This window comes from Hemiscyllium ocellatum, chromosome 10, assembly GCF_020745735.1.
Source record: "Hemiscyllium ocellatum isolate sHemOce1 chromosome 10, sHemOce1.pat.X.cur, whole genome shotgun sequence".
In the NCBI taxonomy this organism is placed as follows: Eukaryota; Metazoa; Chordata; class Chondrichthyes; order Orectolobiformes; family Hemiscylliidae; genus Hemiscyllium; species Hemiscyllium ocellatum.
In genome coordinates this window covers 28656826-28786879 of record NC_083410.1, presented here as the reverse complement: position 1 = coordinate 28786879, position 130054 = coordinate 28656826, and the positions used below count along the sequence as shown (strand labels likewise).

The 130054-nt window shown below is 40.5% G+C and overlaps 1 protein-coding gene across 1 annotated transcript; it reads right to left on the bottom strand.

The window, feature by feature from the left end:
* Positions 1-18695: 18695 nt before the first annotated feature.
* Positions 18696-62251, bottom strand: LOC132819388 (lutropin-choriogonadotropic hormone receptor-like). Its single transcript, XM_060830872.1, has 7 exons — positions 62116-62251; positions 56479-56578; positions 53058-53135; positions 35502-35570; positions 28549-28623; positions 24317-24505; positions 18696-19917 (listed from the first exon to the last, which is right to left on the bottom strand). Exons 1-7 carry the CDS (start codon positions 62249-62251, stop codon positions 18696-18698), a joined length of 1869 nt encoding a protein of 622 aa, XP_060686855.1.
* Positions 62252-130054: the final 67803 nt, after the last annotated feature.

Sequence of the window (130054 nt, the reverse complement as noted above, 5' to 3'; positions counted from 1 at the left end):
CTTCCCCCACCTCACCCTAGTTCCAAACTTCCAGCTCAGCACTGTCCCCATGACTTGTCCCACCTGCCTATCTTCTTTTCTACCTATCCACTCCACCCTCCTCCCTGACCTTCATCCCCTCCCCCACTCACCTATTGTACTCCATGCTACTTTCTCCCCACCCCCACCCTCCTCTAGTTTATCTCTCCACGCTTCAGGCTTTCTGCCTTTATTCCTGATGAAGGGCTTTTGCCCGAAACGTCGATTTTGCTGCTCCTCGGTTGCTGCCTGAACTGCTGTGCTCTTCCAGCATCACTAATCCAAAAACTTTATTTCATCAGTTGATGGACGTGGCCCCTCAGATGAATTTGATTGACTTTGCAGGATGTGTGAGACAGACTAGGCGTTGAGGTCTCCTCAGAGACATGCAAAGATATTTTGAAAAATTCAAGAAATATATAAATTTGCAATAGGACCCATGCTTTACAGTTGTTGCTTCTCCACAGGGTCCACTTGGCTTGTTTGTCAAAATTTAAATGAGCTGTATATTCAACATGTCCCAAGTATAAAGTTGGTACGGGCATTCCTACCCATTGTCTCTGGTCCTGTGGTAGGCTTGAAACATACTGGAGTGCTGTGGTGGGTGCAATGGAGGGGATTTTGGGGGAAGGGTGGAGAAGGAACCAATCTCTCCTCTTGTTGGCCTGCACATAAGAAAAAACTTTTCAACATCCTCATTTTCTATGCAAGAAAATATCTTGTTAGGTTGGGTATCTGAAAATCCCCTGGGCCTGTCGGGTTGGCATAAGATTGTTATGGAGCATAACCCCTTGGATTTTCTTACAAGTATGGTACACCACAAAACTGAGAATGTCTATAAGACATGACAGCCCTTTTGGACACAAATACACAGATATGTGTGCCATACTAATAAGGGTTTTTATATAGCTGTAACGATTGTGCTTTACGAGTCCAATATCTAGAGAGGGGGAACTGTGAACATATGAGTGTTTTGTTTGGCTGAGCTGAGTTATTATTTATTAGTTTGTTGTTAGTTATTATTTATTTCGTTAAGTAGTTAATTGAGTTTTTAAAATATATTTTTATATTTATTTATACATTTTACATGAGGGCAGTTGGGTTTTTAACATTTGTTTTGGTGTTCTTTCGTTGTATTGTTTTGAATTGTATTGTTTTGTATTTGTTGTAATATTCAAAAATCTTTTTTTCTGTAAAAATATTTTTTCAATAACATAAAATATTGCAGCTTACGTATTAGAGTTCTTTTATACCTACTGAAATTCTCATTGTGTTTGCTTGTTGCTTTCTCCGATGTTGGCTCAGTTCTAAGGTATTAAATTCTGAACAGTTACTCAGTAGAATCGTGTGGCATTTTCCTGTTTTTGGTTATGTATTGTAGAGAGAAACCCATGGCATACCATGGTCAGAAATCCTGCTGACTGGTTGCAGGTGGTCTTTGTGCCAAGAATCACCAACCTGAAGCAGAAAGATCCACCCAACTAGTGCTGCCACCTAATGAAAGGCCATCACCTTCATCACTTGGTAGTGCCACAGTGTATCTGGGAGCTGATCCCCTGGACCCCAAGATGGGGGATCAGCAGCAGGAATGATGGGTGTTTTTCTGGGAGTTGGTGCAGATCTTTCCGTGTTGAAGGTTGGCAGAGGGAGCAGCAGGTGCCTGATGGAGGCCAACCCCTGCCCTAGGTCCAGACCCTCAGATTTTCACAAATTAAATCAGATTGAGGGACAAGGGACCCTCCAAACCAAACTGATAGTGTTTTTGCACTTAAGGGCCTTAATGAGTATGGGCCTTCTTGCCCAGAACTTAATTTCTGTGAAATCTCGCCAATTCCAATCCATCTAATTGTCTGCCCTTCCTACCACCATCTCTCAGGAGGGGAAAATTCCACCCAATATTTTCTTAGGCTGCATTCTGTCCCTACATACTGGGTAATGGTGACAAGCTGTTTTCCAAAGCAAAATATGTGTCTGTCCTCTCAGTGAAGGTCATTTATTCAACCCAGATTTCTTTGTGCGACTTCTTTTTTAACTCTGCTCAGTGGATCAGTGGTAGCACCATCCTTGAGCCCATCCAAAAAAAAACATGTTAGCATGGTCTACCCAATGAGCAGATGCACATCAAAATCGCCCCATTTCAGAATGACTCATAAGTTGTTTTGCTTAAATGACACATAGTTGGATATCATGCGATTTAATTTCCACACCAGACTCTATAAATATGTCCAACCAGCTTTATTAGTCCTGAGTTACACAGTGATGGTAATCCAACAGAGTCAGGTCATCATGGTGATGGACAACACAACTGCAAGAATGTGGCAAGTCAAATTCATACTGCTCACACCATTCAAAAGAGTGCTATAGGTCACGCAGGTTTGGGAATGCACAATGCAATGTGTTCCATATGGGTAACTTTAAACTTACATCCTGAACTTGTAGTTTAAACTAAAATACACTAAGTTATAAATAAAGCTACAGTAATTTAGCAGTGGGGGCAAAGAGATTGGTGGGCAAAGCCGTGTGTATTGTTGTAGATGAGAATGCAATTGAGGAGTTGCTGCATTAAAAAACAGTAAAATTCAGATATGATGGTACTGATCTGAACTGGAACTTCCTATTAAAGTGTACAAGATGTTTGGGCAGTACTTATGAATCTTGCTGCTATAATTTTAAAATGCTAAAGACTGAAAGTGTATATACAAAGAAATAGCAATAGAAATGCTAAAATCTGAGGCAAAAACAGAAATTGCTGGAAAAGGTCAGAAGATTTGGCAGCATCTGTGGAGAGAAACTCATTAAGATGTTGACCAAAGGGGAATATGTCCAGTGTTTTGAGGAACTGAATGAAATTGATTAGTGTTAGATGATTGCTTCCTCAAACAATTTCTAAGGACTTTTGACCAGAAATCCGAAAATTTAACTCCGGTAACTGAGAAGCCATGATGCCTCTGGTTCAGGGCTTTAGTGACTTAGATAAGGAGTTTAGCCAGATCTATGAGATTGAAATGATATAGTCCCAACAGATTTGAGGGAAGTGAGCGATTACCAAGAAATAAAGATTTTAAGCACCAACTTAATGAATGATACATAAATTGCATGGATGTTATGTGTGGAGATCTAAGGTACAATCAGTGTGGTCACAGGATTGCATTAAATTATTTTAATATATTGCCTCAAGACATAGAGACAATGGTGGGACCTTTCCCCTCCCTAGAAGTATCAAAAAAGGATGACGAGAAGGGTAAGTAATTGGGTGGATTGGGACCAGGGAGATACCTGCTCCTGACCCACCAGCACAGAAAATGCCTTCTGGACAGGAAGCCCAGGTTAAACCTTCCCTACATCACTAAACATGTTGGCCCACTGTCGACCTGATTAGCTTTGTTCCTTAGAGATAAAAAAAGGGCAACCACTCTGCTGTAACAAGTTGACCTGTCTCCTAGGTTGAGGGGAGGGGCTGCAATTTCCCCATCTGGAATTGATCTAGGTCGGGATTCGTGATAGAAGGGCCACTGAAAGCCATCTCCTTGCCCTTGCCTACATTGACCTGATCACCCCCCAATCAATATCATCCCTATGGCCCCCTGCAATTCTCCCCCTTAAACAGACACATTCTGACTGTTCAAGTTTATCAATGCCACTGTTCAGTCTGTTGTTCTATGTGGCATTCATCGCCAGTAAGTATTGAAAGGGAGTACAACTCTCTTAAAGACACCAGCCCTACACTTTGAAGACAAAAAGGGGAAATTTGAGCCAATTATGTTTTCCATAGAATCAATTCTGAAAGTTCAGTGTAGTTTAGGAAATATCAGTATAGCCACTTGTCTTACTGTACCAAATAGTAACAGTACTGTCTTCTTCCCAAAGGCATGGGAAAGGGTAGGCACATTACTAACTGAGGGGAAATTTCCTGCATCAGCTAGTTGCTCCCACTGATATACAGTGGGAGATTATCTCTTTTGTAAAGGCACTCTAGGTATAGTTAATTTGGGAGTATTGACATACATAAATCCGATAGAGGCTTGAAGAACAGATTTCTCTTTAGAGATGAGAGTGTGGTGCTGGAAAGGCATAGCAGGTCAGGCAGCATCCGAGGAGCAGGAGAATCAGATTTCTCTTTAGAGGTGACATGCAATTGAGCTGTAAAAACAAAAGTGATGGTGAGTCATATTCCAAACCTGTAGAGTTGCTTTTAAGGACATGCAGTTATACAGAAAACTGCACAAAATAAATTATTTGACCAAGTGTTCACTCTTTTTATTCCCACATAACATATTGGAGTAATCACCCCATAACAGATGTTACATTAATAGGCTGATAATTTCCGAGTTTATCTCTCCTACCCTCCTTAAATAATGAAGTGCATTGGCACTTTTCCAATTCGATGGGACAATTCCAGGATCAAGAGTTTTGGCGGAACACGAGCCTCCTACATAGAGGAAGAAAATTGATCCAAGCATCTCTGGGAACAGTGAGTTCCTTCTTGAATTATATTCAATGTTTTATTTGACAAGTTACAAGGAGTATTTTCAGTACACTAAAATAGGTCACTGTATACATCCTGTTTTAGGTAAGTTACTGTGGATTTGGATGTTCCTGATCCACCAGGACCTGTTCAACTTGATTATTGGGAATGTGCTGAGTTGGGTAAACAATGGTGACTGTTAATAACTGGGCTGCAATCTTTGGTTGGGTGGCCGGCAATCTGAGCAGTTGTGGAGGAATATTTTAGTGTACTGTGAGAACTAAAGAAGTTCATATTACAATAAACTCACCTGAAAATGTTAACACATGACAAATATGTATGTATTCCACAATATATTGGCACAGAATTTCCAACAGCAGGGCATCTCACAAGTGCTCCATTGCTTGGCTTTCTTTCCTCATCTTTCAAATCAAAGATTTCCTGTTCTGTACGTTGTTGGAAGGATGGGCTGGTATTGAGGGAAACGGGCTCCAGATCAACATTGCGTCAGATTTAAGAATTGAGAAAAAAATTAAAGGAACAATCTAGAGGGAAATACAATATGTATTATTGGACTTTTGAATGATGTTGAGTCCAGTGATTCCTGATGAAGGGCTTTTGCCCGAAACGTCGAATTTCCTGCTCCTTGGATGCTGCCTGACCTGCTGCGCTTTAACCAGCAACACATTTTCAGCTCTGATCTCCAGCATCTGCAGACCTCACTTTTTACTCCAGTGATATAGCAAGCCATGTAACTAGAAGTAGAGACAACTTTAAACTAAATAATACTGATAAATTTAACAATATTGTGCTCAGGACTATTATTTAGGTGAGTTTTCTTGGGCCTTATTTCAATCTCCTGCCAACTGAAATACATTGAAAACCTCTGTCTGTCTGTAAATGTGGTTTCCATAGATGTTACATTACTGGATTAGTGGGAGATTCACATTACACCTTTTGCAGCTTGACTTCATATACATTTGAAATTTCCAAAGATGCAGCTAGATAAAACAAGACCAGATACAAATGTTTAACCACATTTATTTTATAGACATCAAGTGAATGTACAGAGCAAGAGTCGTAATCAAATCTCTTTTTGGTTCAATGAACCACAGAACTCCCCTTGAGGACAAGTAAAATAATGCAGTATATACATCACTAATGTTTCCTGCCCAGCCACCAAATTCTGAATGATAACGAGCCTGATATAAACAACTTTCTCTTCACAAAACTTGCCCTTCTGCTCAGATTTAGCTGGTTGACTGTTGCTTCTTTCACTGTCTGTATTCCTAGCCAATGGCAAGGTGATTCACTGACTTCTTCCCCATTCAGTGATTCACTGACTTGTCTGCCAATAAAATTTGTTACCATTCTGCCCTCTTAGATTTCACTTTTAAATTTACTGCCAGCCAATTACATTTGTAAATTATGGAGGGAGTGGGAAGGGTAGTGAAGCAAAAAAAAAGGAAAATAAATTTAGTGCTGATTTTCAACTTAGAGGCTGTTTATTCTGATTTTCATGTGTTGGTCATGGCTAATGATTTATCCAATCCACGGGGAATCTGGTTAGTAGATGCAAAAAAGTGGTATTTAATGATGAAGTGGTGAGGCAAGAGCCAAGGCACTATTTTTCGGAAATGACTTCCTAAGTCTCATTTACTATGGTTGGTAAAGGTTGGGAGGCTGACAATAAAGTTCAAAGGCCTCTTCAGCTCCCAACTGGAAATGCCAGCATTCTTGCTTCACCTTCAAATGCTGTGTATTTGGAGACTTGAAAAAAAATATGGTTTTGTTTGACATAACTTTGTTTCCTTGCTGTATTGCTTCTAAAATTTGCCTGCTTCTGCACTGATTCACTTTGTACATTAGCACATTCCAATTCAAAGTGCTGTTGGTAAGATCAGAATGTTGCTTAGCTGTATCTTATCCTCCCAAAAGATATCAGGCTGTCTATAAGCACAATGATCTGTTACAGCCAGGCTTCGATTCAATTTAAATCAGGGCTAATCGCTGAAATCAATTTGTCCTGCTGCGCCATGTCACCTCCCCTTCCTTTGCCATTTTCCACATATAAAGTAACCTCAAACCCAACATTTGTTACTCAGAGTAATTGGGATCATCCTGAATTAACCACCCTGTAATGAGACCTGATGTTCAGTTTGAAATAATCTGTGAGCCACAACTTTCCACAAGTTGGCTCTTTGACTTCAATGCAGAGAACTTCAGTAGTTGCCTGATTTAAAATAAACCATTCCCTTTAAATGCTTAAATCTAATTTTAAACCACTGCAAAATTGCTTTGAATTAAACACAACATTTAAAAGTAAAGCATTCCCAAAATGTGAACACTGATAATAATCACAAATTCCAAAACATGAATACCCATAATACGAACTTCCTGAAAAGCAGGTACATTTTTGTTTTCATTCTTACATGCTCATTGTAGTCAACAGTAACAACAAAAACATACAAATTTCATAACAGAAGTGCAGCAAATATTTGAATGAGTACCAATAATAACATTTACATTATTTTTGAAATATTGTTCTAGAAATGTCATTTCCTGCATAATCTATTATAGATTCTGCACTTTGACGGATCACTTTGAATCTATTTGCTCCCAAGGCAATTGCATTTATAGCAATTGTAACTTCAATCAATATGACCAGCTGAAAATATTTCATTAATCTGATATTAATACATTTTTCCAGTGTTTTAATTTTCTTTTTCCCTTTTTGCAGATATGTAATTTTCATGCTGTTAAATTCATTTTCTATTATCATAGTGAATGAAGGACTCGAGACTTATAAGATGTCACTCAGCAATGTTTTCTGAATTTCTCCCTTTTCAAATTCACCTATCTTAAACATTTGAATATGTAGAATTACCACATAACATGGAATGAAATTGTAATGCTACAGAATTATTTCTGAGAGAAATTTCATAATTTTACAGTTTTGACACTCTTAAAGTACACTCTTAATGTGTGTTGTGTCTAGAACTCTACACTTAGCAAACCACTAAAATAAAAGAGTTACATTTACACCCATTGTAGAAGTCAGATCTTCTTTGGTGAAAAGAAGGCTTAGAGGTTTCTCTAATAGAGAAATCCAAAGTCATGAGGGGACAGAGTAAATATCATGAAACTATTTCCACTTGTGAAAAGATTGAGAACAAGACAGCAGAAATTTAATTGAGTTAATTAAATGGAGTTAATTGAGGAATTGATAATGACCAGTGTCCTGGGAGTTACTCCCTGCATTTCTTTGAAATAGTGTCATCAGATTTTTTTTATTCATTTGAGAGGGCAGATCTGAAAATTGGCACCTCTTATAGTGCAACACTCCCTCTGTATTCCTCTGAATTGTCACTTTGATTTTTGTGCTGTCATTTCTTATTGCTGTCAAAAGTCATACATTGGAACCTTGAACAAAAGGCTGGCCAGGAAGGCATCTCTAGTCATTGTCACTCACTGACTCGTCATTGTCTTACCAATTGAAATCCAGGTGGTCAAAGAGTAACTGCCTGTCTAAGATCAAGACACAGTAGCAGTTTCTAGGTTGTTGTTTAGTGTTCCTCATAGGCCTCATACAGCTGTAGAGACACCTGTTACAGTTAAGCAAGTCACCCAGAAAACTTGAATTTTACTTGGTCTTCTCATCTACTGGAGATCATGGAATAGTGATAGTAATTAGAGTAATCCAGAGTTCCAGTTTAATGCTGTGATGGAGATGAATTCAAATGAATTCCATTAATTAAATCTGAATTGAAAACTCAGTAATGGTGAGAAACTATTATGAAACTTTCATTGATTATCATAAAATCCCATCTAGTTTAGTAATACTGTTTAGGGAAGAAAATCTAAACCAAACCGACAGCACTGAGATTGACTCTTAACTATAAGACCAAAAGACGTAGGAACAAAAATATGGCATTTAGCCCATCAAGTCCACTCTGCTTTACAATTAGATCATGGCAGATCTGATAATCCTTAACTAACGCTCACCTGCTCTATCCCTGTAACCCTTGATTCCCTTACTGATTAAAAATTTGTCCATCTCAGTCTTGAAATACTTAATAACCCAGCCTCCACAGCCCTCTGCGATAAAGAAATGAAATAGCAAGTCATTCAGTACAAGAGTAACTACGGATAGGCAAATGTCGGTTTTGCCAGTGCATACCATGATACCACTCCATGATATTCTTGGCCTTGACACCAGGGAGACAATACACCATTATAGAATCACATACCACAAAAATGCCTGACAATGAAATCCCCTATCACTATTGCTCTTCTAATCTTTCTTCTTCCCCTTCTGTACATCTATTCACCTATGATGCCACATAGCAGCTTCTGGCTGCATTCAGCTTCTGAACTATCTTCACCAAAATCCAAAATGAAAAAAAAACACAATTAGTCAGCAAGATGGGCCTAGGGGCTTCCACACTGCCTGCCTGGATTACCAGATAGTCAACTATTCCCCCTCTGTCTGTCCACCCTGTGCCAGTGTGTGGCCACAACCTTAAAAATGCCATCCATGTAGTTCTCTGCCTCGTGGATGCAGAATACTGACTCTAACTGCTGCTCAAATTCTGAAACCTGGAGCACCAACTTGCGCAGCCAGTTCCATTTCCTGCTGATGTGTTCTTATAGAACTCATGGTGCATTCATGACTTCCCTCATTCTGCAGGATACACATTCCAGTTGACCAAGCTGTCCTTTTAAAATCCAGAGATGGAAACTTTGTAGCCCTGGAGAATTGTCATTCTTTAGTGACACTGTTTGCTTCAATACTGCTAATTGCCCACATTAATTTTAACGTGCTCCTCTCTGAATTAATAATATGTTTTGAGGAATGCTGGTGTACTGTACTCTTCTTCTACCATAAACCTTAATATGAATTTTTAACAAACCTACCATTTTCTTATTCTCAACATGGCCAGTTTTTAAGGGGCCCACATTGCTCTTAAACACCCTTTTAAACATGATGGTAGAAGTATTTTGTGTTGACTCTAATCCTTTGCAAATTGTTATCACTCTCTTTTTTTGGTCTTTTCCTTTGTCATTCTATTGTTCTTTGTATCTCTCTAATTCACAAGGATATGTGCTAATTTTTGCCTTCTTGCATTATTTAGTGGTGTCTCTGACCTCTTTAATTGTCAGCAGCTTTTTCTTTGGCAAGTAGGCTTTTAGAATCATAGAATCCCTGGAGTGTGGAAAGAGCCCATTCAGCCCATTGAATCTGCACCAACCCTCCGAAAAATATCCAACCTAGATCCAGTCCCCTACTCGCCTCCCTTAACTCTGCATTTCCTTTGGGTAATCCATCTAACCTACACATTCCCAGATACTATGGACAATTTAACAATCCACCTAACCTGCACTCTTCAGACTCTTGCCTCTTAGGAATATAAGTTGATGTTGTATTACATTAACTTATTTTTTTGAACATTGCCCACTGATCTTCTGTAATTGTACCCATTAACAAATTTTCCTAGTTGACTGTGAACAGTTTCTGTCACATCCTGTTGAAATCAGCCATACCTCATCTAGAACCTTAGTAAGGGGTTCAATTTCTTTCCTTTTCAAGCACAACAATGAACTCAATCATATTAAAATTGCTATTCAATAAAAGTTCACATATCATTCGGCTGTTAACTAAATCTGGCTCATTGCTCATTAAATTGATTACGGTCTGCCCATTGTTGGTTTAGGACATGTTGCTGCTGTATAATAATGGATTAATATAAAAGAGTTACTTAACATCCCTGAATCAGGCACGATGGCTGCAGAAAGAACTGCACAAACTTTTGAAACAAGGATTCGGGAACAGAAATCAATGTGAATAGTCACTACTGTATCCTAAACAAGTGGGAAAAAATCTCAACTGTTTAGACTGCAAAGTCAAATTTGTATTTTAATGTTATTGCATTCAAGAATTCGTCAGCTGTATTTGCATCCTAAGGCTCAACACTGAAGAGAGATCTAACTTTAAATGATCTCTACTCGTGATAATTGTAATAAATTACAGGGCATTGTTATTGCAGTCTAAACAGTATGAGACCGCTGTCCAAATGTTTGCTGTTTATTGAGGAGTTTTCTGCATCATTCTAAAGGACCACCACTTTTCATTTGTCATTCTAATACTGAAAGTTTGTGTAGCAGAACATGACCACAAAATATTTGGATTATATAGTTGTAAATCCAGATTTTGAAACTTTAATTTAAAATGGACCAGCATTCAAACACTAACACTGCACTATCAGCAATTTAAATAAATACAACAGATGATGGAACTGATCTGTCAGACTGAGACCACGAGAAATCTGAATACAATAATTTAGCACATTAATTGCTTCCAGGCTTTGAGAACCCAATCTCAGGACTAAATGGGGATCGCAAGCCTGCTCTTCCCAGGAGCCAGACATGGAAAGGTACTTACCTGGAGGTCACTTTAAAGTTGATTATCTGAATTTTCTGCTGATTAATTCTGAGGTCCCATCAGAGGGTGGGAAGGTCTGGAGCCTCAGTAGCCCCACTGATAGAGATGGGTGTGCTGAGGCAGGCACAAGACCATTTAGGAAGGGGCTGTTGTTATGTGAACTTAGTTGGAGGAGAAACATCTTTGGAGGACGAGAACTTTTGGTTCTCATGTCCCCCTTGACTGCCACAAGGAGGCTGCCTGCACCAGCATGAAGCAAGGCCACTGGCAAAATGGCAGTGTCCTCTGCATTGCCCTTAATTAACGTTTTAACATGGTTCCTGCCTTAGTTCAATAAGCAGCTGGTCTAGGTCCCTATCTTGCTCCTGCAAAAGCAGCAGGAATGTATCACGGAACTGTCCTTACAAGATTCCCACTGTTTCCATTGCCCACTTAATTTTGCCACACTCTGGACAAGAAAATTTAGCTTATTAGAATTGGAAGAATGATGATGAGGACTATCATAATGTGCTAAGTTAACTCTTGAATGCTGAAAAATTAATTCTCTATCCCAACAGAATTAGGCATTACAGTAAATTTTGAAAAAAAAACTGCCTAATACACGCTTAATTCAAAAAGCTTGAAGACTGTTTGCAAAGAGAAATATACATTTCAAGCAGCCTATTTACCTGAAAGTATCTTCTAACTTTGTTGGGCAAGAGTTCCAACTTTTGTAATGCATCATGGGAAGTGGGTATCATTGATTGGGCCAGCATTTATTGTCCACGTTTAATTGCCTTGGAAAGAAGACGGTGAACTGCTTTCTTGGACTGCTGCAGTTGTTGGGGTGTAGGGACACCCACTGTCATTGACAATGCACTGTGTTTGCACTGGAGGTATGCAAAAGAGATTCCCCAATGCGTTGTCTGGATTGGAGCATTTTAACTATGAACAGATGTTTTCTTTAGAGAAAGTTGAGAGGGGGGTACCTGAATGAGGTGCACATAAAAGACATCGAGAGGATGGATAGGAAGCAGCTGTTTCCCTTAGTTGAAGAACCAATAATGAGAGGGTATAATTTTAAGGTGAAGGGCATGAGGTTGAGAGAGGATTTGAGGAAACATTCTTTCACCCAGTGGCTGCTGGGAATCTGAAGTACACTTCCAGGAGGGTAATAGAGGCAAGAAAACACATAACCTTTAAAAGGTATGTAGATGGTCATTTGAAATATCATGAAGATCAAGACTCTGAACCAAATTCTGGAAAGTGGGACCAGTGTAGGTCTGTTGGTGCAGACTTGATGGGCTAAAGGGCCTCTTCTGTGCAGACTCTGTGATTCTATGAGAGAGCCAATAGGAAGGGAGTTCCAGGGTTTTGACTTAGTGACAGTAAAGGAATGGCAAAGTGGTTCCAAGTCAGATTTGTTATGTGGCTTGAAGGAGAATTTACAGGTGGTGATGTTTTTACACATCTGCTGCCTTTGTTGTTCTTGATGGGAGAGGTTTGCAGATTTAGAAGGTGATGTTGAACCACCAGTGTTTTATTGGTGAAGGGAATCAGTATTGAAAGTGGTGGATGGTGTGCTAATCAAGCAGTTGTTTTGTCCTGGATAGTGTCATGTCTCTTCAACATTATTGGAATTGATCAGTGAATTTAATTATTTGCGACACATTTCATAACACAGGTGATAATATTTTCTCCTTATTGCTTTGCCATATTTAACTCATTTCAGTTGGAAGTCCCCCAGCGCATGAATCAATAGGCCTAGTATTTGAGGATAAAATCTATAGAAACACTCTACTGTAAAGAAAGTTACATTGCCAATGATACAATTCTCAGATAAAAGATGTTAAACTAAAACCTCATTTGGCTGATTCACTTAGATGATAAGAATTCATGGCAATATTTGACAAGGTAGATCTGGAAAGAATTTTCTTTTTGTGGGTGAGTTCAGAACTAGATGTTAATTGTTAATTCAGTGTACTTAAAAATTACTTTAATTTACTTATTCATAGTTTCTCCTCATTTTCTTTTCCTCATTTTCATGGAGACATAGGTTACATAGAATATGGTTGCATAGAAGCTAGTTTCCCTCTGGTATCTGATCGAAATGGACACATTCCATGTATGAACTAGACTGTGAATGTCGACTGATTATCCAAGCCCAACCCTGACCTCCGTAGGAAGGTGCATGGATCAAAAAGGCAAATTGTAGCGTCTGGATTGCCCTGTCTACTGAAACTAGCTAACTCAGCATTGCTCAAGAATCAGATGTGGAACCTATCACCAAACCTTGTGAAATGCCTTTATGAATTTTACCACTGAAGAAGAGTCATGAAACCATAGCATTGGATGTCCCTGAGAGTTGTCATGACGTGAGACTTGTCAGTCACTCTTGCCACCGCAGACAAAGGAAAACTATGCAAGCACTGTTTGTAGTCTCCCTCATTAGACAGAAGCAAAGGTCACAATGGAGCAAGCATGCAATGATTTCTGAAGTAGCTACAACATCAATGTGAATACAGAAAGATTTTGATTGAAAAATATTGAAGTGGTGCAGAATTATTTTGCAATAGAATCAATACATGAAAACCTTAGTATTTCCCATTCCCTGCCCATTAATTTGCTTGGCAAAGTCAGCACAAGTATCTTGCAAATATGCCGTGTCTTTTATTTTGTAAAGAATCCCAAGGCACATTATAGATTCATGAAGAAAAAGCTCAGACATTGAGCCACATGAAGAGGTATTGGGACAGATGCATGAAGCTTTTTCAAAAGAGGCTGCATTTAAGAACTGACCTAAAGGAGAGGTAAAAAATGAGAGATTTAGCAAGATAATTGCAGAATTTATTCATAAAGCTTCAGTAAGTGGGGCACAAACAATAATAAAAAGGTGAGCATTATGCAACAGCCAAAATTGGACAAACTTTGAGTTAATAGGGCATTATAGGGCCAGTGGAGGTTATGGAGATGGGGAGGGTCAAGACCAGAGAAATATGAAAACAAAGATTATTATTTTAAAATTGAAATTTTTACCTGAATGGGAGCCAGTGCAGACAGTGAACATGGATTTAGTGGACAAATGGGATTTTGTGTTTCTTAGAATACAACAGTGTTTTCCACAAACTCAAGTTTAAGGATGGAAAGAGGGAGGTTGGTCTGAACAGCATTCAAATAGACATATCTTAAGATAATAGAGACATGAATAATGATGAATGAAAAATCACCAACAGATGAGCTCAGGTAGAGATGGGTACAGGCAATGATGCCTCAGTTAATTGCTTGAGAAAGGGATGGAGTTCATGACATATGAATGGAAGTCTTTACAGGGAGAGACAATCTTTCTTAAGGAGTTGAGAAGGTTGAGTTTTAACCTTTGTAATTTGGCAGAGCCACTTACTTTAAACAGGCTCCTGCTCATTAAATTTTAGTTTTGAGGAGGCGGTGGCAGGTTGGAAACCAAACTTGTCACCTCCACATGTCTGAGGTAACTATCAAACAGGGGAGGTGGTGAGGCTGACAGGCTAGAACACATGCCTCCTTTTACTGGGACAATAATCCAATTGCAATGACCAATATCAGCCCTTCAAACCCTGACTATCTCCCAACCTATGTCCTTTTCATTCCCTCTAAACCATCTCTCCACAGTCACAAGGAAATCAAAATGGTTAAAAAGGCAAAATAGACAGCACCTTACTTGAATGTGCACATTATTCAGAATAAGATAAATGAATTAACAATACAAATAAATGTTCATGGGCATCATCTGAAAACTATTACGGAGACAACAAGTTAAAGCTGGGAACTAAATATTCACAAACATATGACTTTTCGAAAGGATGGGAAGGAAGGAAAGGGTAGTGGGGTAAAATTGTTAGTTTAAGTTGGTTTAATTATGATAGCCAGAAATGATCTCAGATCAGGAGATGTAAAATCCATATCGGTGGAGATAAGAAATTTTTTAAAAAGTAGACACTGGTAGGAGGAGTCTATAACCCCCTAACAGTAGTGATACAGTAGAACAGAAAATAAATCAGAAAATACTGTTAAAAAAGCAGTATATTAATCATGGAAGATGTTAATTTTCATAAAGATTGGGATGTAATAAAGTTGCAAGTAGTATCAAGACAGACAATAAGGGTTCTTTAAATATCTAAAAGGAAGAGAGAGGTCAGAGTTGACATTGGCCCATTACAAAATGAGGTAAGCTAAATAATAATGGGGAGCCAGAAAATGACAGAGGAGTTGAATATATACTTTGCATCAGTCTTCACAAAATTACTAAGTAATCAAGGGGCAAAAGGAGGAGAGGAAGTACATACAATAATTATCAAAATGTGAGGTTATGCACTTTGGCAGGACTAGAGGAGCTGAATATTTTTTAAATGGAGAAAGGATGCACAAAGCTATAGAACAGAGGGATTGGGAGTCCTCATTCATGAATCACAAAAAGCTAACATTCAAGTTCAGTAGGTCATAGCGAAGGCAAATGGAATGTCAAAGGGAATGGGGTATAAAGGCAGGGAGATCTTGCTAAAACTATACATAGCACTATCAGCTGCAATGCTGTGAACAGGTTTGGACACTCAGTTACAGAAAAGTATAATGGCATTGGAGGCAGTCCAGAGAAGGTTCACATGACTGATACCAGATTTGGACGGGCTGTCTTATCATGCGAGGTTGTGTAGATTGAACATGTATACATACTACATGCTACCTTACTGGAACACACAAGGTTTTTAGGAGACTTGACAAGCTCCAGTAGGCTGAAAGGCCTGCTTCTGCTCCTACGTCCTATGGTCTCTTGGTCTGTAGATCTCACACTTACTTATAGTTCCCATGTCCTCTCCAGGAGCTGCATATATCACCTGGTATCCACTATGGCACACACCAGAAGCCACATTAAAAAACTGGAAAGGCTTTGAAATAAACACGATAAATTAAACATCTAACAATTCAATAGAGCTGTCACCGAAAGAAAACTCTAGGTCCAATGAAACAATTAAATACCATCCAGTGATTATTCAGTTGTAAAAGAAAGCAAATATCTACTCAGTAACCACATCAAAGATATATAAGACTTTATTAAGCTGTCACACAACCCCATGCTGAGATAGTTTTTGAAATTTAATAAAAACATTCCTAATGCGTTCAATTATCAAAATAAACTTTCTGCTCCAAGCAATGAATCTTGACAGGATAAAAGGAGAAGATTTTCCTCGTATGGGACATTATAGAACTAGAGACAACTGCGTTAAAAATTAGGAGTTGCCCATTTAAAACAAAGTTTAGGGAAATTGTTTCTTCAGAGGGCAATGAAAAGGATATTAGAAGCAGGATCTTTGAATATTTTTAAGGCAGTGGTAGATATATTCTTATTAAACAAGGGGCTGTAAAGATATCGGGGAGGTGATTATGCAGATTTGAAATTATAATCAGATCTTAGTGAATGCCGGATCAGGTTTGTGATATAAACGTTTAAACATATTTAAATATAAATATGTTTTATATTTATATTTAACTCAATGTAGACATTCAGATTGCTGCAAATCATGACACTGGAGTTCCAAGCACAGTTTTGAATGAAAATACATTGTTTTCCTACCTAATGCACCTTAACACCTGCAAAATATGAATCAATGGTCAATTTAATTTTGTAAGACAGAGCCCTACGGATAATCACTGCAGTAAGAACGCATCTAACTTATAACTGAGTATCTAACTAATGAAACTCGAAATATAGTTTTTTTTGTGCACTTCAATGCCAATGCCCTGTCAGTCAAAGAATTCCTGGAAGAGGCAGCCATTTGTTTCTGGTTCTCCACAATGGACTTAGATTCCTCTATGGCTCAACACTCCTTTGATGTGGCATGATGCAATACTTTTCATAGGGACCCCACTCCATAAAAATTGCATTGGGGTTTGAGTTGCCCAGCCTCAGATTGGAGCTGGCAAGGGTGTGAGTGCTGTATGTGGGCTGGCAGCCTACACCTTTATCCTGTTTCCGGGAAAAGTGCCACAAATTCACCAAAGGTCCTCAGATAGCACCTTCCAAAGTCACAACCACTTCCATCTAGAAGGACAAGGGCAGCAGGTATATGGAACACCACCACTTCCAGGTTCCCCTCCAAGCCACTCACCATGCTGACTTGGAAATATAATACTGTTCCTTCACTGTTGCTGGGTTAAAATCCTGGAATCCCCTCCCTAATGGCATTGTGGGTCAACCCTTAGCGGTTCATGGAGGCTGCTCACCACCACCTTCTCAAGGGCAACTCGGGACAGGCCTCAAATGCTGACCAGCCAGCGACACCCACATCCCACAAAAATGAATTTTTAAAAAGTGGGAATGAGGTGAGAACCCGGGAATCAGGTCCTGCTCACCATTTTCAGAGCACTCTCAAGTCAGCCTGACTTAGGGATATCCTGGGCCACTGCCTCCAGTAATCTAAGTATATAGCTGGAGAAAATTTCTATTCTTCCAGTATCGATTGTTGGACAGTTTGACAGTTTAAAGGCACCATCAGGTGCTCTGGTTTCCTCCCGCAGTCCAAAGATGTGCAGGTTAGGTGATTTGGCTATGCTAAATTGCCGATAGTGTTCAGGATGTGTAGGTTAGGTGCATTAGTCAGGGGAAATGTAAAATAATAGGGTTGGGGAATGAGTCTGGGGGGTCATTGTGGACTTGTTGGGCCAAATGGCCTGTTTCCACATTGTAGGGAATTTATAAATTCTATGAAGAGTTAAATATTGTCACTGTCCATATGGAAACTATCATTTTATGAGAGACAGATTGTAGATGAGAAACAAGAGGGGGACCAAGAATAGATCAGTTACAGTATGGGAGCAAGTAGAGAAAATATTGCAGAGGATTCTTTTACTGTGGCTAGTCAGAAGAAAAGTTGTGAACAACTCAAGGGTAATGGAGAGGAATTCTGTGGTCACAGAGAGGACAAGAAGACAAGGAGGAGGGTTGGTTTAGCTTTGTCACAGTTACGCAGGATATCATTTGGGATGCTTCTCCTTACAGAGTTACTCACATCACCAAAACTCCCTCATTCTCAAAACTTCCCTCACACCCTAAACTCTTCACTAATCTACTTTGGGCACTGTAGATGGATTCTAAGCTGGAAGGCAACTAGGGATGCTGGCCAGCCAGCCAAACCCACATCCGCCAGCAAATAAAAAAAATGATAATGAGGCCCAAATGTTGAAATGGCCCAAACCTTGTGTTGGCTCTCCTGGAAGGGCTGGTTATTTGCTAGGTTGTTTTCCTACTCTGGGGTCAAAATTCTAACTCAGAATATGAATGCACTGTTACAGAAAGAATGAAAAATATTTCCTAGGTTTTCTTCTTTGTTTTCAATAAGATTGTGCATACATTTTCATCAAGTAAAAATGTTGTATGTAGTTGCCTGCAATGGTCAATTTGTTAACGGTGCTTCTTCATGAGGTAGAGAAGCCAATGAGACTGGAATGTGTTCCAGATTTGATTGCTGATATTAACTGATCTCAATCTGAGCAGCAATTGGCTACTACATAGAGCCTCAGCATTCCTGGGTAAGAAAAGGGATAATCAACCAGAGTTCTTGCCTTAGGTTGTATATGCAGCGTTTGCACTCAATCAGGTTCAGTTCTGGTGCCCTTATAAAGAGCCTGTTACTGAGGCTCATACTTGAGAAAGGGGCACGTGGGCAAGGTACTGGATAACTGCTATTACCTGTGAATCCAGCCCCACATGAGCCAAGACCTTCAGTAGAGAAGGGGAAAAAATGTACAGCATGGATGTTGTCAGCATTCATTACAACAAAATTCAGCACTTTCATTGACTGGTAAATCATGCGTACTGAATGTTGTTAGCTTAACAGCTGCACCTGAATTTTCCTTGGTGGCGCTCTTGGAGCTTGAGTGGTCAGTTTTATAGATTTGCGCCTGCATTTCACAGTAACCAAACCTGCTCAACAGGATGAAGAAATCCCTTCTGAATGCTTTTGTGAAGATTGCATAGAGAAATGGATTTGCACAAGAGTTGAGTGGATAAAACAATACCAGCAAAATTTTAGCATTAGTCACTGTAATGAAGGGTGACTTAAAAGCTGCTGAAATCGCAAAAAATGATATTGGAGCCATACACATGAAGTCTGTAAAGATTAGTATCGCCATCCGTTTAGCAATCTTTGTATCACTATTTTTAGAAACAAAGTCAGGGTTTTTCACAGCTAAATATATTTTGATATAGCAGATGCAAATTATAACAAAGGCAATAACATTCAGTACCAATAGGAATACAACATAAGCCTGGGAAGCAGGAGTTTCTATATCCATGGGCAAACAGATGCTAACTTTCATGTAATTGCTGATTCCTACAAGTGGTAGTGTCGCCACACTAAGAGAGAATAACCAGCCTCCGAACATAATCACAACAGCGTGCCTTAAACGGAGCTTCCTGTCCATTTGCATGGCATGTGTAATTGTGTGCCATCTTTCGAAGGTGATTACCATCAGTGTATACACAGAGAGCTCACTTGCAAAAACAGTAAAGAAGCCGGCACTGGCACACCCAGCTCCAGTCTGCCAGTCTATAGCGTAGTTGTAATATTGACTTCTGGTGCTCAAATCAACAGATGCAATAAGTAGCAAATAAAGACCCATACAGAGATCAGCAAAAGCAAGATTGCACATGAGGAAACGTGGGACTGTAAGCTTATTCTGACTAATCACCAAAACGATAAAAACAATAACGTTACCCAGAATAGCAAGGATGTTAATAAACCATATAAGAACTCTGAGAATGTTGTATCCCATTATATCTTCACATGGATTGAAGGCATCTGGTTCTGGAGTACAGGTGAGGTCTACCTTTGCATGGCAAAAGCCATAGTCAAAAGATACTGCATTTTCATATATTTCTTCTAAGTCTTCATATTCATCATCAGGGTTATTTTCTGGAAAGTGTGAATAATTCTGTGAGGATGGATATTTCTTCATTTCTGCAGAAATATTCTGTAAACTCCTCTGTCCAGTTTGTGATGGTGGTAGACTAAGATGAGAATAGTCATTCCTGAAACTATAAGCAGATAAAGAGATGACTGTTTTTCAGTACATTGGTACAAAAGGTAAATCCACAGTCTAACAGGTTTTGTAGTCTCATATAGTCATGTTATTGTAGCATTTCAAAACACCAATTGATTTCAGTTTCCTTTATCTACCACATTGTAAAGACAAGGTCATATTATTTGTTAAAAGTTAACCTAAGGGATTGATAAATGATAATGCTATAGAGTCAAATGATATTTACCAAAGGTGAAAATGACCACAAAACCTGGACACTACATTCAGCATCTGACATGTCTTTCAGCTGTTGTGCCCATCATTTCCATTTAAAATGTTTGTATTAAAGATTGGCCACAACTAACAGCCACTACTGTGGAAGGGGATTTCCCTTAATGGTCAGTCTGCAGATGAAGTGGTAACCAAGTATCCTCTGTAAATGGCCCCAAAGTCATAACACACCAGGAAAGCACTAATTTCCTGGACACTTCAGCATTCAAACTGACACAAGACAACAGGCATAAGTTAGCTATTAATGCATTAAAAAAACAACTGACACACACTTCTATATACAAAAAGCCATCATGCTAAGCACAAGTTCCAATGCACTGATAATGTCATAGCTAAATGGTTCAATATTTGTCAGCTGCACAGTCTCTGCACCTCAAGTAATCTGAGATGCTTTGAGGTGTAATAATACAAAAATGCAATCCTTAATGAAATAAAACTGTTTAGTATTATAATACCCAATTGACACAGTGCCGACTGCATCAGCAACTACTATATTTTCTCTGTATACTAACTTCTGAATTTCTGCAGTCTCAAAAGTTTTTTTCATTTACAAGGAATTAATTATCTCTCTTTTCCTGGTTCCCAGTTCATGGAATATTCTGTTATTGAGGGATTTAAAACGACTCCCTTCTGCAGCCCCTCACTCCACTTTGCAGTCCCTCTCCTCCTTTTTACAGTTCCTCATTCCATTTTGCATACTTCTCACATCACTTTGCAGCTCCCCCTTTCACTTTATACCCCTCTTCCTTTCTTTGCAGTCCCTCCCTGGGCCCCCTTCACAGTCCTTCTCTCACTTTTTCAAACAATATGCATTAGCCACAGAAAAGCATTCTCTATTCACCCAACATGACACTGCCTTTTTCTTAAAAATTACACTTTTAAATCTCTTCTGAGCATTTAGAACTAATGCTGAACTACTGTGTACTCAAGTAAAACTCAACTGTCTATTCAAATTAATTTTATTTTAGAGGATCACATAGTATTAAGTGATTAGGAAGGTCAAATGGCCCATTATAATTCATGCCATCCCAGAAAATTTCTACACTCACCAATTCTTCTAAATATTGGGAAGACAGAAACTTTTCTGATCCCAAATGAGCTTTCAGCAACATAGCCATGTTATCAAGACTACCTATTCCTAGCTCAGTAACATTATTCTATTCCACCCCACCTCAACTCACCTATCACGGGAACCCTTAACCATGCCTTTCTTACCTACATTCTTTAACATTCCAATACTCTTCTGCTAGGCCTCCCAAACTCCATGTTCCATAAACTTGAACTGATTCTGAACTCCACTGCCTGTATGCTATCTTGTACTAAAGCTGTTCATCCATTAACTATGTTCTCACTGACCCGCATTGGCTCCCAGTCCAGCACTGTCTCAGTTTTAAAAGCCTCAAGTTTGTTTTCAACACTTCCTTGTCATTGCCTCTATTTCACTCACTTCATTTTGTTTTTCTATTTCAAAAATATATTTTATTCAAAAAAGTCTGTGTATATATACATTGTCACAAAAGCAGTTTGGTTCTGTCAGTTGCATATCAAGTAAATAAACAAAACATTGGACTTTGACTCTATCCAAAAAACTAAAGACCTCTCTTCCACATACAATACTAATATTTACATATATTTGAGTCACTAGGAGGGTCCAATAACTGAACAGACTCCCATTTTTCTTCAGCATGAAGACCTCACACAGTGGTCTTTCCCCACAGTGCCTTGGCAGCGGCTGCCCCAAGTTTTAGTGCATCCATCAGTAGGTAATCCTGGACTTTGGAATGTGTCAGTCAGGGTCAACTCTTTGCTCTGGAAGGCCAGCAAGTTTTGGGCAGACCAATGAGCCCATTCACACCTATAGTGCACTGAGAAGACCATATCTTCTACGTCTAGCCTCCTGTATATCTTTGTTTTAAGCATTTACAATTGGGTTGCGTGGAATACCTTATTTAGGTCTATTCTCCAGCAGAGTTTGTTTTGTTGTTAGTAGTAGCCTATACAATTTGCATACTTGATCAGTAGTGGGTCACTTGATTTTCTAGAAGTATTCTTGGTATTATTATCTGTGGTATTTTGGCTATAGCCTAATGGATGCTTATAAAGCATAGAGGTGAAGGGAAGACCTAACTAAATATTCAACTAAATAAAAATTGCATATTTTGCAGCTGCCATATTTTTGAAATACTGTACACTGCAACACTAAGCTGATCCCAGATCTTACTGGTAGAATGGGAAGCATGTGTGATGAAGTTGACAGAGGTTGAAATGCGTTTTAAGATGTTTCGGATCCTACAAAGAAAAATGTTTGGACAGCAAAAGTCGTTCAATTAGTTATTTTATGTTTTGATGTTTAGAACCATACTTACTATATCTTATTCTGTTCATGGCTGGTGATAAAATCCTGATCTGCAGCTACATTTTCTGTTGCAAGTTCACATGACTTCGAAAAGTTGTATAAAAATATGGGCATGGAATTCTGTCTGAAGGGAAAGGAACAATCAACTGTATCCAAAACTGTTTTCTTTCCTCCCTGCCCTCTGCCTCACTGGAAGGCATCAAGTCTTTGGCAAAGGCCACATACCCTCATCCATCCTACATACACATATACCAATCTTTAACATATTTTGCAAGAAACCAGCAAATAACTTATCCTATACTTGACCAAAATTCACTCATGGCTCATTTCCTTGATCCTGTTTTGGGCAGTGAATTTTAGTGTTCTACTGTTTCTCTGACTGAGATCAGGGCACAGACAATAAAGGTGAATCTTGGTAAAATCTTGGTGTCAGTTATTTATCACTTAAAATCACAAGTGCTCTGTGAGCTGGTTAAGTGCTATTTGTTTGACTTTAGTTTAAGAAGGATGAAATTTATTATGTTGCAGATTAAAACTGCAGAACTGGAAAATGCTTATTGTCTACTGAATGATTTAACACTCTCAATGTTCTAAAGGAGGGAGCCAACAGATAAAATTTGTTAAAAACGTTTTGAAATTCATCTCTCCTTGGTGATCAAGGAATGCTAATTGAACTGTAAGCCACATTCACAGCAGGACATCTTGATTATCTTTCACTTTACTGTCTTGAAGGTTTTAAATAGCATTTAATTGCTTCCTTGAGCGCTGTACAACAACTTCTACTGTAAGTTGGTAATTATAGTTAGTCATTTGCACAAGGAAAAATTTGTGTTTTAACTAAATTTAAAAGTTTTGGATATTTAAATAAAGATAAAAAGTTGGAAGCAGCTAACACAGAAGTCAAAAAGTAAACTGATGAAACTGATAAGTGTTCTTTGAGGAGTTGACTGATATAGTGAATGAAGGAAACACACTTTATTTAGTGTATATGAACTTCCTGAAAGCCAATGACAATTTAAAACATGGTAAGTTATTGGAGAACATTAAGGTGATAATTTTAACCTAACATGTCTGTCAGACACCCATTATAAAGGTGATGTTTTTTAGGGTATGTGATAGCTGGCTGACAGGATCACTTTATTTCCCAACAGCTTGGCTAGGTTAATAGTATCCCTAACACAGATATCTCTGTTGTGAATAGCATTTCACCATGGGGGTCAGTTAGTGCAGTTGGCTGGATAGTTGTTTGTGATGCAGAGAGAAACCAACAGTGCAGATTCAATTCATGTACTAGCTGAGCTCACCATGAAGGTCCCATTTTCTTCAGCTCATCCCTCGGCTGAAGTATGGTAATCCTCAAGTTAAACACTACTAGTTGTTTCTCTCTAATATGGGAATGGGACTTTGGCAACTTTACCTTGCATTATGGGCCACTTCCTTTACTAAAAGAAATATTTGAAGGGCAGGAGAAAAGACTATAATACAGCAATGTTTGTCTCTTGACAAATGAATATTTTTATACCAATATGGCATGGATTTAAAATTGGATTACTGATTTCATTATTGTCCACTGTTGATTTGACAGTTTGCATTTCTCTGCATCTGCTTTACTCTGTACTCTGAAGAACAGCTCATTTCTAATAATCATAACAGCTTTTGTAATTCACTAATATGGAGCATAGGTTAGGAAAGAGACAGCATCACAAGAACTTACCCATTTGATTTTTTCCAATTTTTGAATGCACAGCAGTGACTGGGATATGTCAAATTTGCTTTCATCAAATTAGCAAACTTTTCCAGTGATGGGAACCTTTTCAATGAGTATGTGAAACGTGCAGTAAGCTTATGAATAAATTCCAATCCATAAGATGGAAAGCGCTCAAGTGCTGTTGAGGAAACATCTCTGTAATAGAACAAAGTTTTGGACATTTTCTCTTTATTGATCAAATCCTAAAAAATCTATGTCAGATCTGCACAGGGGAAAAAAAAAACATGTTGCCCCAGTCTCAAGCTCTCTATGCAAACTCCCTTTCCTTTACCTATGTTATTAATTATTGTTATTGCTGTGAATTTACCACATCTCTCCTGGTTTGAAATACACACTTCTTCCCTATACCTACAGTATGTTGAAATCAATACGTAATGAACTTTAAACTTTAAATGCACTTTAAACTGTTCTTTCCCCAAGTGCTCAAGATTCCTAAGGTCCTCCTAATGCCTCCTGTCTTTCTTTATCCTATAACCCAGAAGTGTTAAATACTGTAGCTTAGTTTGACTGAAACAGCAGATTTTTCATCATTCTTATTTTTCTCAACATTGTTGGTGACTTGCATTCTTGATTATGGCTACAGGCCAAGTGCTGGAAAATAGGGTTAGAATAGATGCATGTTTGGTGACAGGCTTTGAGTCGATTGGTCAAAAAGCCCTTTTCTGAATCTATGATCATAGTTATTTATCCAGGTTTCCCAATAAAAAGAGAAATTCAATTGATATGTTACAATTGATAGACAGGTATTAGCAGTTAAGTCAATGAATGTAACATATAGCAACAGTGTCAATCAGCCTTAAGTACTCAAAGACACTGAAATACCTTTATTGCCTCAAAAAGTCAAAATTGAGAGCAATTAACTTTTATCTGACATCATATCAGTCCAATGATCAAATAAATAAGTGATAATCAAAAGCAATCTTGCACTTCAATCACATAAATAGCCATCTGATCTCCTTTCCCACATTTGCTGAAGAGAGAAAATGGACTATTCTTTTGGTTCTTATAAATGGTGTGATGCTATTCATGGATAAATTCAGAATACCTGAAAAAGGTTGATTTCCAATCTACTAACTCACTGAGTCAGAAACTCTGCTTGGTTGACTGTATATTGTTGATACATATTTACTGCCGGAACATAACCACTGACAGTAAATATAAGAATAGTAGCTCAGTCAACAGCCTGTTTCACATTCCAATAGATCATGGTGAATCTGCAATTCAACTCTATTTACTCTGCAGATGCACCACGACCCTTGATACAAACCTACCAAAATTCTATCAACCTCATACCCAACCAGATGGCTATTTATGTCATTGAAGTGCAAGATTGCTTTTGATTATCACTTATTTATTTGATCATTGGACTGATATGATGTCAGATAAAAGTTAATTACTCTCAATTCTGACTTTTTGAGGCAATAAAGATATTTCAGTGTCTTTGAGTACTTAAAGCTGATTGACACTGTTGCTATATGTTACATTCATTGACTTAACTGCTAATACCTGACTCTCACAATCACCACCTTCAGTCCTGGGAGTGTAGGTACACCCATAATGCTGTTAGGAAGGGGGTACCATAATTTTTATTCAATAAAATGGAATGACGATACAGTTCTGAATCAAGAGCTTTGGAGGAGAACTTGCAGGTGGTGTTCACTTGTATCTACTGCCCTCGTCCTTCTAGATTGTAGTAGTTATGGGGTTGGATGTGCTGACAGAGAAGGCTTGGTGAGTTGCTGAATTTCTGGATTTATGTTCTGGATTTTCTCTCTCCTTGCATAATCATCAATCCACACTATCTTAACCATGTAATGATTGTACTTGTTTAATGGGATGTTGCCTAATGACACTGTATATCACAGAAATAATTCATATGAATTGGCAGAAAACAGCACTGTTCATTTAGAAATTCACCAGAGCAATGTCTGGGCAAGATATCTCATAGAAATAAAGATTTACATCACAGAAGGAGGTTGATTAGCCCCTCTCATCTGCTGTGTGAAAAATAGCTATCCAGCTCAATTGTTGGCCAAAAGAACACTATCTGATATCAATGATTTTATTTATTCACAATGTCAAAGAGCAAACTAACTCTGTAGGTCAGTGATGTTTTATTCACAGCTCTGTTGTCAAGAGTAGGTTACAATGGCAGAGCTTTGGAACCAATTTAGTAACTTAAATCCAATAACTAACATTTCATTAAGTTAGGAAGCATATTTCTCACTTCCCACATGGTATATACACAATGATTTTCTTTTTCTATTATTTATAAGTATATGCACAAGTATAGAATCTCATTATACTTGACGTGTTGCATTGGCTGCATATATGCAATTTTAAAAACTGTACTGTTGGTTACATTATGTCATTTACCTATTATAAAGAGGTAATAGCAAAACCATTAGAGCTTAAATGTAACATCATCCTTTACCACAATTCATTGGAATTTACTTCTAGTTTTCAGCCACAGAGAGCGATAGGCGCCTATTTACATTCCTGGGTCTAGAGCGAACAGTCAAAAGAAATACTTGCCCCATTAATCTGACCTTTCAAAATGGCTGCCTGCACTGAGAAATTTTGAGCAGAAGAGGTGCTAGCTTTGTACTAAGGCTGGACAACTCCCATCCCCCATCCCCAAAGCATGCCAGACAGAAAACATGCTTCGGGGATCTGGCCCTTTGTTCAACATTTAAAAATATTGATACAAAAATCTGTCTCTCTTGCTCTCACCTCGTCACTCTCTAGGATGTCCTTCAGCACTGTGGTAGGTCCAGCTGGGAATCCAGTGGGGTTGCGGGGGGGGGGAGGGTGGTGGGGAAGGGGGTTTGGGTCCTTGAGCCAATGGACTTAATGGACTTTGTCTTAAATTTGCTTCTTTTTTAAAATATCATTTTTTAAATTATATTATGGAAGGACTGTTATTCTGAACTTTTATTTCCTTATGTTTCTAATTTATTATTACGACTTTGTATTTTTGAAGGTCTGCAACGCTGGACATTTTATTTATTTATTTTTCTGTTTTTTTTTCTCTAAGAATTTGTGCACAAGAATCTGTACCTAAGTACCTTTGTACCTAAGATGGTGCCATACGTGGCGACTTGTAAACTTTTTACGGTATTCAAATGAATATATGTGACAATAAAGCTAATTCAATTCTCCTGTACATACTCTCCATGGCTCTTGTGTCCACTAGACCAATTTAGTGCCCCTGTACTCAAGTCCCATGATCCCTCATAACCCACATGCCACCCTATGTCCATATATTCATTCGTTATGGCCACTCACTCCCCCATGTCAATCTAACCAGTCTCTCAGGGCACCTCCTACTTCATAAGCTTTCAATATGTCCCATGGCCCTTTATAGTTCCTAAGTAAACTCAGTTCCAACTCAAATCCTCTATCAAGTATCCTTTGTCTTACCCTTTCTCTTTCTATGCCAACACACCTACTATCCAACATGGATATTAATCAGGTACTATCGATACAGAAAATAAAGTCACCAGTCTATTGATGATAGTGAAAAAAAACACTCTCAATAAAACAAATATTCATTCAATTATTTTACTTAGTTTTCAAAGACTCATAAAAATGAACATTTCATTTATGTTGACAAGTATTTGCTCCATTTGCAATGTAGCAATTAGAGCTGCCTATCAACATTGTGAAAATAGTAGTTTGGGAAATCAGCGATGCATCACGAATCCTGTGATGGTTTAATATGGACCTGGTCTCTGAAGTAGCTAACACTGTTTTTCTTTTACTCTACACATTTGTTTGGAAAATTTGGTATCCCAATGCTTAAACACATTTTATGCACAAGCAAGCCTTTTCATAATCTTGAAATGTGCCTTATTCTCCAAATCAAATCCTTTACCTCCAGCAAAGGTGATCTAGGACCTTATCCAAAAGGTTATCTTACCGTTCCAAAAAGATTAGTTATAAAAAAGTGTTCCTGTAGCTCACTTCCTCTCATACCCATGCACTCCCCATACCCCAGTTATGACAACCCCTGCAACCTAATGCCTCCACCCATCCTCTATGGCTCCTCATACCATAATGTGTCTACTGCTTTCCCCCTTCACATACCATGTCAATTTATTGAGTATCTATAAATCCCCAAGCACATCAGAGAAAAAACATAGTTCTATTATTGAAAACAAGTTGCTGTTACTCACAATACACCTGGTCCAATAGCTCCTCTAAAAGCATCATTGTGTATTGACCTTAAATTTTTATTATCATTAAGTTCCCTGCAATAAAAAACATTAAGTTTTGTTAAATGTTGAAAGAAATAAAGAATAAACTTCACAGAATCATGGAATTGTTACCACAGAAGGAGGCTATTTGGCACATGAAGGTGCACCAATTCCTGCCTTTTCTTCATATCCCTTCACACCATTTCTATCCAAAGAATCAACCAATGCTCTCATGAATGCCACAATTGAACCTGCCAACAGATGTCCAGGTTGTGCACTCCATACCCTATCTTTTAGATGTTTGAAACTGTTTTTTTTTAGCATCACCCTTGCTTCATTTGCATATTATTTTAAATCTATGCTCTCTTGTTCTTTTTTCTTTTACAAGCAGGAACAGTGTGGCCCTATCTACTGTATCCAGCCCACTCAATATTTGAAAACCTCTATCAACTTCTGTCTCAGCCTTCTGTGCACAGAGAACAGTCTCAGCTTCTTCAATCTGTCCTCATATTTCTCATTCCTGGAGCCATCCTTGTAAATTACTGAGAGTCATAGAGGTTTACAGCATGGAAACAGGCCTTTCGCCCAATTTTTCCTTGCCACCCAGTTTTCACAAACGAGTCCCATTTGCCTGTGTTTGGTCCATATCCTTCCACACCTATGTACCTGTCTAAATGTTTCTTCAATGATAACATTGCGTTCGCCTGCACCACTACCTCTGGCAGCCCATTCCAGACACTCACCAACCTCTATGTGAGAAATTACCCTTCTGGACTCTTCTGTATCTCTCCCCTCTCACCTTATATTACTGGCCTCTAGTTTTAGACTCCTCTACCATGGGGAAAAGCTGTTGGCTATCTACCTTCTCTATGCCTCGCATGGTTTTATAAGACCTCTGTAAGGTCACCCCACAGTCTCCTGTGCTCCAGGGAAAAAAAGTCCTAGCCTATCCAACTTCTCCTTATAACTCAAATCTTCCAGTCCAGGTAGTATTCTAGTAAACATTTTCTGCACTCTTTATGCAATCTCTCCAATGCATTCATATCTTTTCTACAATATAACATCAATAATTGTACACAAAGAATATAAATTAATATATCATTTAAAGCATTGAGTGCTGCAGCAAAGAAATTCCATAAATCACTCGGCATGTGTAATCCTCAAGACTTAACACATTCATACATCATATACTTCATGCAGTACATCAATTTTAAATTTAACTTGCCAAATGCAGTTTTTTTTTGTGCTCAAGCAAGTGAGAAACTTTAACACAAAAGGTTGGGGAGTGCTGGGAGGCTGCAAGAGGTGTGGGAGTTATGAGAACCATAAGGGGTGGGGGTTTAGTGATTGCTGCAGTGAAGGTGGAAAGATGGGAAGGCCACAAGGGCTTGGATAAGAGTGGAGAGTTGCAATAGGATTTGGGAGAGACAGGGAGGCTACAAAAATGGAAAGAGAGAGTATGGGCTGCAAAGAACAAAGAATGGTTTCAAACTTGATTATTATTGAAATGTTGATGAATTATTCTAATTCTGCTTCTGCGAGAGTCCAAATGCTCCATACATCAACATAAATGCAAAAAATATTGTTACATAACTCTTATCACCTTATAAAGGAATTAGTGAGAGTGAAAAAAAATCTCTGAAAACCAAAATGTTGCTCCTGAAAATCAAAACAGGAGCCCTTGAAAAACACGTTCTACCTTGAATGGAAGTGGGATGGATATCCGAATATTCTGGTTGTATATTACATTGCCAGACTCTATGAAATCCTGCAGGAAGCTGGACAATGGAGTCTGGTGATCTGACTAGCTGTGGTAGGTACCCAATTAAGCCACATGAGGGTGTCATGATGATTCACATTTAATAACATTTGTGGACTTGAGTTAGAATGAGATACCTGAATTTGCTTCTTTTCAAACTTAATGAAAAGACAGAAAGGAACGTTTTTTTTTAAAGAAAGGGAATGTGTTGGAAACCATATGGTTCTACATAATTGCTGGTCTTGGTTGCCTGAACTCACTTCAGGCAAAAGGCCTGTTTAAATGACTGGATTTCATATTTGTTGGTTTGAAAAGTGTTTTGCAATACTGGAAATAATTTTGGATATTTAGTTGAAAAATCCTTGTTGTGAATCTAGTTGTGAAACCTGATTGTACTCTCAAAGTGTGTTAAAAGAATCCTGTGTTTCCTGAATAAGCTACATTTGCAAAGATCCTAGGAACAAAGATCCCTGTGTTGGTGGAAATAGTCTGCACATGTCAAGTCAACATTCATCATTGAATAGCTCATACCTTATCTTCATTTTTCCTTCAAGAACGAAGAATTATTGGCCAAAAACATTTATGTCTCAAAGAGAATCTCTGCAGGAATCTTGTATTTCCTCTTTTCCTGGTGTGAATGGGTATGGGGTTATGTGTTTGTGCTTGGGGTTATGTTCAAATTACCTGTATTAAACTACTCTGCATCTTCATGGTATAAATATTGTTTTATAATAATCAATAATTTTGTGTTTATTAAAGATATGGATGTTAAAGTAATGAATCTTTGTATTCCAAGGCTACTATAGAGAAAGCTAAAGATTAGCCATATCAGGAACTGAGTAATACAATTAAATATATATCATGACTTGTGGAGTACTTCACAATACTATTCAGCAGTTTCTCTCTCTTTATTTAACAAATATTCTGCTTTACTATCCTTCCCACCAACATGGCCATCCTTTACATTTACCACAGTATCATTCATTTGCCCCCTTCCATTTCCATAACTGTTCTGTAATTCCTTTGTAGATTTTTTTCAATTCTCCTCCCAATTTGCTTTCCTACCCATTTTTGTACTATCAGCAAATTTGGCTACAACATACTATGTGTCTTTCCCAATAAGACTCCAGGATTGATCCCTGCAGCTCTCCTTTCAACCTGATTTCTTGGTAGTTAGCCATTAAGAAAAATCTATAGGTTTGTGAGAGTCCAACCAGAAGGTACAGCTTCAAAAGAAGAAAGAACTTTCGAAGAGAATTACAGTATAGTTCAGAATCCTGAGCTGGGGGAGAGAGGGTCATTTAGGAATTGGGAAAATTGGTTTATGATTCCAAATGACTACGCAAAGCTAAAAACCTCATGACAGTCACTGAGGCAGCAGAATAGTCGAAAGGAACAAATTTTAACATGAAAGAAAGCATTTTGTTGCCTGAAATCAAATTATTTCCTTAATTCCAGTCTTAATAATAACTTGGTAGTTTGAATTTGCCCTTGTGATTGTTTTGTTATAACATCTGTTTTAAAATGGGTCATAACCCCTTGAGTTGCTTATCAGAAAATAACAAGAATAAGAACTACTTATTATGTACATGTGGAGTACATACTTTAAATATATTGACAGCAAGGGCATTATCTTTTCACAGCATAATCTTTGGAGAAGAGGCAAAATAATTCTGAAATTATAATTTCTTGAAAATACAAGCGCGAAGGCATTAGTTATCTTGAGTGTGTGATTATTGTTTCCAGATGTGAGGCTGAAATAATAAATCAAGAAAGAATTTAGCTAAAAGACCCACTGTAGCTTGGCTAAAGTTTCAGAATGACCTGACTGGATTAATTATATGCAGAAGAAGTTTTGAAACCTTTTCTTTAGGAAAACTGACCACTGCCTTTCTCTTTCAACTCCACAAAAAGTTGATTATTTTCATAATTTACTGGAAAAAGTCACTGAGATTTCAAGGGATGATTTATTTCAATATTGTGCTGTTGAGCCAGGAGTTGCGCTTGCCGATCCAGTCTCATACTGGCCCCCCCTGTGCTGGGGTGATGGAGTTTGAAGTTTAAAGTACATGTACAGTCCGAATATCTGAAAATTTTGGCTCCAGCTGAGGAAGTATTTGAAGTTTCCTGATGCCTTCAACAGACAAAGGTAGACAGGCAGGAAGCTGGAAGAACAAAGCAAGCCAGGCAGCATCAGGAGGTTGAGAAGTCAACGTTTTGGGTATAACTCTTCTTCAGGACTGGGGGCGGGTTTAGTGGAATCTGCAGATAAAGAGGGTGGGGGGCAGGGCAGTGAGGTGGGGGTAGATAAACACAGGTAGAGGGTACAATCTGGTTGGTTGATGGGAAGAATGAATCTGATTCCCTTATACTTTACACGCACCCCCACTCCTGAAGAAGGCTTATATCCGAAACATTGACTTCGCTACCTCTTGATGCTGCCTGGCTTGCTGTGTTCTTCCAGGCTCCTGCTTGTCTTGCCTTGGAATCCAGCATCTGCAGGTTTTTTTGTCTTCAACAGACAAAAGCAGCCATTAGACTAAGCTTCTTCTAAGCAGCTGACAGAAGGCTAGTACAATAGCGACAGCTCAAACTGAATTGACCTTCCATCCTCCATATAATCAGCTCAACCAAAACTCTGAGCCTGTATCCTAACTCACTGCAAGTGCCATTCACCCATAATCTGACTTAATTTTAAGTTTCTCATCCTTGCTTTAAAATCTTTCTATAACCCTACCTTTCCCCAGCACTGTAACATATTCCAACCTACAACACTTGTGCTCCTCTAATCCTGGCATCCTACACAATGCCCATAGTTTTGAATTTCCGGATATGCTCTTAGCTGCTGAGGCCATATATTTGGAAATCCTGTCCTAAATATCTCCAATTCTCTACCTCCCTTCTCTTTAAGATGCTCACTTAAACCTACTTTGCCTAATACATTGTACTGTGCCTCAGAGTAAATCGTATTTTATTAATATTTCTGTTTGTGTCTTGGGGAATTTCAACATGTTAATGGGAAGTCCTGAATCAAGGCTCACAGATGAGGACAATTCTTTTCACCCAGAGAGTGTTGAGCCTGTGGAATTCTTGCCAGAGAAAGCAGTTGAGGCCAAACAATGAATGTTTTCAAGAAGGAGTTAGATATAGTTGTTAGGGCTAAAGGAAACAAATAATATGAGGAGGAAGCAGGACCAGGATACTGAGTTACATGATCATATTGAAAGGCTGAGCAGATTGGAATGGACACTTACTTCTATTTTCTGTATTTCTCTATTTCTCTGAATTAATAATTAATGCAAATTTTTGTTAGATTCTGATTTCTCAGATGCAAGCATCTCTGTGTTGGAGGTGTAGCAAAATTAGAAATGTGTTTCACCGCGGTTCCACATGGAGAAAATGCAGAAGCATGGGATTGAGGGTGATTCAGCAGTTTGGATTAGAAACTGGCTTTCTGAAAAAAGGCAGCGAGTGGTGGAAAATATTCAGCCTGGAGACCGGTTACTAGTGGTGTGCCACAAGGACAAAAGGATGTTTGTCATTTTTATAAATGACTTAGACGCAGGCATAGATGGATGGATTAGTAAATTTGCAGATGACATTAAAGTCGGTGGAGTAGTGGACAGTTTGGAAAAATGTTACAGGTTGCAGGGGGACTTGGATAAACTGCAGAACTGGGCTGAAAGGTGGCAAATGGAGTTCAATGCAGCTGTGAGATGATGCACTTTGGGAAGAATAACAGGAAGGCAGAGTACTGGGTCAATTGAAAGATTTTTGGCAGTGTGGGTGTGCAGAGGGATCTTGGAGTCCATGTGCATAGATCCCTGAAAGTTGCCACCCAGGTGAATAGTGCTGTTAAGGCTGCAGGTATGTTAGGTTTCATTGGTAGAGGGATTGAGTTCCGGAGCCGCAATATCATGCTGCAACTATACAAAACGCTAGTACGGCCACACTTGGAATATTGTGTACAGTTCTGGTCGCCATATTTCGGGAAGGATGTGGAAGTATTGGAAAAGGTGCAGAGGAGATTTATGAGGATGTTGCCTGGTCTGGAGGGAAGGTCTTATGAGAAAAGGCTGAGAGATTGGGTCTGTTCTCATTGGAAAGAAGAAGCTAAGGGGGAATTTGATAGAGACATACAAGATGATCAGAGGATTAGATAGTGTAGATAGCAAAAGTCTTTTTCCTAGGATGATGACGTCAGCTTGTATGAGGGGGCATAACTACAAATTGAGGGGTGATAGATTTAAGACAGATGTCAGAGGCAGGTTCTTTACTCAGAGAGTGGTAAGGGCGTGGAATGTCCTACCTGCCAATGTAGTTAACTCAGCCACATTAGGGAGATTTAAACAATCCTTAGATAAGCAGACGGATGATGATGGGATAGTGTAGGGGGATGAGCTGAGAATAGTTCACAGGTTGGCGCAACATCGAGGGCCAAAGGGCCTGTTCTGCGCTGTATTGTTCTATGTTCTATGTCCTATGTTCTAAAGAATGTTGATTTTTTAAAATGAAATTATAGATGCATCTATAAATAGGATCTCCATAATTTTATAGCTCATTGCACAAAATGAATCTTCACCCCTCCTTGCCCCATGGTTTATAATTTTGCAGCATTTTATGAACAGAGAATTATATGGGCTGGGTTATTTCTAATTTGAAAAGTTCTCAAAGTTTCAATGCACTTTCCTCACAAGCTAATAACATGAAACAACCATCTCCAAGCATGTATTTGAATAGGTCATTGGATATGTTTATCTGCACTGTTTCAACTGATAAAGCTGTAAAAATATATTTCCTCATGTCATCAATAAATTCCTTAAACTCACAATTTTGATTCTTTGACTTAAAATGTGATGCTTTCATCGTAAAATGCATTCACAAAATGTGTAACCCGAGTTCCAAACTTTGAGAGATATTGTATTGCACTTGTATTTGCATTTTTGTTATCTGTGATTGAAAACCTTGGACTTATCTTCTGGCTTGCAAACTACCTGCTTAGCATTCTGTTTTTCTGTACTGTCCTTCAAAGACGCCAAAGTGGAATTCTGAACGTGCAAAACAAATTATAACTATAGCAGTTTCTGGTTTAAATTGTTTTTAAAGGGCACTGACTATGAGAAAACTATCCATGTTCAATATTGAATAGAGTCAAGCAGTAATCATGACGTACAGTTTATCCAGCTTTGTTGCGTTGAATGCATGGCTTTGCACATTTTCAAATCCATTTTTGTATAGTTTCCTGAAACGACAAGGTTTAAGAATGCATTATTTCATGAATTATACGTTAAGTGAAATGAAAGGCTTTAAAGGTCTGATACTCTTGCTTGTTTTACTGAAGAAGATATGGACAGTTGCAATCAATACATGATAATTATCTTATTAATAACTTCATAGTAAATTGAAACATGTAAAATGAAATGCTATGATAATTATTGTATGACAGCTATTTCATCTCAGATTATTTTCTAAAAAGGGATTTCCTGATAAAGATGAGATGCATAATCATTTTGATAAATGGAATAGGAACCCAGACCAATTTCAAGAATGTCAAAAGTATGTCACTGAAATAATATCAATCCATTTAACATTATTGACCTGCAGAACAGCACCATAATTTTCATGGGTTTGAGAGTTCTGGATACAAATCTAGCCAGTGCCTTTGAACAAATCCACAAGGTACACAGATATCCAAATTTATAGAAAATCCTGAAATAACACTTGTTTGTTGTCTGTTTGTTCAAATTCCTAAGCTCTTCTTGAAGGTGCAAGGTTGTTTTCCTGTCAAAAAAAAAATCCTTTATCTATACTTGGAATATCACAGAAAAATTCACAGAACAGGAAGGATGCAAGATAAGCATCATGGCAATGTTCAACAAAAAATACTTAAGGATGCTTAAAATCTTTTCTTTTTAATAGCTGATTTTAAAAATATTTTACAGGTTCTACTTTTAGAATCAAAAACAAAGAAAATGCGCTTCAGAAACATAGTAAAAAATTTTATTTAATTTATTATTATTGTCACCTGTACCGAGATATAGTGAAAAGTGTTGTCTTACATACTTTCCACACAGATCATACTATACAAGTGCATCATGGTAAAACCTGTTTTATTTTGAACAAGGAAAACACAAAAACAAAACACACGTAATCTAACTGCTTGGCAATGTTTTACATAGTTTGGAGAATTCAGCTGTAGAAGAAGAAGGCCATTCAGCCTATTGTGCTATTGCCTGCTCTTTGAAAGAGTTACCTCCTCCATTCATTCCTGATATCCCTGTAAATATCTGACCTTGAGATATAATCCAGTTCCTCTTTACCACCTTTATTGTTGGATCTGCTTTCACCAACCTTCCTTTTTAAACAGCCCACATCATTAACACTAGTTGCATGAAATGTTTTTCCTTATGTCAGCTCTGGTTCTTTCGCTAACTCCCTTACAAAGGGTCAGTCCTCTGGTTACTGTCTCTTTTGCCACTGGAAACAATTTCTCTTTATTTACTTTTTCAAACCCATTCATGATTTTGACTTCCTGTATCAAACTTTCCCTCACCTTTCACTATTTCTCCAGTCTTTTCAAGTAACTGAAACCTTTTATCCTTAGTATAAAGCCAGTTAATTTCTATTGCACACTCGCAATATTTCCTGAAGTGTGGTGACCAAGTGTGGTATTTTTCAGCTGGGCCTAACCAAAATATTATAAATGTTTAGCATAATTACCATGTCTTCAAATGCCATTAATTATATAGGAGCCTGTCTGCCTTCTCAATTTGTCCTGTCACCTGCAGTTACCTGTGTACATACACCTGCAGGTCTTTCCGTTCCTGCATCTTATTTAAAATTGTATCAGTTTGTTAATATTTCCTTTCCTCAATCTTCCCAATAAAATGCATTACTTCACACTTCTCTCGATTAAGTTTCATCTGTCATGTGCCTGTCTATCTCACCACTCTTCTACACCCTCCTTTGACTACCCTTCTCATTGTTTAATACTAATATAGATAGGCTAAACTGTCAAAACACAGCAAAGAATATCAACCCAAATTTTCTGATCCAGGACAAATTCCCTATTTCCAACTCATATCAGACAGAAGGTTATGTGCTTACCTTGCTACAAATTTTTTTGGGTTTGACTTTCAAGATGGGCTTTCTCATAGATGCAGTGCTGCAAATCATGCAGGTAGCTTCAGAGTGAGGTCTTCACAGAAGCCTTGGTCCATCTTAACATCATCAGATGTCATATCACGGTAAGTAATCACCATTTAAAGCCTGCTTTAAAAGCTATGGAGAGGAGGTAAGTGTGTAAAGTAAATAGATGGTAGCATAGTGTCTAGGCTGTTAGGTAAGTGAGAGTTAAGAATGGCAGATGGGTGAGGGGTAGTGTGACAGGTAATTAGCTGAAATGGATAAAGGGGGGTGGCAGCTAAGTGGGTGGGAAGATAGGGTGGGTCAGAATATCAGTGAGTTGGATGTCGGGTTGTGGGGAATATAGATTAGGTCGTGATGGGGGTGGGGGTTGGATGTCTGGGAGGTGTTCAGATATTCAGAGTTGTTGTGGGGGCAAATGTTGGAAGGAGTAATTGATACTGCATGGGGCGTACATCAGTGTAAGTGATTGGGCTTTTAGGAGTACAGTTTCTCAGGAGATTGAACAGATCTTGATCCTTTAGTATTCCTTGGGTAATTATTCAGATACATTTTCTTCTCATGTTTGAGCATGGGATATAGGCACTTCTCTATCATTTAGTCCCTATTCCTAATTGCCCTGAGGGCTGTTAAGGATCAACTACATTGCTGTGGATCTGGAATGACATATAGGTCAGACTGGATAAGAATGGCAGACACAGATTTCCTTCCCGAAAGAACATTATTGAATAAGATAGGGTTTTATTGCAATCAACATTGGTCATATGATTTATCTATTAACATTCTTTTTCTCTGTTGCATTATGACATCATTTCTTATTTAATCCCCCCAGCCTCCACTCCATCACAAATCTTCCCTTTCGTTGTTCCTACCACTACCACCTTCCCCCCCCGCATCATGGTCGCACCTCAGGCTCCATCACCAAATATCATTATAATGCTACAACATGAATCAGGTAGGTTCCCACACATGATGTATGTCCTCAAGGACATATACCAGCTTATAGACAGGGCCAGGCTGCATCTAAAGAAATAGAATCATAGAATCATACAATACAGAAGAGGCCCTTTGAACCATTGAATCTGTACTGTGAAAATCTAGCACAAGGCCATTAATCTTGGACGTAATGTCATTTCAAGTGCTCATCCACATAGTTTTTATCCATATTAATTCTGGCTCTTTGCTCACTGTTATCGTGCTTATATATTTTAAACCGAGCTGGATGCTCACAGCAACCCTGCTTTGTATTGTCTCAACTTGTCTTTTGCACTTTTCCCTCAGTCGGAGATACCAGGTTGTGCCTTGCCTTGTCACTGAACAGACACAAAGTTAGGAAGCTTGACACAGTTGTCAGCAGACCTTCACTCAGGGGTTCTTAGAACAGTAAGTCAAGGACAGCCTCGCTATCACTCCAGGCCCTGCTTGGGGTGGTCAGAGTCATGATCTTCTCCTCATAAGTAATGAGGAGCCAAATGACAGGTAGCACACCGCTCACCTTGAGACTCTTCTCACCTCTTATGAGCTGATTTCCTCAAAGAAGGGAGTTGGTTGGCTGGACAGCAGGTTTGTGATGCTGAGTGACATCAACATGTGAGTTCAACTCCTGCACTGGCTCTGGTTACCATGAAGGACTCTTCTTCTCAACCTTCCCCTCAGTTGAGGCACAGTGAGCCTCAGGTTAAGCCACCACACTTCATATCTCTCTCCCTTGCTCTCTCTATTTCTCTCTCTCTCTCTCTCTCACAAATGGGAGAGTAACTCTATTGTCTAGTAAAGACAATGGTGACTTTACTTTACCTTTCTTCACAGAGTGAAAGATAGGCAGACAGTACAAATGAAAAAATTGAGGGTTGTGAGTGAGTGAGTAGATGGTGCAGAAAGCATGCAGGGTTAGTGGTTTCCAGGGTTGGAGTGAGTCACAGTGAGTGAGGGAACATGATGCAGGCAATAGTGAAATTCTTTTCTGTCTGAAATTCTTTGCACAACTTCGTATTGCTGCTAGAACAATGTCTATTAGTTATCATTCTTTTATTACACTTAATTTGTGTGTTTTACACTTCTTATGCACTTTATGTCATATACATGGACTTTAGTAAGGCGTTTGATAAGGTTCCCCATAGTAGACTAATGGAGAAAGTGAAGTCACATGGTGTGCAGGGTGTTCTAGCTAGGTGGATAAAGAACTGGTTGAGCAACAGGAGACAGAGAGTAGTAGTTGAAGGGAGTTTCTCAAAATGGAGAAAGGTGACCAGTGGTGTTCCACAGGGGTCAATGTTGGGGCCACTGTTGTTTGTAATATACCTAAATGATCTGGAAGAGGGCACTGTTGGTATGATCAGCAAGTTTGAAGATGACACGAAGATTGATGGAGTAGCAGAAAGCATAAGGGACTGTCAGAAAATACAGGAGGATATAGATAGACTGGAGAGCTGGACGGAAAAGTGGCAGATGGTTTTCATAGAGTCATAGAGATGTACAGCATGGAAACAGACCCTTCGGTCCAACCCATCCATGCCAACCAGATATCCCAACCCAATCTAGTCCCACCTGCCAGCACCTGGCCCATTTCCCTCTAAACCCTTCCTATTCATATAACCATCCAAATGCCTCGCAAATGTTGCAATTGTACCAGCCTTCACCACTTCCTCTGGCAGCTCATTCCATACACGTACCACCCTCTGCGTGAAAAGGTTGCCCCTTAGGTCTCTTTTATATCTTTCTCCTCTCACCCTAAACTTACGCCCTCTGGTTCTGGACTCCCCGACCCCAAGGAAAAGACTTTGCTAATTTACCCCATCCAAGCCCCTCATAATTTTGTAAACCTCTATAAGGTCACACCTCAGTCTCTGATGCTTCAGGGAAAACAGCTCCAGCCTGTTCAGCCTCTCCCTATGGCTCAAATCCTCCAACCTTGGCAACATCTTTGTAAATCTTTTCTGAAGTCTTTCAAGTTTCACAACATCTTTCCGATAGGAAGTAGACCAGAATTGCACGCAATATTCCAACAGTGGCCTAACCAATGTGCTGTACAGCTACAACATGACCTCCCAACTCCTGTATTCAATACTCTGACCAATAAAAGAAAGCACACCAAACGGCTTCTTCACTATCCTATCTACCTGCGACTCCACTTTCAAGGAGCTATGAACCTGCACTCCAAGGTCTCTTTGTTCAGCAACAGTCCCAAGGACCTTACCATTAAGTGTATAAGGCCTGCTAAGATTTGCTTTCCCAAAATGCAGCACCTCACATTTATCAATCCAGACAAATGTGAGGTGATGCATTTAGGCAAGACTAATTCTAGAGTGAATTATACAATGAATGGAAGAGCCTTGGGAAAAGTTGATGGGCAGAGAGATCTGGGAGTGCAGGTCCATTGTACCCTGAAGATTGCTGCACAGGTGGATAGATTGGTCAAGAAGGCATATAGTATGCTTGCCTTCATTGGACGGGGTATTGAGTATAATAGGTGGCAAGTCATGTTAAAATTGTACAAGACATTGGTTTGGCCGCATTTAGAATACTGTGTACAGTTCTGGTCACCACATTACCAAAAGGATGTGGACACTTTGGGGAGGGTGCCGAGAAGGTTTACGAGGATATTGCCTGGTATGGAAGGTGCTAGCAATGAAGAGAGGTTGAGTGGGTTAGGTTTATTTTCATTAGAAAAAAGGAGATTGAGGGGGGACCTGATTGAGGTTTACAAAATCATGAAGGATATAGACAGGGTGGATAGAGACATGCTTTTTCCCAGGGTGAAGAATTCAAATGAGCGATCACCCTTTCAAGGTGAGTGGTGGAAAGTTTAAGGGGGATACACGCGGCAAGTACTTCACACAGAGGGTGGTGGATGTTTGGAACACGTTGCCAACAGAGGTGGTAGAGGCAGGCACAGTAAATTCATTTAAGATGCGTCTAGATAGATGCATGAGTAGGTGGGGAGCAGAGGAATACAGATGCTTCGGAATTGACCGACAGGTTTAGACAGTACATTTTGATTGGCTAAGGCTTGGAGGGCCAAAGGGCCTGTTCTTGGGCTGTAAATTTTCTTTGTTCTTCTCTTTGTTTATGCCGCCCTTTGTATGATTGTGTAGTTTGTGCTGTCCATGTAGCACCTTGGGTCCTGGAGGAAATCTGTCTTGTTTTTTACTATATCAGTTGTATAGTTTTCAATCCTTTATCCGAAACGCTCGGGACCAGCTGGTTCTCGAAATTCAGAATTTTTCGAATTTCAGAATAAGTGGGAGTTTGATGGTGAAATTTTAAAAAATCTTTCCTCAGAACAGAGTTACTGTGAGTAAAACGGGTGCTGAAACAAAATTGAGACCTGCCAGTGCTGGGCCATGCCCCCACATGTCACATCTGAGTGACACGTATTGAATGGGTGTAGACTTGGGTCAACTGTTCGCACCCAAATAACCTTGTTAATGAGAAAAAAACTTCACAAAAAAACCTTTGGACTTTGGAGCTTTTCGGATTTCAGGATTTCGGATAAAGGATTGCCTACCTGCATATGGTACAAATGACAAACAAAAGCTACTCGACTTTGATACAGCAAGGGCCTCAGTGGGAGCTGGGTGCATTAGCAGGGATATACTTGTGTGGGGTATCGGAGAGAAGGTGGTGGAACGTACTCTGGTGGATGGACCTTCTTCTGACATTGAGTATTCCTCCAGCCACCTGAGAGCGCTTTAACCTGGGTGGTCACCTCAGACCAGAGTGACAGTCTGGTATTATGTCCTCCCGCTGGCTCTTTGGGAGGACAACGTCCTATGCTGGCATCACCTCAAGGGCCTCCACGAAGCCAAATTTCCCTGTGTCAAGGGCTGTGCAGAGCTGCTCTGAATTGGCAGTGGTCCAGGTGCGCAACAGGCTTTTAAAAATGGCTCGGCACAAGGGATATCAGTGAATTGTGACATACCCAGTGAGTGGCAAATTGTTCTGGGCGTGAAGCATGTAAGATGGGGTGAAACTAGATGTTGAGTTGGGCGGGGTAGAAAATTAATGAGCTGAAGATGGTGTGAGAAAACATTCTCGGCCACACAGCAAGAAATGCTGCCAAGACCTGGCATAGCCATTGCTTAGTCAAAAAAGGGTCAAATTTAGACCATTAAGTTTTTTTTCTCTCCACACATGCTGCTTGACTGGCTGAGTTTCTCAAGCTTTTGTTTTCTTCTTCCAGATTTCCAGTATTTGCAATATTTTGCTTTTAACTGAGTTTCAGCCAGTCTTTAATTGGTCACTGTCCACCCCTAGGACTTGACAGGCTTTGGACTTAGCAGGGGTCCTGTCCTGGGATTATGTCCAATATACAATATGGCACTTTGATGTTCAAATTATTTGCATGCCTCCGCTGCAATGGTAGCCACTGCCTCTGATGAGCCACCACCAGCAAGCCTACTCAGAGGTGGGAATGTGTCATATCAAAGTTTCAACCTGGTCATGCCTCCAGTCAACAACTGTGGCACCAGGAAGACCCTACTCCCCGGCAGCATGTACATTTTATCTCTGTACCAACAGCAACATCACACTGAACTTTCATGACTTGTAATCTATATGATTTATAATACTGATAGCTAAGTCTTTTCCTCTGCAACTCCATACATTTCTAGGTTTAAGATTTGGCAGTGAACAAGTCAATTTGTATCTGATTTTTTAAAATTCATAAATCATCAACAAACAGCATTAGAGGCAGGATGGGATTATTTTCTCCCTTTCCCTTACCTATGATCATGTAACTTATTTCTGTTTCCAATTATTATCTTTGACCAAGTTCGAAGCAAATATAGATTTTGCATCAAGACACTTTCAAGTACTGTATAATGGAAATTCTAGGCACAAGTTGGACTTTTCTGTTTGTCTCTTTCAGTAACTCTATAAAATCTTTATGTGCAGACATACTTCCTGTCTATCATATATGAGGCATCCCATTTCTATGTCCAGTCTCAGCTATCAAATTGCAAAATGCAATGTCTAGATGCAACTGACTGATCACAATTTAGTAGATATGTATTAATTCATTCAAACATGGAAATTGGGTGTCTTACTTTTGATAATACAAAACAAATATGAAGATAACCAATCCTGAATGATTTATCAGGAGACTAACAATAAGCAAAACCAAAATGAACCATCAAGTCACTCAAAATATAGTCTTTAAATGTGTTCAAAAATCTAATGAGAAGAGAAGTGGAGTTATGGTTCATGACATGGTAAGAACAAAAGGTGAAAATGTGTGGCTGGAAAAGTGCAGCAGGTCAGGCAGCATCCAAGGAGCAGGAGAATCGACGTTTCAGGCATAAGTCCTTCTTCCTGAAGAAGGGCTTATGCCCGAAACGTCGAATCTCCTGTTCCTTGGATGCTGCCTGACCTGCTGCGCTTTTCCAGCAACACATTTTCAGCTCTGATCTCCAGCATCTGCAGACCTCACTTTCTCCTCTAAGAACAAAAGGTAACAAGATAAATAAAGGCACCATTAAAATTAAAATATCCAATACCATTCAGGATCTTATAAGCTTCAGTCAATCACTCCACCCTATTCTGAACTCCAGTGGAAGCATACCCAACCTATCCGATCATTCTCATTGGAATTACTGTGTACAGCATTCAAGGTCTGGTCTTTCCAAGACCCTGCAGCAAATTACTATGTATCTGCACCCCGTCTTCAGCTTACTTCCAGCAGCTGGGAGTGGTCTACCTTGTCACAAGACCTCTTCTCCTTGCTCCTTTAGACCAAGGGGGACTCCTGGAATGTCTCTTGACCAACCTCCTTACTTCTATGTTCAATTTCTCTTATAATAAAGCATAGCATTCATTGGACCTCTTAATGACCTACATGCCAACATTTTGTGACAAATGTATTCAAATACCTGGATCCCTCTCCATCTCAGAAGTTTGCAATTGCTCTAGAAGCAATATTCTGTTTTTTTTATTCTTCCTGCTAAAATGAACAACTTTGCATTTTTTCACATTATACGCCACAAGCCAGATTTTTGCCCTACACACTCAACCTTATTCATAGCCTGCATATCATATTGATAATTTATTTTCTACCTATTTTTGTGTTAACTTCAAATTTAGTATCTTCAATCCCTCAATCATAAATTGTAAAAAATTGACCACCTGGTACAGACTCCTGTGGGAACACCTTTGCCATATTTTTCCAATCTGAATAAAACCAACTTATGGCGGCTCTCTCTTTCTTCTAGCCAGCCAAACCTCTATCCACACTAATGTGGTAGCCCACACCCATGAGCTGCTATTTAACACAATAGGCACCTTGTCAAATGCCTTTTGGAAATGCATGTCCAGCAAATCAAAGGCTTCCTTTTATCAACAGTGTCTGCTGCTCAGAGTGACATGGTGGCTCTGTGGTTAGACCTGCTGCCTCACAGTGCTAGGGGACCTGAGTTCAAATTCCAGCCTTGGGTGCCTGTCAATGTGGAGTTTTCATCATCTCTGTGTGGGTTTCCTTCCACAGTCCAGGTAGATTAGCCATGCTAAATGTAGGATTATGGGAATAGGGTCGGGGAGCTGCTCTTTGGAGGGATGGTGTAAACTTGATGGGCTGAATGGCCTCTTTTCACACTGTAGTGATTCTTTACTCCTTCAAAGAATTCAAAATAAATTGATAAAAATGATTTCCCTTTCACGAAACTATGTTGACTCTTCCTGATGGCTTTGAGTTTTCCCAAATAACCACTCATAAACCCCTTAATGATCATTTCTAACATCATCTGCAAGCTAACTTGCCTTACTTTCCCATTTTCTGCCTTCCCTCCTTGAATAGAAGAGTTTTGTTTGCTGATTTCCAGTTTGATGGATCCTTTCCAGACTTTATTGAACTTCAGAGAATTAACAACAACTACATAATTTTCCAACTGCTTTAAGACCCTTGAATTCTCAACCCACAGCTCCATTTGTTTTGTTTAGCCCGGTTTCCTAGTGATTGTAACTCCAAATTTTTCTCTTCTTTCAAATTTCTGATTTATAGTGACCTTTTTACATTGCTTTGCATTCCTCTAGATGGCTGAGACAGCACTGACCTTGGACAAACTGGCAGAGTTAGGTGTCATGGCCTCCTTTGCTGGTACCGGGGCAAAAGGATCTTCCTCCTCTGCACCACCCTGTCTGGCAGGTATCTGAGTTCCTGCCTGCAAAACAAGGTGCCAATCTTTCCTTCTCTGCTATGCCTGGAGCAAATATCAAGAACCACGCATGGTAGTTCTTGTCCAGACTCTCAGTGCTTGTCCAAGTGTACAATGGTCTTTAAAAGATGACAGCAGGGCAAGGGCTGCTGGTCACTTTCATGATATTCCAGCAGTGGTGAGTTGTACCAGGAATGGCATGTGTTAAGATGTGAATAGAATCAGGCCAGTGAGTTGCCATTGGGTGGGTTGGTTATTTAGTTAATGCGGCATGTTCGATAAGATACTGCAAGAGATCAAAATCCTTTTGTCGCGGTATCAGCGAAGGACGCCATGACACCTGAGCCTGCCAGTCTGGTCTGAGGTTGCCACCCCAGTCAGTGCTGTCACAGCCATCTAGAGGAACACAGAGCAATGTAAGAAAATCACTATAAACCAGAAATGTGCCAATCAATCAGCTAGAAACTATCCAAGATATTTGATGAAACTGATACTTTACTAAAAATGTAAGAATCAGCTGATAATTTTTAATAAATACCAGTTCCTAATTTAACTTTTTCTGCTGCATACTGAAAAATGAATAGAAGAGAAAAGCAGTTCCTCTCTTCCCTTTACCAAATCCCCCACTTAGCACACTTTGTTTCTTGCAGGAAACCTTACTTAAAGAACTTCTCACACACTATGTACTGATTTCATACTTTAAACCAAATTCCAAATCTATTCAAATGGGATCTGCCTTACTCTGGCCTCACCCTCAAACTTATATAATTAGCCTTGGTTTCTTAGTCATTACATATTTATTGGAATTAGTACTTTTCAAATTATGTTTTTAACAGAGCAAGGCAAGTGTGTGCCATCAACTTAAAACCCTGTAGTTCTCCCCGTCGACTTCCAAGTATTCCTCCTCTTCGTCCATCTTGAAACAAAACTACTGGTCTCTTAAGATTGCCAGGTTTTGGAATACGCAGCAAATTACCATGTATCTGCACCCCGTCTTCAGCTTACTTCCAGCAGCTGGGAGTGGTCTACCTTGTCACAAGATCTCTTCTCCTTGCTCCTTTAGACTAAGGGGGACTCCTGGAATGTCTCTTGACCATCCTCTCCCTATTTTGTATTAACTTAGATCTCCAAGAAAGAATTGTTACACAGCATTAATTTTCTCAGAGAATTTCCAAATTAAATGTTACAATTTTGATGTGTACCAGAAAGTCTCTTGATATGTACTTCGTCATCCTCAATCAGCAAGCAAGGATTGAAAGTTGGGTATGGCTGTAAGTAATGTTAGCAAGCCTCGGTACTGACTTCTTTACCTGTTCAATTGTTTGCTGTTAGAAGAGGTGATAAACTCCTGAGCTACCCAGTAAAATGGAATGTTGCCTAATTAATAGGCGCAAGGACACAATTTAATTAGTCATCAGAGATTTAAGCAAGTTTGGGGCAATCATTCCTAAAGCATCCTGAAAATATTTTCCCAACATGACTTCTTGACCTCAAGACCAGCTAATCAAATGTTGCATCTCAAGACTGCATCTTGGCCACCTTGCAGATTCTTTAAACCATGAGGCTATAAGCTAGAGAAGCAGAAAAAGGCTATTTGGCCCATTGGGTCTGCTCTGCCATTCAATGAGATCATGGCTGACCTGATAATCCTCAATTGCACTTTCTTGACTTATTCCCATAACCCCCGATTCCCTACTGATTAAAAATCTTTCTATTTCAGACTTGAATACAGTCAACAACCCAGACATGTCAACCCTATGCAGTAAAGAGTTCCATATATTAGCTACTCTCTGATTGAAGAAATTCCTTATAATCTCTGATGCCCCAAACAAGGGAAACAATCTCTCTGTGTCTACCTTGTTAAGCCACCTAAGAATGTTTCTCATATGTTTCAATAAGATCCTTTTTTTTTTGAAAGTCAAATGAGTACAGGCCCAAACGACTCAACCTTTCCAGATGAGAAAATCATTCCATACTCAGGATCAATTGAGTGAACCCTTTCTGACTACTTCCTTAGATAAAGGAAGTAAAATAGTTCACAGTATTCTAGATATAGTCATAGAGTCATAGAGATGTACAGCATGGAAACAGACCCTTTCGTCCAATCCGTCCATGCTGACCAGATATCCCAACCCAATCTGCATAAACAAATTGCCCCTTAGGTCTCTTTTATATCTTTTCCCTCTCACCCTAAACCTATGCCCTCTAGTTTTGGACTCCCCGACCCCAGAGAAAAGACTTTGTCTATTTATCCTATCCAAGCCCCTCATAATTTTGTAAACCTCTATAAGGTCACCCCTCAGCCTCCGACGCACCAGGGAAAATAGCCCCAGTCTGTTCAGCCTCTCCCTGTAGCTCAAATCCTCCAACCCTGGCAACATCCTTGTAAACTTTTCTGAACCTTTTCAAGTTTCACAACGTCTTTCCAATAGGAAGGAGACCAGAATTGCACACAATATTGCAACAGTGGCCTAACCAATGTCCTGTACAGCCGCAACATGACCTCCCAACTCCTGTACTCAATACTCTGACTAATAAAGGAAAGCATACCAAACGCCTTCTTCACTATCCTATCTACCTGTGACTCCACTTTCAAGGAGCTGTCAACCTGCACTCCAAGGTCTCTTTGTTCAGCAACAGTCCCAAGGACCTTATCATTAAGTGTATAAGGCCTGCTAAGATTTGCTTTCCCAAAATGCAGCACCTTGCATTTATCTGAATTAAATTCCGTTTGCCACTTCTCAGCCCATTGGCCCATCTGGTCAAGATCCTGTTCTAATCTGAGGTAACCGTCTTCGCTGTCCACTACACCTCCAATTTTGGTGTCATCTGCAAACTTACTAACTGTACCTCTTATGCTCGCATCCAAATCATTTATGTAAATGACAAAAAGTAGAGGACCCAGCACCGATCCTTGTGGCACTCCACTGGCCACAGGCCTCCAGTCTGAAAAACAACCCTCCACCACCACCCTCTGTCTTCTACCTTTGAGCCAGTTCTATATCCAAATGGCTAGTTGTCCCTGTATTCTGTGAGATCTAACCTTGCTAATCAGTCTCCCATGGGGAACCTTGTCGAGCGCCTTACTGAAGTCCATATAGATCACATCTACTGCCCTGCCCTCATAAATCCTCTTTGTTACTTCTTCAAAAAACTCAATCAAATTTGTGAGACATGATTTCCCACGCACAAAGCCATGTTGACTATCTGAATCAGTCCTTGCCTTTCCAAATACATGTACATCCTATCCCACAGGAAACCCTCCAACAACTTGCCCGCCACTGAGGTCAGGCTCACCGGTCTATAGTTCCCTGGCTTGTCTTTACCGCCCATCTTAAACAGTGGCACTACGTTTGCCAACCGCCAGTCTTCCGGCACCTCACCTGTGACTATCGATGATACAAATATCTCAGCAAGAGGCCCAGCAATCACTTCTCTATCTCCCCACTGAGTTCTCAGGTACACCTGATCAGGTCCTGGGGATTTATCCACCTTTAACCGTTTCAAGACATCCAGCACTTCCTCCTCTGTAATCTGGACATTTTGCAAGATGTCACCATCTATATCTTCCATGTCCTTTTCCACAATAAATACTGATGCAAAATACTCATTTAGTATCTCCCCCATTTTCTGTGGCGCCACACAAAGGCCGCCTTGCTGATCTTTGAGGGGCCCTATTCTCTCCCTAGTTACCCTTTTCTCCTTAATATATTTGTAAAAACCCTTTGGATTCTCCTTAATTCTATTTGCCAAAGCTATCTCATGTCCCCTTTTTGCCCTCCTGATTTCCCTCTTAAGTATACTCCTACTTCCTTTCTACTCTTCTAAGGTTTCACTCGATCTATCCTGTCTATACCTGACATATACTTTCTTCTTTTTCTTAAACAAACTCTCAAATTCTTTAGTCATCCAGCATTCCCTGTACCTACCATCCTTCCCTTTCACCCTGACAGGAATATAGTTTCTCTGGATTCTTGTTATCTCATTTCTGAAGGCTTCCCATTTTCCAGCCATCCCTTTACCTGCGAACATCTTCCTCCAATCAGCTTTCGAAAGTTCTTGCCTAATACTGTCAAAATTGGCCTTTCTTCAACTTAGAACTTCAACTTTTAGATCTGGTCTATCCTTTTCCATCACTATTTTAAAACGAACAGAATTATGGTCGCTGGCCTCAAAGTGTACCCCACTGACACCTCAGTTACCTGCCCTGCCTTATTTCCCAAGAGTAGGTCAAGTAGGTACATCCACAGATTGAATCAGAAAATTGTCTTGTACGCACTTAAGAAATTCGTCTCCATCTAAACCCTTAACACTATGGCAGTCCCAGTCGATGTTTGGAAAGTTAAAATGCCCAACCATAACTACCCTATTATTCTTACAGATAACTGATCTTCTTACAAGTTTGTATCTCAATTTCCCTCTCAGGAATGTCCTCCCTCAGCAAAGCTGTAATGCGATCCCTTATCAAAAATGCCATTCCCCCTCCTCTCTTGCTTCCCTTTCTATCCTTCCTGTAGCATTTGTATCCTGGAACATTAAGCTGCCAGTCTTGCCCATACCTGAGCTATGTTTCTGTGATTGTTATATATCCTGGTCCAATGTTCCTAACCATGCCCTGAGTGTAGATTTCTTACAGTGTGGAAACAAGTCCTTCGGCCCAACAAGTCTACACCGACCCCCCACCCAGACCCAATCCTCCACATTTACCCCTTCACCTAACACTACAGGCAATTTAGCATGACCAATTCACCTAACCTGCACATCTTTGGACTGTGGGAGGAAACCGGAGCACCCGGAGGAAACCCACGCAGACATTGGGAGAATGTGCAAACTCCACACAGACAGTTGCCTGAGGCGGGAATTGAACCCGGGTCTCTGGCGCTGTGAGGCAGCAGTGCTAACCACTGTGCCACCATGCCGCCTGTTGCCACCATGCCTTCCCTGTTAGGCCCCTTGCATTGAAATAAATGCAGTTTAATTTATGAGTCCTACCTTGTCCCTGCGTGCCCTGACTGTTTGACTCACTTCTGTTCTCAACTGTCCCAGTCTCAGATTGATCTCTCTCCTCACTATCACACTGCGTTCCCCCCCCCCCCCACCTTACTAGTTTAAATCCTCCCAAGCAATTCTAGCAAGTTTCCCTGCCAGTATATTAGTCCCCTTCCAATTTAGGTACAATCCTTCTTGTACAGGTCACTTCTGCCCAAAAGAGATTCCAATGATCCAAAAATGTGAATCCTTCTCCCATACACCAGCTCCTCAGCCATGCATTCCTCTGCTCTATCCTGCTATTCCTGCCCTCACTAGCTTGTAGCACTGGGAGTAATCCAGATATTACTACCCTTGAGGACCTCCTTTTTAAATTTCTGCCTAACTCTCTGTAATCTCCCTTCAGAATCTCAACCTTTTCCTTCCTATTTTGTTGGTTCCAATGTGGACAATGACCTCTTGCTGGCCCCTCTCCCCCCGGAGAACATTCTACACCCTCTCTGAGACATCCTTGATCCTGGCACCAGGGAAAAAAAGACCATTCTGCTTTTTCTCTGCTGGCCACAGAAACATCTGTCTGTGCCTCCGACTACAGAATCCCCTAACACAATTGATCTCTTGGAAGCCGATGTACCCCTCGTTGCATTAGAGCCAGTCTCAAAACCAGAAACTTGGCTGTTTGTGCTATGTTCCCCTGAGAATCCATCACCCTCTACATTTTCTAAAACAGCATACCTGTTTGAAATGGGTATATCCACAGAAGACTCCTGCCCTAGGTGCCTACCTCTCTTACCCTTCTTGGAGTGAACCCATCTATGTGACTGTATCTGAGACTTCCCCCCTTCCTATAATTGCCGTCACATTTGCTGTTTCAAATTCCTCATCGCTTCTATCTGTCTCTCCAACCGATCCACTCGATCTGAAAAGATTCGCATCCAACAGTAACCCTTAAACTCTCTTTAAACTCCCACATCTGACAAGAAGTACATATCACTGCAAAGGCCATTTTTGCTCCTTCACAATCTACAGACCCAGAAAATAACACCATCTTATTCCTTTACAAACACTGAACCAGGTTAACTTAATAGCTATGGCTTATATTGTAGGTTTAATCAAGAGACTTATCTCCAAAAACATATAATCAAGAAAGAACCCACTGTACTCACTAATACAGCCTTTCTCTTGGACAGACTTAAAACAACAATTAACTTGTCTGATTCTGTGTTGTGAACTTCGCCCAAACCGGTTCCTCCAAGATTAGTTGTGAATTTCACTGTTTGTTATTTTTCCCAGATGCACTCCGATATCCAGCGACAGATGAATTCAAAAACAGCAAAGGTAGTAGCTGTGCATGTTCTGTCTCTTTTTCTCTCTCTCCTGCACTGTTCTCATCATGTGCTTCCTTTGTCTGTTCTCCCTTTTAAAACAGCTGTTGTTTTGACTTTTTTTCCCAAAGTTCCAAAACAATGCAACAGCATATAAACCAGTAATTGCTGCTCCTGGAATTCGAGGAAATCACCTCCAACACCTAAAATACCTCAAACAAAGGAGCAGCTCTTATAGCCAGAAATTTTTCTCATTCTCCATTTTCTGTGTAGTGCCTTGTATAGTTTTAGCAAGACTTCCCTATTTTTATATTCCATTCCCATTGAAATAAAAGCCAACATTCTCTGTATCTTCCCTTATTATCTACTAAATTGGATGCTAGCTTTTTGTGCATTTACCACCTACAGTACCAAGGAAGAAAGAATCAACTGACCTCTAGCTATGTCTAGTTCAATAAAAGCAGATCATACTCTAGTATCTTGCCTAAGTGACCATTGCTCATGTATTTAAAAAGAAGTTCTGTGATTTACATATGAATGAACTGAAACCTACATGCCCTTTCTAAAAGATGAAAGACTTAACAAACAATCCAGGTCTTTTTCAATATATAATTTCAGTTACATCACACTGTAAAATTTTGCTAAACATTCTGTGTCTTACAATGTTATACTCCACAACCACCTGATGAAGGAGCAGTGCTCCGAAAGCTAGTGTTTTCAAATAAACCTGTTGGATTATAACTTGGTGTTGTGTGATTTGTAACTCTACTCATACACAACACAAAGCTGCATGTAATATTGTTTAATTGAGAGAGGCATAATGACTCAAGTGCCTACGTGGCTCTTAATCTGGCTGACCTTCCCTACAAAAGGTAACGTGGGGCCAGATCAGTGGAAAATCAAAGGGTCTCCAAGCTCAAATTCCTAATTTATACTCCAGTGAGTGATGCTTTACACCAGGAATGCAACTTTGGAAAACTTGCTGCATTATATATGATCTAAATCTCAAATATGATTGCTCAAGCACTCATTTGATGTTGGACATAGCTGCTATTAATTTGGAGAAAGTACAGTGATTTGTCTAAGAGCTGTAAGTTATAGTTAGTTATAAGTTATACTTACAGTGTTAGAGATTCATTGTTCATTCCTTGAAATGCATTTTCAGGTATGGTTTGAAGATGCAAATTGTCACATATTTCTCTGAAAATAAACATGCAAATTTTATCAAAAAGAATATTAAAGCACTCTAATTAATAATATTATGTCAGTCTATGGTTGTGAACAATAACTTTTACTGCTGGATGGAATGATGATTCACATCAATTAGAAATCGATATACATAAATCATCACTTAAAAAAAAGACACAATCTCTGTAAAGCACCCTGGCATAGGTTTTAAGTTTCTTACTCCATCTTTTCCCTTCCTTTTAGGAATGTAATTAAGTTTTTTTTTGTTTATCTACTTCTGGGATGTGAGCATCACTGGCTGGCTGGCCAGCTTTGTCGGTCCTAGTTGTCCTTGTGAAGGTGGTGATGAGCTGCCTTTTTGAACTGCTGCATTTCCTGCACTGTACATAGATAGATCCACATTGCCCTTAGGGAGGGACTTCCAGGACTTTGACCCAATGCCACCAAAGGAGGGTGATATATTTCCAAGTCAGGATGGTGAAAGGCTTGCAAGGGAGCTTGTGGGTGGTGGTGTTCTCATGTATCTATTGCCCTTATCCTTCTAGGTGGAAGTAGTCATAAGTTTGGAAGGTGCTGCCAAAGGATTTTTGTTTTTGTAATTTCTGTAAAGCATCTTGTACATAATGCACATTGCTGCTACTGACTGTCAGTGGTGGAGTGAATGGATGTTTGTAGATGTGGTGCCAATCAAGCAAGCTGCTTTGTCCTGGGTGTCTCTGTCTTCATGAGTGTTGTTGGAGCTGCATTCATCCAGGCAAGTGGAGAGAATTCCATCACATTCCTGACTTGCACATTTTAGCTGGTGGACAGAACTTCAAGAGTTGAGGTGAGGTACTCACTGCAGTGTTCTTACCCTGCTCTTGTAGCCACTGTATTTATATAATGAGTCCAGGCGAATTTGTAGTCAATGGTAACCCTGGGATGTTGATAATGGGGGATTCAGTGATGGTAACAATGATGGTGATAAGATTGTCTTTATTGTCATTTATGTGGCATGAATGCTACTTGCCACTGTTCAATCCAAACTGGATATTGTTCAGATCTCTTTGCATTTGAACACAGACTGCTTCAGTCTTCTGAGAAGTACGAATGGTGCTGAACATTGTGCTATCGTCAGCAAACACCCTCACTTCTGACATTATGAGGAAGGGAAGGTCATTGATGAAGCAGCTGAAGACAGATGAGCTGAGGACATTACCCTGAGTAAATCCCATAGGGATGTCCTGGAGCTGAGATGACTGACCTCCAACAACCACAAAAATCTTCCTACGTGCCAAGTAAGGCTCCAACCAGTGGAGAATTTTCTGTCTAATTCCCATTGCTTCCAGTTTTGCTGGAGTGCTTCTTGATGCTACATTTAGTCAAATGGTAGCACTGTTGATGAGACCTTCCATCACTTTACTGACGATCGAGAGTAGGCTCTACTCAATAAAGAATGAAGAAACAGAAGTCGTGGCAAAATCAACATAGGAAAAAGCTTTGAGTCGCATGAACAGGAACCTTCATATAAAGGCAAATTCAGGTGCTTAACTGAATGTATTCTGAATACCCAGTTCCCTGGAAGTCACTTTGCAGTTTTTTTTTATCATTTTGAAACAAGAATGTCATAAATAATTCTCTTAGAATCAAAGCAAATTGACAACTGCCTGAAATAGAGAGAATGGCCAATAAGATTTGGTGTTGAATATCAATGACCAGATGTTCATTAATGGAGTGCAACCACTTTGATTCTTGTAGGTCCTGGGAGGTGAATTATGGCCATCACCACGACCAGCAGCAGCAATTCCCCCCACCACCTCCACCCCAATACAGACACACGCTGCTCACACCATGTACAGCACAGAAACTTGTGAATCCAACAACTTGATGAAATTAGTCAGGCCCTTGCTTTATTAGTTATTGAGAGGTGGCTATTGCTGATAATTCCAGCATTTATTGCTCATCTCTCGTTTCTGCGAATGAGGCGTTGGTTATTTTTCTTGACATGTTTCAGTCTGATTTAACTGAATGGCTTAATTAGCCATGTCAGCTGCAGGTTTATGTGGGCCTGGCTAACAGCATTGGGTTTCCTTCATGTAAGCCAAAAATGTGTTGCTAGAAAAGCACAGCAGGTCAGGCAGGAATTCCTGAAGAAGGGCTCATGCCCGAAACGTCGACTCTCCTGCTCCTTGGATGCTGCCTGACCTGCAGCGCTTTTCCAGCAACAGATTTTCAGCTCTCATCTCCAGCATCTGCAGTCCTCACTTTTTTCTTCATGTAAGGATGTTTTTTTAATCTTGTTTAATTTTATGGCAATCTTATAGGATCACAGTCACTTTTACTGATACCAGTTTTTATTTCCAGATTTTCAAGAATTTAATGCACAATCTCAAACTACAGTGTTGGGATTTGATCTCTTTTTTTTATAGTAACTGCGTCTCTGTGTTAAGCATCATTTAAAATCCAGTAATCTGCAACATATTACGCCCTTGCAATGGTCCCAATTCATATTAAGTTGGAATAGTAATAAATGAATTGTCCTGGATGTCCTGAGAGTGACAGCATCATGCAGCTGGGTCCTCAGTATGCATCATCTCCCTGTTCCAGTATCCTCTGATCTTACAGAGGAGTTATAGGAAGAATGTGAAAACTCAGAATACATGTACATCACCCTGTTTTAGAATAAGAAAGAGAAAAGAGTGGAAGATTGCAGCTTCACAGGGTTTCCAGGGTGACAAGAAGTGCTTGCTAAGTTAATTAGCTGGTACCACAGATCTTTCAACTTCACTCAACAAGATCTGTGGACACTGTCCCAATAAGCTAATTAGCTCTTTTCTCAAAGATGGAGATACTGATGATTTGAAAAAGGCCCCTCTGGCTGGCTCTCCTGCAGTGAATGTTATAGCACAACTTGTTCTTATAAATGAGAATTCAGAGTAAAGCGATAACAGCAACATCCACGGATTTATACATCTGTCTTTAATTCCCAACAGAAGGATTTACAGATTCTGAATCACTGAATTTGTGAATGCACGATTTGGTGCTCTGCCTTTCTGCTCTGTTGGCACAGACAGTACTTGCTATTTGTAATTCTGTCCAAGTACATAAGCAAATTGCAAAACCATACAAAAATCCGATAAGCATGGTAAGTGAAGCAGCCAAGCACTCTTCATCTTTTACCTGCATGTTCACCAGACTGTTGCTGAATAGCATAATGGCAACTGCAATTTTTTTAAAAATTGCATAGAAGTTTCCTGGTAGTTCATCTGCTCACTGTGGTTCTGGATTAGTCATGCTGGAAGAGCACAGCAGTTCAGGCAGCATCCGAGGAGCAGCAAAATCGACGTTTTGGGCAAAAGCCTTTCAATAGGCTCACTGTGGTGCCAGCACTATTGAGTATGCAAACATTGAAACTGGTGGTGAAAAGTATCCATTTTCCTGTGATTGCCGTAAGTTCATGTGAGCAGTGTAAATCACTGAGAAAATATAATCAAAAAATTGACTTTTAGCATCTAACAGCAGTTGTCTATGGCTCAAAGAGGCATTAGGTTGATAAAGCAGATTTTCCTTGAGCAGCTTGTATAGGTTTAATGCCCGAGTCTCTTTGTGATGTCTCCAATAAGCTCCAGAATTCTCACTGACCGCTTTAGGAAATTGGCAAAATCTGTTGAGTCAGTGAAGAAGGTGAAGGGCAGGCAGGGGATTGCAAGAAAGGGTATGATCTTGGAGAATGCTTTTGAATAGGCCAACAGCATGTTGGAGGGTATTTTTTGGGAACACAAAGGTCAATGCCAATTCCTCCGGGGCATATGAAAAGAAATCAAAAGCCTCCCTTGCAGCTTCCAGCAGTCTTTCAAAGGACCATTTTTTATACTGTCGGTTTGGTGCCTGGTACGAGTTGGCAGAATGTATTTAGCCTATGCCCCAGCTGTTTGCATTTGGAGATCTGTAGGGAGCCATACCACAATGACCCAGTTTTGCATGTTCAAATACCATGTCGCCTGTCTCAGGCAGGTGGGCTGCTTGCAGATTACAAGATTGCCCAAAAATTGCATTGAACAACTCTTGGGTTGTGATGTAGGGCGAAGTGCTTCCTTGCTCTCAACCACTGCATTTTCAACTACTGTTTGTCTATTTGTCTGATAAGATGCAAGCAGCTAGTAGTTGAAAATTATATGCACACTAGTTTCAATGTGTATGCTGGATGCACAGTTAATATATAGCAGGGAACTTGACTAATGAGGCTTTCTGGTGCATATTTCAACACTTAACAACATAGTTACATTTAACAAGATCATTATTGTCTAATTTATGATGCCTGCTTCACTATTTCACTCTTTTATTATAGTAGTTCATTCCCTGGATATAGTTCGCACGAACACATAATGTCTATTCCTATTATCTGAGAGGTTGATGTGAACAGTGATCTTGAACCGAATCATTGCACTGATGGTGCTCTCCTAATGATGCTAAGTAGGAAATTCAGGAAATCGAGCAACAATATCCACAAAACAACATCTGCATATTTATGGAACTGTGCTATTAAGCTCTGAATGTGCTTTTTGCATCTTGTGCTGCTTGTGAATATGTGTCAGAACAACAGAACAAAGAAAATTACAGCACAGGAACAGACCCTTCAGCCCTCTAAGCCTGCAACAATCCAGATCCTCAATCTAAACTAGTTGCCTATTTTCTAAGGATCTGCATCTCTCTGCTCCCTGCCCAGTCATGTATCCGTCTTGATACTTCTTAAATTATGCTACCGTGACCGCCTCTATCATTTCCGCTGGCAACGCGTTCCAGGCACACACACCACCCTCTGTGGAAAGAACCTTCTACACATATCTCCCTTAAACCTTTCCCATCACACCTTGAACTCATGACCCGTAGTAATCGAGTCCCCACTCTGGGAAAAAGCTTCTTGCTATCCACCCTATCTATACCTCTTATGATTCTGTACACCTCCATCTTTCTAATTAAAATAATCCTAATCAACTCAACCTATCTTCATAGATAGCCCATCCATATCAGGCAACATCCTGGTGAACCCCCTCTGCACTCTCTCCAAAATATCCACATCCTTTCGGTAATGTGGCGACCAGAATTGTACACAGTGTTCCAAATGTGGCCAAACCAAAGTCCTATACAACTGTAACATAACCTACCAACTCTTTTACACAATACCCTGTCCAATGAATGCCTTATGCCTTCTTGACCTCTCTACCAACCGGCATTGCCACCTCAGGGTACAATGGACCTGAACACCCAGATCTCTCTGTACATCAATTTTCCTCAGGGCTTTTCCAGTTGCCATATAGTTCGCTCTTGAATTGGATATTCCAAAATGCATCACATCATATTTGCCCAGATTGAACTCCATCTGCCATTTCTCTGCCCAACTGTCCAATCTATCTATATTCTGCTGCATTCACTGACAATGCTCTTCACTATCTGCTACTCCACCAATCTTAGTGTCATCTGCAAACTTGCTAATAAGACCACTTATACCTTCCTCTAGATCATTTATGTATATCACAAACAACAGGAGTCCCAACACGGATGCCTATGGGACGCCACTGATCATAGTTCTCCATTTTGAGAAACTCCCTTCCACACCTAATCTCTGTCTCCTGCTGCCCAGCCAGTTCTCTAACCATCTAGCTAGTACATCCTGGACCCCATGCGACTTCACTTTCTCCATCAGCCTACCATGAGGAACCTTATCAAATGCCTTACTGAAGACCATGTATATGATATCTACAGCCCTTCCCTTATCAATCACCTTTGCCACTTCCTCAAAGAATTCTATTAAGTTGGTAATACATGACCTTCCCTGCACAAAACCATATTGCCTATCACTGATAAGCCCATTTTCTTCTAAATGTAAATAGATCCTAAACCTCAGTGTCTTCTCCAGCAGCTTCCCTACCACTGACGTCAGGCTCACCGGTCTATAATTACTGGATTACTAAGTTGCCATCAGGACTATAGGGGCCAGGGATAAGTACAGGGCTGTAAGTGGCATGGGGGGTGTGGGGGGCAGTGAGGGTCAGGTACAGGCCACTAGTTGGTATCATTTGGCAAAGGATGGAGTATACAGTGAGAGGGAAGAGGCTGGGCTATGTGTTAATTCTTATTCTTGAACTTTGAACTTAGGCAGGTTTTTCACCCATCTTGCCTATGCACTGGGCATCCTCTTCCAGTTTTCCAGATCAGCTGCCCTTTCTTAATATCCAGCCTGCACTTGCCATTCACAGAAAATGGAAAGTTCAGACAGCCATTGTTAAATATCTGAATGATAGAGCCAGGACTTTTTCTCCTTCTGTGGTAAAATCTAGGAACAAAAATTAGGATCTTTCTTCATCATTGGGATTATGTTTTGAATCTTGCCTTGGATCCCGCCCAGGTTCATGAAATTGTACTTTTTCTAAAGTAAATGAAATTAAATTGTTTTGTTTCTGTTGAAATCGATCTTCGGCACAAAACTGGCCATATTTTGGCTTTAAATTGGCAAAATAAATCTGCCGTTGTGGTTATGTTATTGACCTACTCGGCTAGAGTCTCTCAGACTGATGATTCCTGAGGGACAATTTCAAATCCCACACTGCACCTAAAATTAATTAAAATCAATTTAGAATGAAAAAGCTAGTATCAGTAATAGTGACCATGGGCAGAATCCTACAGGGGTCTGAATGACCTGAGCTATTGAGAAAAATGTGGCAGAATAATTTGAGAAAGCGGACAAGTTCCACCTTAACATTGGATCCATCTCACATCATTTTTTATGCTTCCACCAAACACTGAGTGGGGGTTCTCAATAGACAGCAGCGAATTGCTAATTAAGGAGGATGAAAGCCCCTAAGGCTAATATTCATATTCCTGTTTTATCAAATGCACCAAACAAAGTAGATGTTAAGTTTCTCGACATCGATGTCAGAGCACGTATATGATGACGTCAGCTCACTGCTGGCTGCAAGGAATCTCCATATTAGTCAGCACTAAACGTCTCAGGAACAATATAGCCACACATACCCCTTGTTCACAGACATTGACAACTGACATTTGCCACGATCCTCAAGAATCCTTTCTGATTCCCTTGTGGATGCTCAAGAAGTAGACACACCAGCATCATTTAACATTGAAAGGTTAAGGCAAGGATAGGCATCAAGTTTGGACAAGCCATAACTCGAGACTATTGCTTGCTCTCTTCACGCTCTCTCACTTAGCATCCACCTGCACTCTCTCAGCATCCATGTTTTGTCTTGCCATGCTGTGCCAATTAGTGCAGTCACATGACCAAACAACTTGCCTTTCAAGGCAAAAGTCTTTAGACAAGAGTGTATGGAGTGTATGGATATCTCACTGCATTGCAGTATGGCACATCAATTTCACCCCTGCACCATGTGCCGGCAGATTATGTAGCAATGACACTGCATGTACAACAAGCAAGTAGCCATGTATCAATGTCTTAGGGGAGTGGTCCTCATCAAAGACCACTGATGCAATTATCAGTCAAGGTTCTGGCTGATGTAAGCCAAGGGCAGCCTCTGATACTGTGCAGGGTAATGAGTAGGATAGTGTGCATAAGAATGAGGTAATGTGGTAGGAGGAAGTCAGGAGTACCCTGGCTTTAAGAGAGGTCATTGTAGAACCACAACTGGCAATGGTCACCTCATGTGCCAGGGGCTGGGATAGAGGCAAGGCAGTGGAAAAGGTGGGTAGCCAGAGGCTCATGTCGACACTTGGGTTTTTTTCTATTGTTTTGTGGGACATGGGAGTCGCTAGCTGCCTAACATTTACTCCGCATCCCTAGTTGCCCTTGAGAAGGTGGTGGCAAGCTGCCTTCTCAAACCACTGCAGTCCATGTCATTAGGAAGGGAATTCCAGGATTTTGACTCAGCGACAGTGAAGGTGGGGACCCCAGAGAGAGCGAAGCCAATGAGATTTATGGGAAGAGCTTTCAGGAAGGGGATCCAGATATTCAATACCTCACCAACACAGTGGTGAAGGCTTAAAGCCACTGGCCAAAAAGGAATCACTGTCACCTTCCATCATGCTGGATATCGAAAGTATATATCAGGGAAGAAAATGGTTGCAACCACACCCAGAGTGGGCAGGGTAAGTGTCTTGACCTCTGGGAGAGGGGTCTACCAGACCCAATAATGTAAGGGACCTTCAGAGGAAACACTGCACATAAACCCGTGCATTAGACAAGGCATAGACAGCTGAAACTCAGCCACCTTGGTGCATTGTCTCTTGGTGTACTCAAAACTTCCCTGCCCCAGACATTGCTGACCACTTCATTTACACCAATACATTTGGTCGTAGAGACCAAGGAACTAATAGAATGTATTTACATGAAGGGCAATAATGTCAGTAGAACACATTGCCCTAAATACAGCCTATTCATATTGTTTCCACATGCTGCAGTAGGATTCCAACATGGGCATAATGCCATGGTATAGCCTGTCTGGACATGAAGTTGGGTATCATGCTAACACAGCATTTGCATTTACACAGGGAATCAAACAAACAAATGTACTGCAAAATGAAGCATATTTATACAAATGTGATACTTTATATAGAGTGTAATGTCACCATGTGGCACCAAAGTGCACTCAAAAGGTTTTTATCTTTCGTTCCCTCCCAGATAATCTTGGTTTTGTCCAGGTTCCAAAGTTGGAGTGGAGTGAGTCTGCGTGGCATCGTAGTCCATTGGCCCTGGAGGTTTGTTTGGGCATCCCGTGCCATTTGTGTCTAGATAGTTATGGTATGCTGGAGGGTCTTCCTGCCAGTTGAGGGAGCAGGAAGAGGCATGGTGAAGGCGCAGCTCTCTCTGGAGTTTCTTGTGTGGAGGCCTGTGTGTGGTTCCTCCTGGGGCCAGCTGCCCCCAGACATTGCCTTATCTCTTTGCAAGGAAGGACCACCATGGAATGCTCACCATTTTCCCTGTCCCTATGCCTTCAATCCTGAGGGGCAATGGAGTACAAGTGGGTGTGCCTGTCCAGCTGACCTTGAGGGTGCTGGACTTTGCTCTCCATGGCAATCAGCAACCCATCCATGGAGGCAACCAGATGACCCCTTGCTTGAAGCACCTGGGTCCCCATAGCATAGCTGCACTCCTGCAACCTCTGGGCTATGAGGACCATTATGTCTTACATACCATTCTGACCCTCCTGCCTCCCCCTGTGCATTTGAATGAAGTCCTTGGTTGTCAACACCTATGTAGGGCTGAGCAGATCTCCTGCAGTCCTCTACATGCTAGCAAGCCAAGGGTGTTTTTTCCTTGACCAGCGAAAGGACTGTTGCATGTTGGGTGTTCACTAGATTGTGGTCTCTCACATTTTAAGCTTCTCACCAAAGTGTCTGCACAGGTCAGTGGTGCAGAAGGTTGAGGAGAGGTTTCTAGTAAAACAGGACATTTCTCCACCAAGGTATGGACATCCCACTGATAACTGCAAGAAACAAGAGAAAGAAGGTGGCATGACCAATGGTTAGAAGTGGTGCGCAGTGACTGTCACTGACAGTGGGGCTAATGTGATAGTTGCAGTGGAATGCAACATGCACTTACTTGGATGTCTTTGCAAGCCCGCAGGAGTGGTCTTAGTCTTTTCCTGAGAGGGCCAGGGCTTTCTCAGATGGAGTGAGGACTCTGATGTCTAGAATCCATTCACCCATCTGGGTCTTTCTGCCCTATTGAGTGCTGTCTTCTCCTCTAATGACAGAAAGAAAGGGTTTGAATGAGATAAATGTAGATAGCATATCTGTTGTTGCTTGTGCAAGTCATCATTAGGTGACGAGGTGCCCTGATCAAGCGAGTGGGTGTGCGGAGACCAAATGATAAATGGTCTGGAATACTGGAGTGTGCTGAGAACAAATGAGGGAGAATGTTGCAGATAATAGTGAGAGATGCAGAGTATGAGCTGTGGCAGAACGTGGGTGCTGTGGCAGAAGTAGGGTGTGAGAAAACAAAGGGTAGTGTCTGACACATAGCTGGCAGAGCAGAGTAGGTCATCGACCTTCCGTGGGCACTGTTGGCTGTTCCTCTGCATCTTGGGATCTTCACGGACCTGAGAGGCCACCTTGAAGTAAGCTCACCTAGTTTAGTGTTGTGGACTCCTCTGCTGATCTTCCTCAGTACCACCCCCTCCACCAGGTCCTCCAGTTATGATAATGCCATCTTCCACTTCTCCAACATCTTCAGAAAGACTGTCTGCTGCCAAGTAGGGCAGACTAAGAATGCCAATGCTTGTTCTGGGGACTTGGTGTGACTTCAGACACATATGAATGTGGTTGATTCTGAAAACACCCATTAAACCATTTGAAATAACTCCACAGTGGCTGATATCCTGTCACTGTTGTCACCCTTTATTTACACGTGGAGAGTTTTTGACACTGATCTAGCTCTGCCAGAACAAGCTCTCAGAGTGAACAGAACCTCTGACCTTCCTGTTTATATCTGTCAGTCAGGGCTCCTAGATTGTACAAGATTAACAGCCCCAATCAGGGTACTCATATTCTATGAGGTCCACCTAGCTGACCTTGTTACATCACTACATTTCTTCCTCTCTCAGTCTGCAGACATAGGTTGGTTCTTTTTCTTATAGTTTCTCCAAATCTGCCTTGGGTACAGGTGGCATGAAATGCACCATAGCTCACTTCTCGCTATCTTGGAAGATATTCATTCTCTTCTTGAGGCAGAAAAGGTGTTGAGGCTGCAACACTCACTGTGACCATCTCAGATTCTAAGGTATCTTTAATGTTTGACAGAGAAGGAGAACCCATGGGTTATGGAACAGTCAGAAAAAGCTGTCAAGGAGCTGGGCAAATTTTGCTCCGCACCATTTGCGAGATATCAGCCTTCATATGGTCCACGTTTATGTTCAGGAACGTCACCTACCTGATCTTTATGTGTCACCAATCTGACCTTGCATTGACCATGCCTCTTACCAATTCAGGGACACTCTCTGGTTCCTACACCAAACTTCATCCCCGTAAACAAACTGTTTCTTTTGCTTAGTGGAATCGTGTGTTCGGCACTGGCGTTCTTGATACTGTTTCAGGCGATGTTATGTCTGAACTTTCTGTAATAATTCACCAGCTCCTTTACAGGGTACCAGGGCACCTTTGATCATCCTTACTTCATTTTCCACTGGGTGTAACCTAGTCTTGTCAACTCTGCAGCCCAAGTAGGTTACTTGGGGTGCCTGGAACACACATTTTTCACTTCTAAGGCATGTGCCTGTCTGATAGAAATGTCTAAGTTCTCTAAGTACTCCTTATTAGTTTCCTTGTTATTAGCACATAACTTAGATAAATGGCGACCTGGGGTAGACCTTGTCAAATGTTCTCCATTATTTGCTGAAAATTTGCACAGGCTGATGATACCCCAAATGGCAGTCTTACATATTGGTAGAAACCCTAATGGGGATTAATTGTCGCATACCCATCTAACTGCAATTGCAGGTATGCATGACTCATGTCCAGTTTCATGAAGGACAACATCCCCCGCCCCCCACCAGTTTTGCGTATAAATCCTCTATGTGAAGGATTGAGTATTTATCCAGCTGTAAGAAGCAGTTTACTGTTTACTTAAAATCCCCACAATGGCGAACTGACCCATTGGGCTTCACAATCAGTATAACTGGCCCTGCTCAATCTGCAAACTTGACTGGTTTGATTATTCCTTCGCTTTCCAGCCTTCTGATTTCTGCCTTTACTTTTGTCTGTAAAGCAAATGGCACTGGGCAGGCCTTGCAGAATCGTGAATTGCTTCTTGGTCAACATGCAAGGTGGTCTTTCCTGCTTTGATGGTCCCTTGACCTTACCAAAAAGATTCTGAGCATTTAGTTAGAAAATGGCTACCTGAGTGAAGTCCTAATGGAAAAATGTTAAGGGCAGCACTACAGCCTCACAGTGCCAGGGACCCAGGTTCAATTCTAACCTCAGGTGACTGTCTGTGTGGAGTTTGCACTTCCTCCCCATGTTTTCTCCCACAATCCAAAGATGTGCAGGTCAGGTGGGTTAGATGTGCTAAATTGTCCATAGAGCTAGATGCATTAGTCAGGGTAAATATAGGGTAGGGGAATGAGTCTGGGTGGATTACTCTTCAGAGGCTCAGTGTGGACTTGTTGGGCCAAATGGCTTGTTTCCACACTGTAGGTAATCTAATCAATCTAGGTGAATGTTTCTCCAACAATGTCACCCCATCAAGCAAGGCCCAAGCCTTTTATTACATTCAGTGGTAACTGGTCCGCCGGCTTCTCATAAGAGACCGGAAATGAAGTTGTATCCTAAATCTGTAAAGGTTCCCCGATATAGGTTCTTAGCCTAGCCGAGGTCTTGAGCAAACCTGAAGGTTGGAGTCCCGTGCACGTTTTGCTAAAGACTGGTTCTGCAATCACTGAAATGACAGTGCTGCTATCAACCTCCATTAGAACCGGGTGACCATTTAACCAGACATTTAGTTTGATTAGTTCTGATTGGATGTTGCTAAGCAATTTAACTGTTCCACACCAGATGGCGGTGGGCTTTCCAGGGTGTGCACTCTCCTAGATACCGGCCTATGCATTCTCTTATTCAGTTTAATTGTAGTCGGACTCTTCTGCTGTCTCAAGTCCACATACCGGCAGCAACAACAATGGCTTTGCTGGCCACTTTGCTGGCTTTACTGAAGAAAATTTTCACGTTTGTCTGAGGCTTGGCTTTGTTTTCAGGCTTTGCTGTGGGCTGACCTAAAGTTCCTCTGATCAGGATATGTCTTGGGTGAGGCTATGCAATTGCCTTCACCCAAATGGTGTTCCCCAAGCTCAGTCAGACTGGTGAAGATATCCACTTCCATTGGAAAACCCTGCAATTCATATGCTCCACTTGTCGCATTCCCAATGATAAATCCAGTTGTAGCGCCTGTTTGAAGCCCAGTTGAGTTTCAGCTATTTTGCTCTTTTGCATGGTTAAACCATTAATCCCATCCTTGTCGCCACTGAAATAACTCCACAGAGACAGATATCCTGTCACCAAGTTACCTTTTTTTTCACATGGAAAGTGCTTAATTATGATCCAACTCCCTCAGAGCCAACTTTCAAGTGAATAGGATGTCTGACACTCCTAGGAGAAACTGAGGACTGCAGATGCTGGAGATCAGAGTCAAAAGGTGTTTTTCCAGCACCACCCCAGTGACCAGTGTAAGAATTGGAAGGTTACATAGTGCTCTTTCTCTAGTGAATCTTCTCAATTTGAGGTGGTTAAGCACATCAAAGGGAACTTGATGCTGTCAGATTCTTCCAGTATTTGGTTGGAGGCTACTTAATGCTGAAAAGAAGAGTTCAAATGTATAATTGCCAATGCTAAATTCTTTAACTTTACAAGGGGAAATCTCACCTTTCCCTCCCGGCAGATTCATTTAAATCACGGTCGGGTTCTGATATAACACGATAGCTCAGTTCTTGTGTGATCTTGTGTTATAAGAAAATCGCGCAATAGCCATGCCATTTAAACTAATGGGGCTAAAATTGTGCTATAGCCAATAAGGAAAGTTCGCATTCTGCAAATAATGGTCAAAATTCTTCAATCACGTTAAAGCCGATTAGCGCTGAAGAAACACGTGCTATAGCAAACTGACTGCATATTGGTAACTTTGTAAGGATACTTACAGAATAAAATTGAATGCAATGGAGTGGATGTGTGTCAGATCAGGAAAAAATCCTATTCCAGTATTACAAATGCTCCTGGTTTAAGAAAATAATTATGAATTGATATTCATGTCATTACTTGCAGGAATTTAAAAGAAAAACACACATGACCACACAAAGTACAATAAAATGGTTTAATTTTAACTTCTAGGTGGCCTTTAAATATTACAAAAATACAAATCTACAAAAATATAAGAAGATACATGCTATGGGAAATACCTTTAATGAAATTCCTAAATTAAGGTAACAGCAAGAATTGTTTAAAATTCACCCATCTTTAAGAAGGTTTTCTCATGTTTAGAAAAAGCATTATAGTGCAGATGTTGGAAATTTGAAATAGAAACAGGAAATGCTTTAAAAACTCAGTGGATATGGCAGCCTCTGTGGAGAGAGAAACAAGAGTTAATGTTTTGAGTTTGTGGGTGGCAATGGTGACTCAGAGCACCGGGGACCCAGGTTCAATTCCAACCTCAAGTAACTGTCTGTGTGGAGTTTTCACATTCTCCCCTGTAGCTGCGTGGGTTTCCCCCAGGTGCTTCGGTTTCCTCCCATAGTCCAAAATGCGTAGGTGAGGTGGATTAGCCATGGAATATGCAGGGTAACAGGGATAGGGTGGGTCTAGGTGGGATGCACTTTGGAGGATTGGTATGGGCTGAATGGCTTGCTTTCACATCGTAGGGATTGTATGAAGTCTGATTATGACTTTTTGAAGAGTCATACTGAACTTTCTCTCGCCACAGGAGGCTGCCAGGCCTGCTGAGTTGCTCCAGCTTTCTCAGTTTTTATATCTCATGTTTAGTGTTATTTTCCCTCTCTCTAATGACTTAGCTATTTATCATTGAAGGAATTAATATTGTTCAGCTGATATCATGTCCAGAAGTAATTAAAAAGAAAATTTAACAAAGCAAAACACTTCTTCTCTTAGAACAACATGTTTTTGCAACAGCATTATAGCTTTATTAGCCATGGATCCTAATTTTCTTTGAAACTGCTTGCTGACCTCATGAAAAGTATTAGGGAACACGGCAGTATAGCTAAGTTCCTTCAGCATCTCTTATCTCAGATCTTTGTAAGTTCTTACAATTATTCCCTATGTTATTTCACACCCTCTAATATCAGAAGCCTTTGGTCACAGTGCTCAATTTTCTTTACTGCATGTCATGCTGCATCATAATATGGGACAAATCTAATACTCACTCAGAAAGGAATGTGTTGATTAGGACACCAGTATGAATTGGTAAAAGGTAAATCATGACTGACTAACTTTATGTAGTTTGTTTGAAGAATATAAATGATTAATAGCAATAGATCTCAATAACATGAATTCATACGGTACCTTATAAAATAAAAATTTTTATAAGGTACCATATGATAAACTTAAGGTACCTGCAATTAAACCAAATATATCATGGCATGGATAAGGAGATGTTATGACAGAAAACAAGTGTGATATTTAAACAAAAGCAAATTATATTTACATATCACCTTTAAAGTAATAAAATGTTTCAAGGTTTTTCACAAGACCATTAGAAAACAAAACTTGTAACCAGCCATGCGAGCAAATATAGAGCAAATAACCAAAGCTTACTCAAACAGACAGGCTTTGACAAACATTTCTTGAAGGAGGAATTAAGACCAGGATCAGGTGAACATAAGTATCTTGAAGGGGTGTGGCGCTACATGAAATAACAGAGGTAGGAAGGGGCACGATCATAGAAAGCATTGAAAACAATGTGCATTTCTTAAGAAGCTACCATATGCCAGTGAACACAGGGATGAAGGGTGAACAAGACTTGGGGCTACTTAGGGCAGGTGCAGCAAAATCTCAATACCTCAATTTTATAGGGGTAAAATATTAGAGGCTGACCAAGTGTGTGTTGGTATAGTTTTATTTCCAGGCAACAGTGTTAAAGAAATGGAAACAGATGGTCTTTGTGATGGGACCAATGTGTGTTTAGATCTTGAGGATCAGAGATAACACAAGTTTGTGAATAATCTGATTCAGCCTCAGCTGTTTGCCAAAGGTAGGGAAATAGTAGGTGGCTATGGAATGGAATTTGTGGCAAGGACTGAAGAAAACTAATTCACTCTCTCCAATGCTTAGATGATGGAAATTTCTGTCATTCAGTGTTAGATGTTGATAACCAGTCTATCTATTTAGAGACAGTGGAAAGGTTGAGAAAAGTGCTGAAGATATGCAGCTGGGTGTTGTCATCATACTGATGTGTTTCAGATAATGCATAAATTATCTGGGGCGGCACAGTAGCTCAGTGGTTAGCACTGCTGACTCCCAGTGCTTGGGACCTGCATTCAATTCCAGCCTCGGGCACCTGTCGGTATGAAGCTTCTCCCCATGTCTGTGTCGGTTTTCTCTGGGTGCTCTGGTATCCTCCCACAGGCCAAAGATGTGCAGGAAAGGTGAATTGGCGATGCTAAATTGCCCATAGTGTTCAGTGATGTGTAGGTTAGGTGCATTAGTCAGGGGGAAATGTAGAGTAATAGGGAAATGCGTCTGGCTGTGTTACTCTTTGGAGAGTCGGTATGGATTTACTGGGCCAAAGGGCCTGTTTCCACACTGTAGGAATTCGAAAATTAAGTTGTATCACCATAAGACTGAAGGAGAATTTGTTTACTTTATCAGAGATCGTGGAAAAGGTCATGAGAAATAAAGGTGCAAAATGAATACACAACATGAGAGGATAACTATTAAAAATGAAGAAATTCTATGTTTGGTGAAAAGCACTAAATGATTAAATTAGAGATAGCACAGATGCAACTTGCTGAATGGTGACATTCACTGCCATAGAATTATATTGTTATGTTAGGGTGGACGCTAAGAAATTGTTTCCGTTAGGCAAGGAGACTGGGACCCGTGGCCACAGCCTTAGAATTAGGGGGGGTAAATTCAGAACAGAAATGCGGAGACATTTCTTCAGCCAGAGAGTGGTGGGCCTGTGGAATTCATTGCTGCGGAGTGCAGTGGAGACCGGGATGCTAAATGTCTTCAAGGCCGAGGTCGACAAATTCTTGATGTCGTAAGGAATTAAGGGCTACGGGGAGAATGTTGGTAAGTGGAGTTGAAATGCCCCATCAGCCATGATTAAAGGGCGGAGTGGACCCGATGGGCCGAATGGCCTTACTTCCACTCCTATGTCTTATGGTCTCATGTTGTACATTTTATCTCAAAAGTCAAGAAAAGGGTGCTAATCTGTAAATGGCTAGAGGATAAATTAGGTCATTTTGGCTATCAATATATTTTGTTCACAAGAAACCAAGGTGAAGGTCCAAGCATGGGAACACCACCAAGGTTGAAATGGATTGAAGGGTAGGCATGATAAGTTGAGACTTAGGTGATGACAAGGGTTTTAAATGCCCAAGATTGTACGAGCAACAAACGTTCTTCCAGTATTTTGTGGTTTTGAGAAAATTTTGCTGGACAATGTTTGAAAAAACACTTTATTTTCTAAGATAAGGTTATCTTTCCCTCGAAGGGGAACCATTATTAATGCCTTAATGGACTTTTGTTTTACACAGAATATTTTTTTCTTTCAACCTAAAGCACCCAGAGACTTGTTTCTATTCTAAAACTATTAAACAAATGCAAGCAATTTCCAAATTTTCCTGTGCTAATTCAATCCTTAATGTAAAATGTAACAACATTGAAGAGCTAGTAACCTAATTCTTTTATCTTCACAGTATCTTGGAAATAAAAATGCTAAAGTGAGCAATACAAGAGCCTACAAGTAGAATAGGTACTGTAAATATTGCCACTTTTAATTGAATTCTAAACTATAGAACAAAAGGCTACTGGTATGAATGATAAGAACTTTGGATGTCAACGTTAGGAATCCATTCTTTGTGCAAAAGAGTGACTTGTGGATCGGAAATTTTTAAAATAATTCATGACACACAAACTTTGTGATGGGCTGACGAAAATGACTGGAGGACCATAAGATACCAGAGCTGAATTAAGCCATTCAACCCAATGAGTTTGCTCCACCATTTGATCATCATTATATGTTTCTCAACCCCATTCTCCTGCCTTCTCCCCATAAACCTTGATTCTCTTACTAATTATGAATCTATATATTTCTGTCTTAAACACACTAAATGACTTGGACTCCTCAGCCTTCTGCAACAACGAGTGCCACAGATCCACCATTCTCTGGCTTAACAAATTCCTCCTCATCTCATTTCTAAATGGTTATCCCTTCACCCTAAGACTGTGCCCTCGGGTCCTAGTCTCTCTGACTAGTGGGAAGACCTTCTCCACATCCAGTCTATCCAGGCCTCTCATTATTCCATAAGTTTCAATGAGATTTCCCCTCAACCTTCTAAACTCCATCGAGTACAGACCCATAGTCCTCAACCACTCCTCATATGATAAGCTCCTCATTCCAGGATCATTCTTGTAAACCTCCTTTGGCCTCACTTCATCAGGATCTGATGAATCTTCCCAATTTTCTTAAGTTATAGTGGGAGATTGGCCAAATTCCCAGGCAAATGATGTTAGGGACTATTCTTAGCAGTTACACTGCTTCCCCGGAGAGTCAGCTGAAGTTGTGCCTATTACAGAAGGACAGAGACCTAAAGAACAATTTTAGGCTCTCTGCTTCCTGTAGATGAAAATATGGAGAAGCCGCATAAGCCACATAACGTCCCTTGTCTGCATGTATGTTTTTCTGTCTTTGTGAACCAGGACATAAACAAAAATGAAGATTAAATTACAGTTAGTATCACATGAACCACAGTTGGTACACCAAATATAAACAGCAATGAATGAAACATGCTTCTCAGAATTAAATGCAAATTAGATTCTCTCACAAGTATCGTAGTCGTGGTAGATTTCTGAAAGCTCCTTGATCAATTTTCACCAGATGCTTTGTATTTTGAATTGTGCTAGATAGAAGCAAGTGAAACATATTAGAATTGATGGACCAGTCAAAGTTACATGGAGAGTGATGTGAATGTAAGATTAATTAATGGCTTAATTATGCAAAAATAACCTTTTGTTTGAAAGTGTAGTTAATATGGCAAAATAAGAATTTCAAAACCTGATTATTTTTCCTCTATTAATTTTATATCATCGTCCCAACTCTGCTGAACGCATTGGCTTTTTGTTTGGACCATTATTTCATGAACTACCATCAGAGACTGATAAATAGCAATCAAATGAAGAAATCTTGAACAATGTTATCTCCCCTTAACATGGATAACTTGGGCCAATTATATATTCCATAGCATTGCTCCACTAACTCAACAGGAATTGAAAATTGAAACTGGAGCCACATGGAAAAGCTACTCAAAGTTTTAAAAACTGAAACATCAACAGAGTTGCACCCCTGTAATTTTGGTGGACATTGCAGTAATAAGGTTCTTACAACAGCAAATACGTGCCACACATCATATTTTTATCACTCCAGATTCAAAAGCTTTCAAACTATCCATACAAGTTAGAAGTAATCCTGACCTTCACCGACTCAGTGTATGTCAGAAATCTTCGATCTGAATCTATTAAATGCTGCAAAGCTTCAAGCAAGATTATTCCAATCTATGCAAATATTCTAGGCATCAAAATCCCTGGGGGTTTGCTTATTTTCAACCAATATTCCAGTGGAAATGATGGAGATTCAATTTTGTCAGATCTCTACCATTTCTTTGAGTTTGCCTGTTGTAAAAGATGGAGATATCAACTTGCATTTATACAAACATATTACAACAGGAAATAAAGCCAGGGAATGGTAATATATCCCAAGAGCTTCCAACCATTGGCTAAGTCAATGCCTCTTAATATTATCCCAGCTGATCTCTTCTCCCACTTCACAAATTTGTGTAAAAGCTTTTGTTGTTGAAATAGATGTTCAAAAGGGAAAAAAGGTGCTTGAATGATAGTTGAAAGTTTTATTTATTTGATCATCTTTATTGCTAGCTCAATATTACCTACATAAAATAAAGGGTACTTATAAGTGTTGTTATTGATGCTTTAAATAAATGATTGGTTGGAAGTTTTATAGGGTTGTAATAACAACAATGCTTTTCAAGAAAGTTATGAATGGCTGTTTTTAAGCTTTTAACCACACATGTCATGACTACTATCAGGTGAGGCGGCATGGTGGCTCAATGATTAGCATTGTTGCCTTACAATGCCAGGGACCCAGGTTCAATTCCCATCTCGGGTGACTATCTGTGTGGAGTTTGCACATCCTCCTGTGTCTATGTGGTTTCCTCTGGATGGTCCAGTATCCTCCCACAATCCAAAGATGTGCAGGTTAGGTGAATTGGCCATGTTAAATTTGCCCATAGTGTTCAGGGGTGCGAAGGTTAGATGTATTAGTCTGGGGTAAATGTAGAGCAGTAGGGGAATAGGTCTGGGTGAGTTACTCTTTGGAGGGGTCGTTGTGGACATCTTGGGCCAAAGGGCCTGTTTCCACACTGTAGGGATTCTTCTATAGCAGTTTTACAGACTGCATTCTTGGAAATGATAAGTTTGCAAAATGAGGTTGAGGCAGGTTGGGGAATGGGTTAACACAGAAGGTACAAAGGGATATTGGGTGTGGATGGGGAAACATGGATAAGATCTTTTGAAATAGGTCTTATCGAGACTAAGAATTATGAGTCCTGGTGAAGCTGATCTCACTTCACAAGAATTGCAGGGAAATAGGAGCTGCCTATCTGCACAGTGGAGTTGTCTGGGTCAAGAATGCAGGCTGTGGGCTACTTCTCCTGACAAAATTGGAACAATAAGAAATAGAAATCCCAGGATCAACTCCCGCACACCATTTGGAAAGGTGAGCAGAGTCTCCAAGACTCCACAAAAATCCGGCCTTGTATGTTCATCATTCACCATTGGGTCAAATCCCTTGAAATCCTTGACCAACAGTTATAGGAATAATATCACAAGAACTGAAGCACTACAAGGAAACATTCAAAAACAACCTTCTTAGAATAACTAGGCTGTCCAATAAATGCACGTTCATTAGCATCATCTACATTCAGAAAATCAAATCTCTGCCTAAAATACTTTTTCTGAGAGTAATAAGCACATGCTCTGCACCACATCTTGCTTTCCTGAATCTTCCTTATAAATGGATTCTAACAGATTAAAACATATCTTAGTCTACTACAACAGCTGAATTATTCTTTAGTTAGGTCAGACATCTGCTAAATATTTTCAACAGCAGATACAAACACATTAGACAAAAATCCTTGACGAGACAGCACATGATTTAACTTGTATTCTAAAAATACCACTCATGATATTATTGAGAGTAGACAACAATAACAACTTCAACAATGCTCAAGTGGGCGGCACGGTGGCACAGTGGTTAGCACTGCTGCCCTCACAGTACCAGAGACCTGGGTTCAATTCCTGTCTCAGGCGACTGACTGTGTGGGGTTTGCACATTCTCCCCGTGTCTGTGTGGGTTTCCTCCAGGTGCTCCGGTTTCCTCCCACAGTCCAAAGATGTGTGGGTCAGGTGAATTGGCCATGCTAAATTGCCCGTAGTGTTAGGTGAAGGGGTAAGTGTAGGGGTATGGGTGGGTTGCGCTTAGGCGGGTCGGTGTGGACTTATTGGGCCGAAGGGCCTGTTTCCACACTGTAGGTAATCTAATCTAAACTTGTCTTTAACCTATTAGCAGATCTCTCTTGGCAGTAATCGAATGATCATTGAGGTGGTTGGGGTTGATGGGGGAGCTGTATTTAATTTTGCAGGGACCTTACTGCGGACGTCTCCTTCCCACTTTAATACCAACTGAGTCCTTTAAGTAGGCAGATGGGGTAATCACCATGCAGAGTCTGAAAACTGCAGCTCATATTTAGGGTTACATAGAATCCCTACAATGTGGAAGCAGGCTATTTGGCCTACTGAGCCCACACTGATCCTCTGAAGAGCATCCCATTTATAGCCCCATGAATAATGTAGGATAGAGTTGAATATCCTTTATTGTCACATGCACTCAAGTACAGAAGTACACTTATAAGTTTTACAACGTTGCCTCTCATGGCACCATCTTAGGAACAAAGGAACTAGGTACAAATCTTAGATATACAAAGAGGAATAAAAAAGAAAAGTAGTTGCATTACTTTACAGCGATTCATAGTATAAGTTAGCAAATAAGACAAAGTTAAAAGGTTAGACATTTCAGTCAGATAAACACATTACAAATAAACATTACATTGCAATGGATCAGCGCAGGGACTTCTACACATGATCTGACCGCCCATGCCAGACGACACTCCCCGTTCTGTTCCAAGCCTCCAGCCTGCTCCGCACCAGCTACCAGCTGCTCCAAGGTAAGTTGTCTCCAGGACTCATTTCCACGCACCAGTCTGGGACTGCTTCACCGCACTGATCTCCTGAATTGATTTCCTGAACAAACCTGCTCCAAGACTGCTTCCCTATGCCAGCCTCTACTTGGGATTCACCTATGGAGCTCGCCAGCTCCTCCATTCCCTCTGGGCATGTCCAAGTCATACACAGACAGGAGGAAATAAAGGCAGAAAACAGGAAAAAAGAACTGGTGGAGCAGAGGAGCTCTGGCTGCTGTGTCTTACTCTGCCTCCATCTTGCTAAGATCCCCGTAACCATTCCCTATTCCTTATCCAACTAACCTAAATATCCCTGGACACGACGGCAATTTAGCATGGCCGACCCACCGAACCTACATTCTTTGGACTGAGGGAGGAAACCGAAGCATCCAGAGGAAGCCCACACAGGCACATGGGGAATGTGCAAACTCCAAATAGACAGTCACCCAAGGGTGGAATAAAACTTGGGTCCCTGAGCTAACCATTGAGCCATTGTGCCACTCCATTAATATTATATTTTTTTTGCTATTTTGAATCTTATTTGCTGAATTCGAAAATGCTCCCAATCTTCAAACTTACTGCATAGAATCAGTGGATTTATTCGGGTGAGGTTTATAGTGGTTATTTAGGGGAGGGTGTCTTTTTGTCACGTACTCAGTGCCTGATCAAGGGATCTGGCATAAAGAACAGGTGATTTCTCTGAGACCCATGCCTTACTCCTACTTCTAACCCCCGCCACCCCCTTTCCAGTGGCACCCCCCTTGCAATCTTGATCCGGCCTTCACAAATCTGAGCATGGGTCCTTTGCTTACCTTGAGTCTCTGATGGACAGCTACCACTAGCCTTCTGGTGACACAGGTAGCAGTGATCACTGCTGGCTTCTGATTGGCAGGTAGCTCTTGGGGGCTAAATTTCCATCCTCCAGAGTCCTTGGTCACAGGGAAGGCCTGACTGTCACTTAATAGGGCAGGCCTTCCCCAAAGAAGGTGAGGAAGACCCCTTGCTGATTCCTTAGCCAACGGACAAGATCTTCAGTCTCTTGTATGAAATTCTAGTCCACTGAGTGGAGAAGATTGTGTTTAATAACTGGAGGACTGTTTAGGAAGAGGGCAAATCACGGCTAGTGATTTATACAGAATTAATAATTAAAATTCCACAATGCTGAACAATGTTACGATTCCAGGATTGGCAGACGGGAAACAAACATGAATTATGTGCAAAACTGAGATTTACTTGCGGCATTGGACCAAGAAAGAGATCTTGGGATTTTAGCAGTACAGTATTCTCAGACTATCAAAGAAGCACACAGAATTCTGGGATGTATAATAAAGATGTACCAAGGAATGCCATACTTGGCTATGGAATGATGAAATCTGGAGCAATGCTTGCAGCTTTGATTTTCTTATTTCAAAAAGAATATTCAGTTTCTGGAAATGCAATGGAGAGAGTTATATGATGAAACCCAGAACTTAAGGACAAGGAGATTGACTACCATGTATTTTTTCTCTTTTGTAGCTCCATGTTCCAATACTTGGTACAATGTTCTGAATCTTCAATGTACTATACTGCAACATCCTGCCTATTTATTATTCCTTCTTAAATTCAGCCAGATGTTCAGTAATGGCATTTTTGAGAACTGTGAAAACACTCAAAATACAACAATTTATTACTTAATATTGTAAATTCCTCAATTTCTGCTTTAAAGTGTAAGTCATACTATTCTAGACATAACATCTCCAAAAGGAATAATGCTATGTAAACACAAAGGCACTCAGTGTTTGTGGCTTCATATTAAGTTTAATATAAAATCTTGGAAAAAATAGCTTTTATATGCCTCATAAAGTGAGATCAAAGCTGGACAGTATAATTTGAACACAGAAATTCAATTACAACTTAATTTTCCATTAATATTTGTCATTTTACAAAATAATAGGTCAAGACTTTTGCATGGGTCTTCCTGATCTCCTGCCATTATATCAAGAGAACGTCTGGAAATGTTGCATAAAGTTATTTGCATGAAATTAAGATGCTAGATTGGAAGAACAACACAGAATTTCTACCCCACCATCTCCATATTATTTCCTTCCAGAGCAGCATAGTATTTTTTCCAGAGCCTCACAGTGCCAGGGACCCGTGTTCAATTCCACCCTTAAGTGACCATCTGTGTGGAGCTTTAACATTCTCCTTGTGTCTGCATGGGTTTCTTCCCACATTCGAAAGGTTAGGCAGGTTAGGTAGGTTAGCCATGAGAAATACAACATTAGATTAGATTACTTACAGTGTGGAAACAGGCCCTTCGGCCCAACCAGTCCACACCGACCTGCCGAAGCGCAACCCACCCATTCCCCTACATTTACCCCTTATCTAACACTACGGGCAATTTAGCATGGCCAATTCACCTGACCTGCACATCTTTGGACTGTGGGAGGAAACCGGAGTACCCGGAGGAAACCCACGCAGACACGGGGAGAATGTGCAAACTCCACACAGTCAGTCACCTGTCGGGAATTGAACCCGGGTCTCTGGTGCTGTGAGGCAGCAGTGCTAACCACTGTGCCACTGTGCTGCCCAATTACATGATTTGGATGGGATGCCATTCAGAGGGTTAGCATGTACTTGATGGTCTGAATGGCCTGCGTCCACTGTGGGAATTCTATAGTGTTTAATAGTGTTATAATAATGCCAGTTGCTTTTAAAAACACTAGAAGTAGATTTTCCATCAAATATCAAAATGGGGCTTCAGATTTGCCTTCTTCTGTGCAGTGAGTTTATTATATCAAAAATTGAATTCAAATTTTAAAATTACCCTTGTGGAATTTGAATTTAAATTCTTTAGATTATCATTTGATGCTTTTTTCCCCTCTGGCACCAAAGTTTTTACTCAATATCATTTTCTTCTTCCTCTAATTAATCCAAGTATGAAAAGAATGGGAATGGTATTCTGCTGCCGAGGATAATGAGTCAATATAGTGAAATTCCATAAGATTTAATCTCTTTACCAAATTCTTAACACACAATGTACACTTATATAACATAAGATGTCACACACATTCTGCAATAAAGTAACCTAAGATCAAAACAACTAGGCTCTAATTGGCAGACTTTATGGATACATTAACATAACAGTCAAAACACCACTTTTGGCAGATAATAAGTTACTCATTTCCACTGGCCCACTAACAATGAAAATACGTGTTTGTCATTCTGTAACCTAGTATTCAGTGATTTAACTTATTTTTGAAATTGACTGGTTCAGAACAAAAGTTGTCAGTCAAGGTTTTAGCTAGTTGGGACGTCAAGTAAATTAAATTAGTCCCAGTTCTCATAGGCTGGAAGAATAGGAAAACTGCCAAATGTTAATATTTTAAACAAAAACAGGTAGAAGAAATTAAGGTATTGTTAAAATAGATGCAATAGCAGATGAAAATTAATGCAGAAAAGCATGAAGTGATTCCGCTTGATATGAAGAACAATGAAAGAGAATTTAAACCAAAGGTACCATTCTAAAGGGAGGAGTGCAAGAGCTGATGCAGGTGAAACTATATGTGCACAAATCATTGAAGATGGAAGGATGGGTTAAGAAAGTGGTAACAAACCATATCGGGACCCTGGGTTTTATAAATAGGGGCATAGAGTATCAAAGCAAGGAGTTTATGGTGAACCTGTATAAACCCTCCTTTCAGGCATTCGAGTACTATGTCCAATTCTGAATACCACTTTAGGAAGGTTGCAAAAACATTAGAGAAGATTTAGAAAAGGTAGATGAGAATTGTTCTAGGAATGAGGGACATCAGCAACTTGGATAGTTTGGAGAAATTGAAAATATTCTCCTTGAAGATGAAGAAGAGACTTGATAAGGTATAGCGTTGTTGGCAGAGTATTTGGAGAGAAACCACTCCTGCTGGAGGAAAGATCAAGAACCAGAAGACATTGATTTAAAGTGAGCAGGAAAACATGTCTTTTCAAGATGAGGAAAATCTCTTTTACACAGTATGTCTAGGGTCTGCAGTTTGCCGAGCATCTCAGCTGGATCTGCAGGAGCTGACCAGACCTCCCAGTCACCACCCATTGTAATTCCCCTTTCCACGCCCTTTCTGACATGACCATCCTTGACTTCATCCATTGCCACAACAAACCAAGCCATAAATTGGAGTGACAACACTTCATCTTCTGCCTGGGCAGCCTACAGCCCAGATGACGCAACACTGATTTCTCCAATTTCAAATAACCTCCCTTCCCAGCCACCAATTCCTTTCCCAACCCCTTCCCCTCCCTTCCACCACTCCTAGGTACCAGCCGGATCCATTCCTCCCATTAACAAACCAGGTCGTACCGTCTACCTATCTTCACCTATCCCCACTTCACCACCCTTCCCCCCACCCTCATCAGCAGCTCCCCCTACACCCACCCCAGTCCTGAAGAAAGGTTACGCCCGAAACGACGACTTCTCCACCTCCTGATGCTGCCTGGCTTGCTGTGTTTTTCCAGTCTCCTGCTTGTCTCCTTTGGATTCCAGCATCTGCAGTTTTTTTTTGTCTCTAACCAAGAGTATGATGGAGGCAGAATCAATTGGAGCCTTCAAAAGACAATTATGGATCACAGCATTGTTACAAATACTTAACATTCCATATCTTCTCCACCATCTCTAGGGGAGGACAAAAGGGGCAATCATCTGGAGACTTGCACTTGTTGGGGGAAGGGGAAGTGGTGGATGATTTGGGGTGATGGGTGAGTTGGTGGTGGGATTCCCCTGATCTACTCCTGCTCCTATTAGGTTTGGATGTGACCAGCCCAGGAAGCTGCTTCTGCTCTATAAGGGAAACCATATTTTTTCCTCAGAGAAAGCACGTTGGTGACCTATCATTTACATTTTCTTATTTAACCTATTTTTCTAATTAACCTGTTCAGAGTTGCTATCACACACCTCTGAGGCAGGTGGAACTTCAACCTGAGCGTCCTAGTCCAGGGGTAGGGACACTACCATATTTATACACACAGCGATAATAGGTTACAGCTGAAAATGTTTTGTAATTTACATAATAACCTCATCTAAAAATTTGATATGCTCGTTCAGTCTTTCCTTTCCAAAAATTGACCTTTAAAATAGAGATTTTTGTCATGGAAATGGTTGATGCAAAGCTGTTAGAGGCTTAGCTGGCAATTGCAACCAACAATTGAAATGATGACTCAGGTTGAGAAAATAAGGTGTCATTTTAAAGGTAGCTGCAATTTAATGTTCACATCAGTATGACATTTCATTGGAAAAATTGTACGAAGTTCTACGTTGCTTAATTTGTTAAATAGTTTGCATGCGTCATTATATAGGCAGATAGTGTGGAATATTATGGCCCGTAAAAGTAAGGTGGCAAGGTGGCTAGATAGTGACCCTGCACTTTTTGACAAAGCATTAATTGTTATATTCTCCTCACTATATTTTGCATCCATCATCAAATCAACAAAGATGTGCGTACTCTTCAGGTTGAAGGCCCAATCAGAGAGCATTAAGCCTTAAAAGGACAACATCTCACTGGTGAAATGTGGAGGCTGCTGCTGTAGGAGAGGGAAGGCAAAGGTGGCTTTACCTTGAGGCACCATTTGAAGGGGTTTTACTTTCTTAAAATGTGGTCAACACTGCCATGGCCTATGGCTGAAGCTGTGATTCGCTGATCCTTGCACCTCCAGTGCAGGGGATGGGGAAACTTAGAGAATGTAGGGTTTCTGGTTTGCAATCAATAATTTGTTCATTTTCTAGATGGGTTGAATCACCCTCAAATCCCTGGTTCTGACACTGGACTTATTTAATGAGTGTGAAATGAAGAAGACAGTAGACAGGTGTGACAGGGCAAAAGAATCTCCATGTTTTTTTAACTACCAAAAGAGGACTCGATAGTTAGGGGAATTGACAGGAGATTTTATCATCAGGATCGGGATTCCCGGAAGGTATGTTGCCTCCCCATCTCTGATCGGGTGTATAAGGTTCTAAAAGGGGAGGGCGAACAGCCAGAAATCATGTTATATATTGGCACTAATGATATAGCCAGAAAAAGGATTGAGGATATAAAAAGTGATTTCAGGGAGTTAGGATGGAAGCTGCAAAGCAGGACGAACAGAGTAGTGTTCTCTAGTTTACTACCAGTGCCACGAGATAGTGAGGCGAGGAACAGGGAGCGGGCACAGCTTAACATGTGGCTACGCAGCTGGTGTAGGAGGGAGGGCTTCAGATATGTAGATAATTGGGATGCCTTCTGGGGAAGGTGGGACCTGTACTAGGAGGACGGGTTGCATCTGAACTGGAAGGGGACCAATGTCCTGGGTGGAAGGTTTGCTCAAGTATTTCGAGAGGGTTTAAATTAGGGGGGGTGGAATCTGAGCTGTATACCAGAGGTGAGAGTTGATGCAGATGAGGCAGTAGCAAGAGGTAGACCAGCTAGTGGGAAGGATTTTCCTGGGAAGGAACCAAGGGATCAGTTAAAGTGTGTTTGTTTTAACGCAAGGAGTATCAGGAATAAAAGTGATGAACTTAGAGCATGGATCAGTACCTGGTGCTACAATGTTGTGGCCATAACAGAGACATGAGTTTCTCAGGGGCAGGAATGGTTGCTGGATGTTCCAGGGTTTAGAGCATTTAAAAATAATAGAGAGGGGGGAAAAAGAGGAAGGGGTGTAGCACTACTAATCAGAGAGGATATCCCAGCTACAGAAGCTTCCATTGTCGAGAAAGATCTGCCTACCGAGTCAGTATGGGTGGAAATTAGGAACAGCAAGGGAGCAGTCACCTCTCTCGGGGTTTACTACAGGCCCCCCAATAGCAGCAGGGAGATTGAAGAAAGCATAGGTCGGCAGATTTTGGAAAAGTGTGGACGTAGTAGGATTGTTGTAATGGGTGACTTTAACTTTCCCAATATTGATTGGAACTTTCTTCGAGCAGAATATTTGAATGGAGCTGCTTTGTAAGGTGTGTTCAGGAGGGTTTCCTAACTCAGTACGTTGACAGGCCGACAAGGGGAGAGGCCATTCTAGACTTGGTGCTGGGAAACGAGCCGGGGCAGGTATCAGATCTTGTCGTGGGAGAGCATTTTGATGATAGTGACTACAACTGCCTCACATTCTACATAACTATGGAGAAGGAGAAGATTAAGCAAAATGGGAGGATATTTAATTGGGGAAGAGGAAACTATGATGCAATTAGACATGAGTGAGGAAGCATGGACTGGGAGCAATTGTTCCATGGTAAAGACACTATAGACATGTGGAGACTGTTTAAGGAACAGTTGTTGCAAGTGATGAATTAATATGTCCCTCTGAGATAGGCAAGAAGTGGTAAGATAAAGGAACCTTGGATGACAAGAGCAGTGGAGCGTCTCGTCAAAAGGAAGAAGGTAGCTTACATAAGGTGGAGGAAGCTAGGGTCAAGCTCAGCTCTACAGGATTACAGGCAGGCGAGGAAGGAGCTTAAAAATGGTCTGAGGAGAGCAAGAGGGGGCACGAGAAAGGCTTGGCAGAATTGATTAGGGAGAACACAAAGGTATTTTACACTTATGTGAGGAATAAGAGAATGGTCAAAGAAAGAGTAGACCCAATCAGGGATAGCATAGGGAACTTGTGTGTGGAGTCTGAGGAGGTAGGGGAAGCCCTAAATGAGTTTTTTGCTTCTGTCTTTACGAAAGAAACGAACTTTGTAGTGAATGAAACCTTTGAAGAGCAGGTGTGCATGCTGGAATGGATAGAAATAGAGGAAGCTGTTGTGCTGAAATCTTTCTAGATGCTAGATGCTAGAGATCAGAGCTGAAAATGTGTTGCTGGAAAAGCGCAGCAGGTCAGGCAATTACAGACCAGTAAGTCTCACGTTTGTCGTCTGCAAGGTGTTAGGATTCTGAGGGATAGGATTTATGACTATCTGGAAGAGCATGGCTTGATTAAATGCCGTCAACACAGCTTTGTGAGGGGCAGGTCATGCCTCACAAACCTTATCGAGTTCTTTGAGGATGTGACTAGAAAAGTTGATGAGGGTCGAGCTGTGGATGTGGTGTACGTGGACTTTAGCGAGGCATTTGATAAGGTTCCCCATGGTAGGCTCATTGAGAAGGTCAGGAGGAATGGGATACAAGGGAACTTAGCTGTCTGGATACAGAATTGGCTGGCCAACAGAAGACAGCGAGTGGTAGTAGAAGGAAAATATTCTGCCTGGAAGTCAGTGGTGAGTGGTGTTCCACAGGGCTCTGTCCTTGAGCCTCTACTGTTCGTAATTTTTATTAATGACTTGGATGAAGGATGGGTCAGCAAGTTTGCAGACGACACAAAGGTTGGAGGTGTCGTTAACAGTATAGAGGGCTGTTCTAGGCTGCAGTGGGACATTGACAGGATGCAGAAATAGGCTGAGAAGTGGCAGATGGAGTTCAACCTGGATAAATGTGAGGTGATGCATTTTGGAAGGTTGAATTTGAAAGCTGAGTACAGGATTAAGGATAGGATTTTTGGCAGTGTGGAGGAACAGAGGGATCTTGGTGTGCAGGTACATAGATCCCACAAAATGGCCACCCAAGTGTACAGGGTTGTTAAGAAAGCATATGGTGTTTTGGCTTTCATTAACAGGGGGATTGAGTTTAAGAGTCGTGAGATCTTGTTGCAGCTCTATAAAACTTTGGTTAGACCACAATTGGAATACTGCGTCCAGTTCTGGTCGCCCTATTATAAGAAAGATGTGGATGCTTTAGAGAGGGTTCAGAGGAGGTTTACCAGGATGCTGCCTGGACTGGAGGGCTTATCTTATGAAGAAAGGTTGACTGAGCTTGGACCTTTTCCATTGGAGAAAAGGAGGAGGAGAGGGGACCTAATTGAGGTATACAAGATAATGAGAGGCATAGATAGAGTCAATAACCAGAGACTATTTCCCAGGGCAGAAATGGCTAACACAAGGAGTCATAATTTTAAGCTGGTTGGAGGAACGTATAGAGGGGATGTCAGAGGCAGATTCTTTACACAGAGAGTTGTGAGAGCATGGAATGCGTTGCCAGCAGCAGTTGTGGAAGCAAGGTCATTGGGGACATTTAAGAGGCTGCTGGATATGCATATGATCACAGAAATTTGAAGGTGCATACATGAGGATCAATGGTCAGCACAACATCGTGGGCTGAAGGGCCTGTTCTGTGCTGTTCTGTGCTGTACTGTATGTTCTATGTTCTATAATACAAGAATTAAAATGCTATTTAATAAACAATGAAATTGACACAGTTATACAGAGGGCAGTATTTAGATACACTTAAACTGAATACAGGTTAAACACTATTAGAACTAAACAACAGGTTTTTTATCACAAACTTCCATTTGGCTTCCTATCCTTGGGGTTTCCTGCACTCTAACCATCCATCTCTTCCTCCTGGCAAGCTAGGTTGGAAACTTTGGGGTCTCAGGAATTAAGCTCACCACTGGGGAGAATTTGCAATTTTGAAGTACAGGTGGTTGTTCCCACTTGCTATACTGGGTGCCTCGCTGAAGACTTCAGATGATGTAGGCCTTGAGTCTGATTTGAGTCCACTGAGGTGATAGAATGTTTTGGATTTATCGGGTGAGTACTGGGTTCTTCTTGCTTTCTGGCAGTTTTTGCAAGCTGATTTTCACCTCAGGATGTGCCTGAGGCCTTGTGATGTTGGTCTGGTGGGTAGTTTTCGGAGATTGTCAGTGTTCAGGTCTGCTGGTCATGGTCAGTCACCGTTGATTTCCCCTGGTAAAGAACAGGCCTGTGCCAGTCAGTGTCGAAATTGCCGTCAGGATCCCTCTTCTGGAGATGGCTCTGGGGATTGTTCTTCGGGTGGGGGTAGCTGTCTTCGATTCTTCTCCCGGTAGTAACTGTGGGGAATAACTCAACTCTGCTGAGATAAGGGCCTGCAATTATACTGATCACAGGTCCCTTATCTTGGCACAAAATACGTTATTCCTACAATAGTCTCTTTGTTGTTTCTTTTAAGATGAATTGGTCTACCCAATTATTAAAGTAGATGCAAATGTTCTGTGTTTATGTGATTGAATATCCATTGAAGTTGGAGGCCTTAGAATGTGCGCAGACACCATGTTGTTTGAATTTAGTTTGTCAGAAAGGTTAGTTCATTTCTCTTGTAGGACTGAGTTGTGAATAAGTTTCCAGACAGACTGTCCATGTGACTGTATATTTCAACATAGCTCAGCTGCTGGGGTTTTCTTTGTTAAGTTTATTTTAGAAAAAAACCCTCCAAGATTCTAATAGAAGTTCAGTAATTTTAGATGGGAGGGAATCTTCTCAAAATGATGGAGAGTTTTGCTCTTACAAGAGGTAACATGAGCCTCCCAACTGCCCCAACACTCAACACCACCCCATCTGAGCCAGAACCTGATCAATCAACTCCACTGCCAGATTTTCCTCAGAATGGGACCTATCTGTCCTCAGGACGATTCAAATCTGTCAAAAGTAGGGACTTAATTGTTCAATTTGGCTACACATAACTAGTGCATTGTTGATGCCTTTGTTGGCACATCTCCACAAGACTGATCAGAAACATACAAATCACTGGTCCAACACCTTGACATCAACACTTCCATCAGGTCCTAATCTTAAGATTAACTCTATGGCACCAGATAGTTACCACCCAAATGATTTTAAACCTTTGGCCATGTGGTATTAATTGTTTTAGCACTTGTAGATTATTATTTACAAAATCACTTACAGTTCCACTAAGTCCAGAAGATCTACGAAGGCTTTAGATTCAATTCTCTCCAAAGAATCACTCTGGGAAATATCACTGAAATGTAAGGACACACAAAAAAAAACAATTTATTCTATCATCTGCAAAATTAGTAATCTACATTCTCATCTAAACTGGAGCTGAATAAAGTTTATGAATTGAATATTTTATCTTGATCAACTTGTACGGTTATGTGAGGCTGATATTTACCACTGAGTACCAGAAATGATTTCATATAACAGTCCTACGACTTTTACCTGATTCCAAAACTGTCGAGGACTCTCTTTCAGCCTCCTCTTCCTGCTAACAATCAGCAGGGTTTTAAATTCCAAACTTTGTATCAGAAATATCTCTTACAGCGAGGAACTGCTTTCAAGAGTAACAACCTGACATTTTCAAATGCTATTTCTTAATTAGTTAAGTTAATTAGGATGTCTAGAGGTGTGGCAAAATTTAAAAGTACTAGTAGATTTTCAGTGGCATTGTTAATGGTGAGGGAGTCATTTTATAAAAATAATGTCATTATGCCACGTAGCATTAATGGGAATATAGACTAATAAACTTTAAGACATTTCTGAGACATGAAAACATTTTGAAGGAGTCCAGGATCTGGGTCACATAATTGCGTTGAGGTCACAACATTCAGCATATTTTGAAAGGGCGAGAGTTTTAAGGACTTGTGAGAACTAGGAGGGTGTCAAGTGACTTGATAGGCTGGGACTTTTTTCTCTGGAGCATAGGAAGCTGAGGGGTTTATAAAATTAGGAGAAGCATAGATAAGATAAACAACCAAGATCTTTATCCTAGGATAGGGAATCTAAAACTAGAGGGCATACGTTTAAAGTGGGAGGTGAAAGATTTAAAAGGGACCCAGGGGTCAACTTTTTCACACAGAAAGTGGTGCGTATATGGAACGAGCTGCCAGAGGAAGTGGTGGAGGCGGGTACAGTTACAACATTTAAAAGATATTTGGACAGGTTCATAGATTGGAAAGGTTTCGAAATGTGAGCCAAATGCAGGCAAATAGGACTAGTTCAGTTTAGAAAACCTGTTTGGCATGGAGTAGTTGGGCCTAAGGATCTGTTTCTGGGCTGTATACCTCTATGACTCTATGATTCTGTGGGTGCCAGGATAATGATTGAGGCTCTAAGAAAACTGAGGCAATGGTGTTGAAGATCAGCAGTCGGTGATAGATAGCAACAACACTGGCATAGGGAGTGGCTTTATTGAACAAAAGCCTGATGACAGTAGGTGACAGTCACAGAGGAGGGGGAATTACTTACATTGCCAGGTAGCATTCAGAGGAATAAAGGAAGTTGGGTGGTCATCAGTGGGTTGGAAGAGTCTCAGGGAGCAGACACAGTGGCACTGTGGTTAGCACTACTGCCTCACAGTGCCAGAGACCCGGGTTTAATGCCAGCCTTGGGTAAATGTGTGTGTGGAGTTTGCACATTTTCCCTATGTCAGCGTGGGTTTCCTCTGGGTGCCTTGGTTTCTTCTCACAATCCAAAGATGTGCAGGTTAGGTGAATTGGCTGTGCTAAATTGTCCATAGTATTCAGTGATGTGTAGGTTAGGTGCATTGGTCAGGGGTAAATATAGGGCTAATAAGGGAGGGGAATGGGTCTGGGTAATTTGGTGCTGGCCTCTATAGAGTCCTTTTGGTAGGAATTTGCCTGAGGAGGCCTGGCATTCTGGACACAGCCATGAAGTAGCTTAACAGATAATCTACATCCTGGTCATGAAACAACCCACAAACCTCTCCCACTTGTTAGGGGTTGCAAATTGAGATGGGTTCGAGGGATTGATGAGAAGTAGAGAAAATAAGCCTTAAGTTATCTTTACGAGTATTTTGTCTTTCCTAATCTAGTTAAAATGCCACATCAATTATTTTCATTTCCAAAGGACGGCACTCATAGAATGAGAATGATATAGGATAGGAGCCTATGCTGAATCTGAGAAAAAGTAAATCAAGTTTTTCCATTCAACCGAGAACAGTACAGCAAAGGAACAGGTCCTTCGGCCCTCCAGATCTGTACTGACGCAGTTTTCCCTTCCATACTAAAGCTGTCCTCACTTACAAGGTTCGTATGCCTCTATTCCCTTCCCATTCATGTATTTGTTCAGGTACTTCTTGAATGCTGCTATCTTGTTTGCTTCCACCACGTCCTCTGGCAGCACATTCCAGGTATTCACCATCCATTACGTGAAAAACTTGCTTTGCACATGTAAACTGCTCCCCCCAGCACCTTGAACTTGTGTCCCCAGTAATTGAACTCTTCACCCTGGGAAAAAGCCTGATACTTTCCACTCTATCCATGCTATTCACAATCTTATAGGCTTATGTCAGGTCTCCCCTCAACCTTCTTCATTCCAATGAAAACAAACCCAGTCTATTTAACCTTTCTTCATAGCTAAAATCCCCCACACCAGGCAACATCCTAGTAAACATCTTCTGTACCCTCTCCAAAGCATCCACATCCTCCTTGTAGTCTGGTCACCAGAACTGTATGCAACAGGTTCCCTTACATATTTAATCTTTTTTATTATTTTGCTTTTAAAAGTTGTGATTCTGCATCCACCATTCTTTGTGGTCAGGGATTTATAGACAATAAGTAAAAAACAATGACTGCAGATGCTGAAAACCAGAGTCTGGGTTAGTGGTGCTGGAAAAGCAAAGCAGTTCAGGCAGCATCCGAGGAGCAGTAAAATCGACGTTTCGGGCAAAAGCCCTTCATCAGGAATACAGGCAGAGAGCCTGAAGGGTGAAGAGATAAATGAGAGGAGGGTGGGGGTGGGGAGAAAGTAGCATAGAGTACAATAGGTGAGTGGGGGAGGGGATGAAGGTGATAGTCGGGGGGGGGGGTGGGAGGAGGGTGGAGTGGATAGGTGGAAAATAAGATAGGCAGGTAGGACAAGTCATGGGGACAGTGCTGAGCTGGAAGTTTGGAACTAGGGTGAGGTGGGGGAAGGGGAAATGAGGAAACTGTTGAAGTCCACATTGATGCCCTTGGGTTGAAGTGTTCCGAGGTGGAAGATGAGGCGTTCTTCCTCCAGGCGTCGGGTGGTGAGGGAACGGCGGTGAAGGAGGCCCAGGACCTCCATGTCCTTGGCAGAGTGGGAGGGAGAGTTGAAATGTTGGTACTCAGGGCGGAGTGGTTGATTGGTGCTGGTGTCCCAGAGATGTTTCCTAAAGCGCTCCACGAGGAGGCATCCAGTGTCCCCAATGTAGAGGACACCGCACCGGGAGCAACTGATACAATAAATGATATTGGTGGATGTGTAGGTAAAACTTTGATTGATGTGGAAGGCTCCTTTAGGGCCTTGGATGGAAGTGAGAGAGGAGGTGTGGGTGCAGGTTTTACAGTTCCTGTGGTGGCAGGGGAAGGTGCTAGGATGGGAGGGTGGGTTGTAGAGGGGCGTAGACCTGACCAGGTAGTCACGGAGGGAACGGTCTTTGCGGAAGGCGGAAATGGATGGGGAGGGAAATAGATCCCTGGTGGTGGGGTCCGTTTGGAGGTGGTGGAAATGTCAGCGGATGACTTGGTTTATACGAAGTTGGTAGGGTGGAAGGTGAGTACCAGGGGCGTTCTGTCCTTGTTACAGTTGGAGGGGTAGGGTCTGAGGGCGGAGGTGCGGGTATGGGCGAGATGCTTTGGAGGGCATCTTTAACCACGTGGGAAGGAAAATTGTGGTCTCTAAAGAAGGAGGCCATCTGGTGTGTTCTATGGTGGAACTGGTCCTCCTGGGAGCAGATATGGCGGAGGCGGAGAAATTGGGAATATGGGATGGCATTTTTGCAGGAGGTAGGGTGGGAAGAGGTGTAATCCAGGTAGCAGTGGGAGTCGGTGGATTTGTAAAAAATATCTGTGCCAAGTCGGTCATCATTAATGGAGATGGAGAGGTCCAGGAAGGGGAGGGAGGTGTCAGAGATGGTCCAGGTAAATTTAAGGTCAGGGTGGAATGTGTTGGTGAAGTTGATGAATTGCTCAACCTCCTTGCGAGAGCATGAGGTGGCACCAATTTAGTCATCAGTGTAGCGGAGGAAGAGGTGGGGAGTGGTGCCAGTGTAATTACGGAAGATCAACTGTTCTACATAGCCAACAAAGAGACAGGCATAGCTGGGGCCCATACGGGTTCCCATGGCTACCCCTTTGGTTTGGAGGAAGTGGTAGGATTCGAAGGAGAAATTGTTAAGGGTGAGGACCATTTCAGCCAAACGAATGAGAGTGTCGGTGGAAGGGTACTGTTGGGGATGTCGGGAGAGGAAGAAACGGAGGGCTTGGGGGCCCTGGTCATGGCGGATGGAGGTGTAGAGGGATTGGATATCCATGGTGAAGATGAGGCGTTGGGGACCGGGGAAACGGAAGTCTCGGAGGAGGTGGAGGGCGTGGCTGGTGTCTCGAATGTACGTGGGGAGTTCCTGGACTAGGGGAGATAGGACAGTGTTGAGGTTGGTAGAAATGAGTTCAGTGGGGCAGGAGCAGGCTGAGACAATGGATCGGCCAGGGTGGTCAGGCTTGTGGATCTTGGGAAGGAGGTAGAACCGGGCAGTGCGGGGTTCCCAGACTATGAGATTTGAAGCTGTGGGTGGGAGATCTCCTGAGGTGATGAGGTTCTGTATGGTCTGGGAGATGATGGTTTGGTGATGGAGGGGTGGGGTCATGGTCGAGGGGGCGGAAGGAAGAGGTGTCCTCGATTTGACATCTGGCTTCAGCGGTGTAAAGGTCAGTGTGCCAGACTACCACTGCGCCCCCTTTATCTGCTGGTTTGATGGATTGGAGCAGAGGGATTGGAGGGTTGCACGTTTGAGGGTGAGAGGTTGGAGAGGGGGAGGTGGGTAGACAGGTTGAGACGGTTAATGTCCTGGCGGCAGTTGGAAATGAAGAGGTCGAGGGTGGGTAATAGGCCAGCGCGGGGTGTCCAGGTGTTGGAGGCCGACGCAGGGGTCCTCGAAAGGTGGGCGCGAATCCTGATTATGGAAGTAAGCGCGGAGGTGGCGAAAGAAGTGTTCGACGTCACGCCTGTATTAACACACCATGCTGGCCTATTACCCACCCTCGACCTCTTCATTTCCCTCTTCCTCTGCTACGCTGATGACTGCATTGGCACCACCTCATGCTCCCGCGAGGAGGTTGAGCAATTCATCAACTTCACCAACACATTCCACCCTGACCTTAATTTTACCTGGACCATCTCTGACACCTCCCTCCCCTTCTTGGACCTCTCCATCTCCATTAATGATGACCGACTTGACACTGACATTTTTTATAAACCCACCGACTCACACAGCTACCTGGATTACACCTCTTCCCACCCTACCTCTTGCAAAACTGTCATCCGCCTCTGTCGTATCTGCTCCCAGGAGGACCATTTCCACCACAGAACACACCAGATGGCCTCCTTCTTTAGAGACCGCAATTTTCCTTCCCATGTGGTTAAAGATGCCCTCCAAAGCATCTCGTCCATATCCCGCACCTCCGCCCTCAGACCCTACCCCTCTAACCGTAACAAGGACAGAATGCCCCAGGCTCACCTTCCACCCTACCAACCTTCGTATAAACCAAATCATCCGCCGACATTTCCACCACCTCCAAACGGACCCCACCACCAGGAATATACAGTTGATGAATTCCCTCCCCACCCCTTTCCGCCTTCCGCAAAGACCGTTCCCTCAGTGACTACCTGGTCAGGTCCACGCCCCCCTACAACCCACCCTCCCATCCTAGCACCTTCCCCTGCCACCGCAGGAATTGCAAAATCTGCACCCACACCTCCTTCCTCACCTCCATCCAGGCCCTAAAGAAGCCTTCCACATCCATCAAAGTTTTACCTGCACATCCACTAATATCACTTATTGTATCCGTTGCTCCCGATGCGGTCTCCTCTACTTTGGGGAGACTGGATGCCTCCTCGTGGAGCGCTTTAGGGAACATCTCTGGGACACCAGCACCAATCAACCCTACCGCCCTGTGGCCCAACATTTCAACTCCCCCTCCCACTCTGCCGAGGATATGGAGGTCTTGGGCCTCCTTCACCGCCACTCCCTCACCACCTGACGCCTGGAGGAAGAACGCCTCATTTTCCGCCTCATAACACTTCAACCCCAGGACATCAATGTGGACTTCAACTATTTCCTCATTTCCCCTTCCCCCAGCTCAGCACTGTCCCCATGACTTGTCCTGCCTGCCTATCTTCTTTTCCACCTATCCACTCCACCCTCCCTCCCTGACCTATCACCTTCATCCCCTCCCCCACTCACCTATTATACTCTATGCTACTTTCTCCCCATCCCCACCCTCCTCTCATTTATCTCTCCACCCTTCAGGCACTCTGCCTGTATTCCTGATGAAGGGCTTTTGCCCGAAACGTCGATTTTACTGCTCCTCAGATGCTGCCTGAACTGCTGTGCTTTTCCAGCACCTCTAATCCAGAATTTTATAGACAACAGCCAGTCCATCTTACACTATAAGATGTGGAGGTTCTGGTGTTGGACTGGGGTGTACAAAGTCAGGAGTCACACAACACTAGGTTATAGTTCAACAGTTTTATTTGAAATCACAAGTTTTGGAATGCACTTCCTTCATCAGGAGCTGTGTTAAGTGACTTCACCTGACAAAGGATCAGCGGTCCAAAAGCTTGTGATTTCAAATAAACCTGTTGGACTATGACCTGGTGTTGTGTGACTTCTGACATACACAACTATTAAAAACATTTGTCATTGAATAAATGTTGCACTCTCCCCTTCCAATATTTATTCCACTTATGATGCCTGTAACACATTTTAAAGGTTTTTTTATTGTAATTGACTACAAATTTGTCCTATTGTCATAACTCTGGGCAGCTACATACAAGGTCTAACTCAAACTTTGTTTTTTGCATGTTTTTATTGTGAGATACCTATATAATGATAAATGAAGGTTTATTCACTGAAAATGTCAACACCCTAGAATTTCATTAAATTTACAGCAAGCTTGCTGACTTTATTGAGCATACTATTGTCATTAGTATGTCAAATGCAATGTAAAACAGAAGTCAAGATAAACAATTAGGCTCGAGAAAATTGTAGGACTTACACAGTGGGTATTGTTTAACACAGGGTCTCACAATTCCTGCTGAGATGAGGAGAGCACTCCATTGTCTTCCCAGGGAAGACATGGTACATTAAATACCAGTTTTGTACATAACTGAGCAGCTGCAGGCCTTCACAGGATCAAAGACCCATGTGGAAGGAAGTCCCAATCCAGAATCTATCACCAATCAAGGCTGGCAGCTTTTCATTGATGGGCATTGCCAATGGGCAGGTGTGACTGCTAGTTACTTAACCATCTTAGGCCTACGATCACCATGAATGCAGGCACTGGTGAGCAATGGCAAGATGGGATTGGAGGAATGGAGTGTCCAGCCAGGGAGGGAGAGGTTAGCTGCAAGGACTGGAAGGGTAATTCATAGTGGTCCACCCCCTTCCCAATGCTGGGTTGCCTGATCAGGGATTGAGTACTTTTGAACATTGGGCCTGGGGTTAATAAGTAACAGAGTTTCTACTGAATCACTTTCAAAGATTAAAGAAACTTAGATGCAGTGTTAAATTAGTGTAAAGTGTCCTCATTTTTTTTGTGTTGAAATTTGGTGTTACATTGTCTTGCTATCATTTATTTTGCTGTAAGTTTTTTTTGGAAACTCACAGTCATTGTGACTTTATATTTGGTAAAAAATCAGTATCATATGTGTTTAACTAACTTGGAGTTCTATCCTCTTATGCACTAGTACATGGTGTTCAAACCAAGTAGGCAGCAAACCACCATATCTTTTTGGAGACAATTATCCAGCCATCTCTTACTATATTAAGCCAACTCTACTTATACACAGAGATGATTAAAGAGAGTTCAGATCTAAATATAGAATTCCACTCAAGCAAAACCATACTCAACTATTCCTAATACACAAAGTTCTAATTAGCCAATTTATCTACGATTCACTCTGTGTACAGTTTAGTGGACAAAACAACTACTTATTCAGGTCCACTGTACAGCATTCTAACTTAACACTTTTCCAATATGAAAAAAAAATTAAAGAGACTTTAGATTTGTCTTTGAATACACAAAACAGTTCAACAACGTGCTGTGATTGCTAGCAATATGAAATAAAAACAGAAAATGCTGGAAAAACTGGGTTTGACAGTGTTTGTGAAGATAGAGAGTTCATAATACAAGTCAATGTCCTTTCATCAGACACTGGAAACGTTAGAGATGGAAATAGTTTTGACGCAATTGAGAAGGGGCAAGGATGGGAAAAAAGAACAGAAAGAAGGGAATGTGATATGGGGGTAAGGAAGGAGGAATCAATTAACGGAAGGATTACTTCTGCAAACTCAAGTGAAGTAATAAGGGAATTCTTTCTTGTGAAACAACAGTAAATGCCCACTGCTCACTGCCCACATACGATTAATACACAATTATCAGCGCAGGCTAGGTTCAACTTGTTCCAACTTTGCCTCCTGCTGAGTCATGCCATCCTTAATAACAAATTTAGCACTGGCTGCATGGTTTAGTCATAAAGGTGAATTGGCAGCACAAAGTTTGTGTGCAGCTTCCAACAGAAGCAATAGACATGTTAATTATACATTGTGATCCTCTTTGTACATTTTCAGGACTTTCAAATATTTACAGTCTAGTAGCTTGATCCAAAATTAGAATTCTTGAATAAGATATGCCTTTCATATACGTCAATAGTCTACAAAGGACTACTGCAAGTAAAGTTATTGCTGATTGGAAGCAGCATGTTACAATCAATATTTGTTACAATTTGCTGCAATTAGTTTGGTTTTAGTTTGTCAAAAATAACACTTCAGTCTTGTACTTTAGGAATTTTAGGTTGAGTTTCTCTTCAGCTATCATGAATGAAGACATGCAAGTCAGTCAGTGCATTTGATGACATCATCGACCCCACTTAAATACAGAGGACAAATGTAAATAAACTTCAAGCATAATTTTCAGAACATTTATTGCTTTTTGCATAAATATTTCCATGTAATTTATTTCTTTTTATGGAGCTTTAAAGACATGACTTGCATATATTTATAGGTGGAAACCCTGCAGCAATACAAGGGGCATTTTTATTGACTTTCTAATTTCAAAAGTGAAGATCAATATAATCTCGTCTGATTTTTAATTAACCTCGACACCATAAATGCATGTTACATTTACATCAAGTTACTTAGGTTTTTCTCTCCAAACTTTGATTGAATTGATCCACATATCAAACTCTAAATAAGTTTTCAGTAATGTGCCCAGGTAATTATGGTTAGGTACGACAACACCGAATTGAAGTCATACCTGGTATATAGGGATATGGTTATGGTTGTTGGAGGTCAATCATCTCAACTCCAAGATATCTCTTGGAGGAGTTTCTCAGGGTAGTATCGTAGACCCAACCGTCTTCACCTGTTTCATCAAAGACCTTCCTTTCAGCATAAAATCAGAAGTGGAGATGTTCAGTGATGATTGCACAATGTTCAACATCATTTGTGACTCCTCAGATACTGAAGCAGTCCCCTCAAATACAAGATCTGGGCATTAACCAGGCTTGGGCTGACAAGCAGCAAGTAAACTTCATGCCCCACAAATGCCAGGCAATGACTATCTGCAGCAAGAGACATTCTAACCACCAATCCTTGACACTCATTGGTGTTACTATCACTGAATCTCCCACTATCAACATCCTTGGGGTTACCCTTGACCAGAAACTTAACTGGACTCACCATATAAAGACAGTGGCTACAAGAGCAGGTCAGAGGTCAGGAATACTGCAGGAAGTAAATCATCTCCTACTCCCCAAAGCCTGTTTACCATATATAAGGCACAAGTCAGGAGTATGTGCTGCAAGGATGGGTGCAGCTCCAACAACTCTCAAGAAGCTTGACATCATCCAAGTTGAAGCAGCCCATTTTGTTGGCACCACATCCACAAATATTCACTTGTTCCACCACGAACACTTAATAGCAACAATATGCACTGCAGAAATTCATCAAAGATCCTCAGTCAACAGTACCTTCCAAATCCACAACAACTTCCATCTAGAAGGACAAGGGCAGGCAATACATGGGAACACCACAACCTGCAAGTTCTCTTGCAAGCTACTCACCATACTGACTTGGAAATATATCACAGTTCCATCACTGTCACTGGGTCAAAATCCTGGTATTCCCTACCTATGGGTATTGTTGGTCAACTTGAAGCACATGGACTGCAGCCAATCAAGAAAGCAGCTTGCCACCACCTTCTGAAAGGCAACGCTGGATGGTCAATAAATGTTGGCCAGCCAGCAATACCCAGATGCCACAATAAGATCTATTTTTTGCCTTTATACATGGCAAACCCCTGTTTACACCTTGAGATTGTAGAGGACCCTAATATTGCACCCATGTAAGTAGGATAAGATTTAATTTTTTCTTATGACAACAAGTTTGCTTTCTTTTCACTTATAACTGGATTGTGGATCCAGCTTTCAGAACTGTGGAGGAAGATAAGGCAAACAACAAACGTAAAAAGGTCAGATGCCCTTAAAACAAAGTATCTGTTCTAAATAACTCGCACCCAAAGAAATTTAACTGTATTAAGGGAGGTTGTTAAATTCAGGAAAGATTGATGGGGATTGGAAAGTAAGTAATGTAATTCCAGCAATCCTTGCTTAAAACACTCTAACTCTCTTATCTTTCATTTCTCCTTTAAAACCTTGCTTAAAGTCCACTTCTTTTGCCAAGCCTTTGGCCATTACCCAAATACTTAATTCTGTGGGTCAGCATGAAATTTTATTTTGTAAAACTCCCGTGAAGTACCTTGGGGTGATTCACTACCTTAAAGACACTCTATAAAATATAGATTGTTAATACGTATTGGTTTATAATCTTATTTTTCCAATCAAAATGCTTCATTTTGTATTTCTGTATTAAATTGCATCTGTCACATGTCTTTCCATTTCATCAGTCTGCCTTTTTCTGAATTTTACTACTATTCCCCTCTTCATGTATTACTTCTTTTGAATTTTGCATCATCTTCAAAATCTGAAATTATGCTCTGTGTACCCAAGGGTTGGTGCTACTATTTTTGAATACATATTGAGTTGAACAGTGAGTTAAGCTCTCAATATTTTCAAATTGTCTGAAGGTGGAAGACAAATATTTAGGAACACTGCGATCAGTTTAAGGAAGATTTATATCTTACAGGTAGCCAGAGCAACAGGTAGCAAATGCTAAATGGAACACTAGTTCACAGTGAGAGAGACAAAGGTGTATGAGTTTGTTGATAAAGTTACTTAACTATCAACACAGGTATTTAGCTTAAGTTAAATGATAAATAGGGTACAGGTTGTACTAGTAGAGAAACACAACAACTTTGAGAGATTATTGCTGCTAAGGTGCCAGTTCAGTTCAACCCCAGATCAAAGCAGGTGTATTGCATACTTGAGAATTTCATAATAGCCAGCTTCAGAGGATGATGGAATTGATTACTGAAGGGGATTCCAAACATCCGAAATTTCAATTTTTTGGAAAGTTTTTCTTGCATCCCTAACCACTGTCCAGGAGCAGGGAGGTGTACACGTCCCAATTTGTTAATGGACTTTTCTCAGAGTTTAAAGTCTCTTCTTTCCAGACAACTTGATGAGAGACTTTGCAGGTCCTACCATCAACCAGTATCTGGCCAATGTCACAGCTTCCAGTGCAGTACAATCAAAATCTTCTCAATATCCAGCCATTGCAATGAAGGCGCAGATATGAAGTTAACCAAGGTCAGCTTGCTGGTATTCAAGCTCAGACTGCTTCCATCATTGTTGCTGGTAACAGTGTCCAATAGGACTTTCAAAATCTCAAAGCAGTCCAGCAATCTGTTCTCCAACTGATCACAAGGATTACTGAGGCACTTCACTAGGGGAGAGGCAGTGGCTTCATGCAACATGAAGCTGCTGTCTTCTTCCAGGATGGCAGCTTTTCATGTTCCTACCACTGTTGATCATCAGTAAGCTTAAGCTGTCACTACCCATGCACAGTTGGTGCAGCCCAAAATTCTAGACTCAGAGTTGCTTAGGGACATGTTTGTCAGACTACCTTTACACACCCCCATCCCCATTCACCCAGAAGTCAGGAGCCTTTCATAGCCATGCTGTAGCCACCATAGGAATTTGGGACCAGACAAAGTAATGTAGACCCTGAGTGAACGCTACAGAATGATCTCTTGAACTTTGCATAGAATGATCAATAATTTGCAGGACAAAGTTAGTGGGAACGGTTGCTTTGTCATTTTGTTTCAGCCTTGTTGTCAAAAGAATGCTGTGATGGTAAGATGTTAGCTGTTGTTGGTGGTAATTTGACATATAACCCAACAAAATTGTAATCGGATGATACAAAAACAATATGCTCACAAAATGGGATTTGATGGTTGACTCCTTATCCTCAGTTAAGATTAGAGTGGTGCGGGAAAAGCACAGCAGGTCACGCAGCATCCAGGGAGCAAGAAAATCAACGTTCATCAGGAATGGATTTTGTCTGAAATGTCAATTTTCCTGCTCCTTGGAAGCTGCCTGACCTGCTGTGCTTTTTCAGCATCGCTCTAATTTTGACTCTAATTTCCAGCATCTGCAGTACCCACTTCTGCCTCCTTATCCTCAGTTATTCACCACACCACATGTGGCAAGGGCTGTGTCCTTATGTGACCAAGTTGTGAGGATCCTGCAGACAGAAGGCTCTGCTAGAGTCATGCAGATTGCAAGCTGTTGAGTACCCAAGTAAGCTGCTCTGTGATGTTACGTCTGACAGCATGGCTGACAATGCACACATTCTGGCCACGTGGTTGAGTTATGAAGCAGAGTAATTGGCCAGTCTTTAAGTGAATTATCCTGACTGTACAGCAGCCACTCTTTGATTTTACATGGTGCCTCAAATACTCACAGAACAGTGAACTGATGTAGAAAAAGAAGCACCATGGCTGCTCCAGGCTAGCAAATATTCACCCAACTGATGTACTGTGACTTGACACATACCAACTCTACACTCAGCAAGTTGTATACAGTTATAGAATATCTCCGTGGTTGGTTTCTGCAGCATGCAGTTGATGGTAACTTGTACCATGAGGAAGCTGACACTCCTGACAAAGCCACATGCAAGCTCCACATGCTTCCCTCTGATCAGAGAAAACCTAGAACTCTCCTCTCCTGGAATATAGAACATCTGTCACTCCCTTGTGGAGCAGTGGATAGCAAACTGGGAGATACTGGAGATGATATATTTTCCTGCTATAACAGTAACCATGTAAAGTAATTCATGGCCATGGTCATCATCATGTCCACTGAATGCACTGCCCTTGCCCTGCTGCAATTGCAGATCTGGCTGCAAGAGGACAGTGTTGTGTGAGCTTTTCATGTAAAACATTGACAATGCACACACTGCTCAAGGTTTACGTGAGATAAGAGAAATGCTCCTCAAAGAAATCCGACAGAGTCTTTTCTAGTCCCTCATCCTTCTATGAGCTGATTACCTTCTTTTGTGTTACCGCTGCTCCATCTCCTAATCATCCTACAACCCAAGGAGGGTGTATTACTGAAATTCATATTTCTGATCCAGAGGTCAAGCTAATTTTTTTCTTGAATGCGCTCATGAGATTTTCAAAGGCCATGTTTCAGCTTTCAGAAACTTTTCCTTCTCAATAGCAAATTTACTATAGTTTGTTATGGTCATTTTTTTTTATAATAATATAGTAACAATATTTGCGTTGACATAAGGTGTGCTTGCATTCATGAAGCAGAATTAGAAGAATTCATCAATATCCTCATTCATTATCAACAGTTCATTGAACTTATAGTCACAATACACAAGGAAAGCATTAAGCACCACAGTATTTAAATGGGCGCAAGACGGCAGGCATAAGTTACTACCAATAGTTATCTTTTAAAACAACAGATACACAATTCTGTATATAGAAAGCTATCACTCTAAAACCACCTTGCCTAAACTGGTAAGGTCACAGCTACTGTATTTCCATTGCATCAGCTCAAAGCTGGAACATTTCAATCAGAAAGTAATGGTCTGCAACTTGTATCTCAATCCTGGATGTAAACTTACCAATTGTCACACCACTCATTATAGGTGTCACAACGATTTGTGATGCAAATGGTATGTTAATATTTGTGGAAGAGGGCTTGTGCCCGAAACGTCGAATTTCCTGTTCCTTGGATGCTGCCTGACCTGCTGCGCTTTTCCAGCAACACATTTTCAGCTTTGGTACTATATAATGTCTGCGTGGGTTTCCTCCGGGTGCTCCGGTTTCCTCCCACAGTCCAAAGATGTGCGGGTCAGGTGAATTGGCCATGCTAAATTGCCCGTAGTGTTAGGTAAGGGGTAAATGTAAGGGTATGGGTGGGTTTCGCTTCGGCGGGTCGGTGTGGACTTGTTGGGCCGAAGGGCCTGTTTCCACACTGTAAGTCTAATCTAATCTAAAAAACCCTTCCTTCACTTATGTTGAGTCAAAATCCTTGAACTCCCTCTCTAACAACACAATGGGTGTGCCTACACCCCAAGGTAATCAGTAGTTTGAGAAGGCAGCTCAGTACCACTTTCTCAAGAGTTATTAGGTATGGATTATAAATGCTATCTTATAAATGCTAGAATATGCCCATACTCCACAAATTAATAAAAAAAAATGAAGTTGGAAGTTCAGTTTTGTGTTAAATGATGAATCCTAGTTGCAAACAATCTGTTTTAACCTAAGAGAGCACCAACATAGCAAAATGGAATCAGTGGTGAGGATATGTAGCAAAAAAGGGTAATTATGCAGAACTGGATATCAGTCAGATACAAAGGTTGGAGAAGTAATGGAAAATAAAGCTAGCTGTCAACATCATACATGGATGCTGGAGCAATCATCAGATTATGTCACCGAGACAAAATGTGTAGACGAAGAAAGGAAGGGACAAAAATAAAAACCCTGAAGTTATGGTACATGGTAGGTAGGAGGCCTTTGTTGGAAATATTCTAGCTAAGACTTGATAGATAAGAGTGAAATCAAATATCCAATACAATATAATACAGCATAGCAACAGGCCTTTCAGCCCACCAAGCCTGTACAATTCCTATACCTTTACCTAACCACTACTAATTGTCTATCCCTCTGTTCGTCTCCTATTCACATTTTTATCAAGATACACCTTACACTTTGCTAATGTGCCTGCTTCCACCATTTCCACTGAAATTGCATTCCAGGCACTGATGACCTTCTATTCGAAAAATGTTCCCCGCATTTCTCTCCTAAACCTTTCCCCTCTCACCTTGATCCTGTGCACTCTTGACCTTTCCAAGCTGATTATCCGCCCTATCTATGCCTCTCTTAATTTTGCAGACCTCTATCAGGTTCTCCCTCAGCCTCCATATTTCCATTTGTAAACAATCCAGATTTATCCAGCCTCTCCCTGTAACCAGGCAACATCCTGATAATATTTAATTTCATGAAATAATTTTTCCCTTATGAAATTTAGATATTTATAAAATGCAAGTATTTTGTTCTGATTAAATTGTCATTATTTAAAACACTTTCAAAATTACCAATTCAACATTTGCTAAACTTACATTCTTATGATATTGCTAAGGCCTTCAAAAGAATAACTTTGGATCGTTTTCAGTGGCAGATGAGTAAACCTCCTGGAGATAAAAAGAAAACATGAATGTCAGTTGATCAAACAAATAATTGAACAGTTTTTTGCTGTTTCAAAATAATAGTTGCTTCAATTAAATGGTACAAAGTACAAGTCTTTAAATAAGGAACCTGAGCATGTTATTTCAAAGCAACAGTTATCTGTTAGGGAGGGAAGACTTAGTAGACTGCCCTATGTTTGTGGTGGTGCTCCTACCGTTTCCGATTTCCATTAACAATAAATGTAGTTACCAAAGGCAAACCCATCAAATTTCCCTATGATAGTAAGATGGTTGCCAATACAGGTCAAATACATAGGGACCCATAGGTTCTTAAGGATTAGGTAGACCTGTGGATGATTAAAATTAAGATATAGGAGCAGAACTAGGTCATTCAACCCATCTAGTTAGTCTGCTCTGCCACTTAATCAGACCACGGTTCATATAATTCCAGTAAGACTTGCCTATTTTCTTACTCCATTCCATTTGTTTTCACATGCTAAACTTTATGCAGTCAGTTCTACTGTAATGCTCATTTCTTCAACACAAATTGACTTTAACGCGATTGAAAAATTTAGACGGTTATTCGTAGAATGCAAACTTTCCTTACCTGTACTGGTTATAACGTGATTCTGCCTCCATTAATTTAAATGGCGTGGCCATTGCACAAATTTTCCTATGACGTTAGATTGCACGAGAATGGAGCTACCCGTTATATCAAAACCAATGGTAGTAGCTTTTTGTGATTTATGCACAAGGACCCTAAAATTGTTTTCTGCTGCTGCATTTGGCAGTCTTTCCCAATTTAAGTAACATTCAATTCCTCTAAAATAAAATGAAGAACTGAGCATGCTTAACTTGCAAAACAAAAACAGAAACTGCTGGAGAAATTCAGCAGGTGTGGCAGCATCTGTGATGAGAAAACAGGATTAATGTTTTGAGTCCAATGACTCTTCGAGTTCTGTTACTAATGCTGTTTTCTCCCCACTGATATTTTTTAATGCAAAAATATACTTTATTCATAAACATTTTTTAATGTATATACACAGGTACTAAGGCGGTTCTACACACAGTCTTTGCAGATCAAGAGAAAAACAAACATTGGAATTTGACATTCTCTGCAGTTGTAAAAACCAAATGCATTTCCTACTCACACAGGTCACTATTTACATATATTGAGGGAGGTTCTGATGACTGAATGGATCTTCATTATATTTTGACCATAGACAGTGGTCTTTCTCTACTTTGACTTTGTGGCTGCTGTTTAATGCATCTCTCAGCGTAGTCCTGGATCTTGCCAGTTGGCAACACTCAGTCGAGGTCAACTCTCTTGCACTGGAAGACCAACAGGTTTTGGGCAGACCAAAGAGCGTTTTCACCAAGTTGATGCCTTCCTAGCGTAGTTGATGTTTGGCTTGGTGTGCATCCTTTAGAACAGATGACAGTGCAAAAACCTTTGATGTAGCACCTCAAAAAAGGCTTCTAGAAATCTAAGTACAGTATGTTTAAAGGCTTGCCTTTATTCAAGCACATGATACTGCTTTAAAGAATTCTAATAAATTGGATAAACATGATTTTCCTTTCATAAAACCATGCTTACTCCTCCTGATAACCTTGAGCCTTTTTGAGTGCCCAACTGTAACTTGTTTAATGTTCAGTTTTAACACTTTGCCCCCCAACATATGTCAAGTTAACTGGTCTATAATTTCTTGTTTTCTGCTAACCTCCCTTCTTGAACAGAGGGAGTGCTGATACTTGTTACTGTGCAGTGTGATGGAATTTTTCCATTTAACTAGGGATTTTTGGAAAATAAATGCTTCTATTACCTCATTAACTGCTTCATTTAAGTCCCTAGGATGAAGCACATCTGGACCATCTGATTTGCTAGCCAACAGTTCCACCAGTTTGTTTTGTACCATGTCCCTAGTGATTCTAATTTCATTGAGTTTCTCTCCCTTCCAACTCCTAAATTACAGCTGTTATTGGAATGTTTTTAATATTCTCTATGGTGAAGACAAGAACAAAGTATTTGTTCATTTTTTTTCCATTGTTTCCTTTTTGCCCACCATTAACAACCAATTCTCACACTCCAGAGAATTAACACACCTTTTCTTTTTTAAAAACCATAGAACATCTAGTTGACTGTATAAATTTCTGCTTCCTCTCACACTTTAATTTCTTCCTACTGATTAATCTTTTAGTCGGTCTTTGCTGTTTTATACATTCTGACTAATCGTTTGACCTGCCACTCATCTTCATGTAGTCATATGTTTTTTCCTTATGTTAAATTTTTTTTTAAAAAATTACCACGGATAGTGGTCCTCCCTTTTAGAACTTTTTAATATAGTATGAATATACATATTGTGAGCATTCTGAAATATTCTGTTAAACGTCTGCCAATGTATCAGTTGATTTACCTCTCATTTTTCACTTATCCTTTGCTGGCTGGGTCAACATTTATTGCCCATCACTAGTTGCTCTTGAGAAGATGGTACTGAGCTGCCTTCTTGAACCATTGCAGTTCATTTGGTGTAATTACACCCACAGTATTGTTAGGAAAGGAGTTTCCAGCATTTTGTCCCAGTGATATTGATGAATATATTTCAAAGATGGGATGGTGAGTGGCTTGAAGGGGAACTTGGTGATGGTGCCCTTGTCCTTCTCCATGGCAGTGATTGTAGGTTTGGAAGGCGCACCAATGGAGCTATGATGGACTTCTGCTCTAGTGCAGATGGTGTACACTGCTGCTACTGCGCGAATATGTATGTAAATTCATCTCTGCTGGATCAGCTTTTACATCCACGCAGTCCCCTTATTTAAGTTGGAAAAAGTGGTTTCCAACTCAGTTTTGAATCATATTGTGGTCATTGTTATCTGGGGATGGCTTTACTCTGAGGTCATTAATTAATCCTGTTACAATTCACAAACATTACACAATACTCAAATAACCTGGTCTCTGTTTGATTCCAGAACACACTACTCTAAAAACTATCTCAAAGGTATTCTGTGCATTCTATTCCATTTTTGGCTACAATTGCCAATCTGAATATTCTACTTTATATGTAGATTAAAATCATCCATGATCATTAACATTCCTTTATCACAAAAGCCCAGTACTTCTTGTATGCTTTATCCTATATCTTGGCAGCCAATTTGTGCAAAACAAATTTCAGCAAATAACAATGTGATAATGATCAAACTGTTTTTGTGATGTTCATTGAGTGATAAATATTAGCCAGAACACTGGGGAAACTTCCCTACACATTTTAGAAATAGTGCCTTCGCAAATTTTATGTCTATCCAAGAGAACAAACAGGGTCTTTGTTTAATATCTTGGATAGCAAGCACACCCTCAGAGCTACTAGGAGTGTCAACCTAGATCTTTGTACTCAAGTCATTGGAGTGCCTCTACACCCACAAGTTTCTGATTCAAAGCAAGGACCCTATTCACTGTGTCATAGCTGACTAACAAGCAATTGGAAAAGGAGTGAGAGTTAAATAGGGAATCATAGCATTTTGGTACCCAAATAAAGTGAAGGCATGACTGCCAATGAGGAGAAGCAATATAACATGGTAATTGCCAAGGGATCAGAACTGGAGGATTGTGGATAGCTCTGAAGGTTAAGCCTAGAGCAATAGTGAGAGGCACGGTCATGGAGGACTTTAAAACATAGAGTTTGAAAATTAGGGCAAAATAAAGAAAAGTTGTTGCTGCAAAACAATTTAATATCTTAAAGATTACAAATTCAAAGTTGTGCATTCTCAACATTCACTTTGTGGATTTTAACTGTGTTAACCAATCTGGTGGTTTAGGGTAGGATGGGCATGGGTGAGGGGAGGGAGCGGGGAGGGGGGAGGAGGGCGGCGGGGGAGGGGAGTTGCTCACTACAATCCCAAACATCCTAAAAAAAATGTCATTACATACTCAGAAAGGTATTATACGTAAAGCTCCAATTGTATTTTGCTTGGCTCTTTCATCCTCCTTTCTTGGACCAAATGACACAGGTCAGTATTTAATAGAGGGAACAGGAGTTTGACCTGCCAGTTGGAGACCCACTCTTTTATAAATTTGTTCATGGCATGTGGGCATTGAGGGCAGAGACAACATTTATTGCCCATCCCTCATTGCCCTGCAGGAGATGGTGGTGAGCTGACTTCTTGAACTGCTGCAGTTATTAATCTACCTATGTACATTCACATTGCTGTTAGGGATGGAAGGCCTGTCACATTAAGTGTTAACTGGACAAGGGTCTTCCTAGAGATCAAGAAGCACAAGGATGGCAATCCCACCTGCTGAGAACTGCTGGTCAGACAGAAAGCTGGCAGGATTTCATTGCTTGGCAGGGCTACGGGAATCAGTGACGGCTGCTGATGCTACACCCACTGAACACCTGCCAATGAAGCCAGGTTCGAGAGTGTGAAGGCACATTGGGAATACAGAGTGAGGTTCATAGGGATAGGGGTCAGAACAGCAAGGAACGGAGATCAGTTCTCAGTGGACCTTTCCACTTACTGAAGCATGTCTCTTGATAAGGCACTTTGAATAACATACACCACTGCACACAAATCCTGCAGCCACCTAGCTGTGTGAGTCTCTTGCCCATGGCTGGTAGGAGGAGGCACGTAAATGGGTATTAGTTGCGTATGTGAGAGCCTCACTTGGTTGTGGGACAAGGAAATTGCTCACACTCCAACTATGGATTTAATTGGGATCTAGGTGAGAAGCCTTGGCTAAACCATCATACTCTTGGTTCGCAGAAGGACAAAAGAGCTAAATTTTAGAGGTGATGTGAGAGTTACTTAACATCAAGGCTGCATTTCATGGAGTGTGGCATCAAGAATCCCTAGCAAAACTGGAGTTAATAGAAATCAGGGGGAAAACTCTCTGCTGGTTGGAGCCATGCCACACCTGGGCCATTGGATTTTTGTTGTGGTTACTGGAGGTCAGTCACCTCAGCAGGAGTTCCTCAGGGTAGTGTTCTAGGCCCAACCACTTTTAGATGTGTCATCAACGACCAACCCTTACCACAATGTCAAAAGTGAGGATGTTTTTTGATCATTACATGATCACCCCCACGCCACTGACCATCCTAATTTGTAAACATATTGTCATTCCTTCCGTATCACTGGTTCGAAAACCTGGAAATTCCCCTCCCCACACCCCCGCCCCCAAAAGTGCATTGTGGATGTACCTCCACAAAATACACTGCAGCGGATCAAGAAGGCAGCTTATCACCATCTTCTGAAGGGCAATTAAGGATGGGCAATAAATGCTGACCCAATCAATTAATTTGTCATAATCACAGGATACTGATGTTTTAAAAATAAAACCACTCTCGGCATAATGCTGCACATTACAAACCATATTTGGAATTTGCAATGCAACACATTAATAATAGCACATTATAGAGGACACACTAAAATGCTGAATCTAAGATGTTCTTTACTGTTAGTATACAAATATCTAACAGTTGAACTAATAATTGTCATGGAGATGGTAAAGTGGTAAAGTCATCTGCTCATCACCAACTTCTCAACAGCATCTAGGGACGTACAACAAATGCCAGTCCAACTGGCAACACCCATATCCCATGAATTAATTTTGACAATGTTCATGAATTTTCTGCAAGGAGCAAATCAATGAACATAAGAAACAGAAGCAGAGTAGACCATTCAGCCCCTCATGCCTTCCTGACAATTCTGTAAGAGCATGGCTGATCTGCCTTAGACCTAATTCCTCTCTAGATTTTAGATTTAGATTAAAATTTTATTTAAATACATGCTTGTTCCCCAAACACCTCGACTCCGCTATTTTTCAATATCTATCTACTTCCCCTTTATTTGATCTAGCCTCCACAGCTCTCTAGGATACAGAATTCCAGATATTCACTATCCTCTGAGAGAAGAAATTCATTCACATCGCAGTTTTAAATGAGTGTTCCCTTGTTCTGTAATGATGCCCCTAATTTGAGATTCCCCCACTAGTGGAAACACATTTTCTCAACATCTGCACTGTGAAGTCCCCCCTCAGAATCTTGTATGTTTCAATAAAGCAGCAGTTACCTTCAGAATTTTAAGGAAGAAAGAAACTGGTTAAGCTACAATGCCTGATTTATGTAGCAGTAACAGCATGTCCCATATCATATTTTAAACCTATAATCTTTCACCAATGGTGAATGCCCTGAACATCAGCATATCTAGACTAATATAGTAGGCACAGAAACTCATGTCAGCTTAATGCCTCCATAACAATTTTTTTAAAATCAGGCAGGAAATTCAAACTCTACCAAGTTAAAAGTTGCTAGCATAACCATTAAAAGTAGCAAGAATTTCCAGAAGCACAACTTCTCAACTAATCATTAGAACACATTCAATATTTTGCATTAAGCATTTTATTTTATTTATTGAAGATGAAGGATGGTTTTGCTGTGGAATGAAATTGCTCTTTTTATTTCATGAAGTCAGTGTTACCATTAAACTTAGTTATGGACCAGTTAAATGTAGCAAACGGCTTCCTCTATTCCACCCTATTCTTCAACACTAATATCAGAAGTGTCTTGTTCGACATTAACGTGACATGATTTCCATTTTCAGGCCAGCTTTGGGCCTTTCTGAGGTAGACTGTGACAACTCAAGGACAATTTTGCTCTGAGAGTTCATGTCCACTCGGATGGTGATGACTAACTGTCCAAACTAATTTCTTTGAAGTATTTCTCATATAGAAGACACAGAATGCCTCAGGGAGAGAGGCTTGAGTCTTCAATCATCTGGAATATCCCATAGCCATAAAGAAAGCACACTTCATGCATTCAATTACTAAATAACCTAAATGATTCCTCAAGTTATTACCACAAAGTATTTCCTTAGGTGAAAGGAACAGGACATGCTAGCCTGAACAACCATTTATCATCATATAACAAAACAAATTCTCACAATAACATTAAGTTTGAAGACAACGTAATGGTGGCCACACAAGCTGAGGATAGCAATCATTACTTGGAGAGGCAGTCGAGAAATCTAGGTGCTGGACATGCACAGTTTAAGAAAACAGGATGTATTTATAAATTCTATATGAGTGATCACAAAATGAACATTGAGAAGAAAGAATTAATGGAAAATGTTCTCAAAAAATCAAAGTCAGTCAATAATAGTCATCGAGTGAATGGTTTGGAACACAGTTATTTTGCAATTTCTAAAAGTTACAGGAGCTAAAATGGTCCACTGTTTTATTAATAGTAAAGATCACTACATAATGTACTAAATTACAAAGATAACCTTTTAAAACTGATCATTTTCATCTTGTCCTACTAATTTGAAAAAATAACCATTTTGTGAAAGACCAAGTTGAAATGATATATTGTGCAATTTACTTCTTGAAGATTCAACTGACCAGACGGATTGCAATGGTCTTTTCAAATCCTGCATATTTTTATGGTATACAATTATATCCTGAAACTTATAGACAGTTTTCCATTGCTTCATTGCTGAAGAGGAAAAAGAAAAAAAGTAATTTTAGTAGTTGCCAATGCTTTCAAGTTTTTTTTTGTGTGATCTGGGTAAGTGATGTCAACACTGAAATAAAAATTGTTCCATTTTAGGCACTTAGCATCAGCATTAAACACTCCCACACCAGGTATAGGACTAGACCAGATACAGACTAAAACTCATTTCATTCTGTCCTACAGCATGAGTCATTGTCAGTCTCAGGTGTGTACTCTTTACCTAACACCTTTTCTGAATTTATCTGAACACAAGCCAAGCTTTGAGCATTGAGGATGAGGCTGTCAATTCATGCTGATTTAGGAAATATTTTATTGGCAGATCAATACCAATTAAAAATTGCTTTTAAACTGCCCAAGCCCAATTCACACAGACCCATTTCTCATTATCAACCTTTTTCCATTCCCCGAGTTGAAGCACCAGGATCAGAGTTCAGAAAGCCCTTGGCTTACTGAAATGCAGACATTTAGCTATGCACAGTTTTCTTGGATCAACCAACTTAACAATAATAATGATCTCTCACTAAAATTTAAACTTGTCACCAGTGGGTCTTGCAATATCACAAATCTAGAAAGTGTGCACAAATGTTGCCCTTAAAAAGAGGGTGGCTACTTTCTGAGTAGTCAGTGAAAAAAAATTACCAGTCAAAACAAATTTATTGCTCAAAATCTAGGATGCCAGAGAATAAAGACAAATGTTACATGGAAGATGTTGCTGCAAGAATTACAAAAAAAAAGAAAGTTGATCTCTTTGGATTTCAAGGGTGTACTTGGCACACAGCAAACGTGTGCACTCTGCTTTGGAGAAAGTGAGCCAATGATTTTAAGCTATTTTCTGACTTAATACTATCTCTAGAATTAATGCTACATCCAAACCATAAAGGACAAGAAAAATAAATGAGGAAAAGAATGAATAATCACAGGAGATCTGCCAAGGTGTTTTTGTAGACCAAATAGGTAAACAGAACGCACAGCAGAGAGCCACTTCTCAATTGATAACACCAGAACTGAGATCTTCTGTTAAAGGACCTCATAGATATTATATTTCTTTCAAAGCTTCACATGCACATCCATAAAGCAGCAATGCCTATATCCTCATTGTCAAATGAAAAATAAATATAATACTAATAATAAATATAATCTTGATTAGGGCCACAATGCATGCACACAATAAAGTCTTCTGCCATCATCAGAAATGTTACTGTCATTATGGTTGAGATAGTGATTGCAGATGAGTCCACAAAAGCATTTATGCATGGCAGCTTATTGCTACTGAACACCTCAAATCTATGCTTCATCAACTCATGCTAATGCTTGTACCCACCCAGACTCTTTAAAAAGATATAATAATTGGGCTGGTTTCCTTTTCCTGAGATAAGCAGCTCAGGTCAGCAAGTTATTGAATCATAGAGGCCTACAGCCAACGTAAAATCCCTTTAGTCTGCTCCAGAATGGCTCCAGAATCAGCCTCACTTGATCAAAATTGGAATGCCTGTCTTCTTGTATCTGCCTATAGCTGAATGGAAATTGAGCGCTAATCTGTACAGTACTGCGTTGTTGGTACTGAAGACATACATGAACATTAGTCCCACCTGATCTATGAAGTTAAGTGAGTTGCATATGGGAGTCTAGATGAATATATGGATGCCATCAATACTTCAGCGGCTAATAGATTATCCTGCAATGACAAACCTGTGTTTTATGGATCCAACTTTCAATGTGGAAAGAGAAGGTGTCTACCCTGAAGAACAATGCCAGTGACATACTTGATGAATATGTGCACTGTACACTGTTGGTTGCTGATATTTTTGTCTTGTGGGAGCTGGCAATGAATTTGAGCCACAAAAGATCATGGCTGTGGTGACCTTGACTGCTACTATCACTGCTGTTGGAAGCTTCATACAAGTTAGCTTCCAGCAGACCACACAACTCTGTTGCTGCCTCTTTGGCGAAAGTGCATCTGAATAAGTCAATTTTATTTACATTCCTGCCCTGACACTCCTGTCTCTTGGTGATTCAGTAGCATTGTAAAGGCAAGTAAGGGCATTCCAACTTTGGTGTAGTCAAATATGTCTCGTTGTGTTGGGCAGTATTCATGGAAAGAGAAATGCATCTAACATTTTAAAATGGATATGACTCATCAGAACATATCAGTATCATATTCAACTTGAAATATTAACTCTGTTTCTCTCCCTCCATAGATTCTGCCAGACCTGTTGAGTATTCTCACCACTTTCTGCTTTTATTTCAAATTTCCAAGAATAGTTTGCTTTTATTATGCCTCCTCTTCTTTTTCCTTTCTCTCAAGCAAAATGAGGGAAACACTCCGAAATCTGGCGTAAAACAATAAAATGTCAGAAAAGCATTTGCAAGAGAAATCATAACTTCAATTCCTTCTGCAGATTCACCTCACCGTGAAACAGCTTATTAATTTGTGAATGGGTGTGTCTCAGTGCAACTTTGGAAGATCATAGCTGTTCGAGAATTCAATTGTTCATCCTCTCTTTTCAAAGCTGCCAAGGGTGATCATAGCATCTTTTTACAACATCATACAAGAGGCTTCACAGAAGCATAAATAGACAAAGATTAATACAGCCAATAAATGATACGTTGGGAGCATGGGTATAAATTGGTCAAAAGCATTGATTGTAAAGAGGGTCTTAAAGGAGAAAAGAGATTTGAATCACATTTCATTTCTCTTACTCCAATAGATACACATGCAATCTGCCTAACTTTTCCTCATGAGATTACCACGTCATCCCAGGAGTCAGCCAATTGAACTTTCTCCAAACAGTTTCTAATGCAATTATGTCATTTCTTAAATAAGATGACCAAAGCTGCACACAGTACACCAAATGGAGTCTTACCAATGCCACTTCACAATTCAGCAAAATATTTCTACTTTAATATTCTATGCCTCTTGTAATAATTGTAATAAAAGTAAAATAATGTGCAAGATAGAGCACTGAGATATTAGATTCCCTACAGTGTGGAAACAGGCCCTACAGCCCAATAAGTCCACACCAATCCTCCAAAGAGATCCATTTCCCTCTGACTAATGTACCTAATACTATCGGCAATTTAGCAATGGCCAATTCACCTAATCTGCACATCTTTGGACTGTGGAAGGAAACCAGAGCACCCCCAACGCAGACACAGGGAGAATGTGCAAACTGCATACAGACAGTCACCCGTGGCTGGAATTGAACCTGGGTCCTTGGTGCTGTGAGGCAGCAGCGCTAATTACTGAGCCACCATGCCACCCCAAATGTCAGTCCCTAAAATGTGCAGTGAGAAGTTTCTTACCTATTGATTCTCCCTGCCTTACGTGTGTGCTTTGCTTGTGTAGCAGTGATGTATCGCAACAAAATATTTGTCTTTCTCATTTGCACTTCAGTAAACTATCCAAACTTGCAGCACGATAAGGACAAATAAAATTGATAAATTGCTTTATCTTACTGTAAGGTGACTGTGCAGACTGGAAGTTATGATTGCGCACCCATTTAATGAAAATAGGACAATTTTCTGTTCATTTTGTTTGAATGCACAATGGGCACAATGGATGGAATCTAATTGAGACAATAGGGGTCTCATTAGCCTGAAGGAGAGCCAGCAAAAGCCTGTGTCACTCTTTTGTGAGAATGTGGCCATATTTTGTGCCATTCAGCTACGTGATAGCCAGTGGTGGGTGTTCCTTCAGGAACAGTGAGTCCCAGATGGACTTGCCAACTAAAAACCATTGGCTAATCAGCATTGCTTTCAGTTGTTACTCCACTCATCTGCGGCCTCATATTGAGGAAACATCCAGACATTGGTAGGTAAAGACAGGATTAGGGTCATAGGGGAAGGGTTTGGCAGCAAAGATCTGGGGGATTGACTCCCAGCAGGATTCTCTTGCTGATGCTGGATCACCCCTGCCCTAGTCCCACTCAGTAACTTTGAATAATGTTCTTATCCCACTCCCACCCTCCAGTGGCTGCAAGCAAACATTCATTGTTTTACTTGTCATACTTTCTTCAAGATGAAATCTTCACCTGCTGCAGCATTACTACCAGTGGGATGAGGGCCATGATTGGGTATAATTGCCCACTCAAACATGGCAAGGCTTCCTCTGGTCTTCATTCAGGGAGTGCTAGCAATCCACTCCAACAAATTCACCACAGTGGAGGTCACAAGGTTCTGCCCTGCAATTTTACCTATGTATTCATTCATGGGGAAACTTATTGGACTTTAGGGTGACTTGTTGTTGTCCCATTTTCATCATTTCTGATCGTGCAGTCTTAAGCAAAACCAATTATCTAAACTCCTGGCTACCTTTACCCGTTCTGAAAAAAAGTTTTCTTTATCAACCTGTCTCACAGCCTTCACCTTAAACATGTCTGTTCATAAGCAAGTGATCAGACATCTCAACAAATGGATGTGACAGATTTTTCAATTAATGAGAATTGATCAAATTGCTTCTTCATAGTTGACAAAGAGCCACCAACTTCAATCACTGTCATCCTAATGATTTAATTTCCCCATCTTTTATCTACTTTTTTGAATATTATTGATGTAATGTGTATTAATCACATTGAAGTCACTGTTAACTCCTTTCTAGAGCATGAGGCCAGAAAATTTCAACATGAGATCAGGTAATTTAAATGCAGCACCTGTACGGCTTCCAGTGCAATCTGAGTATCCATTCGAGTGCAAAAGACTCTCATTATCAACACTAGCCGGATTAGTGGGCAAATGGGAATTTGCAGACAGATTTTTTTTTAGGCCTGAACCTTTACATTTTCTGCTAATTTCAGCAATACACTTGATGTTAGTGAAGAGTGTCTCTGAGTCTGATCACTTTTTATTTTGATGAGAGCAATCACACAAACTGATCACTTTGTCATAGAGTCATAAAGATGTACAGCATGGAAACAGATCCTTCGGTCCAACCCGTCCATGCCCACCAGATATCCCAACCCAATCTAGTCCCACCTGACAGTGGCCGGCCCATATCCCTCCGAGCCCTTCCTGTTCATATACCCATCCAAATGCCTCTTAAATGTTGCATTTGTACCAGCCTCCACACTTCCTTTGGCAGCTCATTCCATACACATACCATCCTCTGTGTGAAAACGTTGCCCCTTAGGTCTCTTTTATATCTTTCCCCTCTCACCCTAAACCTATGCCCTCTAGTTCTGGATTCCCCAACCCCAGGGAAAAGACTTTGTCTATTTATCCTATCCATGCCCCTCAGAATTTTGTAAACCTCTATAAGGTCACCCCTCAGCCGTTGATGCTCCAGGAAAAACAGCCCCAACCTGTTCAGCCTCTCCTTGTAACTCAGATCCTCCAACCCTGGCAACATCCTTGTAAATCTTTTCTGAACCCTTTCAAGTTTCACAACATACTTCCGATAGGAAGGAGACCAGAATTGCACGCAATATTCCAACAGTGGCCTAACCAATGTCCTGTACAGCCGCAACATGACCTTCCAACCCCTGTACTCAATACTCTGACCAATAAAGGAAAGCACACCAAATAGCTTCTTCACTATCCTATCTACCTGCGACTCCACTTTCAAGGAGCTATGAACCTGCATTCCAAGGTCTCTTTGTTCAGCAACACTCCCCAGGATCTTACCATGAAGTATAATCAATCCTGCTAAGATTTGCTTTCCCAAAATGCAGCACCTCACATTTATCTGAATTAAACTCCATCTGCCACTCTTCAGCCCATGTATCATGATTTATAATATTTCTCTATAAATTCATGCCTGATTTATATCCAGTTTAGGCACATAATATTCACCACTATAGCCAGGGTTCAATTCAGAATGAACTAATGGAATAACACAGTCATACTTGCTTTCCAAGAAACATATTTAAAATGTGTTTGTTTCGCTTTAGTCAAATTTTGATAACACAAATTCAACACTAATGGGCTAGAAAAATGGTAATCTAGGCGACTACTTCCTTTCCGAATAACTAAGTTAGTAATGTTCAATGTAATGGAAGTGATTTTTCAGAAAATATGGAGGCAGCTGCTGCAGGCTTATTTATTGCACCCAAAGTGCTGAGGGTGCTTGTGGAACAGTGTTTGTAGTGTCCCTACCTATAAAACAGGAGACCCAAGTTTAAGTCCCACTTGCTCCAGCAGCATGATATAGCATCACTGAATAGGTTGATTATAAAATATCTACCACAAAATGTTCAGCGAGTGAGAACAATTCTACCCATTGTTTGCTTTGAGTACTAACATATACAAAATGAGATATTTGACTGTAACAACACACCTTCTTGATTCATACTTCACTGCCAAGATATTAAAATTGCCAGAATATATTGTTATTTTTTGCTAGACATGAGAAAAATTAGAGTTAAGAGCAAGTGAAAATAACTATAATTTATTTCTTCCTCAAGAAAAATCTTAATTTGAAATCTTCAAAACTGGTAGGTAAAATAATAAACTGAATAAACAGATTGCAAATCATGGCCAAAGTTTGCTTCCATGTGTGAGGTTTGTAAATATTAATAGGAGATTACAGTTCAAATATTACTACAATGTTGTAAAGATAAATTCAAAAGTATTTACAAATTGGTACATTCCTCATTTCCTGATGAATGATTCCAACATGAAAATGAAAATAGGAGTGCTGACAACACAACTGAAATTGCCCTCAGCATCATTAGAATTATATTCAACTACAACCTGTAAACTCTTGGCCCAACATATTCCTCACTCTAACATTGCCCATCAAGCCTCGGGATCAATTCTGGTTCAAGGACCAGGCTTACCTAAAAATAAGAAGTCAGCCTACTGAAACTATAACACTACTCGTGTCAAACAGTAAAGCAGCATGTGAGAGACAGTGCTAAGTGATCTTGCAAACAATGGATCAAATCTAAACTCTGCAGTGCTGCCACATCCAATTATGAGTGGTGATGCAAAATTAAACAACTAAGAGGTAGAGAAGGAGGCTCCACAAACAACCCTAAAAGTGTATCAGTGCAAAAGACAAGACCAAAGTACCACAACTATCTTCAGCCAGTGGTGCCAAGTGGACGATCCATCTCTGTCTCCTCTTGAGGTCTACAATATATCAGATAGCAGTTTTCAAATAATTCAACTCACTCTACATGATATCAAGAAACAGCTGAAGGAACTGGATATTGCAAAGGCCGTGTGCTCTGAAAACATTCCGATAGTAGCTCTGAAGACTTCTGCTCCAAAACTAGCTGTTCCTTGAACCAAGCTGTTCCTGTATAGCTACAACACTGGCAGCTATGCAACAAATAGAAACATTGTCCAGGCAAGTCCTCACCAAAAAGAAAATGGACAAAACCAACCAGGCCAATTACCAGTCTACTCTTGATCATCCACAAAAATGACAGAAAGGATCATGAATTGTACCATTAAGCGACTCTTAATCAACAATAATTTGATCACTAATGCTCAATTGGGATTCCACAAGGGCCACTCAGCTCCTGATCTAATTATAGCTTCAGCCTAAACATCAACAAATGAGCTGAATTCAAGAGAGGAAATAGCACGAATGAATTTGAAAAGAATGTTATTAATCAAATTAGGTAGGAATTTAAAATTGATAATCAGCCTTTGGTACTGTTAAATACATTAGTTTGGAGATAAATCATGATGAGTCAGATGTGACTTTACATTAACAATTTTGTTTGGAAAGTGCCAATCCCATCATGATTGATCATGCCACGCCTGAACATAAAGATACAACTGATCTTCAAAGATAAAAAAAGGCCAGTTGCAAGGCATGTCGATTAGTCAGGCATGTAAACGTGACTTGATACAAGCTTTGATATGATAGAACTTATCTTAAGGGCAAACAAGACATTTTAAAAAATTAAAAGTAGGAAATTGTACACTGAAATTCCCAACTTTGGGTGATTACAAAAATATGAAAATAACCATCTTAATAATGCCCCGCACGCCAATCTTGGTGATGTATTTTTCAGTGCAGTTCATAATATCCTTCATGGTAGATAATGAGAAAAGTTACCCTTTTGTTTAGGAAGCCAGAAGAACATGAGGTAGTGAAGAACATGCTAAAACCATTGTATTTAACTGGCTGCTGAAACCCCTCTATTTGTTGATACAGTGGACATGGCTTTCTATTTATCCAAAATCTTGGAAAAAATGTTATATGAAGGGATCACAGATATAGAATGATATAATAGATCATTAATCCCTTCTACAAAGAGTGCAAATGAGAAACGTCATAGATATAGCAAGTCTAAAGCAAATGTCAAATAGGAAAGAACTATTGAAACTGAGAAGGGTGGATAAAGTCAAAAATTTTTGGACTGTTTTATCAAAAGGATCTAAAGAAAGGGAGCCCTCAAAGAAGGATGCCTCATGACATAAACCTTGGAAATGTGAAATATATGTTTGAAGTACACTTTTGTCTGCAAATATGTGTTTATTAATTTTTGTTTGCTATTTTGAAAAAAAGGGACATGAGTTGTAAATTATGGTTCTTTTTACAATGAACCAGAACATGCTGTTAGAGACACACAAGAAAAGCTCTTGATGCTCATTAAACAATATAATTAAAAGATATTTTTCTATCTTGATTTAGCCTTTCCTCTCTTCCTCACCTTTGATGGTCTGCTTTGCCCTTAATTAGTGTTGCATATAAATACGATTTATTGACACACACACACACACACACACACACACACACACACACACACACACACACATATATAAATGATTTATTGGTAGTGGTTAATTGGATGAATAAAAACACAGGAGATTTGGTGATGGAAATAGAAAGTTCAGCTGTGTGTAAAATCACTTCTGAAATTAGATTTTAAAAAGGGGTTATTTTTCCATTTTGATTTAGTACCTCCCTCTCTCCCTCCCTCTCCCTCAGCTTTAATGGTCTGCACTGCCTTTAACTAGCTATGCATAATTTAATGACGGTGGCTGGTAGGTGAAAATAGGCAGAGGTTATTTGGTGGTGGGAAAAATTATTTGTGTGTGTAAGAGCGCTTCCAAATATTAAAAAAAAAGTCTTTTCCAAGTGAGGGGGGGTTGGTTAAGAAGCAGACTGGGGTTTGTATTGAACTATGAAATGAAGATAGATTGATTCCTGCTTCCTCTTTTCTACTTAACTAAAGTGATAAGCAACAATATAATAGAAATCTGAAGTTGAGGTTACGATCAGATCAGCCATGCTTTTATTCAATGGAAGAGCAGGCTTGAGGAGCTGAGTGGCTTACTTCTGGTCCTAACTTGAATGTTATCTTCAGGTCAGCACAATTGTCACCAACTGGAACCAACTGTTTTGTGATGTTACCAATGGTATCATCTTCCATGATAATCATAAGGGAACACATACATGCCATATATCCAATGCAAAGGACAGTGAGATTAATGCGTCAGGTGAAAGAACCTTGAGGAGAGGAGGTGAGACTCAAGAGTTAAATGTTAATAGTTCAAAGGGATACAGTGAAAAAACTTGGGTGAAGATGTATAGCAAAGGATTACATTTAAGAAAAGCTACTGTGTAGCAACAGCTACTGTGCAATGAGTTAGGTCTTAATGACATTTGGCCACACACAACTGGGAGACCTAAATCTATAGGTTCCAGAGTTATCCTTTACTACCATGACCTAATTGTATTATGACTACTGTGTAGGTAAAACAGGATGCTTGACTAGCCCTCTAGCTACCAACTTAGCCATTCACTCCTGTACCATGGATGTACAGTGGCTTTACCATTCACTAAGGCTCTTTAGGCAGCAATCTCTAAACCCATAACCACCACCATCTCAAAGCAAAAGTGCAGCAGATATATGGCAATACCACCACCTGCACATTCCTCTCTGAGCCACTCACCATCTGGGCTGGACATATATAGAGCTGAAAATGTGTTGCTGGTTAAAGCACAGCAGGTCAGGCAGCATCCAAGGAACAGGAAATTCGACGTTTCGGGCCAGAGCCCTTCATCAGGAATGAGGAGAGGGTGCCAGGCAGGCTAAACTCCTGGACATATATAGTCATTACTTCAGTGATACTTCAAAATCCTGGAAATCACTCCCTAAAGGCAGTGTGGGTCTACCGATAGCACATGGATTAGAATGGTACATGAAGGCAACTCACCACCACTTTCTCAAGAGGTGGGCAATAAGAGGTGGCCCAGTTAGCCATGCCTATGTCACATGAATACCTTTTTAAAAAGATGCAGTATAGTGACTCAACAAGGCTCCATGGACAGTACCTTCCAAACCCAAGACATCTACCAGCTGGAAGGGGGAGGCTAGCAGATGCATGGGAACAGCATCACCTGCATGTTCCAATCCATGCCCCATGCAATTCCAACTTGGAATTATATTGTTATTCATTCACTGTTGCAGGATCAAAAGCAGATAAATTTACAAGTTACAAAAATGTTGCCAAAGCTTGAATATTGCAGCTATCAGAAAAAAATGGATAGACTAGGATTGCTTTCCTTAGAAAAGAAGAGCCTGGAGGTTGATTTAATAAGGGATAAAGTGGACAGATAGGACCTGCTTCCCCTGGCAGAGAGATTAATTACCACATGGCAGAGATTTAAGGTGACTGGTAGATGGAGTAGAGGAGACATGAGGAGACTCAGATGCTGATAAATGTCTGGAATTCACTGTCCATTTTTAAGGATGAGGCAAAAGCCTTCAAACCACTTAAAGTAAACCTGGGTGTGCTCCTGAGGTTCTGTGACCTGCAAGGCTACAGAGCTGCTAGAAAGTGGGTTTACAATGGATGGCTAATTTATTCAGGTGGCACAGGCACAATGGATTGAATGTCCTCTTTCTGTGCTGTAATTTTGCTATGGTTTTATAATTCTGGATAACTCTACCTACCAGTACTGCGGCTGTGTATACACAACATGGACCACAGCAGGTTAAGGAGGCAGCTCACTGGCCCCTTTCCAAGGCACTTAGGGGAAACAATAAGTGCGGCTATAGCCAGCAACACCCCACCCACATCCAAAGCATGAACAAATAAATTATAGAAACTTAATGTGAGTTATTGGGGTGGAGAGATCTGACGCCCACTCTAAAGTCTGATGGCACTTCCTCACTGACCCAATCTCTGATCTATGATGACCTCTTGCCACTGGATATCCCAGCATTCCTGATCACTTATTTGCTGCACTGGCCGCGCTCTAGCAGTGTTGCTAGGAATCAGGGCCTGCAATCAACTCTATTGTAGACAATTGACAATGAATCTTCTGGAGTGAGATAAGTGAGACAAGACAGAGGTCACAGAGAGTAGGTCACAAGCAAATGCATGGGGTGACTCCCTGTGGGCTTCCACAGTCCTCCCTTCCTAATGCTGTGCTCTTTGATCCGACAGAGAGTGCCTAAGAATAAGGGATGCCCATTCTCCAGAAGGCCATGGACAAACCCAGTAGCCAGATTGGATTGCAAAATAATGTTCCTAGAGTCAAATTGAGGGCATCCATTGGCAACTGCAAGCCTTCCCACAAAGACTTAATCAGAGAGAGGTGAGAATGCAATGTGATCTCTGCCCCTCAACCTTCTACCAAATCACTTGGCAACCCCCCTTCATGTCCATGCCCTCCCCACCAACTAGCATCTCTGAACTCAACTGAGGGATGTGGGACATTTGATTTAACTGATGAAGCTGTCAAATTATCAAACAAACCCATTCACTGTTCAGGAAGGAAATCTGCTGCACCAACCTAGCTGGCTTCAGTAAGACACCAACATGGCTGACATATTATTTTCCTTCAAATGGCCTAACAACTCAACTAGTTATAACAAAACATTACAACCACCCTACTGCCACCAACTTAAGAACAACTGCCAACTTTTCCAAAAACATCCCCAGTCAGCAAATTAATTTTAAAAATTGACTGAAGATGTTTTGGTCCAAACCAGTCAACACAGATTTTGTGATGAAGGTTCCTCGTATTAATCTGAACAGGTTATTGACACGGAAGAGAGCTGGGTCTAAAACATACTTGGGCTGGGCCGCAATTTTCAGCAAGTTGCAGATCTTAAAAGATTGTAATTTGCTGGAAAACTGCAATCATGACAGAAAAAGGAACAGCTGTTCAAATTACTTGGAAATCACCCTAACTACCCCCCAACTACTACCAATGCCATGTTCTACACAGTGCTGTTGCCAAATGAATTACTGATATCTACCCAGAAATTAGGAAAAGTATTTTATGAATTGAGTTAGGAGCTGATGTAACTAAGATATCCAACTGGTCACTGTGCCTGTATTTATTGGTTTCCCCCAAAACTCTTCTTCCTTGTACCAATTATAAACTATGTTCAAAATGTCTTCTCTTTTGTAGGTTACAAAATTAAGCCTTCACAACCAAGAATAGCGGAACAAATGTTTGGTGGGGATAATGCACGGTCCAAAATGCAGCAAATGATGTCTTAGTAAGTCATTGCATTCATGTGTGTCCATGTGTAGGTGATTAACATGTACTATTTCAATAGTTCTTTTAGTATAAAGTTCATTGCAAGACACATCAATGAGGGAAATTGGTCAATGAATGACAGAGAAATCAGGAGATCAAAAGACTGATTACAAGGGTGAGCTTTGAGAAGGTGAGTATGGAAATGTAAAAGGGACTTAGGAAAATGTAAAGAGAGGAAGTTCCAGAGAATAACATGAAGGAAAACAAATACACTAGAAGAGATCAGATGCTGATGTTTTGCAAGATCAAAGTTTATGCAAGGTTATAAAATAAAAACTTAAAGATAGGGTGAGGTACATTCTTGGAGGGATTTTAGGTTGAGGTGTTCTGATTGCAAGTGTACATCAGTAAAGGCACATATAACTTAGTCCAGGTCAGGGTAAAGCCAGCTTGCATTATTGACATGTAAAGTTTTGTAGGGAGAATTAAAGATCAAAAAAGAAGACAGTGAAAGGCACATTACAAAAGCCTGGCTGTGATTTCAGCAACTTAGGGACTCAGATAAGGAGAGAAGGGGGTAATATTAGTGAAGTGGGAACACTTGATGCGGATAGTACATCGAACATGGAACCTGAAATTGACATCAGCATCTGTTTATACAGGTTCAGCCTGAATACATGATCAACCTGGGAGTTGACATTAGTGGCCATGAGTGAATTTGCCATGAAGGAAATTGAAATTCATCAATGACTGTGTCAGAGAGAGAATCTCACATCATGCAGGTGGTTGGGGACCAAGAAGTTGGTGACATCAGAAAAATGATATGTTAATTATATGTACATTATACACATTGGTGCTTCAAAATAAAACTGCAGTGAATGAAAAACAAAGCAGATTTACAATCCAATCATCACAACTTTCAGCTTAATTGTATTTTAGTAATATGTTCCTTTAAAAGACTTGTATGTGCACATATATTATAACAGGAAGCATTAGCCTTAAATAGCATTAAATTTTCAGATGTTCTCTCATTTATTGCTATGACATCGGTGGAAGAGTCAGGGAAACCTGGAAAAAAGAAAATTCAAATCTCTTCAAAAATTGCAAGTCCTCAATCATGTTAAACCTAATTATGGGAGTGAGCAAATTGGAAACAATAAATTACACATCATAAATATCACTCATACTAAATATAAAATAACATCTACAATGATATTGTACTCAAGTTTCTTTTCTCGAAATCATGCTCAGATCCATGTTGATCACCTCTGCTCTCCGGACAGGCTTTCACTTTAGGTAACAGAATCTTCCTGGTGTCTCTTTAAAGTTTGTCATTTTAAAAGGAATGGAAGTACATGTAATTACAAATAGCGCCAGCATATAGCAATCATAAATATCAACCCAGAAAAACTCACGGCATGCCAAAATGAATGCTATTGTGACTGAAACTACGAGAGGAATTAAAGGGTTACTGAAATTTTGTTAGGCTCAATTAGTTGCTACAACAGTGATGATCAGCTCTGAATTAACTAATAAGTTTTCCTGTTGATGAAAACACATAGATCTCTTAATGGAAATGCTTTTGACAGGTAAAAACATGACATTAAAATGAAAGACACGATAAATGTTCCTTTCTAAAATGTTGTGTACTGTGAACGACATATCAGTGAATGTTTCGAAACAGTTCTTCCTGAAAACACTTTTGATAATCATATTCCCCGTGCAATGTCTGATCCATTAGTATATAGAATGAGAATTTGAGTATCGGCTATGCTTAATATGTTGGTATAATTTTTGTTTGCCAACAGGTCTAAATATCTATAGTTATAGCCAATCACTAATGTCTTGAGAGGATAGTGAGGAGTCACCTTCTGGAACAAGTCAGCAATGTGATAGAATGTGCTCCACTTGCCTAGAAGAATTCTCAGGGTCACATCATATGCCTGTGACCATAGTAGTGAGCAACACCAATATCTGTCAAGAAGCTTTATATAACCCAGGACAAAGCTGGAAGGATTACAAGTGACCTTCTTGAACTGCTGCAAGTCCTGTGGTCAAGTTCCTCCCACAATGCTGCTAGATAAGGAGTTCAAGGATTTCAACTCTACCACAAAGAAGAAATGGTACTATATTGGTATGCAAGAATTTTGCCCAGATGGAAGGGAAACTTAGTGGTGTTGCTGTTCCTGTATACCTGATAGCTTTCTGAACATTGCTGAATATTATGCAACCATCAGCAAACATCCCTACATACCTCTGATCTTGGTCAGTGATTGAAAATTATTAAGAATAGGACACTTATCCAATGTATTCTTGCATAATGTACTGGGCAACAATGATTGGACTTCAATAAGCTCAACCATACTTCTTTGTGTCAGAAATAATTCCAATCAGTGGTGCTTCCCTCACCCCAACTAACCTATAAATGTCACCTATTCAATGACTTCAATTTTACATGGGTCCTTCATACCATATGCAATCAAATATGTCCTTGATATCAAGAACAGTGACTCTCATCTCCCCTCTGAAGTTCAACTTTTTTTCCAAATTTTGGATCAAAATTACAATGATGTCAGAAAGTGAGTGGTTTTGGCAGAACCCAAACTCAGCATCAGTAAGCAAGTTGTAGGTGATTATTTGTTATTTAATTGGACTGTCAATATATTTTCAATCATTTTGCCGATAATCTAGGGTAGGTTCATGGATTGCATTGTATGGCAATTTGTGGACAGGGCATAGCAGGACAGTATTCCACCTCTTGAGTAGACGCTATGCTGTAGAAGTACTGGAACAGCTTGAGCTTGAGATGCACAAATCTGGTGTTCTGGTGCACAAATCTTTAGTGCTGTTATTTGGGGCCCATTGTCTTTGCTACATCTGGTTATTTCTTGGTATTGTATGTAATGAATCAAATTAGCTGAAGTGTGATTCTATTGTGCTGGAGATTTGAACATGAGGATGAAATGGATCAACATGATCTTTTGAAGATGGTCACAAATACTTCAGCATTATCCTTTCATATACATGCTGGGCTCTACATCATGCAGGATAGAGATGCTTGCAGACCCTACTTCATCCATTCATTATTTAATTGTCCAACATCATCTTCAACTGGATTTGGCAAAATTTTGGTTTGATCCATTGGATGGGTGATTTCTGAGCTCTGACATCCTGCTTTTTCTCCTTAGCAAACAAATGTCTACACCAGGTTGACACCACATTTTCTAGGACGCTCAGTGCTGCTCCTGGGCTCTTCTATGCTTATCTGACTTGGAGGTAGTGGTAGACTGAGGAATAATCTAGATAATGAGTTTTGATAATGTGCTGAAACACAACAGTGCTGTCACTAATGGGGCCTAGCACCTTGTGAATTTGTAAGAGGCAGATTGGTAAGGACAAAGCCAAGTAGGTTTTAAAATACTACCGATTTTCTCACTCTTTGCCACAAGCCCAGCTCAACAGTTTGTCCTAGAGGACTTATCTATCTTGTTCAGTAGTGGGGCTACTGAGTCACTCTTGTTAATGGATGTTGAGGTCCTTCACCCTGTGCCCTTGCTACCTTCACTGCATTTTCCAAATGGTGTTTGACATGGAGGAGCACTGATTCACCAGCTGAGGCAAAGAGATTGCTGATAATTAGCAATCAGTTTCCTTTTGCATGTTTGACCTGATATGATATTTCAAGAAATACGGAGTCAATATTGAGAATACTCTGGACCACTATCTCTCAACTCTACACCATGGTGTCACCACCTCTAGTGGCTCTGTCCTGCTGGTGGCACTCTACATATCCACAGATAGTGATGCAGTAGACATGGATGTTGGTTAGAAAATATGATTCAGTAAGGTTGTTGATAGACTGATCAGTTCTCCTAATTTTGGCATAAGTACATCTCTGCCAGTCACAAGGACTTTATAAGCATGGCTGGGGCAGCATGAGCTTTTGTCCTTTTCAAATCAGTACCTGGTCTGTGCTAGCTTTTCTTTTACGAGGTTCATGGTTGCTTACTAGGCCATGACACAAGAGTCAACCACATTGCTGTGGGTGTGAACTCAGATACAAGAAAGGGTAGGAAAATTCCTTCCCTTAAATGGCATTAAAGAATGTGGCCAATCTGATAATTTAATATTTTCATTAACCATTACTATATTTTCTTAAATTCCAGGTTCATTTTATTAACTGCATTTGAATTCCCAAGCCACTAATCAGATTTTAATTTGCCTTCAGATCATTTGTCCATGCATCTGAACTACTAATCCAGTAACATAACTACTGTTCCTCTGTATTCATATTAGATGCTAATTTGTAGCATATTAAGAGGTTACTTTGGTCTACCTTCTTGACTTGATGGTTTTCCTATTCTATAAAATAAATAAAGGAAGAAGAAATGGCACCTCTTATAAGATCTAGTCTATCAAGATCAAATGAAATCTGAAGTCCCAATAAATCTCCAAATTTTAGCAGGAGCTATTTGATTTAGCTAGCATTTAACTAGTTACTAAATTATGTATTCCAACTATAGCATATAAAAGCTTGGAACTAAAAGTCCATTTGTCTCATGATATCTGTTGCTTATGCAAACAATTGACAATTCTAACCAATTATTCACACCTCCACACATTTTAATCTACAGAAGGAAAGTTCTGCATCAACAATTCCTGATACCCAAAACAATCAATCAAACACAAAACCAGAGGAGATTCATTATTTATTTCACTCCCTTATACCTGGATTGTAATTATTATTACAAATTTCTGAGAAAGGATCACCAGACCTGAAACATTAATTCTGATTTCTCTCTACAGATGCTGCCAAACACGTTTTTGTTACTAATTTTTACCCCAATATATGATTGTAACCTATTTAAGAAGAACAGGATTAATAAATCAGGCATATGGATATTGAATAAAATTTAGTGCATCAAAATGCAATGTAATACATTTGTGGGATGACAGGCTAAGGGATGACCTTATAGAGGTTTATAAAATCATGAGGGGCACAGATAGGATGAAGAGCCACAATATTTTTCCTGAGATGGGGGAATGTGAAACTCGAGGCCATAGGTTTAAGGTAAGAGGTGAAAGATTTAATAAGGTCCTGAGGGGTAACATTTTTATGCAGAGGGTGATGTGTGTATGGAGCTGCCAGAGAAAGTAATGGAGGTGGGTACAATTACAACATTTAAAAGGCATTTGGATGGGAAAATGAAAAGGATGGGTTTAGAAGGATATGGGCCAAGTGCTGGCAAATGACACAAGGTCAGATTGGAATATTTGGTCAGTGCAGATAAGTTGAACCACAGGGTCTGTTTTTGTTCTGGATAACTCTGTGACTCTATAATTAGAAGGAGATACACTCCAGGTGATCAAAGAAGTGCCTTGAAGTATCAGGTTCATATGTTTTTAAAACTTTGCGGACAAGTTGATGAAGTTGAAAAACAATACTGGGTTTTACATTTGGGGGCATACAGTACAAAAACAAAAAAGATAATGTCAAACCAATGCAAATTCAATAGGTATGTTGTAGTTACGTGATGGAGGTTTGTACTGGCCAGGGAAGCTTGACCTGTTAACAGTACATCTGAAAAATCACGTGACTGGAGAAGAGATGGTTAAGCTGGGACTTGATAGAGATGTTTTAAATAACTAAATTTAATTGGAAAATTGGCTTAAATCCTGTATGAATTAGATTCACACACAATATCTAATGAATATAGTTGGTTAAGTTCGTAAGATCAGGCAACTGATTTTCCTTCTGTTCCAAAATAACAACTTATTTATCCTTAGCAGAAAGCTATACAAGTTGAATATGTACAGGTTCTGTTAGTCCACTATTCTATTGATGTGTCAAGAATGGAACAGCAAACACCACTGTTATGTCCTGTTAGTAAAACTGATTGGCGGGGTGTTGGGAGGGAGAGGAGACCAGTAAGAGTCAAGGATATTTTTGGAAAACAGTGAATAAGTTGTGACAATTGTACCTAAATCTAGATGATTTTCTGACTTTCTGAAAATTACATAGTCAATCTCTGCCAAGAAAGTGCTTTGATTTATTACTGTGACACTAGAAAGACTCCTACAAAAAAACATACCCAAGTCTTGACGCAAATTATGCGTTAATTCAGATTTAACACAGAATGCGATATTTCCTGTTAATACTTTATGTTTACAGTTTGTAGTTAGAAGTTTGTCTTCCCCACATTACTAAAAGTTAAAAATGGTAAAACCCGACTTTTATACATATCTATTATTAGTTTGCATATTTGCACAGTTTGTGAATAATTCAGATCTTCTAATTAAAACCATTCACTGACGACCCTTAAAGCAAAATCGGAATTTCATAACAGTAAAAGACATTCGTCCCACTGGAAGAAAATGTGGAATCGCAAAAGAAAGATAATACTTACAGATTGAAATAGGTGCGTAAAATCTCAAGTGGAACCCGGGCAGCTGTCTCCTGGGTGCATCTGACAAACTGAGTGGAGCAGTGGCAGATGCTGGGACAGTGGTAAGTTTGGACACAAGAACAGCACACAATGTTACAACTTATCAAGAGGAGCAGATAAATAGTTGAAGCCATGTGTGTGCGCGTGTGTTTATTTTCTGGGGAAGAGGGTCTTTATTGCGCTGCTTCTCAGCCGGCTTGGCCAGCTCCAGGTATCTCGCCTCCGCTTGCTGTGCACACTCCGATGCTGCCGCTGGTGGGCCGCGGGGACGCGCGCGCGCACCCCCTTCCCCCCCTCCCCCCCACCAAGGCACCTGGAGAGAGCGCGCGCTCGCTGAACGCGGCTCTCCCGTGCCTCGTGCACGGCCATGACCGACAGCGCGAGAGTTTCTCACTGCGCGTAAAGTTTTGTGCAGAGCGTGGTGAATGTATTTACTCCCCTTCCTTAAAAACTAATGGACTGAAAGTTTTCCCAATGAAATAATGAGCAGTAATATTCTGGTTCAATATAGGTCGGTGTCTATCCAGAGGCAGACGAACATTTCTTAGCGCAATTCATTCTTTATTTTAAGGTCTTACCAAATTGATTGAAGTTTTCGGAGGTAACTGGGTCTATCGACGAGGGCAATGCGTTCGACCTGTCTACTTGCATTTCAACGGGACCTTTGATAAGGGTGTGCATGGGAGACTGATAGCGAAGCTAAGAGCCCATTGGGATGCAAGGAAATTTGGCTAGTTGCATACAGAGTTGGCTGTGCGGCGGGAAGCAGAGGGTGATGGTTAAGCGATGTTTTTCTGACTGGAAGCAGGGATCAGTGTTGGGTGGTATATAGAATCAATTTAGATTTGAATGTAAGAAATTTGATCAGTAGATTGGCAGAAGATATGAAAATTGGTGGGGTGGTAAATAGTAAAGAGGTTAGCCTTACATTAGAGGAGGATAAAGACAGGCTAGTCAGATGTGCTAGAAAGTGGCAAATGGCATTCAATCCAGATAAGCGTGAGGCCATGTACTTGGGCAGAACAAACGAGGAGAAATTGAGGTCTGCAGATGCTGGAGATCAGAGCTGAAAATGTGTTCCTGGAAAAGCGCAGCAGGTCAGGCAGCATCCAAGGAACAGGAGATTCGACGTTTCGGGCATAAGCCCTTCTTCAGGAATGAAGAAGGGCTTATGCCCGAAACGTCGAATCTCCTGTTCCTTGGATGCTGCCTGACCTGCTGCGCTTTTCCAGCAACACAGAACAAACAAGACATGGGAATGCATGATGGTCTCTGAGTAACACTGAGGATCAGAGGAATCTTGGTGTATGTGGTGTTATGGTAATGGAACAGATAGATAAAGTGCTTAAGAAGGCATATGGGTTGCTTGTCTTCATGAGCTGAGGCATAAAGTTTAAGAGCAGGGAGGATATGCTGGAGCTATATAAAAAGTTAGTTAGATTACAGCTAGAGTAATGTATTCAGTTCTGGAATCCACATAGGGGAGGAATGCGATTACATTGGAGAGGGTGCTACAGAGATTTACCAGGATGCTACCTGCCTGAAAAGTTTCAGTTATGAAGTGACATTAGATAGACTGGAGTTATTTTCCTTGAAGACTCAGAGGGGACATGGTTGAGATGTATAAAATTATTAGGGAGCATAGACAGGGTAGACAGGAAGGAATCATTCCCCTTGATCAATGTCCAGGGGACAAAAATTTAAAGTAAAGAGCAGAATGTTAAGGGGATTTTGGGGGAAAAATCACTCAGAAGGTGGTGGGAATCTAGAAGTCACTGCCTGTAAGAGTACTGGAGGCAGAACCCCTCGTAACATTTTAAGAAGTATTTAAGTGTACATTTGTGATGCTAAGACATACATGCCTTTGGGCCAAGTGCTAAAAGCTGGGATTAAAATAGATGCTATTTTTGATGGCAACAGATACAACAGGCTGAAGGGCCTTTATCTGGGCTTTAGAAGTCTATGCCTCTATTAATTTGTTCTGTATTTGGGAGGATGTCAGCTTAATGATGGAAAGTGCTGTAGAAACTCTGTAATTGTGGCAGCATCTGTGGAGAGAGGAACACAGTTAACTTACCAATCCAGTAAGACTCTTGCTAGGAACCAGGAAATTGAGTTAGACAGATTTGTGTTAGCCACGGCTATAGAGGTATATAAAGCTAAGAATTTGGGAATACAAATCAGGCATGATGTAATAGAATGGGGTGCTGAATTGT

What these genes read in the sequence shown, in the direction of transcription:
- LOC132819388 (XM_060830872.1), bottom strand. Translation starts at nt 62,251, where the DNA reads ATGGTCCTCATAGCCCAGAGGTTGCAGGAGTGCAGCTATGCTATGGGG. An exon ending in CAAAGTCCAGCACCCTCAAG is followed by an intron (nt 56,579 to 62,115) that starts GTCAGCTGGACA and finishes ATATTTTCTCAG; the next exon opens with TGATTTACACTGCTCACATG. An exon ending in TCAATAGTGCTGGCACCACA is followed by an intron (nt 53,136 to 56,478) that starts GTGAGCCTATTG and finishes GTTTATTTTCAG; the next exon opens with AGAAATATGTGACAATTTGC.